The 136,875-nt window shown below is 40.4% G+C and overlaps 18 protein-coding genes across 25 annotated transcripts; 8 read left to right on the top strand and 10 right to left on the bottom strand.

Moving 5' to 3' along the window:
- Nucleotides 1-5,628: 5,628 nt before the first annotated feature.
- Nucleotides 5,629-8,425, bottom strand: LOC112562535 (putative uncharacterized protein DDB_G0279653). The gene is made up of 4 exons (XM_025235822.1): nucleotides 8,197-8,425; nucleotides 7,606-7,769; nucleotides 7,197-7,482; nucleotides 5,629-6,548 (listed from the first exon to the last, which is right to left on the bottom strand). The coding sequence occupies exons 1-4, from the start codon at nucleotides 8,336-8,338 to the stop codon at nucleotides 6,028-6,030; spliced, it is 1,113 nt and encodes a 370-aa protein (XP_025091607.1). The 5' UTR covers nucleotides 8,339-8,425; the 3' UTR covers nucleotides 5,629-6,027.
- Nucleotides 8,426-11,392: 2,967 nt separating this feature from the next.
- LOC112562092 (clavesin-2-like) lies at nucleotides 11,393-23,278 on the top strand. Of its 2 annotated transcripts, XM_025235093.1 has the most exons (7): nucleotides 11,431-11,447; nucleotides 11,568-11,640; nucleotides 12,364-12,636; nucleotides 13,547-13,977; nucleotides 14,563-14,673; nucleotides 16,099-16,289; nucleotides 17,663-23,278. In XM_025235093.1, the coding sequence occupies exons 3-7, from the start codon at nucleotides 12,444-12,446 to the stop codon at nucleotides 17,772-17,774; spliced, it is 1,038 nt and encodes a 345-aa protein (XP_025090878.1). In that variant the 5' UTR covers nucleotides 11,431-11,447; nucleotides 11,568-11,640; nucleotides 12,364-12,443; the 3' UTR covers nucleotides 17,775-23,278. The 2 variants fall into 2 exon arrangements, with proteins under 2 accessions (XP_025090879.1, XP_025090878.1); XM_025235094.1 differs by having other exon boundaries at nucleotides 11,393-11,640; nucleotides 16,099-16,294; nucleotides 17,663-17,767.
- Nucleotides 23,279-23,392: 114 nt separating this feature from the next.
- On the bottom strand, nucleotides 23,393-25,233 carry LOC112562093 (activator of basal transcription 1-like). The gene is made up of 4 exons (XM_025235095.1): nucleotides 24,960-25,233; nucleotides 24,622-24,728; nucleotides 24,000-24,143; nucleotides 23,393-23,800 (listed from the first exon to the last, which is right to left on the bottom strand). Exons 1-4 carry the CDS (start codon nucleotides 25,174-25,176, stop codon nucleotides 23,495-23,497), a joined length of 774 nt encoding a protein of 257 aa, XP_025090880.1. The 5' UTR covers nucleotides 25,177-25,233; the 3' UTR covers nucleotides 23,393-23,494.
- A 3,899-nt stretch (nucleotides 25,234-29,132) lies between these two features.
- On the top strand, nucleotides 29,133-32,254 carry LOC112562089. Its single transcript, XM_025235091.1, has 6 exons — nucleotides 29,133-29,481; nucleotides 29,924-30,033; nucleotides 30,302-30,465; nucleotides 30,619-30,816; nucleotides 31,146-31,239; nucleotides 31,424-32,254. The coding sequence occupies exons 1-6, from the start codon at nucleotides 29,216-29,218 to the stop codon at nucleotides 31,807-31,809; spliced, it is 1,218 nt and encodes a 405-aa protein (XP_025090876.1). The 5' UTR covers nucleotides 29,133-29,215; the 3' UTR covers nucleotides 31,810-32,254.
- Nucleotides 32,255-34,858: 2,604 nt separating this feature from the next.
- Nucleotides 34,859-36,474, bottom strand: LOC112562094. Its single transcript, XM_025235097.1, has 3 exons — nucleotides 36,281-36,474; nucleotides 35,870-35,963; nucleotides 34,859-35,686 (listed from the first exon to the last, which is right to left on the bottom strand). The coding sequence occupies exons 1-3, from the start codon at nucleotides 36,434-36,436 to the stop codon at nucleotides 35,298-35,300; spliced, it is 639 nt and encodes a 212-aa protein (XP_025090882.1). The 5' UTR covers nucleotides 36,437-36,474; the 3' UTR covers nucleotides 34,859-35,297.
- A 97-nt stretch (nucleotides 36,475-36,571) lies between these two features.
- On the bottom strand, nucleotides 36,572-37,908 carry LOC112561628. The gene is made up of 3 exons (XM_025234209.1): nucleotides 37,567-37,908; nucleotides 37,017-37,120; nucleotides 36,572-36,795 (listed from the first exon to the last, which is right to left on the bottom strand). Exons 1-3 carry the CDS (start codon nucleotides 37,827-37,829, stop codon nucleotides 36,572-36,574), a joined length of 591 nt encoding a protein of 196 aa, XP_025089994.1. The 5' UTR covers nucleotides 37,830-37,908.
- A 2,419-nt stretch (nucleotides 37,909-40,327) lies between these two features.
- LOC112562090 lies at nucleotides 40,328-43,388 on the top strand. The gene is made up of 6 exons (XM_025235092.1): nucleotides 40,328-40,669; nucleotides 41,120-41,229; nucleotides 41,498-41,661; nucleotides 41,847-42,044; nucleotides 42,292-42,385; nucleotides 42,568-43,388. The coding sequence occupies exons 1-6, from the start codon at nucleotides 40,407-40,409 to the stop codon at nucleotides 42,951-42,953; spliced, it is 1,215 nt and encodes a 404-aa protein (XP_025090877.1). The 5' UTR covers nucleotides 40,328-40,406; the 3' UTR covers nucleotides 42,954-43,388.
- Nucleotides 43,389-47,058: 3,670 nt separating this feature from the next.
- Nucleotides 47,059-50,724, top strand: LOC112563159 (homeobox protein 9-like). The gene is made up of 6 exons (XM_025236921.1): nucleotides 47,059-47,261; nucleotides 47,720-47,883; nucleotides 48,014-48,190; nucleotides 48,721-48,835; nucleotides 49,218-49,369; nucleotides 49,973-50,724. Exons 1-6 carry the CDS (start codon nucleotides 47,147-47,149, stop codon nucleotides 50,339-50,341), a joined length of 1,092 nt encoding a protein of 363 aa, XP_025092706.1. The 5' UTR covers nucleotides 47,059-47,146; the 3' UTR covers nucleotides 50,342-50,724.
- Nucleotides 50,725-53,395: 2,671 nt separating this feature from the next.
- Nucleotides 53,396-57,146, bottom strand: LOC112561408. The gene is made up of 6 exons (XM_025233892.1): nucleotides 56,835-57,146; nucleotides 56,011-56,120; nucleotides 55,398-55,561; nucleotides 54,900-55,097; nucleotides 54,420-54,513; nucleotides 53,396-54,224 (listed from the first exon to the last, which is right to left on the bottom strand). The coding sequence occupies exons 1-6, from the start codon at nucleotides 57,056-57,058 to the stop codon at nucleotides 53,851-53,853; spliced, it is 1,164 nt and encodes a 387-aa protein (XP_025089677.1). The 5' UTR covers nucleotides 57,059-57,146; the 3' UTR covers nucleotides 53,396-53,850.
- A 3,091-nt stretch (nucleotides 57,147-60,237) lies between these two features.
- LOC112561405 lies at nucleotides 60,238-63,188 on the bottom strand. 2 transcript variants are annotated; one of them, XM_025233887.1, is made up of 6 exons: nucleotides 62,977-63,188; nucleotides 62,438-62,622; nucleotides 61,964-62,140; nucleotides 61,600-61,714; nucleotides 61,132-61,286; nucleotides 60,238-60,868 (listed from the first exon to the last, which is right to left on the bottom strand). In XM_025233887.1, exons 1-6 carry the CDS (start codon nucleotides 63,110-63,112, stop codon nucleotides 60,569-60,571), a joined length of 1,068 nt encoding a protein of 355 aa, XP_025089672.1. In that variant the 5' UTR covers nucleotides 63,113-63,188; the 3' UTR covers nucleotides 60,238-60,568. The 2 variants fall into 2 exon arrangements, with proteins under 2 accessions (XP_025089672.1, XP_025089673.1); XM_025233888.1 differs by having other exon boundaries at nucleotides 62,459-62,622.
- Nucleotides 63,189-64,345: 1,157 nt separating this feature from the next.
- LOC112561400 (nucleoporin NSP1-like) lies at nucleotides 64,346-67,634 on the top strand. Its single transcript, XM_025233880.1, has 4 exons — nucleotides 64,346-65,100; nucleotides 65,497-65,660; nucleotides 65,843-66,134; nucleotides 66,768-67,634. Exons 1-4 carry the CDS (start codon nucleotides 64,362-64,364, stop codon nucleotides 67,139-67,141), a joined length of 1,569 nt encoding a protein of 522 aa, XP_025089665.1. The 5' UTR covers nucleotides 64,346-64,361; the 3' UTR covers nucleotides 67,142-67,634.
- A 1,056-nt stretch (nucleotides 67,635-68,690) lies between these two features.
- On the bottom strand, nucleotides 68,691-71,824 carry LOC112561402. Its single transcript, XM_025233883.1, has 6 exons — nucleotides 71,541-71,824; nucleotides 70,872-70,975; nucleotides 70,545-70,708; nucleotides 70,163-70,360; nucleotides 69,777-69,870; nucleotides 68,691-69,636 (listed from the first exon to the last, which is right to left on the bottom strand). The coding sequence occupies exons 1-6, from the start codon at nucleotides 71,750-71,752 to the stop codon at nucleotides 69,170-69,172; spliced, it is 1,239 nt and encodes a 412-aa protein (XP_025089668.1). The 5' UTR covers nucleotides 71,753-71,824; the 3' UTR covers nucleotides 68,691-69,169.
- A 4,017-nt stretch (nucleotides 71,825-75,841) lies between these two features.
- LOC112561406 lies at nucleotides 75,842-101,061 on the bottom strand. 3 transcript variants are annotated; one of them, XM_025233889.1, is made up of 6 exons: nucleotides 100,837-101,061; nucleotides 78,029-78,192; nucleotides 77,717-77,893; nucleotides 77,502-77,616; nucleotides 76,997-77,151; nucleotides 75,842-76,461 (listed from the first exon to the last, which is right to left on the bottom strand). In XM_025233889.1, exons 1-6 carry the CDS (start codon nucleotides 100,976-100,978, stop codon nucleotides 76,204-76,206), a joined length of 1,011 nt encoding a protein of 336 aa, XP_025089674.1. In that variant the 5' UTR covers nucleotides 100,979-101,061; the 3' UTR covers nucleotides 75,842-76,203. The 3 variants fall into 3 exon arrangements, with proteins under 3 accessions (XP_025089674.1, XP_025089675.1, XP_025089676.1); XM_025233890.1 differs by lacking the exon at nucleotides 100,837-101,061 and adding an exon at nucleotides 78,553-78,770; XM_025233891.1 differs by lacking the exons at nucleotides 75,842-76,461; nucleotides 76,997-77,151; nucleotides 77,502-77,616; nucleotides 77,717-77,893; nucleotides 78,029-78,192 and adding exons at nucleotides 97,732-98,345; nucleotides 98,928-99,082; nucleotides 99,417-99,531; nucleotides 99,850-100,026; nucleotides 100,311-100,474 and having other exon boundaries at nucleotides 100,837-101,060.
- Nucleotides 79,971-82,840, top strand: LOC112561404. Its single transcript, XM_025233886.1, has 4 exons — nucleotides 79,971-80,422; nucleotides 80,710-80,873; nucleotides 81,334-81,625; nucleotides 81,988-82,840. The coding sequence occupies exons 1-4, from the start codon at nucleotides 80,074-80,076 to the stop codon at nucleotides 82,359-82,361; spliced, it is 1,179 nt and encodes a 392-aa protein (XP_025089671.1). The 5' UTR covers nucleotides 79,971-80,073; the 3' UTR covers nucleotides 82,362-82,840.
- On the bottom strand, nucleotides 87,219-90,865 carry LOC112561401. Its single transcript, XM_025233881.1, has 6 exons — nucleotides 90,555-90,865; nucleotides 89,716-89,810; nucleotides 89,222-89,385; nucleotides 88,818-89,015; nucleotides 88,424-88,517; nucleotides 87,219-88,246 (listed from the first exon to the last, which is right to left on the bottom strand). Exons 1-6 carry the CDS (start codon nucleotides 90,854-90,856, stop codon nucleotides 87,714-87,716), a joined length of 1,386 nt encoding a protein of 461 aa, XP_025089666.1. The 5' UTR covers nucleotides 90,857-90,865; the 3' UTR covers nucleotides 87,219-87,713.
- A 1,087-nt stretch (nucleotides 101,062-102,148) lies between the features above and the next one.
- Nucleotides 102,149-106,455, top strand: LOC112561403. Of its 3 annotated transcripts, XR_003098672.1 has the most exons (5): nucleotides 102,149-102,600; nucleotides 102,876-103,039; nucleotides 103,589-103,880; nucleotides 104,508-104,968; nucleotides 106,080-106,455. XR_003098672.1 is itself a non-coding variant. In XM_025233884.1 (4 exons), the coding sequence occupies exons 1-4, from the start codon at nucleotides 102,252-102,254 to the stop codon at nucleotides 106,004-106,006; spliced, it is 1,182 nt and encodes a 393-aa protein (XP_025089669.1). In that variant the 5' UTR covers nucleotides 102,149-102,251; the 3' UTR covers nucleotides 106,007-106,073. The 3 variants fall into 3 exon arrangements, 2 of the variants coding, with proteins under 2 accessions (XP_025089669.1, XP_025089670.1); XM_025233884.1 differs by lacking the exons at nucleotides 104,508-104,968; nucleotides 106,080-106,455 and adding an exon at nucleotides 105,630-106,073; XM_025233885.1 differs by lacking the exon at nucleotides 106,080-106,455 and having other exon boundaries at nucleotides 104,508-105,354.
- A 4,373-nt stretch (nucleotides 106,456-110,828) lies between these two features.
- LOC112562078 lies at nucleotides 110,829-135,644 on the top strand. Of its 2 annotated transcripts, XM_025235076.1 has the most exons (7): nucleotides 110,829-111,227; nucleotides 112,651-112,818; nucleotides 113,086-113,275; nucleotides 133,155-133,476; nucleotides 133,740-133,903; nucleotides 134,094-134,385; nucleotides 134,816-135,644. In XM_025235076.1, exons 4-7 carry the CDS (start codon nucleotides 133,302-133,304, stop codon nucleotides 135,184-135,186), a joined length of 1,002 nt encoding a protein of 333 aa, XP_025090861.1. In that variant the 5' UTR covers nucleotides 110,829-111,227; nucleotides 112,651-112,818; nucleotides 113,086-113,275; nucleotides 133,155-133,301; the 3' UTR covers nucleotides 135,187-135,644. The 2 variants fall into 2 exon arrangements, 1 of the variants encoding a protein (XP_025090861.1); XR_003098778.1 differs by lacking the exons at nucleotides 133,155-133,476; nucleotides 133,740-133,903; nucleotides 134,094-134,385; nucleotides 134,816-135,644 and adding an exon at nucleotides 124,176-126,207 and having other exon boundaries at nucleotides 110,835-111,227.
- Nucleotides 128,116-132,188, bottom strand: LOC112562077. The gene is made up of 6 exons (XM_025235074.1): nucleotides 131,533-132,188; nucleotides 131,200-131,363; nucleotides 130,502-130,666; nucleotides 130,098-130,212; nucleotides 129,625-129,779; nucleotides 128,116-129,370 (listed from the first exon to the last, which is right to left on the bottom strand). Exons 1-6 carry the CDS (start codon nucleotides 131,870-131,872, stop codon nucleotides 129,107-129,109), a joined length of 1,203 nt encoding a protein of 400 aa, XP_025090859.1. The 5' UTR covers nucleotides 131,873-132,188; the 3' UTR covers nucleotides 128,116-129,106.
- Nucleotides 135,645-136,875: the final 1,231 nt, after the last annotated feature.

Below are 136,875 nucleotides of genomic sequence, written 5' to 3'. Positions count from 1 at the left end.
GAAAATGTGATAAACCCACTTTGATGCAGGACATTTCACTGTCTTACCACAGGAACAAAATCGACAAAAGGCAAAGGAAGCGAGCTCGGAGACTCCAGTGATGAGACTAAAACACCCCAAGCAAGATCGGGTAAGATCGGAGAAGATCGGGTAAAGGGTGCATGCGCACTGGCTACTGATTGCCAGCATTTCCTTCCTTCCTGCATTACTTAAAAGTGTGTGGATGTGAGTAGACGTGGTTCGACCTCCACTAGGTAGTGGAATGTATAGACTGTGTATGGACGTGAGCCAACCTACTCACAGCAGTGTATTGATGTACTCAAGAGAATGTTTCAACAGCAGCAGGAGTACACAAGCGAGCGCGTTGACGTCAATTGACGGGTACATCATACATCTTACAGTTGCACGTGCTTTTTCCCTCCGTGAGTTACAGTTCCGAAACCCAAGGCAGATTATCGAGCAATGAATGTTAAGTCCTGATCACCGCTCTAACCACTTGTTTTGTTAGCCTAACTTTTGTTCTCATTTGTTAGCCTAACGTTCGTTCTCGTGTTAGCCTAACGTTCGTTCTCGTGTTAGCCTAACGTTCGTTCTCGTGTTAGCCTAACGTTGGTTTTAATGTTAGTCTAACGTTCGTTTTAATGTTAGTCTAACGTTCGTTTTAATGTTAGCCTAACGTTGGTTTTAATGTTAGTCTAACGTTCGTTTTAATGTTAGTCTAACGTTCGTTTTAATGTTAGTCTAACGTTCGTTTTAATGTTAGTCTAACGTTCGTTTTAATGTTAGTCTAACGTTCGTTTTAATGTTAGTCTAACGTTCGTTTTAATGTTAGTCTAACGTTCGTTCTCGTGTTAGCCTAACGTTGGTTTTAATGTTAGTCTAACGTTCGTTCTCATGTTAGTCTAACGTTCGTTTTAATGTTAGCCTAACGTTCGTTTTAATGTTAGCCTAACGTTCGTTTTAATGTTAGTCTAACGTTCGTTTTAATGTTAGCCTAACGTTCGTTTTAATGTTAGTCTAACGTTCGTTTTAATGTTAGCCTAACGTTCGTTTTAATGTTAGTCTAACGTTCGTTCTCATGTTAGCCTTACGTTCGTTCTCATGTTAGCCTAACGTTTGACTTAATGTTAGCCTAACGTTCGTTTTAATGTTAGCCTAACGTTCGTTTTAATGTTAGCCTAACGTTCGTTCTCATGTTAGTCTAACGTTCGTCCTCATTTGCAGTCACATTATTGTTGTAACGACAGCTGTAGTCGTGACAATAGTCGGAGCAGAAGTCGCAGGGTGCAATAACTGCTTCATTTCTTAGTGAAGTAATGAGCGATGGGTAATGTAATGTTTGCGGGGACTGTTTCAGAACTGGTTTTTAACTGACTTTTGTAAAAGCCTGGATGTGCGTGTGATCTCTGTTGCTAGAGACCTCCGACGGGCGTGCCAGACAGCGAGAGTTCTTTAAGGAGGAGCTCAAGAGGTTGGAGGACAGCTTGAAAAAAGAGTCTTCCAAAATAGTTCCTCCTCCCAGGTAAGAGGAATGTTGATATTCTTCGTCTGACAAAAACTTGAAACATTTTGTGAAAATTCGCTTATTATTGTTTTCACTGTCGTCTGTCTACTTTTAGCTGTTCATAGCCTGGGTCTGTCTGTCTTTATTGTCTCGTGTTCTGTCTCTATGTGTTTGTGTTGTCTGTCCGTTGTTTACCAAAACAAGGTAATTGACGCTTCATGGGGACAACAAGCAAAGTCTGCAAAGAAATATCATTTGTTCCAAAATTTCAGTCGTAAAGGGTTTGTCTCTGACAAAAACTATTCTATTTTGTTAATTGTATTTTACAAGATTTTATAACAAATATGTCGATGGAGAGAAGGAATAAGTGCTGAATATGGTTGTCGATGTGCTGTTATAATTTTCTGATGCTCAATGTACATTTGCTCAACACACCTCCCTATTCCTGACAAAGCACCTGCTCTGTGTGATCTGAAAACTTCATGTAAGTAGTGAGTGAACATAAATATTGTTCAACGTATTTTGATTTTCGCCAGGAAGAAGAACACACCGTTCATTTTCAACTCCTTGGCTCCATACTACGACACTCACACCCCTCGCTTTCTCATCAACTTGGTGAGTTTACACCGAGTCAGGCAATAACTAGTGAAGGAGAAATAAGTTTCGAAAGCTTGTTTACTTTTTTTTCTTGCGGTTCTAGAGGTATAAATTTGCCTATCCATCTATCTTGCCTGCCTTCTGTTTCTGTCTGGATACAGAGTATAATTCTCTTCTGTGAAGTAATGTTGATATGTGGTAGGTAATAGTGTCCAGTTCTAATCATAGTTTTACACTCTTAGTACCGCTAGACCACTAGCTATATAAATCATGTCTACTAATATGTCAGTGTATTTTATCGATGTTGTTGTATGGTTTCCACCGTGTTGATTTTGTGTTGTCAGAAACATTTAAGTGAGGTTTACGTAAGAGCCTCCATCTACTCACTCACTCTTAGCGACTCTCGATTTGTTTTCGGGGATGAATTTATTTCTGTCAGAACATGTGTCTTCTCGTCTCCTGCCTTTTTCTGTGTTTGTGGTGTTGACACCACTGCTTGTGTAAAGTAACTCACGAAACAATATGCTGCAACCGGGGACAATCCAAGATGACACAAGATGATCTCAAGCTAACATTCGCCATGTTGCAGCGTGACGGTCACTTCATGGGTCACACCAGCCGCCGCACTGCACAGGGCCTGTGTGACCCTTGGGTTGACCTTTGCATGGATAAGGACGTCCTGCCGGCCATCTCCCCACAGCACACCACCATCCACGAACACAAAAAGAGGTAAACAATCTACAGAAAATCCGGTTTTTTAAATGTCTCTCTCTTTTACACACACACACAATGGGAAGCACATCTACCTGTATCCTAGCAACGGCACATTTTCGAATCTCACATCTTTGAAACAGCGAGCCACACCGCCTTTGATTGCTTTACTTCTCATTATTCTGCCCTCAGTTCTAAACACCATGGTCACAAGCAACACGAGCACAAAAACAAGCAGGAGCGGAAAGAGGACGATGAGCGGATGCCACTGTTTCCCATCGTCACCTTGGAAACCAAAGACCTCGCTACACGACAGCTGTACTACAGTGACGTCCCCATGCTAAGGTGGGTGTGTGCCGGTCCCTTGGATAGAAAAAAAACCTAAACATTCGTTAGAAAGCTAAAAGAAAAATGAGTGCAGATGATGATGACGACGACGAGAATGACGATGATCCACACCTTACCTTGTCCCATTGTTGCTGCAGGAAGGAGCTCAAGACCAAGTACAGCTCTCAGGCTCAGCAGAAGGTGGAGGCTGATTACAAACGCACACGACAGGATTTCTATCGTCTGGACCTTGACAAGATCGACCAGGTGCCACCTGGCAGCCGGCAGCACATGACGTCCACCTACCTGGCCTACCTGCAGAACACACCTGGCTCGCGACGTGCGGTCAACGAGTGCGTCCGCAGCTTGGGAATACAGGAACAGGCCAACTGACCTGCGGGCATTGAGAAGTCATCTGCATTACACATGCAGCGAGACATTCCCATGCTCTGTATACTATCATTTATTTTGTACTTAATTAACCTTTGTCACACTTTTTACATCAGCTCGGAAGGTTTCAAAGATTGAGGGAGGGGGAGAAAGGAGAAGCAGATAACAGGGTTACTCTGCTAGAAATATGTAAATAACAGTTTAAAATTCATAGCAGTTGAAGAAATGTTTCTCGAGCTAATGAATGACTGGGATCATACTGATCTTGAATTAAAGATCGGCTATGACAAATGAAATAGTTGATTAAACCACCGCCAAAAACGTTTAAATATTTAAAAATTAAAAAAAAACACATTCATTTTAACAATCTTTCAAACAGCATTATTATGAATGGCATATTTGTAACATTTTGTATACAAAAAGGTTTATTTTCATATTTGTGACTTCCTGTGATCAAACCCTCTCGATGTCGTTAATATTAAGATGTTCCGTCCACTTTCGTGTCGAGTGGTCTCGATATTTTTAAACAAATAAACAACTTTGAGAAATCGGGCTCAATCCGCTTAACCAAAAGTATTAAAAGTTTTCGAAACGAAGAGCGCACTTGGACTAATGGCAAGGTTGCCAGTGGTGTGTTTGTGTTTAAAAAGTACTTCCGTTATTCGAATTAAAATATATTTTGAAGACAGCTATTGCAGCTTTATAACAGATCAAATGAAAAATATACGAGTATACATTATGTATCGGTTAACACTAATTCTCGCCTCTGACAAAACAACTTCTTATGTGTGAGCATGACTGCAATCCTGTAGAGATATGTATGTTCGTATATTATGCTGTTGATGTTAAATCTTCCTCCAGAAAGTCGTTGTGCATGTTTGTACACATGCGCATGTGCAGTCATCCATAGATTGAAAATTGAAAACACACACACACACACTCATGTGATTTTTTTTTTTTATTTTGTTTTGTTTTGACGAATGTAGTAATCCAAGACGAAGACGATGCAAACATTTGTTATAAAACACGCTTCTGCCGAGTCAAGTACATGAGATGGTTTATGATGCGGATATCATTTCATTTGACAAGTACTTTCCCTTTTCCAATGTCACATCTGCCGGTGAACATTGGTAACTTTTTTGCAAATTTTTAGAATGGTCAGACTCTGCTGGCAGTTCAGCTTTCTGCTCAAAAGAATGCACTTGGTGAAGAAATAAGGCAATTTAAAGCCCAGCCTGGTGTCTATAAAATTCCACCAAACCCTGTGGTACATTGTCCTATCCTATATCAGTATTCAACTGTTTCATACAAGTAACCACAACAATATTATGCTCTTTGGCCCAGTGGGCCGCCATGCAATATTAACTCTGAAGTTGTTTCATTCTATTTTCTTGTTGTTGTACACTGTTTCTTAAATGTTTCATTACACGGCGACTTCTGTGATAAAACATTGTAAACCCGTTAAAGATTACTTTCTTTATTTTGAACAGCGTGTACTTGTGGATGGATGCCTGCACTGTTTGAGATGTTGGTTTATTTGTTGAGGGGGTGGGCGGGATGAGCGGTCGTCATCTCTGTCAATCAGGTGACCAGGCACCTTCCTCCTTTCCAGAAAAGGTAACGATGTTTGATGAAGAAAAGCTTGATGATTGTGTCATTCATTGAAACTGCTTCTCCACCGTAAAAATCACTCATAGAAGACATTTCAATCAAAAGTAGCCAACCAATAGGTTAGTAAGCCAGCCAAGCTGTCAACCAGCTTTTCGTCTTTTCTTAGCTGAGATGATAATGCCTATCTTGTTTTAGCGAAACAAAAACAAAACAAAAAAAAAAAAAAACAAACGAAAAAAAAACAAACAAACAACAAAAACAAAAGACAAAGACAAAACGAAAAAAAGGATCAGAAGAAAAAGAAAAAAGAATATGACTAAACCGGAAGCTTTGTAGTATTATGCAGCCAGCAGGAGTTCTTGTCTGTGTTCTTAAATCACCCTCTGTTAGCTCGTATTCATTTGTTCTTATACCTCAGCATTATACCATAATCTTGAAGTAAATAAATGAGCCACAACCGCTCACATATAACAGTTATAACACTGAGAAAGGCATCAGCTCATGTTTTTATTTACACCTTTTGCATCTCTTGGACAAATCAGAAACAATTGACAGCATAATAGGCGAAGACATATTGGACATCGTGATTTACACTTGAATGAAAGCACCGTCTTACAGGACGATGTTCAAGAATAATAGTACTGCCTGTACAGCGAGAGAAATGCGAATAAATACGTTCTTCAGTCTATGTACAAAATGCGCACACACCGCAATCCTTTAAGATACAGCCACCGACTAGCATCTTTTGCTTTTTAGTTCTTGATTTATTTTTCCAAAATCAAGAAGTCGTGGCGTTATTGTAATTTCACTACATACTAAGTATATATATATCAGGCCAGTGTCCAAAGCTCGGAGGGAATCCACAAAGAACGATTAATTCAATGAAACTAAGCGTTCCTAGGTGGACGTACGCTGAGGTTCTGGCAGGCCGTCCAGCGGGCAGTGGCTACTCTGTTCTCGAAACGACCTTCGCTGAAACCTTTAAAGCGAGCGTTGAATCCACTGGTGGTTATCTGCTCCGCCGACACCCGGATGCCCAGCTCATCTTTCTCGTTGTATCGGACGTCGTTCTTGATTTTGCCATCCTTGTCGAAGTTGTTTTTGCCGTAGTTGTTGTCGTAGTTGTTTTTGCCGTAGTTGTTGTCGTAGTTGTTTTTGCCGTAGTTGTTGTCGTAGTTGATTTTGCCATCCTTGTAGTTGTTTTTGCCGTAGTTGTTGTCGTAGTTGTTTTTGCCATCGTTGTCGTACCTATTTTTCTGATACTCGCCTTTGTCATCGATACTGTCGGCGAAGCCGTCCAGAGAAATGGTGACTTCTGGGTTCTCGTCAAACGCTGACAGGAAGGTCTGGGGGACTGTTACTTCGTCTTTGTCGTATTCAAAAAACACCTGGACAGAGCCGGTCTCGCCTGCAGAAATAAGACAATCAACATTGAGAATAAACATCATTTCGTTGCAATACTCAAGACCTTCAGCTGTAGTGGTATAGATAGAAAAGATAGCTAGCGGCAGTTAGCTTATGCCTCCGTCCTATCCACGAATTTATTTTTATACTGACAAACAAACCTTTGACTTCCATCGTTTTATGCAGGCCATCATTCTATGCCAAATAACAGCCTACATGAAAATCTTAATCTTGATTCTAACCCTAACCCAAACCTAAATCCTAACCCTAAACCTATCTCAAACCCCAAAGCTACTGTTAATTCTAGATGGCATGTTAACTCGTTTTCACACACACACACACAGATCCTAACAGAGCAAAGAAGTGTTCATTCTAAAAGACACGCAGAATGAAGACCGAAAGATTTCCCGAACAAAGCTAAGGTGGTGATAAGACAAAATCATAAAATGAGAGACTTGCTCATGTTTTTGTGTAAGATGGACTCGTGAAAGCATGGATGCAGGTGAAAAAAGTGCAGTGTACATGTAGGTCAGTCTCATACCTAAGTGTCTTTCACAGACTGCAAACACCTATGCTCGGGTGTCTGAGGTGTTCGCAGTGTGCTAACACTGTCGTCCAAGTAATTCTCTGTGTGAGGATCACCTGTACTTACATCGTCTGCTTTGCACGAAGACATCAACGGTGTTTGTCCTGGTTTCCAGGCCAGCCAGGGTTGTCCTCAGACGATAGATGCTGTCCTTCAGCTCTTGCAGCAAGACTTGTGTAACCTCCGTTATGTTGATGCCGTCGATGGTGGCTCTTTGCTCTGCATTCCAGGAGGCGATGCCGTATACTTGTTGCTCCAGGACCTCCGTGATGTTGGAGGTTTCAGTTGCTGTCACCAGGGTCGCCGCAGCTGTGTCTTGCGCGGAACGGACTTGTGCTAACAGGTCGTCGATCTGTGACAGAGAAAACCACACTGTTGTACAACGGGGAGGGAGAGTGGAACACGAAAAATGTAGAGAGGAAGTTAGGAAAATAAAACTGGAAATGGTGAGTAGTAAGCGAGCTTAGGAGCTTACCTCCCCATTGGCCAGAGTGATGAGCCCGTCCTGCTGTTTATTGGAGAGGACGATGCTTGGGATGTCGCGCTGGTAAATGCGGTTAATCTTTTGTTCGCTGACCCTCAGATTAGTTCCGTAGGAACCCAAGCCCTCGTACAGGTCCTGTTTGACTCGAGTCAACTCTTGATACAGAAAATTGAGGTAAGCTGAGTGTTATTAGGAGACGATAACAACAGCTAATAATTTTATTGGCTAAAAGGAATTAACTTTCTACAAACAAGAAACTCAGTGGGGTGGATAGGTGGGTGGGACAAAGAAGACGAGTCCATCGATAGAAGGACACATACACACATACATACAGGCAACACACGCACACACGCACACACACACACATTTTCCGTCTATTGTTCGCACGAACATGCTGTGTTATGTTGGCTAAAGACTGCGGCCATTTTATTTGCCAAATTTTTCGTACTCATCGCTCATAGCGTTACAAGACAAAACTAATATTTTCTCTCTAGTGCGATTTTGTTTTCAGATCAAACAAAAACAAGCGACTTTAAACTTGCTTGAAATACAACATCACTTTATATTTGTTTGTATACTTACCCTCCAAGAGCTCTACTACATCTTTGAAGGTTTGTCCTGCTCCGTACCTAACGGGACTGTCACGTCTTCCAAATGTCCTCACTCTTCTAGCATACCCTCCAGATGCTACCGCCACCAAAACAGCGATAACGAGAACTTTCATGTTGGTCAGGTCGAAGATGGTTGTCAGGTCGCTGGTGGAGATGCAGTAGATGCTTTCAGCGATCTCGTTAGCCACGACTTACACTGTCTGGGGACCGCAACATTTATACCTGATATGCACGTGATGAGAATGCTAACGAGTCAGGGTAGGTGGGATTGGGGAAAGGGGGCGGGCTGTAGGGGAGGAATCGTGTAAATCAAGCTAATAATAGATAAACGTTTACCCCATTGGCTTTTCAAAAGATTGATGGATGACGAAAGCTGCCATCCTATTGGCTGCTACACGACACACAGCATGTTCACTGATACTGAGTCGGGCGACACTCAGACACCTGCCTTCGTTCACGTGAAGACGTTGGACAGTGACTGTGCCGGTCTCCTCTTTACCTTTGTCTCACCTGTTCCAGCTTCTTCGTAACTTCTCTATCTGTAAGACTTGACAGGCGATTTTACTACAAGTTACATCTCGCACAAAGCGAGAAAGAGAAAGTTGCTGGGCAACTTTTCACATGGTTAAAGATAATATTTGTTGCAGACATTCAAACAACTACAGCCCCATCTGAAGGGGTCTTATCACAACTGAAACCGAACTTTGAAATCGCCATATGAAAGAATTGACAGATTTCCATTAGGATTTCCATCATTTGATTATTCTTACAAGATCTGTAGAAAAACGAAGGAAAGGAGACGAAAAGAGAGGTCGTGCATATCTTTCTCTTTCACTCTGTTATTTGTATTGTTGTAATTTAAGGTAAAAGTAAAGGTCGTCCCATGCCCTTTTGAGGTTGTTAGGGAGTGAGGTGTTAGAAATCTCACTTTTCTCGGAACCAGAAAATCTGCTGTAATATGCTATGACATTCATTAAAAAGCTGCCGAAGTATAATATAATTATACAAAAGAGACATATTAGAAAAAGAGTGTAAGTTGTCCCATCCACTTGCACACCCTATACCTTGTACTTCCCTCCCACCCCTATACCCACCCTGACCCATCATTCTGTCTCTGCCTTCCTTAAACACATTCACCTCCACATCTTCACAGATCAATTCCCGTTAGCCCCAATTTTCGAGAGAGAATAAAAACGTACACCTATTCATCCACTATCATTTCTAGTTCTTCGTCTAATCTTTGTTTCAAGGGAAGAGAGAGAGAGAGGAATGCTAATTAAGTATCTTTTTATTCCCTGCTGATAAAGAGATTTGAAAAGGTTTATCAAACCATCACACGGCGCCCACTATCTCTGAGCAAATCTCGCAAATGCAAAGTGCCTATAAATTCTGTCTCATTATGTAAAAACACGATGTAAAGGCAATTCTGCATTCTCAACATCCGCACACCAAGGGGAAAAAATAACTTAGGGGTCTCGTCTAGTTCAGAAGCAAGCTGCTTTTGTTATATCGGATGATCTGTCGACTGTAGTGCCATGAAGGCTTGTTGTTCTGTCACCTGTATCTTTTGTTACATCAGCAGTTTTAGATAATCTAGCATTTCAAGAGGTCAGTACCCGGCAGCCTGCTGGTATTAAAAGTTTTGTTTTTTAGTATTCTTAGACGTCATCAAGCAGAAAAAATAATTTTTAAAAATGCGCAGGTAAACGACACTTACAGATTGAACCTACTCTTTCTTATTAATGAAAAATTAATAAAGATCGAGTTCTTTTAATTATTAAATCACCGTTCCAAATAGCCCTCCCCCACCCGAGCATTACTCTATTGTCATAATGGGAATGACATGTGCGGTATTAAATTTGAGACTCGATTATCTGCCAATAATGATATACTTACCGAGTTAATTACTATGTAACTAACACTAAATGTGTTCTATCATTCCTCCTGTATTCTGTGATGGTGGCTATTGCATGTGTATTTATCTATACTTGTGTCCTGCCCTGCGCTCCCTTCATAATTATAGTCACATTGTTGTTAGTTACTTTATATGAAAAGTATTGTGCAAATAACGATCACGTATAGAGTAAACAGATCACGTGGAAACACGTGCGTCGCAGTCTGGCAGGCGCTTGTCTAACGTTCACAAAATAAATACATAATAAAATTTGTACTATTTTTCCTAGGTCCGTAGTCATGAAACGAGGGTAAGTTGTTGCCCTGGGCAACATGGAGAACTCAGGGACAAGCGTCTTTTTGTTTCCAAAGTTACATAAAGTGACTTTCAGACCCACAGATGTTATATTGCCCTTAGTTACAAATCGGTGGCAAAGATGAACTGGGGTACAGAAATATAAAATAGTGTCCCAGGGGTGTAGCATCACATTGTAATTACAAAAATAAAACGCTTTGAGTTCCCCATTTTGCCCTGGGGAAAAGACTTACTATTGCCTTAGTAATGGCCCCTGGGAGTTGATCAGTACTCCTACCCGATTACCATCGGTCTAGGGGACATTAAATATGAACAAATGGAGGTATCAATCTACCATGTTTGAAATATCTCTGCATACACGTGCTCTGCTTGTAAATAACAAGTTTGGTAAGTAAACTCGAATACCTTACAGTTCAATGCTCTTTTGGATACCTGTGTAAATCCTTTCTCAGCTCGTTAGTGAGAAGAGAAAAACAGAATCAATTACAGTCTTCTTATGGCTAGAGCATTAATTTCTATAGCTTGGTCCCAGTGTTGGCCAACCGGTGCACGCATCAAAGATATGGTACGGTCCCCGCTATTTGGACGCAGCGAGGAGAACAATTAATTAAGCTTAAGAAAGGGATTTCTTTAAATCTGTATGATATATTGTTTTTTTTAAACTGACACCCGTTTGCCCGTTTTTGGTGAGTCGGTCTCAGGGGTTCGGCGGAGCCTCCGCCACGGAGGTCAAGACACACCCGCAATTCGTGATGACACTAAAGAAGGGTTCGGTGAATGTGCACATGAAACTTGTGGGTTCGGTACCTCAAAAAAGGTTAAGAACCACTGTTCTATGATCTGTCAAGTCTGTGTGACCAGGTACACTGCACACAACAATCTGCTGTAGGACCCCAAGGGAGCGAATCTCGTAACGGGACACAACTCAATGCGCTACTCATCCTGTGGGATCTGTCATTATGCTTAAATCTGAATGACTTTATTAAGAAACTATAATTCAAGAATTTTAATAAGTATACATTAAAGTCTCTTAAATATCTCAAATATATTGATTTCAATGGGTGATTGGATTTCTTTAGCTATTCGAAAACATTCTTTATATAAAATTCTGCGATTTGCATTTCCTCCCTTAGGTGTCTGCTCGAGCCGAAGAACTTGCAGGGTGTTTTTTTCGCAGTCATTACTGGAGGAATATTACACGTACAGGTATATGAGTTGTGCATGTGGGTTTGATTCAGAAGGCGGTATTTGTTTTTTTCATGTTATTTCGTCATGCATATCTCTACAGTATACTCGCTTAAAGAGTTTTATCCTATCGCATTGTTGATAATGAGATGCGAATTCTTCATTTACTCCCTCTCTCGATTGCATTCGCAAAATAATGAAATATTACAGCGTGTTTTATAAAATTACTAGAGTTTAGCAGATTAAAAATTTTCTTTCATTTGATGCAAACATCTAAAACATACGTACTTCAGCATATTGCAACCTCGAGACCATCAGCAACATGACAAAGAGCTAATACAGCATTTCTAACAACACCCAACTCTGAGTAACACGAGCCAGATAACTACATATTAGAGCAGAAGAAAGCAGCCAGAATACAGCATACATACAGTAATAGTTCTAAATAAGTTTGTTTTAGATAAATTGCAATTTTTTTTGGTTTGGATCTAACACAATTTAATATTACAACTGTCATTACTTCATTTGTGTTTACATGATGCCAGCAACTTAAAAACAAACTTTGTTTATCATTTTAATATTTTAAACTTAAAAATATTTTTATTATCAGTATTTTCATATTGATATCATTTTAAATCTTTTCACTATGGAGCAAAAGATTGTAAACATATTTATATTATGGGTATCATGTGGAAAACACATTTGATAATTATTTGATTAATTGTCCTTATAAATATGTTGCAGAAAGCCTCATGAACTGAGAGTGAACAGACTTACAATATCAGCAACTAAACAGGGGTGTGAGAGTGTGTGCATGTGTGCGTATGTGTGCCTGTGCAAAGAAAGCACGCACACATACACCTACTATCTTGGCACCAGTGACCATGGCAGAATATGGCTGGGGAATTGCAGAACCACTTGCTGCTAGAGCTCGAGCAGAACTGAATGAAATTCCTGAAAACATGCCTGCTGCACTAGCAGCAGTTCGATCTCAGATGGCTTCAAGACCAGACATTGGTAAGTGAATATCTCCTTTTGTTGATATTCCATTGTAATATTGACACACTGGCTCTAACTTTTAATTAAAGCCATAGCAGCACAGAATGCCAAAAACATATAGGTCCCATAGAAAGCATATGGAATCCATGTCCTTCACCAGGAGACCCTGTGTATTTTTGGCATTCTATTGCTAGGAAGTCAACATACCATCTTTCGTTCACTGATACAATATCTGTCAATATGATGAAGTAAAGACCCAAGGCTAATTGTATTGCATATCATGTTTTATTTTGTATAAATATTGAAGTATACAATTTTAACCTATTGATGTCAGTGAAAGAAAACCATCTGTAAACCCACTAATGGACATGTTTAAAACGTGCTTCACTTTTATGTGCAACATACTATTTGTATGTTGGCTTCCTTAATATAAGCCATCTTAATATTGAAGTCTGATACAATGTTTTATTTCTATTGTTTTAAAAGTATGTTCCTTGGATTTAAAAAAGCCTTTTCTCTGTTTAAGTGGTAAACATTTTTACTATGTTTCATTTTTTTGGTGTAAAATGTAAAGGCATAGCTAGCCATAGGACTGTTTATGGCTGCATGCTTTATTATTTAAATTTGTAATTTCATTTGTTATTTTCATCATCTCATACTCATAGTACTTGAAAGACATGATTTTATGACTCTTCACTGGCCTCATGAGCACAGTTTGAGTGAGGAGATACTCAGGAAAAAAATACAACATGAATTCTTCTAAATCTTCTTTTTCATGATTTGTTTGAGATACACGAAATCTTTTTAAGCTTTATTTAGCATGTATGCATCTCATTTTAAATAGCCATTTTAGGCCTTAACATTTCAACATCTTTCAACAACATTTGATGTACATGTTTTTATATATTTAAAAAAAATGTTTGTGCAGAATTCTTGCGCTCTGATGATGCTTTCCTACTGCGTTTTCTTCGAGCTCGTAAGTTTAATTCTGAGGAGGCATTTCGACTTTTTGCACGTTATTTTGAATATCGTCAAACAAACAAGAATCTCTTCAAAAAATTTCAGGCTTCAGAGCCAGGAATCAAAGATGCTCTTTTAGATGGTTTGCCTGGTGTTTTACCAGGAACAGATCATCGAGGACGTCGAATTATTGTCTTGTATTCTGCAAACTGGGACAATACTCGCTATGGACTGGCAGCAATATATCGTGCAATTTTGCTGACACTCGAGAAACTTATTGACGATGAGTCAACACAGATCAATGGATTTCTTGTGATTGTTGATTGGAGTGAATTCACTTTCAAGCAGTCATCATGGCTGAACCCTCGAATTTTAAAACTCATGATTGAAGGTTTACAGGTAAGGAATCTAGGTGTATTAGTGTGTATGCATAGCTGTGAATGGTTGCGTATATTTTTCTTCAGGTAATTAAAAAAATTCTGACTACTCTGCATTCAATATCACAAAAGCCTCTAAAATTTTTAGAAAGCATTAACTATTGCTTCTATGTGGAGAATTGAAAAATTTATTGTCGTGTTTGGAGACAGTTTAAGCAAAGTCATAGAGCTGAACGCTGAACAAACATTCTGCAAAAAGTATATGACTTTTTCTGTTTATGAATTTTGTGAGCTTCAGAGACAGTGTGGTACAAGGGTTTTGTAGAAGTTCACTTTTCCAGTTACTTTTTGTGGTCCAGTACCAAACATCTTTCCCTTCTCATTGAATGTTTACTACAAAATAACACTGTTGAAAAATAAAACTTACAGAAGAAGTTTTAGAGGTTAGGTTTTGCAAACCTGTAATAAATCATATCCTCAGTAGGGTGGTTATGTCATTTACTGCTTTTTTTGTATTTAGAAAATTCAAGTTTTTTTCTTTTGAAGAAATGTACTCAAAGTTTTAAGAACAATTTTTTTTAACTGAGCTGGTATACATTTATTTCAGGACTGCTTTCCTGCAAGGTTTACTGCTATTCATTTTGTCAACCAGCCGTGGTATATTGAGGCCATCTTTAAAATGCTGAGACCCTTTTTGAAAGAAAAAAATCGCAACAAGGTTTATATTTCTTGTTTTGATTTGTATCTTTCCATTTGAAAAAGTAAAGGTACTACAACCTACTAGCTATTAAAAGGTGTAAGTACTCATATAACCTTTCAGTTATTGTGTGTGAAATGTTAGTGATTGCATTTTCTTCTAATCAGTTAATCCCCCCCCACTCTTCCCCAAGATGCTGTAAGGCCAGCAAACTGTAAGTGGACAAACTGTAAGTGGACAACCATTGCTGTACTCTCATATTTATCTTCTTGTCAAGGCTGTTAGACTATGGGGGAATGGTGACCTGGGGTATACAGGGGAATGGGGACCTAGGGTATATGGGGGGAAAGAATAAAAGGGGTGAGGGGTTAAGGGAGTAGAGCAAGTGTGGGGAGATGGTTGCTGCTATGCCACAGGTGTTGGTTACTGTAGGTGGATCCCCTTTTCATTTGTTTTTTTCTTCTTTCTGCTGGGTCCAGAAGACCTTCCAAGTCTGCAGAGGTGGCATCCAGTAATGGTTGCCAAACTGTTACATTGCACTGTTTCTTTTTTCTAACCTGGGATTTTTCTTTTAATATTTATCTGTATTCGTTATGCCGTAGATATACTTTTGTGTATTTCTTAATCTTATTTATTTATCCTTACTGTTTGTACCCTGATTCCTTTTCGTGTCTTCTGTTTCTCTTTGATAATGTGTCCACATAATTCTTTCTCCTTCCATCCTTTATGTTCTATCCATGCCTCCTACTTGTCTTAAGTGCTGAAAGTACACTCCTTCATTAGCATGATTTAATTATGTGCTATATACATTTATTATTATTATTATTCTTATCTCTTTGATTTTTCAAGTATTGCTTTGTTAGTCACCTGTTATCTAGTTCCTTTACCATCATTTTTGAATTTCCTTTGCCACATTATTTTTATTGCTGGATTGATAGCTATTCTTCTCTCCACTGGTAAAATAGGAATGTTGAGGCTAGTGACTTAGGTGTGATTATTTCGTTTAAATGGCAGCTTTGCTAGTTTTTGAATTATCCTCTTCCCTCACCACCTTGTACCTTAACTAACATAGCAGGTACCCTAGCAGTTCTTTGGGCAGAAAGTGCTTTTCAGTCTCATGCCAGGCATCCTTGTGCTAGCAACCTTCTTCTCCAAATTTGAACAGGCTAACCAGCAAGTCTCATAGCTTTCAATACTTCTGTAAGATGATTTATTTTTCACTCTTTGTGCTGATTATCCTTTTGGAAGGATTATGCTCAGAATGTTAAATATATATATGTAGAACATAACATGAATATGTTATTTTATACACAGTAGAGTTAGACTTGTGGGCAATAATAAAAAAAATCCACAAGGCGTGATGTTTATGGTAATGTACATGAAGCTCTTGAGGAAGATAAGCAGTTTCCAAGAGGTATTACACCACTGCTGTTTTTTATTATTTAGATCATCATGCATGGCATCAATCTAACAACCCTTCATCAACAAGTCCGCAAGGAGGCTTTACCTGCAGAGCTTGGGGGAACACAAGCACCCTACAATAATAAATCATGGGCCCAGACTCTTCTTGGTGATGAAACATTCAGCTTTGGGGATCAGCACATCTACTGGCCTAGTCGTACACCACCACCTCACAAGTAAGGTAGCACAATAATGATGGTCTTCTTCTTGAAGTGTGTTACTAGTCTGCATTTTAGATACTTTAGCATATCTGCCAGCCACTTAGGTTAAGAGCATGCTTTTAGTCTTTTCTTGTCAGCTGTTTGCCTTGTAAATACTCTTTCTTTTAACCTGATGCAGATGCCTTATCAACTTTCTCTGCATCTCCATGGGGTGGGTGGGGGTGGGTGGGGGTGTGGTGGAGTGAAAAGATTGTAGAGTTTGTTTTAGAGAGCCTTACAAAGTGGTAGAGGATGGATGCACCTGGGTACAGTTGAGTTCCTAACAACCAGGATCACTAACCCTGCTGACCAGAGGCAGTAATTCATTTGGCTATGAGCGGTTTTGCTCCTAAGCATTTTAATTTGTTATTTATCTGTTACTTCCATGATATCTCTTCAAAATAGGAATGCAAAACCTAACATCCTGAATGTGTCAAAAACTGTACATCTGTCAGTAAATATATAGCAGCTGTATAACATTTGAATCATTTTGATCTTTCTCTCTAAACACATTTCAGTGCTCTTCCCTGCACCCACCACCATGTTTTGTTTTCCTTATAGCAGTTCCTAGAAATGTTTGCTTTTGTGACTAGTACTCATCTAACTGTTATACGCTAACTGCTGTATGCCTTAATAATAATTATTGCATATGTAAATCAAAGCCACCACCAATTGATGCAACTTACCTTGTAGTGGTGTGGTGGCTTGAGTGCCTCATCAATCCACAGAGCTATTTTGGCAGGACCCTTGTGCTCCTGGCAGGTCTAACCAAGCCAAACAAGTCTGTCAGGGTAGAGGCCAGACTAAAATGTTGCACCTGGTCCTCCAGGTTGTGGGTTTTGCTTTGGGCTAACAACCCGCTTATGTTAAAAAAAAAAAAAAAGCTGTTACAGAAACTGCAACAGTACCACAACAGGGGCCTGGTTGGGAAAATTCCTCTCTAGAAGAGCTTATGATGCTTTCTGGTGAAAGCCTTAGGGAAGCTGGCTCACCGACTCATGTTCTGACGATCAGGGAAAAACCAGGATAGGGACCTGGAACATCAGAACCCTCTACGAAAGTGCAAGCCAGCTGAAGTGGCAAGTGAAATGAGAAAATACAATATCAGGGTTTCTGGGTTATGCGAAATCAGGGGGAATGGAAGTGGCCAGACAAGACTAAAATCAGGAGAAATCATTATTTACTCTGGCCACAATGACATGGACCACGATCATACCCAGGGAGCAGCACTCAACAAAGGCGCTAATTCTGCTGTGCTGTAATTGATTATAAACATTGATTTATACTAGTATAACAAGTAGATGGTCAAAGAAAGTAAAGTAATAATTTTTTTTATTGTTTGTTTTCAGACCACCTACCAGTCGTTCAGAAACATTTCCAATGGACCAGTTCTCACATCGGGATAATGACCAAACACAAAAGGGAACATACCTAGATGAAGAGTTTTTTCTGATTGACTGACCCTGGTTTTTATTTATTTTTTGTCTTTCATCATATGTGCCATAGGTTTGCATCTCTTTGGTAAATGCTTATAAATATATAAAAAGCATTTATATCAACTGTTTTAATTTATTCATCGGTGCTTGACGGGAACATTCAAAGCTGAGGCTAGCACATAGTTTTCCATGCTTGCAGTGATTATAGTATTAGGCTGTTACTTGAAGACTGTCCTTTGTTTGAGGAAGTTTGTACAATTATTCATTCACATGAAAATGTTTGTAAAACTGTACAATATGTATGTTAAGGAGAAAAGCAGATAGAAGGTAAAAAATGGATGGACTTGGATGATTTTTTTTATTTTATTTATTCGCTGCATTAAAGTGGCAAGTGCTTGAAGACTGAGGGGCAGATAAACCTGAACTCGCCAATGTGAAAGTACTCAGTGGTTTCATACAAAACCTCAAGACAAATGGGAACATTGTGACTATGTTGTTGGAACATATGCCATTAAGACTGAAAAAAACCCCAGAGAACATAATTGTGAATGGTGTTACAGGAATATAAAATGCAGCAAATTTTTATGTTTTCATAAGAAGGTCTTCATGTTTATTGTTACAGAATCTAGAGACTCAAAACATTGCAACAGATTTGTCTTGCAGAATGCCTAGTGTTGCTTGCACTACATCATCATCATCATGATGATACATCACCAAAAATGGTTGTGGTATAATGTTCTGGTTTTCAGTGTAATCTCTTGTTCCAGAAACTTGGTGCTTAGCTGTATTCACTTTAACATAGTTCACTTGTTTAGATTTTCTTCCATTACTGCAGATATGCTGGGTTTAGTTTGTTATTTACAGAGAGAATTCTGCTTATGTTGCAGCAGAATGATTTAATTTTATGATCTTATTAGCTTGAGGTCATAGAATCTTGCCTAACTTTTCTGACCTGCTCAGGCAGAGTGTTAAAAGATCTGTGTCTCTGCTGGTCCCCTTAAACCACTCAAATTATGAATATCATATAGGTAAGTGAGCAAAATTCTGCCTAAGGGCTTAAGTTTGACATTAAAATTTAGAATTTTAGAATTGAGCCAACCAGTCTGCTGGTTATAATTGTGGACAGTTTGTTGGGAAGGGAAAAAATTTGTGGTCGTCACTTTTTTCTTTCTCTTCAGTGATCATTGTTCACTGCAGTGTTCACAAGTAATTATCTTATAACTTGCAGAGCAGAATTAATGTACACAAAGCCTTAATTAATCTGTGGAAGGGAGATCAAAAGTTTTGAAGTCTGGTATCTGGTATATGAATATTATATACTATGAAGTAATTTACTACGTTCTTATTGGATATGCTGCAAACGTGTTTGCTAAGTCTTTTGTCTCATACACATGCATAGATGCACATGTTTGTTTGGGTGTGTGAGAGAGATAGGGGTTGGGTATGCATCTGGGTAAAGGTAAATTTTCTCATGTAGGAAAGCTTACTGTAATGCAGTAAAAGGCTAGCCACTATTTATTTCAAACCTAATTCTGTAGAGTCAAGGACATTTTGTAGACATATGCTGTCTGTTTTCATGACATTTGCCGATATCAATTTTTTGTTGTTGCTGAAAATCTTTCACTTCCTTGCTTTGATAAAGTGATGGATGTCTTGGGAGGGGGGGGGGGGGAGTCATTTCAGAGAATACTCATGTGCTTCTAGAAGATCCCAAATGGTGTGGCATAGAAGCAAGAGATTGGTTGTACCGACTGTACGAGTGAGGGGCGAGTCAGATATGGTATCAAGTTCGTTTCTGTTCTTCAGTCTTAAAGTGTCTTTATCTTTATTAGATTTCTTTCACTTATTTGAAAGAAGAACGAACTGAATGCTGTTGTAAAAGTGAAGGACCGAAATTCCCGAGTGATAAGGTTGATGAGGACTGCTTAATGCTTTCTCGGTATGTGTGGTTAACAGAAATGTACTGAAACTTTTTTTTATAATCTTATACTGGTTTTACAAATATCCTTTTGGTCAATCTATCTTTTATTTGGAGTCACTATTTTAACTTTAATTCATTATAGGGAAATGTTTTTTCAGTTTCCTGGAGTTGTGCAAGTTTTGTGTTTTGTATTCTTATTTTGTAACAAAAGGCATCCCTTTTTATGCCTTTTTTTTAAAGGTGTTGTTGATCTCATTCTTTTTTTGTGACAAACTTGATGCATTTTGTGTGAAATTTTAAAGTTTGTATTGTCTTGGTGTGTTTGGCTTTTCTAAATGCAGTCTCATTTTCCCCTTGCCAAATGATTATTGATGTGTTGATTTTGTATCTGATGGTTAGCATGAGACATACGTTTGCTTTCATAAGATACATTTTTCATTTGGTTACATTTAATGTAACATTGATTATTTTTGGACTGCTTTTAACTAAGTACTGTTTAATGTGAATGACAAAGGCTAAAATCTAAGACTGATAGTTAATTATTTAAGAATATGATTCGCCTTTTTGACTGCTGAAGGTGTGAAAATAGTTTTGAGAAGATGATGACTTAAGGATTAAGTAGTGTTAATGTTTATAGCATGTTAATGGCAAAAATCATTGCATAATGATAAAACTTTATTGCACAGACAGCAAAAAGTTGTTGCATAATTATGAAACTTTAATAGATGATGAAATGTTTTAGTGGGACTTTCAGCTATACCTTACATTTATTTCCTGGATGGTGGAGAACTTGCTGTATAGTGATATCAAAGTGCTCCTTGTAAAATACATTATAAAAGAACATAAAGGAGGATTTCTAATTATATTCAAGGAGCATGTCCTGAATAAAAAGGTGAACTACTGCTGTTCACATCTACAACTTATAAAGGCAGGAGAGGATCAATTTTGTGGAAAAAGAAACAACCCAAATTTATAGGTAATTCTACATATATTATTAATACTACCCTGGAAGTCTTGTGGGATTTATCTATCATGTTACTCACAAAAGTATGTGAGTTTCATTATGCATTTTTTTCAAAAGAATCTTTGAAATTATGAATTGAATTGATCTAGTCATCTTAGGAATTTCATTTCCCCTCTGTGATTTTGACTCTTTGTTATTATGTTGTACACATTTGTGCTATTCCTGCTGATGCATTGCTTTTTAAACAGTGCCAGTATTTTATGAGCATGTTTGAATCCTTAAGGGGTCTCTTAATGTCAGAAGTACATGTGTGTGGATGCATTGATGTGCAGTTGAATGGGTGTGTTATGAAACATAAACACTTGCACTTATTCATAGGGGAATAAGCACTTATTTACACTTACACATTTATTCATATATGCTAACATTTGCTGTTAAGGTGGCGTGAAAAATTTGATTTTGATGCAAGAAAGTTGACCGGTATTGATTTAACTATTAATAAAATAGTGGAAAAGATTTCACAAAACATTTTCATAGACATAATCTTCATCTCATTTTTATTGCCTTAAGAGGCTTCAGAGGGAGTGTACTTCAGTGCAGCTTGATCTTTTGTCTGCTGCTTGCTAGTTTCTGTGGTATGTGTTGATCCTCAGTGTGTGCTTGGGGTGGTCTGGTGGCGCAACTGTCACCTATACAGTGAAGGTTGGTTGTCCTGGGTTCAGCTCTCGTCTTGGACGTGCTGTTCTTTCTCTGCATGTGGTGTCTTTTTACAGGCTGGCTGCCTCACTGTGTAATTTCCTTAGTTGCTGGCAGGGAGTAAAACACCAATCCTCCCACCCCACCCCATTGTGTTTGATATTTTGTGGTTGCAGTAGCAGTTTATACTATGGTCTTTCTGTATTTATGTGTAGTTGTACATTTTAAGCAAGGGTAGAGAGATGAAAGTTGTTTTTTCACTTCATGCAGTATTTCTTTTCTGTTTTTTATGATTTTATTGTGTCAGCAGGCACTGCAATATTCAGATGTGAAATTTTTTCATTTGGTGCTGATTGTTGCAATGCATAGTGTCCCGATAGATCATTTGCTCAAGGACTTTCCAAGGTTATACAAAAGTACTTAACATTTTTAAGCATTCAAGCAAATGAAAGTATTCCGAACATTTTGAAATACATGTTATTGAATGCACATTTTCCGATGCACAGTATTATGCTTTTTGTTGCCTTTTTCATCACTCTTGTTTTGCAGATTTTACAACCTGTACATCTAGCTTTTTGCAAAAAATATTGCCAGTTTATTGTTAGAGTGTTTTATTTTTTTTACATCAAGTATTGTGCTTATTTAATTCTAAAATAGCCAACCATGTTAAATACAAACCCATCTTGCCATAATCACTAATTATAAATAGACCTCAATACTATGTCAATGATATTAACTTTCCAATCTAAAGTACAAGTGATATGAAATTTGGGAATTATTCCAGGTTCTTAAACTACATTCAATTAAGAATATTACTTTGAAGTAAGTGGTCTAAAATGGTATGTCACTAGCGATTAGTAATTTACATACATGACAATCTTTCAGAAAATTTTAAATCTTTGACTCATCATTATAAGAACCTTATATAAATGTGCAATCTACATTCATGCGTACACAGTGATTTTGCTGAGTATGCTTATTCTGAAAATAAAATTCTGCATTTTCTAAACCCATCCTAGCCTCCTCTTATAATTTCCTCCCTTCTAAAAAGGATGAATGAGATGTATGCATTAGATAAATCAAAACTTTACGTGTGAAGGAAACTTCCTGAATTTTAAAATTCACGTATTACTACAGCTTGCATAGATCACGTGATGGTTTAAAGGCCAGAAGATGCAGCGTGGAGCTACTTAAAATGTTTGCTATGATAATCTATTGATTACAATTTCTAGTTAACTTAAATAATTGCTCTTCTGTCATTATGTCACAACTAAACTGAATTTGGCTTTGTTTTCAATAATAAAATAACATTTTCTTCTATAATTATTTAAAGTCTTCAATATTTATTTAAATTGTTACACTTTTCAATTCATTTTACTGTTCTTTGATAAGTAAAATATCTGCTAGGTTCACAAAGAGTAAACTTAATTTTTAAAAATATAGCAAGCAAGGAATTATTATGTTCATACAAATATAAGGTATACAAAAACTGTTTTTTTTTTTTTTTTGGCCATTTTTATATTCTTCAGGTAAATACCAATATGATGGGATCTTAAACTTCTTATGGATTTGGATATGTGTTGTTACTTTTGTAGAAGAAAGTGTAGCACATGGCGTCAAGTTTTAAAATTAGAGCTGGCTCAAGAAGACTGCTTTCAATTGTGTGAGGCCAAGCTTTTTAGTTGTGAGCTTTACACTTAATGTCCATGGCTTCACACCATTTGCTCAGTTAAGAGTGTTGAAAAGATAATAACAATGAGAACGATTTTGTTTTTAAAAGGATCAGGTAGCAGTCTTGTCTTTCATTTCTATTTGCTGTAGTCAAAACATCTAGGATAACCATCCACCAAAATAAATGCCTATCACCTTGGGTGTACACAGCTCCCAAAGTTGTAAAACCTTTTGCCTTTGGCCCCTTTAAGAATAAAAAATATGTTTGTTTAAGCTAGTACTGATTCCTTCGTATGCTTATGAGTTTGATGTGTGTGTGTGTGCACGCAAGCAAGCATGCTGGTGCACTTGTATACACTAATGCTTGTGTACACACAGATGAAGACAAAAGAAGACTTCAAGTTTGTTTATACTGCAGAAAAAAGTTGAGGATGTTACTGTCAAAGATATCGAACTCTAGAACATGTACACCACTCATCTTGAATTGTCAGTCTCAACTTCCTCCACCAAACAATTTATGTAACAAAGTTTTGTTGGCTGCAAGGGACAAAGCACCAACAGCATGCTGACCATCTGGTCTGTGTACACTTTTCTTTGTTCCTCCCCTCGAAGGTTTAGTCTGGCTTGATGTTATCTTCTTTTGTTTTGAAAGTATTTCATCTTCAGTATCTCTCTGCTTCACATTGTATGCTTTTGTTTCCAACATCTCCTCTCCTTTCTTGCGTTTCCTTTCATTCATGTCTTTTAACTTCCTGCTTTTCTCAAAATTCTGGATGTGGAAGTTAGCTTCTCTTTTTGCCTGTTAACAGGAAAGCAAAAGTTTTAAATAAGAATTTAACAAACAGAAACATATGTGATTAATATTTTCTGTAAGTGAACTCTTTCCAAAATTAGAACCCACCGATCTGTCTACATCAATTCAGTTCAACAAGAAACACAATGCCTTTCCATAAACTCTCACTCTTAATAGGGGTTACTGTTTTTGCCTACTGATTTACCTGTGAAATTTCTGTTCGAAGCCGCTGTTCATGAACAGCCCTCTCATAAGCAAGACGTTCATTTAGGTGAGCCCATTGAAATTTTGGAAGATATTTTATATTCCAGATGTCGGCATACCAAGGGTAACTCCGTTTTCCTCCAACCTGCACAAGAGATTTCAATCCAGATGCTTAGTGACATGGAAAAAATGTGGATGTATGATGCACTTGTATGCATGTTGTAACTGTGTGCGTTACCACATACATTTCACTTATAAACAACTTCAACAAGGGAAGTGAACTTTAAGGGGCTCAGTTTGTTTAGGGTAAAACATGGGGAATCCCCTCCCCATCAACACCCCTTTCCCCCATTCAATCCTGCTGGGTGAGCAGACAATTCTACTGGCACTGGCCTGAGCAAGCCTGAAAACAAGGACCATGGGACAAATCATAAAGCTATGAAGCCTACAATAAATGAACAGCTGTGTGACATAATAATAAAATGTTTCCTATCAATGCATTGCGAAAATTTCTATGAGGTACATGAGTGGGGACTTGAAACAGCGCTTTTATAATTCACTTATTTTATGATTACCCACTGTAAACAATTTGATGAAACTATGACTGCTCATGTAACACTAACCTGTGTGTTGTTCAATGTAAGGGCAACTTGCTTGGCTACCACCTTATCAGCAAATTCCACCCAGCCTTCAGTAAAAAGCCGACCTTTCTTGCTGAATGGAGCTTTATCTGCAATTTAGCATGATTATCAGATCTGATATCAGCTTATTTTATGAGACCTGGATATGTCCCTATATAAATTCACTGTATTATTGTTACATCTTAGATTATGAATGCTATATGAGATCTCTTACACAGCTCTTATTATCGATCTAATAATTATCAGATTTTTTAAACTTCATCTTTCGTAATTTGATTAATAGTTTCATTTTTCATGGTATGTAGCCTACTGATATTTACCGTCTGGCTGAAGAAACACGTTTCCCAACTCCCCGTGGTCCCCAAGCACTTCGCGAACTTTTTTTACGCTCATATACTGAGGTACACGACTCATGTATACGATTCCTGGGATTCGCATCTTTTTCTTCTTGCCATTTTGCCCATCATTGCCCTCTTCATCTTTCTGGTTTGACGCATGTTTCTCTTCTGTTGATATCGACTCCATCGTAGACTCCATATTACTTTCTGTCTTTCAAGGTAGACTACTCGGACGGCCGCGGAGTAAAGGGAAGCCACCCCAAGCCAATTTCGATCTTCCCAGACCATAATATTATTTTATTCAGATGGCGAAATTTCAAACCAACATTAAAATGTCGCTACTGGATTACTGTTTAGTGCTTGGTAAAAGGGTTATTAAAACATTTCTTAAGTCACAAAGCGTTCAGCGAAGGTGTATAAAGACAGTTATACTAGTGAAAACCAACCGTCTCTCCTAAGCTATGGACACCTGTGTGGTCTCGCTCAGCTTTTATTCCATCTGTGAGATATCAGAACTAAAGAAGGCGCGATGTATGTATGGCCTCACCACGAATTTCCTCCTGGAGAAGTTCTACAAATAGTAATAGCAGCAATAGTAACTTTGGTTTTCTTCTGCGACTTTCTGATTTTTCATAGACTTCCGGTCTTTTCTGCATAACGGTTTCTTTTGAAGATCACACAGTCAGCACTTTGCTTTAACAATTTTCACGCAGTTTTACTCTGCATTGTGACTCCATCGATACCAGCAGTCTTCTAGCGATTTCAACTCCGTTGACCCGAGTCTCTGTTGATATATTTTGCGTTCCTATTGACGACACATTAATGTCTTTCCGACCTGTTAGATCTGAACTCGGGACCGTTGAGAGCCAGCACGTGTCCCGCGACAGACGACTTGCTAAAACAAGTAGTTGGTCAACTTCATAGGTTCAAGAGTGATAAGAGGCTAACGACAGACAAAAGTCATGTCAGACAAATCAGCAACAAAGCATTGTGCTTGTTCCTAATCTCAGCTGTCTGATTCTCCATCAGCAAGTCAGCCTCACGACATCGAATGAATATTTCCATATTGCTTGCTCCCATATAGGAAAGTCTGCATTTATGTAACTATTTATGTAAATAATTGAAGCCACACTGCCCTATTTTTAATGGCAGTGTGATATGTACATTATTGGTTGTAATACTTGAGAGAGAGAGACTATGACTGGCAGCATAAAGTATTAGCAATGGAGATCGAGAATTGGGATGTAGACATTTTCTGTTCTCCTAATGCCTGGGATAATTTAAAGTGATGTTCAAATGTTAGTTTCGACACAAAATTTCTTCAAAAGATTAACAAAGATTTATCATGCGCAATAATTCTCGCTCTCTTCCCCCGCCATTGAGAGAGAGAGAGCCGAACTGTTTATTTGATGGTTACACGACTTTCAAAGTACGGGGAAATACAGCTTAACTTTTAGCTATCGAAGTCAGAACAAAGAAAATGTATAATACCTAAAATAAGATATATTCATTCATCTCATGCCTACCACTCCACGACACAATGTTCCATTAGTTTAGTCACCCTGAAATGTTTACAAAAGTACTCTCTCTGTGAGAGTGAAAGAGAAAAACAGATGGACAAAGAGTGAGAAGAAATGCTGGTTTAATTGTGTGCAGAATATTAAGTGTGCGTCGAGATCAAACAGTGATCAGTTTTGTGACATTTCCTGTGTAATTATGTAGATACCATCAAATGCTGCAAGCGTTCTTTTAAAAATAACAGATGCGAAACCTGCGGTAGATGTAACAGTCGGTGGTTTTCTTCACGTTCCCCAGTTTTCTCTACACTCTGTGTGGGTGTGAGAGAAAGAGAATGAGAGTGACTTAGTAAATACATACATGATGCCTACATCAAACATATCTAGATGTCTGCGTATTTATTTTAAACGCTTTGAGCTTGCCTTTGGTAGTGGTCATCATCATCATAATCATCAATCATCATCATCAATCATCATCATCATTTTTCCTGTGTTTAGAAATGCAGTAGCTCGATGTCAAGGTAGACGGTCAAGAAATCCCTCCCCCAAGGCCAACTAACCCTTGGGTTTGAAGTATTTTTAAGTAGGGTTCTAGTAAGAAAGTACTTTTAAAACATTCTATAATTTAAATATATTTGTTTGGAGTCTAGTTCTCCTATCCAGTTCTGGATATGCTGGTCCTGAAGAGACCTATCTACTTTTTTCTTGAGCCAATCACATGATACGTTTATGTTATTCTGGCTTATTCATATTCCACTTAGACAAAGATCTTGCAGTGTTGTCTTGACAGTGCTGATATAGCTAGCCTTAAGGATATTTGTTTCATGTAAGTTCAAGAATATATTACAATGCTTAAATATTTATGACAGGGAAGCGACCACACTCTCAAAGCACTATACAAGATAGGATGGACTTTCTTACTTTGAGGATCGTTTTGTAAAAGTTTTGCTGTAGTTTATCACAAATATGACTAATTCCCGTTGCCTATATTTCAATGTAAGCAAGTATAGGAAGGATAATTCTGTCGAACATATCAAGTTGTATATCTAGTGGTAGTTGTGACTATTTACATTTTTTTTAGTAGGGCAAACATGGCTCTTGAGACTATGTCATATAAATCTTTTTATGCTACAAGAAATTTGTTATTATAATTCAATTTCAGTTCAAGATAGGAAAAAAGTCTACTATTTAAAGTTTCTCCTCATAATATGTAAATGTTGGTTTCTTACCTCTAGAAAATAACACTACAAGTATTTAAGTTTTGTCTGGGTTGTCAGGTTCCACTTGTCACACTACTTTTTAAATCATTCTGTAGGTTTTCTGGTGTTTCATAGAAAATGACATACAGTAATCTGCATATAAATAATAAAATCTGCATAAAGTAATATAAATAATTTAAGGAGCATATCACTTTCATGAGGGATAAGGTTATTTGGTGACAGTCTGGCTAATTCTGGGAAACCACTTACAGAGTCTGCTAAGAGATGTGTTTTCAGGTCATTGAGATAAAGTGTAAACAGTACAGGAGATAGGTGCTCCCCTTGCCTGACACCATAACTAGTTTTAAAGAACTGTAACTGGTTTTAATGGATCAACACAGGATTTTGCTTTTGTGTATACATCTTTGATTATATTTATGAATCTCCCCCTAACCCTATAATCTAATAATTTTTTCCACAGACAGGTTTTATCTATTTTCTTCAAAGCTTTTTGATAATCTACAAATGTGCAGAAGATACGGTTCTTTTTACTTAGTAAGATTTCAAGAATGCTTTGCAGAAGGAATAGGTGGTCAAGGGTGGCTAAACCTTGTCAAAAGTCTGGTTGTTCCTGCCCAAGGAGATTTTTTTCTTCCAAATGGTGTTTTAAGCATTCATTAACGGCACTTGTGAAACGTTTATCAAAGCAGCTAAGAACTGTGATGACAAAGTAGTTATATGGATCACTTTGTTTTCCTTTGTTCTTAAAAAAACTGGTGTTATAATACCTGTTGTCCATTCTGTGATGGCATCACATGTTGCCAGAATGAGGTTAAAGAGGGCTGTGAATGGAGTCAGAGTCTTTGGTTGTAAGAATTTTAAAAATTCATTCGGTCTCAACTGTATCATTACAGAAATATTTTATCTCCTTAAAATGTTCTAAGAATTTATTGCAGGATATTGTATTTCATGCTTTCTTTAATGACTATTGTACTTCTCTAGAATGTTCCAAAATACCTTTGGGTTCTTTGGGTACCTTTTTTCGCTGGTAAAGTTTAAGCTCCTTTCTTATTTGTCTCTTGTAGTCATGTACATACATAAGCTCGACCCTCTTTTCTGATTTGCACGAGGCACTGAAAAAACTGCTAAATGCTGATCGGATTTTGCCACAAGATATTCATCTCAACGAAAGACCCTCATTAACATAAAGATGTGATCCAGACTGTACGCTTAGTAGCAGCGACAGACAAGTTAATGCAAATAACATGCGAACAACGTTAAAGGACGCTGATAACATCAATCAAACCTTTGATCTACCATGTAGTCCGAACACAAAATAAAGGTAAAACATTCGGGGGTCTTTTTTTTTTACAAAGTTTCGTTTCCCCTTCCCCTAAAAATCGCTGTTTTATGGCTCCATTGTGGGTATATAACCACCTCTACTTCTTCTTCCGAGTCGTGTCAGCGGCTGCAGTTCAGATCCTGTTGCTTCCTGACCCTACAGAGAGAGTTGTCTGTCACAATGGCGTCCATCATCACTGTCGTCGTCAGTCTTGTCCTGGCGACCATGGTCTCCGCTGTACGACATGTGCCCCCTTATCAGTCACCGCCAGCATCATTCAACCGACCACCGCCGCCACCACCACCGCCACCAGCGACAACAACCAAGCCCATCCCTTATAAGCCGGAACCTTACAAGACACTCTCAGGACCTGCTGCGCGCCCCTACCCCCCTCTCTACAACTCGCAATACCAAGATGGTTCTTACAATGGATATCAACGGGATGGGTATGATGATTTGTTTATACTTAGAATCAGTTGTACAAGTAAATATGATACTTCAGACATGTGTTAACCATCGAATAAAAAGTCTTACTGTAAATATTATTTACTGCGGTTATTCGTTGACGATAAGGTTGGTTGGTTGGCACAAATGCGCTTTGTTCTTATAGTAATTATGAACTGTGAGTACGAGATTTGAACCTAAGAAATTTTACTTTTTATGTCGGGGTGACAAAATAATTATATACTTCATGCACTGTTAGATATCTCTTTAGTTAAAATTACTTTTAGAAGCTTAAAGTTACACACCAGAATAGTAAAGGTGAGCGGTTGAGGTATGTAGATGTATGTAAGCGCACGTGTCAATCCGTTTTCCTGCAGTTGTGTGCGTGACTTAGCTGTTTAAGATGTGCAAGTGTTTGAGTAGTTCATTGTGGTGTGTGAACAGCTACAACAAGCAGCCTTACGAACAGCTGCCTTATGCTGCCAAGTCGCCATCACGATTCGAGGACGAAGCTGAGAATGATGTAGTGGACAGACTGTTTGCCGCCGCTGACAGTGAGTCATGCTCTACATCCTTGTGCGCTTCCTTTATAACGAGTCCTTTAGTTCCCAGTGTTTGGTCAGTTCTCCACTCTCACATCTGTCATTGAATGTGAAATCATAAGATTGCCAGGTTGATATTTGGTCTCCGCTTTTACACTGACTTACCATGGTGTGTACATGACCTCAGGAGCATTCAAGACGTTGACAGTTATGCCATGTGTGGGCGTGTACACAGAAACCAATGGAGAACAAGCGTTAATCGTCTTTTGCTTTCTTGCAGGCCTGTATTCACAACTGGATTTAGCTGCCCAGAGTTTGGCTAACCTGGACTCCCAAGGAAGTTTGCAGACGAAGCAGATAACGCAGCTGACGGTCGTGGACCTGCCGGGCTTGGAGGAGAAGAACATCTTGCAGGACAGTCAGCTGGACGATCTGGAAAAGAAGGTGCGTGTCGGAGAGAATGGAACGTGTGGTTGTTGCTATGGTGGTCATTATCACAAATAATAAAGTGGAGTTGACTGTGTTAACATTATGTAGGAAGTTTCAAGGCGTTGAATGCACGCATACAAACACATTCATTCCGTGTGGTATTTGCAGCTGGACATTCTTGAAAAGCGCCTGAGTGATCTGGAAGCCACGATGGACAAGGTGGAGGCTCTGAATACAGAGAACACTAAGGACATCAAGGAGCTGGACATCGCTCTGGCCAAACAGCAGTACATCGACTCCAATCAAGTGGGCGCCATCGCCAGGCTTCTGTCGGCCGCTCAGAACGTGCAGACCCAACTGCTGATTGTACGTGGGACGTCACGTGACCTGACACAATCTTTGTGCATGCGTGTGAACGTGTGTATGAGTGTGTGCGGGAGGAGGTGCGTGGGTTTGTGTGCAGGTATTTATCATTTTGTGAGATACATAGAAGATGAGAAATGCTGATTTTAGTGAGAATGATCCAATTTTTTTTAACTCGCCTCCCATGGTCTTGTCATCAACTTTTTATCTTTGTATAAGAACAATCTGTAGTTTCCTAAACGTAATCCTACAGTCTCATCCCTACAGACAAATCTTGTTTTTTCCCTATTTTTATCCACGAGATAAATAAAATAGTTTACATTTAATCACAGATCGTCAAAAACTCTTTCACATTGCTGGGTAACGACATCAAGGATGTTGTTGGGTCGCTGAATGCTGTCCTCACCTTTAAGAAGTCCAGAATATGTGAGTAAACATTGTAAATTTCAACTACAGTTCGCTACTTACAAAACTAAATCAGGCGTTTCATGTCTTTCGACAAAAGTTTCCTTTAAAAGTTGATTATTATAAGAATATGTAGGTAAGTGTTTGGATTGTCTGCTGACGTGTTGCATCACGTGACTATCTTGCCCCGTGTTTTCTCTTTCAGGCGAAACCGGCGTGACTACCCTGACTAAGACTGATAGACGCAGTGTCATCACCTTTAACTCAGACTTCGGCCAGACAGTGCCTAAGGTTCTGTATGGTATTTCTGGTTTTAGGTATAAATTCGAAGTCGAACAACGGCTGAAATATTCTCAGTCGGGTTACGGCTCGCTGTACGACAAGTCCTATGGTCCAAGGTATCCTCAGTACGGTTCCCTCCCATACAGAGATCGTGAAGCTGGAAGTGTAGGTAGCCTTGTTTACGTATTAGCCACGACAGAGGGCCTAACAGTCGAACTTCTCGATCAGTCGTTCGACGATGCTGAACTCGAGGATCTGCAAGTGCCGTGGCAGGTGTGCTCCATCGGGCCTGGAACTCAACTCGCTTAGTAACCTCTGACCTCTGACGGACGGCTTGCCAAGGATACCGATATGTCCATGCGGCTGCATGCTGGGAAGTTTTGCATATATACTGATAGTTCCAGACTGATGACTTAGATTGACCAACCGAGAAGAAAAAAAAAACTACTTTGAATTATTGCGTATTATCTCAAGTCAATCGTTCACCTTCAGAGAATGAAACCACAGAACACCAACGCAAGTTAAAGTCGCTATTCGTCCACGAACATCACAAATAAGGACAAGATCAGCATCTCAAACGTAAAAGAATAGTTTATTTGCAAAGTAAAATCTCACAGACACATCATTGGTCTGGATGTACAGCGACTTACACTTCAACAGTCAATACTTACAGCAGCAGCACCTTGGACGAAATCTAATGTCTTTTTCAGTTTACTCTGAATAATAAAATGAAAACAATATAGCAAACTTTCAATATCTTTGCATTTGTTTGTTTGTGTTTGTGTGTGTAAGTGTGTGTGGGTTCGCCCTTGAGTACGAACTTTGAACTTGAAGAAATGCAACAATAATAGAAGGACAAGGACAAGATCACCCAAAGAATACGATGAAGTTGAACATGAAAATGATAAAGATAAAAAGCCTGTGGAGAAAGCAAAAAAATATCTGTCACTAGGTGGCTTCATAATAAAACAAAAAACTTCCCTCTTCAGGACACACCTATTGCAATGTCCTAATACAGTCCTATTGGGCTCTCTTTTCTAAAATTCAACAAGCAAAAATGTTTCGCGCCCAATGTACGACCCGACAAACATAACCTTAAATTAACAAACTTGGTATACTCTGATACAGCCCCTCTCTTAGACTAGCAGATACAGTTTTAACTGTAACACAGAGCAAGACTCACAGACACACATATGTGTGCAGCCCTCGCTGGCTAGTTAATGCCCCCACGAATGAGAACAAAATATTGTAAAACCGCCAAGAGATCACGCACTCACCCACGAGGATTGTGAAGTGTCCGGCCGTCACCCAGTGTCAACACACAGTACCGTGAGCCCACGCACGTCTCGCACAGACCCTGGTGGTCACCAACTAGCTACTGAACCTAGTTCCTTGCACCAGCCATAAGGATTTCCACTACAGTCAAATCTCGCTACTATGCCACCTACCGGGACCGAGCAAGAGTGGCATAGTAGCGAGAGTGGCATAGTAGCGAGGGTTCGTAAAAACGGCTTTATTTGCTCAAGTTACTTGTCAGTCCAAAGCTCTCAAGAATCGTCTGCTGGCGCTAGCTTTCTCCTCTCATTCTCCCCCTCACCTCTTCATCCTACACCCCTCCCAACCACATCCGCGCACCTGCATCCTCCCGCTCTCCCTGTCACGGGGCTGTCACCCGGCCAGCGACCACCACCCCCTATCGCCAGCCTCCACCCTCCCTGTGTGCGTGCTATGTTCCATCCACCTAACTGCGATGTCCCACACTATCATACAGTATAATAATCGAGCACTGCGCGGAATTTCACAACTTGTGTCTTTTAACAATCACACAGTAGTGGCATAGTAGCGAGAGTCGGTGGTGGCATAGTAAATTTATTTTGCATTGAATTTTGTCGGGACCGAGCAAAAGTGGCATAATACCGAGAGTGGCATAGTAGCGAGATTTGACTGTAAATCCTAGTGTTCACTCCTGGCTGCTATGTCCACTCACAGTACCCGCCTTCCAGTCCACACCTAACCTGCTGTGTAAACACACGGCACCTTTCCTAGGCGTCTGTCACCTTTCACAACCGCCCCACCTCCCATTTTTCCTGTTTGTAGACACTGCAGTAGCTCGATGTCAACGTAGACGATCAAGAACCCCACCCCCACCCCCTAAGACAAATTATTGTCGAATAATAGTGCATGGACTCGATCAGTATCATTCTGTAAGCACTTTTCAATATTCTACACATTTCGTGGCAGAGAGTATCCGGCAGATATCAACTCCTCCGTCCACACTTGATGTGTCCCCTGCCCCAAAGCGATTTTTTTTGTAGCTGATCTGGGAAACAATTTATCGATATCAGCCATCGTGTAAACATTATTTAGTTCAGACGTGAGTGGCTTTTAGATGCAAGGAGGCGAGGAAAAGGGGGAAGAGAACAAAAATGTTGCCGAAACATTGAACACAGCAACACGGTTGATTGCGAACGTTAGTATGCGAGAAGACATGTACCTCAAGTTTTGTCGACGAATGTATTGTTCTCTCACTTCAAGACAATAAAGTTAACACTCGATCACTACTCTCCAGTGCTTCTGCCCAGCGGTCTGCCCAATACACACCAGTAACACCCGCATTAACTTCTACCCGTCTTGACGGAGTAGAGGGGGAGGGTAGCGATCAAAATGGAAGAAAAAAGTGAACTGTTGCAGCAGTTTATGCTCAGGACTGCCGCAGTGTGTTTTGTCTCCCTTACTAACTTCTCTCCCTCACTTGTGGGTGTGAGGTAGTCCTCTGTTTTCTTGTGTATGTGTATTATATGTATTTTTCATTTATTTTCAATTTTTTTTTATCCACATGTGATTAAACTCACTATTTGTACTGTTCGTTTCGTCTTTGTTGTGGTCTACGTTCGTCAAAGGTTCGCTAGGATCGTCGTGTCCCGCGTTTGGCTGAGCGAGTGTGTGTGTGTTGGTGTGTTCGTGTGTTGGTGTGTTCGTGTGTTGGTGTGTTCGTGTGTTGGTGGCGGCTGTGTGAGGTTGCCACCGTGCATCTGACGACCCTGGGTGCAATCCACGACATTTTACATGTCCTTGTTTTGACTTCCATACCTGAAAGTGGAACTGTATTTCACCCTACTTTAGTGTCCATTCCATCTCTGAAAGAATTATCGTCTGGCTGTACTACAAGAATTGACATCTGAGAATAAGCGGCAGAACGTGTGAGCGGAGAAAAGAATTTTGTTTTATTGCTGCTCCAATGTCTGGAAAGCAAATTTAAGAAAATCACTTCCCAAACTTGCACGTTACAGTTAAAGTTTGTACATAAGCGCGCACGCACACACACTTACACACACAAACACAAACGAATACAAAGATATTGAAAGTTTGCTATATTGTTTTAATTTTATTATTCAGAGTAAACTGAAAGAGAAATTAGATTTCGTCCAAGGTGCTGCTGCTGTAAGTATTGACTGTTGAAGTGTAAGTCGCTGTACATCCAGACCAATGATGTGTCTGTGAGATTTTACTTTGCAAATAAAATATTCTTTTATGTTTGAGATGCTCATCTTGTCTTTATTTGTGATGTTCCGGGATGATTTGCGACTTAAAGTGGCATTGGTGTTCTGTGGTTTCATTCTTTGAAGGTGAACAATTGACTTGAGATAATACGCAATAATTCAAAACATTTTTTCTTCTTCTCGCTTGGTCAATCTAAGTCATCAGTCTGGAACTATCAGTACATATGCAAAACTTCCCAGCATGCAGCCGCATGGACATATCGGTATCCTTGGCAAGTCGTCGTCAGTGGTCAGAGGTTACTGAGCGAGTTGAGTTCCAGGCCCGATGGAGCACGCCTGCCACGGCACTTCCATAAACTCGGTTTCAGCATCGTCGAACGATTGTTCGAGAAGTTCGACTGTTAGGCCCTCTGCATTGGCCACTACAAAAACCTCGCCACCTACACTCCCTGCTTCACGATCTCTGTATGGGAAGGAACCGTACTGAGGATACCTTGGACCATAGGACTTGTCGTACAGCGAGCCGTAACCCGACTGAGAATATTTCAGCCGTTGTTCGACTTCGAATTTAGTCCTAAAACCAGAAATACCATACAGAACCCGAGGCACTGACTGGCCGAAGTCTGAGTTAAAGGTGATGACACTGCGTCTGTCAGTCTTAGTCACGGTAGTCACGCCTGTTTCGCCTGAAAGAGAAAACACGAGGCAAGATAGTCACGTGATGCAACACGTCAGCAGACAATCCAAACCCTTACCTACACATTCTTATAATAATCAACTTTTAAAGCAAATATTTGTTTAAAGACTTGAATGGCTGATTTAGTTTTGTAAGTAGCGAACTGTAGTTGCCATTTACAATGTTTACTTACATATTCTGGAATTTTCAAAGGTGAGGACAGCATTCAACGACGCAACAACATCCTGGATGTCGTTACCCAGCAATGCGAAATAGTTCTTGACAATCTGTGATTGAATGAAAAAGATTTTATTCATCTCGTGGATAAAAATAGAAAAAGAGGTTGGTCTGCAGGGAGGAGACTTACTGTAGGATAACGATTAGTAAACTGATGTTTGTTTTTATACAAAGATAAGAAGTTCCTGAGAAGAACATGAAGGGCGGGTCAAAAGATCGCATCATTCTAAGCAAAATCAGGAACACTCATCCTCACACACATTCATATACCTGCACACAAACACACGGACCTTCTATCGCATACACTCGTACACACGCTCACACGCATGCACAAAGATTGTGTCAGGTCACGTGACGTCCCACGTACAATGAGCAGTTGGGTCTGCACGTTCTGAGCGGCCGACAGAAGCCTGGCGATGGCGCCCACTTGATTGGAGTCGATGTACTGCTGTTTGGCCAGAGCGATGTCCAGCTCCTTGATGTCCTTAGTGTTCTCTGTATTCAGAGCCTCCACCCTGTCCATCGTGGCTTCCAGATCACTCAGGCGCTTTTCAAGAACGTCCAGCTGCAAATATCACACGGAATTAATGTGTTTGTGTGCGTGCATTCAACGCCTTGAAACTTCCTACATAATGTTAACACAGTCAACTCCATTTTATTATTTGTGATAATGACCACCATAACAACAACCACACGTTCCATTCTCTCCGACACGCACCTTCTTTTCCAGATCGTCCAGCTGACTGTTCTGCAAGACGTTCGTCTCCTCCAAGCCCGGCAGGTCCACGACCGTCAGCTGCGTTATCAGCTTCGTCTGCAAACTTCCTTGGGAGTCCAGGTTAGCCAAACTCTGGGCAGCTAAATCCAATTGTGAATACAGGCCTGCAAGAAAGCAAAAGACGATTAACGATTCTTCTGGATTGGTTTGGGTGTACACGCCTACACATGGCATAACGGTCTAAGTCTTCAATGCTCCTGAGGTCATGTACACACCATGGTAAGTCAGTGTAAAAGCGGAGACCAAATATCAACCTGGCAATCTTATGATTTCCTATTCAATGACAGATGTGAGAGTGGAGAAATGACCAAACACTAGGACTCACTGTCAGCGGCGGCAAACAGTCTGTCCACTACATCATTCTCAGCTTCATCCTCCAATCGTGATCTCGAGTTGGCGAAGTAAGGCAGGTATCCATAAGGGTTGTAGCTGTTCACACACCACAATGAACTACTCAAACACTTGCACATCTTAAAGAGCTAAGTCACGCACACAAAAGCAGGAAAGCGGATTGACACACACACGTGCACATACATACATCTGCATACCTCAACCGTTCACCTTTCTATTCTCGTGTGTAGATTAAAGCTGCTAGAAGTAATTTGAACTCAAGTTATATCTAACAGTGCAGGAGTTATATCATTATTTTGTCACCCCGACATCAAAAATAAAATGTCTTATGTTCACATCTCGTACTCACAGTTCAAAATCATTTTAAAGACAAATTGTTTTCGTGCCAACCTACCTTGATCGTCAACGAAAAACCGTAGCACATAATATTTACAGTAAGACATTTTATTCAATTTTGTTAACACATGTCTGAAGTATCATATTTACTTGTACAACTGGTTCTAAGTATAAACAAATCATCATACCCATCCCGTTGATATCCATTGTAAGAACCATCTTGGTATTGCGAGTTGTAGAGAGGCGGGTAGGGGCGCGCAGCAGGTCCTGAGAGTGTCTTGTAAGGTTCTGGCTTATAAGGGATGGGCTTGGTTGTTGTCGCTGGTGGCGGTGGTGGCGGTGGTGGTCGGTTGAATGATGCTGGCGGTGACTGATAAGGGGGCACGTATCGTACAGCGGAGACCATGGTCACCAGGACAAGACTGACGACGACAGCGATGACGGACGCCATTGTGACAGACAACTCTCTCTGCAGGGTCAGGAAGCAACAGGGTCTGAACTGCAGCCGCTGACACGACTCGGAAGAAGAAGCAGAAGTGGTTATATACCCACAATGGAGGCATAAATCAAAGATTTTTAGGGGAACGAATTATTTTATAAAAACACACCCGAATGTTTTACCTTTATTTCATATTCGGACTCCATTGCAGATTAACGTTTATTGATGTTATCAACGTCCTTTAAAGTCGTTCGAGTGTTTTCTGTGTCTGTTGTCATGTTTAGGGTTGTAATGTTTACTAAAAAGTGCAGGTATGAATGTTTGCGAGCGTGAGTGTGCATCTACATGTAGCGACGCTCGCGGCGCTCTTCTAACCTTTTGTACACAAGGTTCGGCAAACGTTTAACACATTGAATGTTTAAAGAAAAACAATCAAATGAGCCAAAAAATAAATAGTTCTGTTTGCCGTCCGTAAAAAGTGAATTATTCCCCCGGCACTTGACCTTTCTCTGATCAGATAATCCGGTACGAGCGGTCACATGACTCGGTGTCCACACACTTGTGGGTACACAAGTCCACCGAGCAGACGATGACAGAGTTGAAGACGTTGAATCATCGGATGTTTCTTTGGACTGTTGACAGGTGAATTCTATCCAAGACAGATATTAACACAGTGGTGCACCCGAGCTCATATTCGGTCAGTTATTTCTCCACGAAATTAATATCCCTGGACTGCTTGCAGACGATTTTTTTTCAGTCAACTACTAGAACGAGGCTACTTGCTTCATAGCGAATGATTTCAATGGCTATGTCAGCAACGTCTGCAAGAGAAACAACAATAAACAAATACATAAAAGGTGGTTTATACTGCTGCATGGTAGAATGCAACTGTGCAAGTATTTTTGCGCTTTGAGGGCAGGTGGACCGACAGAGCAAGACAAGTGGCGAGCGGCTCATTCATGCTAACGGCCGCTCAGACCAAGGTTTGAATCCACTGAAAGCCAAGATTTGTTCACGGCACTTTGAAGAAGAATGGATAAAAAGCACTGATCTCACTGTTGGCCCACTTATATACCTCTTACTCTCCTCTTTCATGTACATGCTCTTAGTTCTCGACTATAAGACTTAGACAATTTTCCCATAGCCCAAGATGCGCCCATAAAAAACAAATTTAGTTATTAACAATTATGCCATTTATTAATTTATTCGGGAATTGTATTGATTAAATATTCTTCTTATTGTTTATGAATCGTTGTATATGAATAGACCAAGATCAACACCAGTTCTTTCAGTTCACACACCCCTTCGCCAGGGTTAGAGACAATAATATAAATAATTTAAGGAGGACATCAGTCTTTGAGGGTAAAGTTATTTGGTGACAGTTTGCTGTGGGAGACCAGAGTCTGCTAAAAGATTTTAACACAGGATTTCGCCTTTTTGTATACATGATTGATTATATTTATGAATTGTCTCCTAACAGCACAATCTAATAATTTTTCCTACAGATAGGGTTAGGGTTATTTTGTTGAAGGCTTTTTGATAATCTGCAAACACGCAGAAGACTCGCTCCTGTTTACTTAGTAAGATTTCAAGAATGCACTGAGGGGTGAAAAAGTGGCCAAGTCTTGTCGAAAATCTGGTTGCTCCTGCCCAAGGAGATTATTTTCTTCCAAATGGTGTTTTAAGCATTCATTAACGGCACTTGTGGAAAGTTCATCAAAGCAGCTAAGAACTGATAACACAGTAGCTATTTGGATCACTTTTTTAAAAAACTGATGCTATAATCCCCGCTGTCCATTTTTTTGAGGGCATGAGCTGTTGCTAGTCTGAGGTTAAAGAGGGCTGTAAATACTTTTTATTTTTGAGAATTTTAAAATTCATTTATTATATATTGTCATTTCCACAAACTTTGCTTCGTTTAAACTTTGTTAGGCAATTGGCAGCCTCACTCTCAGATACTTCAGTGTTGAGATAGTTATTGCTAGTTTCAGTTATGTCCACAGGTAGATTGTCCAGTCTCAACTGTATCATTACACAAATCTCCTTAAAGTGTTCTAAGAATTTATTGCAGGTTGGGATTTCATCCTTTCTTTTATCACTATATTTTTATTTAGAATGTTTAAAAAAGCCTTTGGGTCCTTACATCTTAGGTACTTTTGTTGCTGGTAGAGTATAAACTGCTTACTTATGTTTCTCTCTTGTAGTCGTGTACATACCTAAGGTCGACACTCTTCTCATTTGCACACGGCACCACGAAAACTGCTAAAGGCTGATCGGATTGTACCATAAGATACATATCCCAACGAAAGACCCTCATTAACATCAAAACGTGACCCAGAACTTAGTAGCAGCTCGAACGACATTAAAAGTCGCTGATAATATAAAAATCTGATCTACCATGTAGTCACTATACGAAATAAAGATAAAAGATTCTGATACAATGTGTCGTTCCCCCTTACGCTAAGAATCTCTGTTTTATGTCTCCATTGTGGGTATATAACCACCTCTACTTCTTCTTCCGAGTCGTGTCAGCGGCTGCAGTTCAGACCCTGTTGCTTCCTGACCCTGCAGAGAGAGTTGTCTGTCACAATGGCGTCCATCATCGCTGTCGTCGTCAGTCTTGTCCTGGCGACCATGGTCTCCGCTGTACGACATGTGCCCCCTTATCAGTCACCGCCAGCATCATTCTACCGACCACCGCCACCACCACCGCCACCAGCGACAACAACCAAGCCCATCCCTTATAAGCCGGAACCTTACAAGACACTCTCAGGACCTGCTGCGCGCCCCTACCCCCCTCTATACAACTCGCAATACCAAGATGGTTCTTACAATGGATATCAACGGGATGGGTATGATGATTTGTTTATACTTAGAATCAGTTGTACAAGTAAATATGATACATCAGACATGTGTTAACCATCGAATAAAAAGTCTTACTGTAAATATTATGTGCTAAGGTTATTCGTTGACGATGGTTGGTTGGTTGGTTGGCACAAAAGCGCTTTGTTCTTATAGTGATTTTGAACTGTGAGTACGAGATTTGAACCTAAGAAATTTTACTTTTTATGTCGGGGTGACAAAATAATTATATACTTCATGCACTGTTAGATATCTCTTTAGTTAAAATTACTTTTAGAAGCTTAAAGTTACACACCAGAATAGTAAAGGTGAGCGGTTGAGGTATGTAGATGTATGTAAGCGCACGTGTGTGTGTCAATCCGTTTTCCTGCTTTTGAGTGCGTGACTTAGCTGTTTAAGATGTGCAAGTGTTTGAGTAGTTCATTATGATATGTGAACAGCTACAACAAGCAGCCTTACGAACAGCTGCCTTATGCCGCCAAGTCGCCATCACGATTTGAGGACGAAGCTGAGAATGATGTAGTGGACAGACTGTTTGCCGCCGCTGACAGTGAGTCATGCTCTACATCCTCGTGCGCTTCCTTTATAACGAGTCCTTTAGTTCCCAGTGTTTGGTCAGTTCTCCACTCACACATCCGTCATTGAATGTGAAATGATAAGTTAGCCAGGTTGATATTTGGTCTCTATTTTTACACTGATTTACCATGGTGTGTACATGACCTCAGGAGCATTGAAGACGTTGACCGTTATGCTATGTGTGGGCGTGTACACCGAAACCAATGGAGAACAAGCGTTAATCGTCTTTTGCTTTCTTGCAGGCCTGTATTCACAACTGGATTTAGCTGCCCACAGTTTGGCTAACCTGGACTCCCAGGGAAGTTTGCAGACGAAGCAGATAACGCAGCTGACGGTCGTGGACCTGCCGGGCTTGGAGGAGACGAACATCGTCCAAGACAAGAATATAGTTGATCTGGAAACAAAGGTGTGTGTCGCAGAGAATGAAACTTCAGGTTGTTACTATGGTGGTCATCGTAATCATCGCGAATGATAAAGTGGCGTTGACTGTGTTAACATTATGTAGGAAGTTTCAAGGCGTTGAATGCCTCACAGCAATACATATATCGTATGCACGCACACAAACACATTAATTCCGTGTGATATTTGCAGCTGGACGTTCTTGAAAAGCGCCTGAGTGATCTGGAAGCCACGATGGACAAGGTGGAGTCTCTGAATGCAGAGAACACTAAGGACATCAAGGAGCTGGACATCGCTCTGGCCAAACAGCAGTACATCGACTCCAATCAAGTGGGCGACATCGCCAGGCTTCTGTCGGCCGCTCAGAACGTGCAGACCCAACTGCTCATTGTACGTGGGACGTCACGTGACCTGACACAATCTTTGTGCATGCGTGTGAACGTGTGTATGAGTGTGTGCGGAAGGACATGCGTTGGTTTGTATTTTTTTCTAACCCGCCTCCCATGGACTTGTCATCAACTTTTTATCTTTGTATAAGAACAATCTGTAGTTTCCTACAGTCCCATTCCTACAGACCAATCTTTTTTTTCCATTTTTATCCAGGAGATAAATAAAATCTTTTTTCATTCAATCACAGATTGTCAAGAACTATTTCGCATTGCTGGGTAACGACATCCAGGATGTTTTTGGGTCGTTGAATGCTGTCCTCATCTTTGAAAATTCCAGAATATGTAAGTAAACATTGTAAATGGCAACTACAGTTCGATACTTACAAAAATAATCAGCCATTCATGTCTTTCGACAAATGTTTCCTTTAAAAGTTGATTATTATAAGAATGTGTAGGTAAGGGTTTGGATTGTCTGCTGACGTGTTGCATCACGTGACTATCTTGCCCCTTGTTTTCTGTTTCAGGCGAAACTGGCGTGACTACCGTGACTAAGACTGACAGACGCAGTGTCATCACCTTTAACTCAGACTTCGGCCAGACAGTGCCTAAGGTTCTGTATGGTATTTCTGGTTTTAGATACAGATTCGAAGTCGAACAAGAGCTGAAATATTCTCAGTCGGGTTACGGCTCGCTGTACGACAAGTCCTATGGTCCAGGGTATCCTCAGTACGGTTCCCTCCCATACAGAGATCGTGAAGCAGGGAGTGTAGGTGGCCTAGTTTACGTATTAGCCACCACAGAGGGCCTAACAGTCGAACTTCTCGATCAGTCGTTCGACGATGCCGAAACCGAGTTTATGGAAGTGCCGTGGCAGGTGTGCTCCATCGGGCCTGGAACTCAACTCGCTTAGTAACCTCTGACCTCTGACGGACGGCTTGTGAATGATACCGATATGTCCATGCGGCTGCATGCTGGAATGTTTTGCACATGTACTGATAGTTCCAGACTGATGACTTTGACTAACCGAGAAGAAAAAAAACTACTTTGAATTATTGTGTATTGAATTATTTTGTCTAGCGCTCAGCTTCGAAGAATGAAACCACAGAACACCAATGCCTACAAAAGTCGCAAATTATCCCGGAACATTACAGATAAATACAAGAAGAGCATCTCAAATCAAAAAGTATATTTTATTTGCAAAATAAATTTCTTCGACACATTAGTTCTTTGGATGTACAGCGACTTTCACTTCAACAGTGAATACTTACAGCAGCAGCACCTTGGACGAAATCAAATTTCTCTTTCAGTTTACTCTGAATAATAAAATTAAAACAATATAGCAAACTTTCAATATCTTTGTATTTGTTTGCGTGTGTGTGTTGGGGGGGGGGTGGCGCTCTCGTTGTGAGTTAGTGTGTGTGTGTGTACAAACCCTCTAACGCGCGAGAGTGAGAAGGGTTTTCTTTTCTTAAATTTGTTTCTCAGACGCCAGAGCAGGAATAAAAGAAAACTCTTTCCTCTGCTCGTATCCGTTGTCATCATCTAACTTCAATATTACAACAGACACGTTCTCTGCCGGTCACTGCTCCTGTCGCACATTCTCTGATATCAGCTCTCGTAGTACAGCCAGCCGATAATTCTTTCAGAGATGGAATTGACTTAGATAGGAACTCAGCCTGGAATAAGGAGAGATTAGACAACAAACAGCAACCTCATGATGAGAAAATATGCTAAAAGGATGACTTTGGCAAAACTGACGATGAATAATATATAGATAACACGTTAAACGACCGCTGATACCCAGAAAGGGAGCAAAACCATTGAGAGTTGCACACACACACACACACTCTGTCTTACACACACAGAGAATCTCACAAACACACGCACTCTCTCTGTCTCTCTCTCACACACACACACAGTCTTACACACACGCACACACACATGGCTGTAGTTCAGACCGTTATTTTCTGACAGCCATCTGTACACGTCAGACGTCAGAGACAGTTGTTTATCACAACAATCATATTTTCCATTTTCGTCGTGGGGGCTTGAACTGGTGACCCTGGTATCGGATCAACGACCAAGGTCTACTCCACCATCTTCATCAACCACCTATCTTCAACTCGTCAACAAGCTCTCAGAACTATCACTATCAACTATCACTCTCAGAACTGTACCTGCTCCCTGTAGGACCATGTCCAAGTCCCTACAGTGAATGTCCTACCCATGTCTTCTAGCACACGGTTATCCACGTGGAGGGTATGATACGTTGCTTTCATTTGTTATATAACTACAATTCAAACGTTTGTTACAAGCTGCTTATCAATATTATTTCAAAACAAAAGTAAGCCGCCGAGTGAAATATTTTGTCTAAAATGTTATTTGTTCAAGATTATGTCTAGTATTCTTTCACGTGACATGTGAAAGGTATGGAATACAGCGCTTGATGTTTGCAGGGCAACAATTCCCTCTAAAAAGTCAATTCATCACAATTTTAGTCCGCACTGGAAGCTCAAGTCCCGTAAACAATCTCATCCATTAACTTTTTTCCAAGGTGAGGTGGAGAGGTCTGGGATCACACACCTTCACGGCCCCTCGTGTTCCTGGAACTTCAACTGACAAAACCTGGCAAAGTAATATGAACCGTCCCTGCTTACTCAGAGGATTTTGAATGAATGGAGGTCTTTAGGAGATGACCATTGTCTTCAAATTAGTTTCGAAACACTAATATTTACCTCAGACACCAATGTCACATCCTAATAGTCACTATCGATAGCAGGGCCATCACAGATCCTACTATTTACCTCCTAAAACAAACAAAGCAACAACGCATCCTAGTATTTACTTCAGATACCAAAGTCACGTGATAGTGTTTACCTCAGACATCAGACTTTACACATTTCTTAACATAGTGAAGAAGAGATTGGGCGTGATGCAGTGCTTGAGCATTAGACCGTTACATCTTCTCTCTTTATCTACAGGACTGCATACAGCCCGCTCTCTGTGTGCAGGACGCACGAGAGTCTATGTATTCAGGGTCACGTCACTTCCGGTCATTTGGTATACAAATAAGAATTGCAAATTTAACTGAATTATGGGTGGTGATATTTAGTAGTAGCATGGATTTGCTGAGGTACAGATGTGCAGGAAATTTCACATTGTTGTCTACTTAAAAGGAAACAAAAATGTTTGCAAGTCCATCACCCTGACTGGCCGTCGTGGCACAATAAAGACTTTACCATCTTACACTATCATTATCATGTTAATAAATGCCATGGACAAAGGGATGGATCTCTGTAGCAGGAGATTCTAACGTGTAACTGTTGCTTACATGGAGGCCACACCATGATCTTCGAGATAACAAGAGAGCGAGCAAGAAAAGAGAGAAAATAAAATACGAAAGGGCAGGAGGCGTGGTGTTCATTTGAGTGACAGCTGTCATATACACTGCTACCAACAAAGCAATCAACAAAGCAATCAACAAAGCAATCAACAAAGCTCAATCGCTAAACTCAGTAAATCATGCATGCTAGTATAAAGGATGTATTGGCTATGTTTTATCTTTCAGTATTCTTGTTGAAATTCTCTTGAAAAGTAATCAAAACATGGTCATGGGAGAGTTAACGCTCGAGAAGATGATTCTTTTGTTAAAAACACAGAGAAAACAACAAACACAGGAGGAAAGACAATTAGAAAAAAAAGAGAGCTCAAAAAATTTATTTAGCATTTGAACTCTCGTTTTCTCTTCTTTCCGTCTTTATTTTTACCCCTCTCTGATTTCTTAATTTTATTTATACCTCTGCAAGTATTCAGGTCACGTGCCTGTTTTCATCCACTACCTTGAGGGCTGATATTTGTGATAACTTCATGTTTTATACATAGCAGATAACTGTATTTTTAGCTTATCTCGCTGTTGTGCTGTGTACTAATGGCGCAGATATCAGCAAGCAATGGCGGGGAAGGAAGGAAGGAAAGAAATGTCGATGTCCTGAGTCACTGTAAACTTTGAAGATCATGCGATAAGGATCGTTTGCCAACGTGCTTGGAAATAATTTGCCATCTTCTTCATCGCCCTTAAGCATTGCGATTTTATCTCTCAGATGTCGATGTTTTGTCATGGACATACACCTGAGAACACAGATTCTATCGATAAGCTTGTCCCCTGAGGAGACAGAAAAGATCATCCTTTAATGAAAGACAGATCCTCATTATTTCTCTCACATGTTACTCTTGTTAATATTTTCATGTTCCCCTTTCCCCAAAATAACCCCAAAAGGACACGTTTCTTAGATTCATTCGCATTATTTATAGTTTGCCAACTACCAAGGAAATGTTTTTGTTTCATTAAAAAAATTAATTGTTTAATCAGAGTTGTGTTTGAATGGAGTTCACTAAAGAAGCGAGTTGTCTTAAATACATGCCATGTGTGTGTTTTGATGTGGAGATACAGGCTGTCCCCAATACCACCCTCACTCAGGTATTTTCTTTCTTAAAATTATCTCATCCACACGGTCGTTCACTTTCTCACTCTGACCCAGGGGCTGACCTTTGTTACATCGCTCAGCTCGGGGCTTGTCTGCACGTGTCGGGACCTCAGTCGTAAAGTCGTATACAAATTGTAAAAGTTAATTTGAATAATAAGATAGGGTTGTGGGGGAATGGTAGAGGGATAGAGTGAGAAGGGGCATGGAGAGTGACAGAAGACGATCTACGCGATTAGACAGAGGAGGTTAGGGAAGGGGTAGAGAGTGGCGGAAAGGAAGGAGGCGTTTAGCTCCAGATGAGATGAAAGATGTAGAGACGAGAGTTTTGCACCGGCAAATGCTCTGATCTCTGAATATAAAACATAAAGTTCGGTTCTGCATGCGTGATGAGCAACTGTTTTGCATTGATGATTAACAGGACGTGGCAGAGATGAAGAGATAGGAGACGTGGGAGACGGGGAGCAGTTGGATGAAGCAAAGCTACCTCTCCCCCCCCAACACAAGCGACTCCCTATAAAACACAGGTCTGCTCATCCAGTTGTCGTTGTCGCAAGAGTGCACAGCCCGTCTCCTGTGCAGAGTTTCTCGTAGTACCTCCATTAACGTCTGCACAACGACAATGTACGTCCTTACAGCAGTCTGTATGCTGGTGGCCGGTGTCGCAGCGACATCTGTCTACGACTACGCCAACATCTCTCCCTACGACATCAAGGCTTTGCTGGAGCGTCTGGAAAGTGAGTTGCTGCTGATGGTGTGACACCTGCTGTGACTAGTCTGCTTTCCTTGTACCTTCTTCTATTCATCCATCACTATGTCTTGCGGCTCTTATTCTATTTTCATTGACTGTGAACTTGACCATCTGACATTATTCCGTTAGGATGACCACTGCGATTTTTAGTTTTTATTTGTATCTTTTTCTGTTGCTGTAACTGAGTGATTTCAAAATTAAGCAACACAGTTTTCTTTTTTTTTTTTCTCTCTTTTTTTTTTGATCGAATAAGATTTCTGCACTTAAAAAAATTTACTTTGACTGTAAGGCATCACTCGCCAATTCCTGAAAGTGGTCTCCCTTCCTTTTAAAAAATGTCATTGACTTAAAGGTCAAATGTTAGTAAAATATGTAAAATATATATCTGTGTCTGTAAACACTGACATGTTATCCTATCCCCATCTCTCTCCCTCTCTTCCGCAGGAGTGAGTGAATTCGAGGATCAAGTAGCTCAGCAGCTGAACAATGCCACAGACAACGCGAACAGCATCTTCGATTTACTGGAAGATATCAACAACACCACTTTGAAAGATATTCGGGAGAAAGAAGCCGAACAGGACAGAAGACTTCAGGATATTTTTAAACGGGTAGGTCTGCATAACCGTCGTGGTATTTGTTCTATCAATATTATACTGATCCCACAGTGCTATTACAATGGAGAGACAGAGAGAGGGAGAGAGAGAATAAATAAATTGTTGGCTTTGTATGTTGCAACAGATCAAGCAGGATGCACTGAGAGCCGCTGCTGTGATTGCTCGCGTCCAGGGTGCAGATGCTCAAGCAAAGTTTAACCTGGAGCAACTCACCCGAATCCAGGCCAGAATCGCTGAACTGACGAAAGTAAATGTTCAGGAAGATGCTGACCTGGAAGATGTGGCCGTCACCCTCAACAACGTACGTGGCTCGCTTCCCTAGACATGAAACTCTGCCAGACTAGACATTTTTGTAGCTTGGTCCTCCTGTCAACCTTCAATGACACAACTACTTTAATGTAGACTCTAGTCCTGTAGCTCTGCACCTCAGTTCTATCGGTATGTAGGATGGTAAGTGTGCACGCACATTTTCAGAAGGTCACTAGACCAGGACCTCTTGACCCCTGGTCACTGACCAGGTACTTTGATTCCACAATATTAGCCCACAACTCTTCGACAGTCCAGTGGTTGAACACTGTCCCGCAAATAACTTAGGACGACAAAGAAGTATTCTTCACCTTTTTGACCATATGTGATGTCTACATGCAAGCCTGTGTGAATATATATATATTTTAGACACTGTGCCGCAAGTAACCTAGGGCGATAGAAAAGTATTCTTCACGTTTCTCATCAGGTGTGGTTTATATATACATACATGTATGCACTTGTGAATATATATATATATACTATCCGACCTTTTTAAAATATTTGGTTACACGTGTGGTTGTGCAGAGCATTGCTGCTGTCAGGAAAAGTATCAAATTTAACTCCAACGATGCCGAGGGTGAGCTTGAACGACTGGAGGCCGCCATAGAGGAGACCGTTAACCTCATCGACACCCGATTCTGTGAGCGACTCTCGATATTTCTCTTGCATTTCGGCAACTTTGTCATCGACTCCTACCCTCCTTCGGTTGTTTCTTTCCTTGCTACCATTCGAGCATATCTCTGGCTTAGCTTCAACACTTCTTTTTTCTCCGAGCTCCTAGACATAACGCAAAGTTAAAATTCTGAATGCCAAGTTCAGCATAAAACTAGAAGTTGATACTTTTCTTCTTCTTTCTCCCTCCTCTCTCTTTTCTTTGATTTCTTCCTGCCTTTTCCTCTCTCGTTGACAATTTTTTTAAAAGGATAATAAACGGTGTTTGAGGATCAAGCATTACAATTTAAAATATCTGTGTATTTCTCCCAGGATGATGATTACTTACAACTGGTGTCTTGAATTTTCAGGCGTCTCTGGTGAAACTGTGGTGGAGTTCTACGGAAAGCAGAACGTGGCTGAGGGCACAATCTCCATTCAAGATGGCTTGTTCACTGGCACTCCTCAAGTGTACTGCAGCATCCAGGGCTACAAGAGCAAGCTGTACCTCGACAGAAGCGAGGTTTGCATCCCTGACAGAGTCCCAACCTTGTGACCTGTGACCTGCTTATGACCTGCACTGCGCTGGCTCCAGAGCCTTAGCATAGTTTATCTTCTGACATTTCTACTGCTGCTCTATGCAAGGCTGTCAAAGAGATTCCAGTCTTTAACATGCTAGCTGATTTAGTGATCACAGTCCCTTTTTACTTAGTTGTTTGTTGACAGCCGGACATCGAAATTACTGTCCGAATGCTGCTTTGAAAGACGATCTCCTCGCGTATTTTATTACAATCGTGACATCTTTCTTTTCCTATTTTATCATCCTTCTAATGAGACTTGCTGCAAGGTCTGACATATTTCTGAAGTCGGAAGTTAACCTTGTTAATGAATCTCATATAATTCTTCAATATCTGCCCTTTCCTCAAGTTCGTAATTTCTAAGCGAACACTTTTAGAAATTTGTCTGTGTCACTTCCAGCAATAGAACTATCACTCGAAATGTAAGTAGTTCGCTTTCGCGATTTCCAACGCTTTAATTTGCATAATTCCCAAATGTTTGCAATATCTCTTTGTCCTTACCTGACATTAATATCGCTGTGTGCGTGGGATTTCTCTGTTGCTCACAGCGCTACAATGGATATCCGAATAACTATGGCAACTACAACAACGGCAACTATGGCAACAACGGCAACTACGGCAACAACGGCAACTATGGCAACTATGGCAACAACGGCAACTACGGCAACAACGGCAACTATGGCAACTACGGCAACAACGGCAACTATGACTACAACGAAAACTATGAAAACAACGGCAACTACCGAAACAATGGTTACTACAGAAACAGGCGCAGCTTCCTCGACTTGCGTGTGGACTGCGAGTTTGCCAACGGCAATGTCCTTGTTCGCGCCTTCGACGCCAGCGAGGGCGGAAATGACGTGGAGAAAGTCTTCGTCGTGGCCAGGGTCTGCTCCTTCGGTTCCCAAGCCCCTTAAGCACTAGGAAGACAACTAAACCTTTTGTAAACCTTCTGAGCGTTCTTTTTTTTGGTTTATGTTGCTGAATATTAGTCTATTATAACGACTGCTGTCTTCAACTGAACAAGAACGCTAGAGAGGGTTCGCACAAACTGGTTCAAAATGTCAATGAAATATCTCAAAATTTAAGCAAATAATCTTTAAAATAAAAAAAGTGCTTACACTGATGCATCTTCTTGGACGACTTCCCAAAAGCATAAAATTCTTTAACAGATCATTTACTGCCAAAACATCTTTGTAAATTATGTACATACCGAGAGAAATGTTGTGTAAATCTGTTCCTGCAGTTATTTTGCTTGTATAAAATGTGCGCACACCAAATAAAGAAAATGAAAAGAAAACACTTTTTTCTTCTGTTTGACTGTGGTTTTAGTGTGTCGTATCAGTTCTGAGAGAATCTGGGATGCAGACCTCCATGCTTGCACACAGGCAACATACAGACACGCACACACTGTCATTGTCCAAGCTTTAGTTATTTCACGTCTCATATCTAACTTCAAGGTTTTGTGGGGTACATGTTTCTAGAGAGTTGGTAAAGAGTATACATCAAGTTTGTACAAGTTCACCTAATTAACTAACAGCCATAAAATAACACTGTTAACAATATTTATTCATATAATGCATTATGTAATCAAGAAAGTAATATAAAAATATCAACACAAAATGTACATAACATACAAACCATCCCCCAAAGAAAGGAAAAATAAAAATTGACTTACATTCACTCAAAAACATACAAAATAGGCAGGGAACAGTTAGTTTAGTTTAGTCCTTGTTACTCCTCGAGGAGCATAGGGCCGCAACAACATCTAGCCAGCGGACCCGGGTTTGGGGCAGCCCTCCCCTTCATTTGGGCCCCTGTGGTTCAACATCCTTTGCCTAACTCTCTTCTGTTCTTTTCCAAGTCTGCTTTGGTCTCCCAACTCTCCTCTTCCCCTGAAGGTTCCAGTCAAGTGCCTGTCTGGCAATGGTGTCAGCTGGTTTGCCTGTCCAGCCCCATTTGCGCTTTTTGATGTCTTGCTAGTGGCATTCTGGTTGGTTCTTTTCCACAGGCTGCTGTTGGAGATCTTTTCAGTCCATCTTATTCCCAGACTGGTGGGAGATAGGCGTATGAAAGAATGTCTACAGGAGTTCCACAGGGCTATAGGCCATCTTTTATTTCTGAGTTACATTAATGATATGTCACCGACATACAGGCAAACCTCAGATTATTTCTAGTCTGTTTCAGACACGTGTAATTCAAATTTTAGACATAAAATTAGACACTAAAATCATCAATCTTAGAATAGCCTCACCTTGAAGATTGGAGATTATAGGGAATTATTCATTCAAAATTGTGTAGCGAATCAGGCCTTTGTATTCTAAAAGAAAGAAGAAAATTCACAGACAAATATTCTACTTTAAAATGATAATTGAACATTGCACTGATTAATTGCCATGCATTTTACCATTTTTAGTCTCAGCAAATAATTCTCATCACAGACAGACTAAATGAAAGACATCGCCACAATAAGGACTGAAATGTATAGAAACTTTCATACCAAAAATAAACACCCACCTGACTGAACAACATACCGCAAAACATTTAATCAATTACATCTATTCAAGAGTATTAAATGTATATTAGTATGTCTGACAGTAAAGGTTTTGATTCTGTTATATTCTTAATTGTACTGCATATGTTTTACATTCTACGCTATTTTCTGGAATGAATAATTTAATTTTTGATTTAATTAATAGACAAATAACCCCTCATTTTCGTGAAGTCCCTCAACTTAGTTGAAAACTTTTTTAAAATTTAAATTTCTGCTTTATAATACTATGCGTCAAGCTACTATTCACTCATTATGTTTTCTACCACTTAAATCCTTCCCGCTTCATATTTGTCTTTTATCAGTTCTAATTCTTGATCTTGTGCTGCTATTATTTATAATTTGTTCCTTCTTACTCTTCGATCGAAAGTACCCGCTTGTGTGGAAAATTGTTTGGTTTATTTTAGGTGTCGACATAATTTTAGTGGCAACTCAAACCACTTGAGACAATAAAAATGTTATCCACTCCTTGCTATGAAATTCCATGAATCATTTAGCGTATAGCACAACTAGTTAGTGTAGAAGAATAGCTGTCACAGAGTACACCACACTGTGCCAGAAAAGCTAAATAAGGGAGTAAACCCTGGACAAACTATGTTGGGATTGTTTTGCCATGAATTTCGTCCCTTTACAACTGAGCATCTCAGTGACATGTTATTTGACTGCCGACAAAAAAATGTGAACAAGATGTTTAAAAAAAAAACCAACAACAACCAATTATGTGGTATAGGTTGACACTGTAAAAAGAGAAAATGTCAAAATTAGAGCATTTAATTTGAATTGATATAGATATATATATCTTGCCGGTAGAAGTATTTCGCTGACTCCTTTTCTGTACATTGAGAATAATTGTATTAATCTATGAATATAAATTTTTGCTATAAACGTTTATCATGTTTAAAATTCTGTTTTGATTGTAGTTGTCTTTATTGTAGATTTGTAGGTATACGAATTCACATATACCTTTGTAGAGGTATGTAAGAGTTATGTCTTTTTGCCTGTCTAAAAACGTTTTTATTTGTTTCCCTGTTGTAGATCATATGTTATTATCTAAGCTGTTATCAGGGTCCATCGTCTCTCACGATTCTTGAATGCATTTAAAAAAATTAATTTTATCTTCTGTGAATCATTAGGTATGTCATGAATGGATGAAGACGGCTTCTCATTGTCAGAGGGGCAAAAGACATTTTAAAATGTGTTATGTGCTTGTGTCTGGGCGTCAGTGTGTGTATGTGTGTGATATATATATATTTATGCCGTGTTTGTGTGTGTGTGTGTGTGTGAGAGAGAGAGAGAGAGAGAGAGAGAGTACAGTGTGTATATAATCATATGTACCTGTATTATTAGAATTGTCAACGACTAAAACACGAGTGCACAGGTATACACAATCCCCAATGCAACATGCAACATTAGAAAAACATTTTATGGCAATTGTTTTATATTTATTTGACTCCATTCAAGAAAAAAGACATTACATTTTTTCTGCTGCGCTACATCTGTAAGTTTGTGTTACAGAAGATTATAGATGTTACACAGCAAAACCAGTCAGAGTAATCTTCAGATGCCTCTCATGGCTTTCACTGTGTCATAGACATTTGAATTGTCTCATTGCTTCCATTGCTAACATCCTTATCTTCTGATTAATACTCCTAGACGGGATGCTGATTGATTATCTAGCAAAGTGTTCTTCGTTTTCGTCGTTGATTCTCTGTTTACAATAATATCCCGTCATTCATAGTACATACATCGGACTGACGTTGAAACATGAGCACAGGTACAAAACTTCCCAGAAAGCAGCATCATGGAATCTGCGAATATATTGGCATCCGTGTCATCCCAGGGTGGTCAAAGGTAATCAGTCGGAAGGTGATGAGGTCAGTATTTAGCGAGGCGGGTGCCGGGACCAACGGAGCACACCTGCCAAGCCACGTCCACCGACACAGTCTTCGCGTTATTGAACGCCCCGTCCACCAACTGCAAGGTGATGGACTCTGGTGTGGGCAAGGCGGCAACAAGGTCTCCCAGACTTCCAGGTTCACGATCGTTGTAAGGTGAGGACCCGTAGGGGGGATACTTGGGATCATATGGCTTGCCGGACGGAGGATATTTGAAAGACTGCTCACCTACGAATTTGTTCTTAATACCAACAATGCCATAGTCTATCTGAGGAACTTGCCCGCCGAAGTCTGTGTTAAACACAACAGTGTTACGACGGTCATCTGCAGTCAGTGTGGTGACGCCAGTCTCGCCTGAAAGACACAACAGGGGGCAAGATAATTAATGATGAAACATGTGAACACGCCATTTGCTATACTTTTACTGTTTTAAGAGACACAAATAACTCTTTAAAGAAATTTTATCTCAGCTTGTGAATGTGCTCTTGATGTATTGTTTTCTGAAAGACCTCTTATCTTCTTGTTAAATAGTTAATATTGTGTACTCACACATTCTGGATGTTTCCAGGTCACGTGTGGAATTGAATAGTCCGACCACTTTTTGGATATCGTTGTCCAGGAACGCGAACCTGCTTTTGGTAATCTGTAATGTAAGTCTCATTTCATTTACTCCTTTATTACAAAATGTAAGGATAGATAAAACATAAAAGTGTCACTGTAAATTGTAGCTACAAAGAACTTACCGTCTTTTAAATGATATTCACTAGGAAGAAAAGGAAGTACAAAATTGAAGAAAAATGACATTGTTTCTCACAAGTCAACTCTTTCTTGCCCTTGTCTTTCTCTCTCTCATCTTCTCTTTCTCCACACACACTGACACACACACAAATTTGCACATACGCCTAAATTTAGTCATGATTGCATTGAAAACCATTGGTCAAATACGTGGGTCATATGTAAACGCAGGCACCCTCGCAGGCAGGTAGATAGTCTTTATCCAGTCATCGTTACATTTAACATCACACTTACACTGATCAGTTTGGTCTTGAGGTTCTGAACGGCCGCCAGGAGCGAGGCGATGTCGCGCACTTGAGTGGAGTCGATGTACTGCTCGTTGGCCAGAGCGATCTCCAGGTCCTTGATGTCCTTGGCGTTCTCAGCGTTCAGGTACTCCAGATCCTCCAGATTCGCCTTCAGGTCACCAATAAGGTCCTCAAGGTCACCCACCTGGACATAATATATGGAAAAAGTGACCGTTTGTTTGTTTGTTTGTTTGTTTGTTTGTTTGTTTGTTTGTTTGTTTGTTTGTACGGGCGTACGCGTGAAGATGCGTGCCTCTGTGTAGATATAAACAAGCACTCACGTAATCTTAATTGCGTTGTCATGAGGAAGACTAAAGATAACACTTTAAAAAAACTAAGAAAATTATTGAGGTTAGAACTATCATTACAACTGACAAAACAGAGTAACTCAGACAGTCATCATGACAGTGTCATCCACCGCACACTCTGACCCACAAACGCTCACCCTCCGCTCCAGTTCGCTTAGCTGCTTGTCCTCGACACTGTTCTGCTCCTCCAAGGCCGGCAGGTCCAGGACAGTCAGCTGGGTCACCTGCTTCTTCAGGACACTTTGCTGGGAGTCTATGTTCGCCAAGCTTTCGGCAGCGAAGTCTACTATCTCAATTAGAGCTGTAAGAAAACAAACAACACGCTGGGAGACCTTGACATCGCGCTTTAAAAGTAGGTTAAGAAACATTTTAAAATTCGCTTTTATTCATTGGGTTCGAGTTTCATCATCGTTTTGGGCCTTGCCTTTTTTTCTAAATTTATAGCATGTCTGGGGCTGAAACCCTTTTAGCAGCTATTGTTGACAGATCAGCCCACAAATACCGCCATGTTTAAAAATGTCCAAATGGAATTATTTCGTTGCTAAGACTCCATTAAATGGGAAACTGAAACTACATGTTAATTTGATATAATATTAGTCATTCGTTAACTCATGGGCCCGTTGCAAATATTTTCACATTCTAATACGGACTAATGAGTCAATAAATTATAAATGAAAAGCACCCAGAAGCCATTGCATGAAAAAAAGTTATTAGTAGAGATTATCTATGGTGTCATACAAAGTGACTCACTGTCAATCAAGGCAAACAGTCTGTCCAATTCGTCAACATCAGGATTAACAGACAAACGGTTGTATGGTGACTTGAAGAAAGTGGGCAATGGTCCGTTCGGCTGTTTGTACCTGCTCACACACGATCATAAGCCATTCAAATACATATTCTTGCACAAAGGAAAACAAACTGACTACAATTTGTGACACATTCGACAAGAAAATTGTGATACGATGCTGGAATTGTGTTGATTCTTTGTTTGGCTGACTTTCTCTCGGCAGTTTTGCCGGCTAGCCAGCGCGACTCTGATTTACAGAAGCTCAGAAATCCTCTTGAAGACATACGAAAGGATGAGAAGAAAAGAGGCTGGTCATTGTTGTGTCCATCCTTCGAGAAAGCAGGCTGCGTGTGAGGCTCTAATTTTTTTTTTTTTCCTTGTGATGATTTCTACAAATGAAGACAACAGAACATGGCCAAGACCTGTGATTTAGATGTGTTGTAAGTGGTTCTTTTGAAATCATCTAAACTTTACGGCATTAACTATCTAAGACAAACTTGCTAGTGGATTGGAAAATTCCTTAAAGACCTAATAATTTGTCTATATAATAAACCATTCTTATTCGGGCACGAGACCGATCCTGCTAGTGTTAATTCACCTCTTCTACTCTCTATCAGATCCCCCCTATGGCTGATAATGCCGCATCCGTTATGGGATGGAATGAAATGAATGAACGAAAAAATAGCATTTAAAGAACAACATTATATATTCGATAGTGAACTTTATAAATGTATTAACATTATGTATAGTACAGTATTTTTGTTAGAGTACAACAGAACCGCCATACCCTCCATTTTGATACTCATAGGGATCGCCGCCTGGGTATGACTGGCTCTTGGAGTACGACGCCGCAGGGGGCAGGTATGAGCCTGACGATACTTTCTGTGGACCTACACCTGACTGGTAAGGTGGTGGAGGTGGTGGTTGAGGAGGGGAATACGTTTCAGCTGAAGTCAGAGTCGCCAAGACAAGACCAAAGACCACAACCGACATGGAGGAGTAGACGGCCATTGTGAAAAACAACTCTGCAGGGTCAGACACAGCGACAGTCGTCCCCAAAGAACAGGATTTGAACTGCAGGTGTTGACACGGCTGTGAAGGAGACGCAAATGTGTATATATACCCAATCTGTAGCTATAAAACTAAGACTTTTTATGTGTGGGACAACGGAAAGTTTTCTTTGCAAATTTGTATTTTTTCTTCAGGGTAACCCTAGGGCTTTAATGAAGTCATCGGCTTTTTCCAGATTTCTGTGTATCGTTTCCGAGAGCGATTTGGCATGATTGTGATTGTTTTCTAGTTTGAATAATATGTTAATATTAAACAGTGTCGTATTTTCAGAGCAACAGTGTTGTATCTGTTGCATGGGAAATAATTTTCCCACGGATGTTAAATTATGCGTAGACAATTATTCTCGACATTGCTGAAGGGCCTTAATTGTGTGGGACTTTGCCTGTTAGAGGGTATCGCCAAATGAATTTAAAACATCAAAAAAGCAATTAAAAGATGCTTACATGGCATTAAAGATGCATCATCAGATAGCACTGATGTTTGCCATAAAGATAGCCAGCAGTTGATTTTGTAACATATCGCTGTGGGCATGACACATTTTAAAGTCATATGAATAAATTATTTTACCTGTCTGTTGTCCCCGTAGAATAATGAAATGTCAATCATCGTCCAAACTCCAGTTCAATTTTAGAGAAGGCTCACAAAGTATGTTCACACACGCACGGACGTTTGCCAGCCGTGTGCTCTTAATCACTTTTGCTGACTGTTTTTATATTTTAGTTGTAATATTACGGTTTGTAGCCATCTTTGCAGTGTTTTTGTCAGTGGTGTAAACCAGCTCTATATAAAAAGGACAGGAAATCTAGGTGTGATGCCATTGTCCCCCTTATTCCTCTGAGCAGCTTCCCTTGACAGGAACGACGTCCTGAGAATCGCTACTACCTTCCTTGCCTCTCATTGCTATTGCTGAATGATGATGATCATGATCATGATCATGATGATGAATTATACTTTTTACAAATAAAATATATTTCTGACACAAGAACATCTTTGAAACCCTGAAAACAATTATGACCAATTATTATTATTATTAGTCTAAAATTAGTTTGGGTTTATACATGCATCCGGTTCAATTCAGAAAACGTGTGACATAACCACGCTTTATGAATTTGAAACAAAATTCTGAACTCTTTGTATTTTGGCTAATATGTTTCTTTAAACTCAAATACTACTAATTTCTGATTATTTTTTAAATTATTTTGTATTCATTCTCTTTCTGGAAAAAACGTCACAAACAATATATAATCTTTCCAAATTGACTTTGATCATTATTTTGTCTTTAGGCATCTACATTTAAAATACATTTGCAGCAAAAATTGTGTACTTAGTCAACAGTTTCATGAGCTTGAAACCCCAGATTTAAGAGCCGTACAACCTGAGAATAACAAATTAAAAATATTTTTCTTAGTATATCATCTATTTTCCTCTGTACAGAGCACAAGGGACATAATACAACCCGGCTTACTTCAGTTGAGAGAGTGATGTCCCTTCATCTAACTGGCTAGAGGGGTTTAGCTGTCCGTCGCTTTTCGTCTTTTCTTGTTAATACGAGTTCAAGCTTTTTATATTGACCTGTGCATCTATAACTCATTTTCACATATTCCTGGATTTAATTTTATGTCTCAACCACTTTTAATTTCTACACCATTTTATTTCTACTGCCACGTCAGCGCCATCTTGCCATAACTGACATTTGAGGTATTTGCATCAGCAGTGGCAACTTCAGACTGATTCCTTTTCTACAATTGCCAAAGTTTTGATGGTGAGCTGTCACACCAAGCTTCGTGCTCAGTAAAAGCAGGTCTGAGACTAACATTGTGCATCTTACTGACACTAGTTTGTGACCGTCAGTGTGATGTTCTTACAAGAGTTGTCATTATGGAACATTATTTCTGTCTGCACAAGTTAAGACACTGCACCAAAGATTGACAGCTGAACTTCAGTAAAAAAAAAAACAACAAAAAAACATCGTACTACCTCTCAACTACTTTTTTTAAAAATCAGAACTTTATTGACTGGTTTCGTCTTATTTAAAGGTATGATGCAAAGGTTTCTATAAAAGATTGCAACATGTTATATATACTATCTACTAGAGCAGACCTGGGCAAACGCCGGCCCGCGGGCCGGATCCGGCCCGCCTCCTGTCTCTGACCGGCCCGCCCGCTGGCCACCCACCAGTAAATATACTATATATACAGTATTGGGTAAAACTGAGCTAACTATATTAGTCCGGCCCTCTAGAACCATCCCAGTTTCTCATCCGGCCCCTTGGGAAAATTAATTGCCCACCCCTGTACTAGAAAATGGCTTTTTAAGTCAAAGAATTTCTTTGTGTTAATAGCTTATGAGGTGTATGGCTGCAGCAAAGTATCAGCAGTAAAGATATGTTTTTTAGGTCTTTAGACGAAGGCTTGTTGATTGTTACCAAGAAGACTGATGCCATGCCACATGCAAGTGAAGGGTGTGAACTGTATTCCACTTTTAAGAGCGATGCACATCAACTGTTTTCCGACGCTGAAGTGATGTCCCACGAGTAGTGATGTGATGTTTACAGTTTCAGCTGTTTTGTCAATTCAGGTACACTTGTTTTGCGTTTGTTTTTTGGTTTTTTTTTTGTGTTTGTTTTGTTTTGTTTTTGCTTTTTCTTTTTTCTTTTTTTTTGTATGACCTGCAGTTTTTTCCTTGTTTTAAGATTAATTGTTATATTCTTCTTTATTAATTCATAGGCTTGGTTTCTGGTTATCTTTACAAGTTATTTAAAAATAAGAATGAAGCAATATAGCAGGCCGCGGCTGTCTTGGTATTTAATAGTCATGTGTCCAGTATTAGAACAGAATCGTAGTGTGTCCGGAGTGTCAACATAATCTCACGGTGTTCAGTTTCAGAACAGAATGGTAAAGTTCACAATGTGTGTAAAGAGTTGAAAAGCGTACAACATGTGTACAAAGTCGGAAGGTGTACTGTGTGTGTATACAGGAGTCTGCGTACAGAGTCGTGAGGCATCTCGGGAGTAGCTCTAGAACCAGAAACCAGCGGTGTCTTCTATGTCAACATCAAATGTGCAGATGTAGTGAGCATACCAAACGAGGTGGAAGCACATCCACACAAGCCGTGAAATGTAATGTCAAATACAAGCAAGTTTATTTACCGCTGGTAGTCTAAAACAGTAAATACACAACAGTGACCCATTTATTACAAAATTTACAACACTGCGATTTGATCCGTTGGTCAAGGTCTTGATTTGAACTTAAGAAAAGTTCAAGTTAATTACAGATACGATTTCATGCAGTTATAGGAAAAAAACAGTCTCTAAAGTGCGTGATACTATTTGATCTCGTGACCCTGTCAGATGAGTGTGCGGCTCACGATGATGGCTTATTGTCATTCATTTGCTCAAAACTCATCAACGTGCCATAAACTATCTGAGATGTGTCCTTGTTGTCTAGGAGATCAGTACTTGTTGGCCTTGTAACCATACACCTGACCGGGAGAGAAGGCAGCAGCCGGCAGGGAACAGGCCTTCACCTGCACGTAGGCGACAGCGACATTGTTGCCGGCTCCTTGGCTCTGGTCAACGACAGTCACGCGGATCTTGTCCGAGAACGCCTTGCACACCACAGAGACACCCAGGAAGCGGCGGTCATCTGACTCTGGGTAGTTGGCATAGCCTGCCCCTGTTCCATAGCCTGCCCCTGTTCCATAGCCTGCCCCTGTTCCATAGCCTGCGCCCGGTCCATAGGCAGGAGCAGCCTGAAAATTTCACAGGATGTTCAACGTTTTAGCTAACTCTATGTCAATAAATGTCAGTTCCATGCCATTCCAAATTCCAAATTGACAGCAGTATTTGTATCAGCTTAAACATTAGTTTTGATTGTTATTTTCAAGACCAGAGTCACTCCTTTATTCCTTTTTCAAGTCAGCTGACTGCCTGACTGATTGACTGACTGACATGTATTCACAAAGTAATTCTATCAAAACATTTTTACAATACTATTAATGTCGAGGTGACTTACAACAGATTGCGAGACTTCAGCAGACTGCTGCAAACCTTGAAGGACACAGAACACCTGTGCAACATCATTAGCAGCAAAGACACCTTTGGGTATTGGAATCTCGGTGTCCACGCTGTCCTCGCCCTTCAGCTCTACAGTAACGGCCTTGGTAAAGCCTGAAACACGAGGTACAAACATCGTTTGGTAGGAAAGTTGGCGGTAGTCTGGCCACTTCACACCAGCAGCTAACGGTATTCTCTCAAATCTCTGACTTAGTATATTGTACAAAATGCGCAGGAGGAGACGCATAGACACTCTCTATCTTTATGAAGCGATCGCGCATGTAAGCCCAACTAAACACAATGTTTTCATCAAGACATCAAAAAGAGTAAATTTAAGATTACAAAATAAAACTAGAATAGCATATTTTGTTTGTTGTGTTTATTTTAGTAATAATCAGATAAAAAAATTTTACTACTGTCATCTTACATTTCCTGGTGTTTACGAACTTGACTAAGGAGCGGATGGAGGCAGCAAGGGAGCCAATACTGGAAGCTGCAGTCTTGCTGTCGGCGGCGAGTCGATGTTGAAGCTCCTGTGTGACCTACACAAACCGCCATGGACTAATGTCACAAGTGTCTCTAGCCTTCACTACAATCTACATGATAGTTAAGCTCTTTTAGTAAACATCAACTGCGTGTTACAGCCCTCATGATATTTTGTTAAATTTTAAGAAGATTTCCTCATTTGATTTTTATGTTCCTGTACACCGGAGTTTTATTGAAAACATATTACAGATGGAGCAACAATGTTCTCACTCATTATAACATCACCCGTATGAGTCAAAGGTTACCTCTCTGAAGGCAACGACGAAGGCGGCTAGGTCTGCCCTCTGACGGCGGTTGAGAGCCAGAGACTCACTGATGGATGTCGCGATGACGTCGGTCTGACCCTTGATCAGCGCCTCCTGAACCACGGCGCCAGCCAAACGGTTTTCCAGTGTCGTCAGCAGTTCAAGGCTGGCCTTAACCTGAGAGTAATGGATGGAAAGCAAAGCTGCCTGAACACGAATTACTTCGTTGGTAGTAAAGATCACGTACCTTGAAGTGGTGTTGTCGTTTGTGTATCAATACATGTGTTCATACAATACATGTGACTAGTAAGTCAGTTATCTTTTACACAATTATTAGCGACCATAGCAGACCAGATAAATACATACATTAGTTGTGTTATAACAGGATGCTGGTTTTCTCTCACAGTCGCGTACAAGTATGAGCCAATCTCCATTTGTGACAGAAAGTCTCGTCTTAAAGACAGTTACCCTTACCCTTGTGACAACTACCCCTACCCTTGCAAAGAGTTTGGCGAGTCGATCTCGCTGTTTCTGGTTGATGACGATGATGCCGTAAATGGTGCTGTTGCTGATGTTGTCCAGCACGGCCAGCAGCTCTAGTGCCTGTGCCTTAGACATGTCTAGTTTATCCTTCAGAGCTCCTTCTATGTCAGCGACCTCTGCACGGGTATAAGTAAACATCACCGGGGGTCATTGTGAGCCAGAAATCGTAGTGACCGACAATAAGGCAGGGATCGTTTCCCACATGTAGTTGAAATTGTTTTAGATATTTTTTGTGATATGAACAAATAGCAAAGAAAGCACAAAAAACTGATAACGAAAACCAATAGTGGGGTGCAGAAAAAGTAGCATGAATTTAAACCTATAAGACCTTATACAATCCCCAGATAACTGTATAATATGTAGAGAATTACAATTTCGTCCTCAGACTTAAGTAGGAAACATGAAGACAGGACTTATCTACGTGTTGTAGAATAAAACAACGAGGAAATATGTGAAATAAAGTTCCTTACTCTCTGCTTCATTAATAACACGCTTTGCTTTCAGCAGATCCTGACGAGGTCCGTAAGGACCCGGGTAGTCATACCCTGACTGGGCCCAGGCCCCACCCCACAAAGCTGCCACAGCCAGACACACTGACAGGTACATTGTCGTCGCGCGGTCTGACTACCAGCGATGGATTGAAGAACAGTCTGACGAAGTCCGCGACGAAAGCTGCTGCGGCCAACAAGGGATGTGGCTTATGTAGAAAGGACTAGAACCCCCGGGCTGGAGGTGACTAGCTTGAGATACCCCACAGAATGTATGTGACTCAAACTTCAAACTTTGCCCAATCAGCTAAACCTTGACATTTTCATGGCTGACTTTCGTGCCCCTGGCTGCATCTACTTACAAACATTATCAACAAAGAGAAAACATTGTGAAACCTTCCCTGCAGACCGGGGTTGTTGAAAAGTTCTCGTAACACTCAGTGTAGGAGTGCTACAATTTTAACAGAACGAGTTGCTTTTTATCTGCTCATTGTGGATGCGAGTAGAGTTTTCTTTTAAATTTCTGTATACAATGTCTATGCCCAGTGTGCGTTCATGGATAAATTTAAGAAAAAAAGGAAAAAAAAGGAAATGAAACTTTTCTTATTAATAGTGAAGAGGCTAAAGATGTCCCTGTGTCAAAATATACAGAAAAAAAAAATAGAACAGTTCAGTTCTATTAATTGAAACAAGGTTAACTGGTACAATAAATGATAAAAATACAATAAAAATATTAGTAAACCATTTGGATTTCTTTATGCTATACAGACACGACAGTAAACATTTGGTGCCTCCTCGTGTGATAGAGTAGTAGATAATTTTATGCACACTTATCAGTACCAAAGTAATCAGAATATTTCAAGTTTTAATAAAGTCACATTTTTTCAACATGCTGTAATAGATTGTTGATGTGATATGGTTCTGTCTAGCCCAACCAGTTAGCTGTCTTCTTCCATACCAAACAGATTAAAGTCAAAAGTAATGAGCTATTACAAATCAATTTAAAGGTTCAGATAATATTTTGGAATTTATATTTTAATTCCACAAGTATTAAGCATTCACTACAAAGCTTTATGTGGGAAGACACTAACAAATTGTCAATGAAGACTTAATAAAATTAATTACTCGTTTTAAATTTTTTAGTGCCCGAATGTGCATGTACAAACATTAATTCATAACTGTAGGTAAAACATTTAATATACAAATATTACTTAGATTTTTGTATGATAGCTGTATGAGGACTGGGAAAATGCCGGAAGGAAGCTTACCTGCCGCCTGCTCTTTATTGTTTTAGATCGCCGACAGGGCGGATGACGTCACGTCCATTAACGGTGTATAAAAGCGCCCTCTATCTGCCGACTTCACCGATGTTTGACTCCGAGCCTCAGCCTCGTTACGAAGCACGAAGCACGAGTGGCTCACCTGCCAACAGGTCCTCAACAACATCAGCGATGACAGCGCTTCACCTCCTCGTCGTCGTGCTCACTGTGGTCACGGCAGTTGCTGAGTACTCCCCGCCGTACTCACCTGTCGACACGGCATATACACCCGAATATAGTCCTGACTATGGGGGTAAACCTACCTATGCTCCAGTGTATGACAGTAAACCCGACTATAAAAAGCCTGACTACGGTAGGAAACCCGCCAATCCTCCAGTTTATGACAGTAAACCCGACTACAAAAAGCCTGCGTATGAAGACAAACCTACCTACCCGTCAGTGTATGATAGTAAACCCGACTATAAAAAGCCTGAGTACGAAAGTAAACCTGTCTACGCTTCAGTGTATGACGGTAAACTCGACTACAAGAAGCCTGAGTACGAAAGTAAACCTACCTACTCTTCAGTGTATGACGGTAAACCCGACTACAAGAAGCCTGAGTACGAAAGTAAACCTACCTACTCTTCAGTGTATGACGGTAAACTCGACTACAAGAAGCCTGAGTACGAAAGTAAACCTACCTACTCTTCAGTGTATGACAGTAAACCCGACTATGAGGATAAACCTAATTATGATCAAGTTAATGAGGGTAAGTCCTATGGAGGTAAACTGTCCTCCAGTCTAGTGAGTGGAGCAGATGCCAAGTCGGCGAGCGAAGCTGTCAGAGGTGAGTATGTGAATGTAACCTCTCTTTTCTCTCCTATTGCTTTCCGTTTCTGTATATGGAGTTGTTCTTGTCTATATGTCTATATGTCTGTGTGGCTGAGTGATGTTGGGTACCTATGTGAAGAGAAGAGAGAGAATATACTCGGATATTTCTCACTGTCTGTGATCGTAGACAAAAGTAAATATAAACCACCAAATACCAATATTTAAAAAATATTGTGCAGTGTAGAAAACAACACTAGAAGACGATGTAAAGTAACATTAAAATATGAAATTAAAGACAGCCTGTAGACAATGAAATGGATGAATGTCTTAAGGTAAATATAACTCTCGTCGCCTTACAACTCTTGTGTTATTGTCAGCAATAAAGCGATTCGTATGTCACCTGTGTTCCCAGCTGTAGTAAACAAGAAGACCGAGCTGTACAAGGACTTGGACATTTACGAGACTCTCATTCAAGTTGCTGCCGAGCGTCTGAACCTCATCAACCAGAGAACTCTGCCAGCAATCAGACTGGACAACTCTCAGACAGACGCTTCCATCTCTATTTTAGACCAAGAGGTAAGTTTTCATGTACAGCGGAAAACAGTTTTACCTATTCACCTGCTACGAGCTTTGAAAGGTATGTAAATAATATGAGCAGATATTGATGAAGGCGTGCTTCCACACTTCTGCAGGCCTTTTATAAACTATACCGAAAGCTAGAGTCACGCACGTTGTTTATATGTTTATGCTTTCTCCAGATAAACGCACTGCGGGACCGCGCTTCCCGTGCTGACGTCACAGCAACCGCAGCTCTTGCTTCCGCTAACGCCTCCAGTGACGTCATTAGGCAGCAGCGCGCCCTGGTGGCGCAGATCTCAAGGAACAACACGGACGACGCCCGCCGCATCGCTCAGTTCCAAGGCGACCTGAGGAACTTGGAGGCTTACTTCCTGAAAGAACTGGACACACAGATCGGCCAGCTGACCTCTCTGTTGGCAAAGGAGCGACAGAACCTCAAGACCGTCACCGCCTTCGTGGACGGCCGCAAGTGTGAGTTTCTTGATGGCCATTTGTACACTCCTGTCCTTCTTACTCATCTTTATAAAATGTCTTTATACACCTGTCTTTCTTGCTAACCCGTATGAAATGTTCACACTCGTATGTCTGAATAATTCAATAGATTTTTAAATTTATTTCCGGCCGTTGTTTAGGTGACTAAACAGTGCTTGGTTGAGAATACTATTTCCCAAATTCTAACTAAATTCTGACTTTGTAGACGTCTACAAACGGCATGCGTGGAAGCAGAAGTTAAGGGTTAAGCCGTGACACTAAGGTCCGTGAAGAGATTGAAGTTTTAAAGGCTGTAGTCGGTGAGTTAGCTGTGCTTCTTACAAATTCTAAAACCATCAAAGAAAGAGATTTTCAGAACTGATAATATTGAAGTGGCAAATTTGTCTCAGGGAAATATATGTGAGGTAAAAGCGCACGAAAAAAAAACAAAAAACAAATGCATGGTAGAGAGACTGGTAAATCTATGAGAAAAAAATATTTATGTTTTGTGTTCCTTTGTTGATCTATGCATCGGCTGCTTACCTGTATGCTTTTTGTTTTTGTTTATCTATGTTCCTAAATCGTGTTTAAGAGAGCCCAATGACAGGTGTGTGCGATCATTACTTTGTGCAGGTGAGTATGGATACCTTGGCTTGTGGAGTGACGCCAGCACTGAGTCCGTTACATTCGTGTCACAGTTCACTCAGGCCCCGAGTGTTGACATCGTCCTCTCAGGTTATCTCTCATTCCTCAACGTCCCGTTTGCATCTGATCGTTATCCGTCCGGCAGCAGCTACCCGCCTCAGTCCACCTATGGTGACGACACTAAGGGATACGACTCATCTTACAAGAATGACGCGCAGAACGTCCAGATCGTCGCCTCTGACGTCACCACCCATGGGTTCACGGCAAAGGTCATCAACTCAAGCCCAGCAAACTTCTACTTCGCGAGGGTTAGGGCTAGGTACGTGGCGTGTCAGAACCTGTACACTGAGGTCCATCTGTAGACTTCCTGTCTCCATGGCACTAGTCTTCAAGGCGATCCTGTCAGCTGCAGTCTCTTTAGAAATTGCGGGAATTATTGGTAATTAATTAGCTGTTCTGCTCACAAGGTGTATGTTAATTTCTTACGAGTGTTTGTTGGCTGACAGACGCCGAACAGTTTATTCTTTACAGTTTTACATAAATTAAGGTTCAGATCAAGCATTTTTATTTACGTTTCTTTATGTCTAGTCGCTCACTTGTGTACATGTAAATATACAACTTATGTGACCCATTGTTGCAAATACAATCAACAGCCTTCAATGTTAGACAGTGAAGTTCGTAAATATGATTGGTTTTATTCTGTCAGTGACATTTGTCTTGCAGTGGTCATGAACATTTTCTTGTTGTCAATGAACCCTTCTTAGATGGGACAGAGAAATGAAAGCCAGGCCTGTAATCTTTCCGATTAATTGTATTCTGAACGATGAGTGTGTTGATAAATAAGATGAAAAAGCAGCAATAGTTGTTTGTTGTTGTTGTCTTTATGCTGAAAGAAACCAAAGACGATTGTTATCTGTTCTTAGATTGCTGTGTGAGTCGGTTTCAAGTGCAACACATCTTTAGCTGAAAAGGCACACAGTCCGTTAGAGATAAAATTAACTGAAATCAAAACATTCTTACCACACAGCCATAGAACTAATACTAACGACTAATCAAACTAATCACTAGTATCGCAAGTCAAAAGTACTATCATGTTACTCATTTGACATCAAAGGGTGATCGTACGAATGCACAATAATGATTGTAAAGATGATCAATATCCATACAAAGTTGAAAAATATACACACAAAAAACTATAAAACGGTGGGTAACCAGGAGATTGAATCATGTACTAAAAAAGAAAAAAAAACCGTATTTATTTCGCCGGTGATGCGTTGGCAAAAAAGATCTGCGGATAGAGAGATAAGGGGCGCAATGGAAAGAGCTGAAAGAGAGAATAAAGACAAGATAGAGTCACGTGACCGTGCCGGCGTCCTGTCGTCAAGTCCATGGCGTCTGTTCATCACAAGACGGACCGCTCTAAGAGATCAGTCAAACTCGATGGCGTGAGCGACCAGGACTTGCCGAATGTTTGGAATAACTTCTATGCATGTTTTGAGAACCATGAACTTTGGGAACTCAGACAGTCGCTTGTCTCTGACAAGGACAGAGTTATTTCTCAAGTCAGTGTGACGGAATAGCTAAAGCGGGTCATGGTCATCAAGTCCCAGGGGCTGAACGATCTATTTATTTTTATTTTATTTTATTTTTTTATAATATATATTGGAAACAGAGCACACCTCCCATTTAAATTGCCCATTGGGACTAATAAAGTTGGTTGTTATCGTTGTTATTGTTATTGAATGTGTATGTATATGTGTATGCATGTTTTGAAATTTAAGCAGTGTGTGTGTGTGATAGAGAGAGAGACGGTGTCCGTGTGATCACGTGTACATGTAGTACTAGAAACGACTAAAACACACTTCCACAGTTATACACATGTACTAACAGACAAGCCAGTGCCATCAGAAAAATATTTCATTGCAATCGTTTAATATTCCTTTTATCACTTGTAACAATAAAATGACAAAGAAATATCATGTTCCTGTTGTGCTGCAGCTGTAGGTTTTTGCTGCTGAAGTGCATAGATGCAAGCCACTTACAGCGATCTCTCATATAAAACTGTCGTGGAAATTTCGATTTGTTCGCGTGAAAAAGTTTCTAATGTTAACATCCACAGTAATATTTTCTTTAAAGTTCTCGTACGGGTTATTATGCTTCTAGCAAAGTGTTATTAATCTTCGTCTTCAACGGTCATCGATTCTGTAGTTAGGCTGCTGTCATTGATAGTACATAATCTTTTCTTTTCAAACACTCCATCAACATTGCTCCTGTTAACCTTCAGTGTACATGCAAAACTTCCCAGCTTACAGCATCATAGAATCTGCGAATATATCGGCATACGTGTCATCCCAGGGTGGTCAAAGGCAATCAGTCGGAAGGTGATGAGGTCAGTATTTAGCGAGGCGGGTGCCGGGCCCAACGGAGCACACCTGCCAAGCCACTTCCAGCGACACACTCTTAGCGACATTGAACGCCGCGTCCACCAGTTCGAAGGTGATGGACTCTGGTGTTGCCAAGGCGACAACAAGGTCTCCCAGAAGTCCCGGATTGCGATCGCTGTAGGAGCCGTACGGGGGATATTTGGAATCATATGGCTTGCCGTACTGGGGATACTTGGGGTCATATGGTTTGTCGTACTGGGGATACTTGGGGTCATATGGCTTGCCATACGGGGGATACTTGGGATCATATGGCTTGCCGTATGGAGGATATTTGGAAGGTTCCTCGCCTACGAATTGGCTCTTAATACCAGAAATGCCGTATTCAATCTGAGGAACTTGCCCGCCGAAGTCTGTGTTGAACACGACAGTGTTACGACGGTCATCTGCAGTCAGTGTGGTGACGCCAGTCTCGCCTGAAAGACACAACAGGGGACACGATTCTTACTTATCAAACTAACAACTCTTGAAAGAAACATTGAATGGCTATTTGATAAATTATCATTTTCCAAATATCTCCTTTCTTCTTGTTCTATGGTTAACATCGTGTACTCACACATTCTGGAAGTTTCCAGGTCACGTGCAGAATTGAATAGACCAACCACTTTTTGGATTTCGTTGTCCAGGACTGTGAACCGGTTTGTTTCCACCTGAAGAGGGATAAATTTTCATTTCATTTACTCCGTTAGATTAGCCTATGGTATCTTTTTTTTAGGAAGGTTCCCGTGATTTGTTACTAGAAGTCATTTCATTTGTTTAAAAGCGGCTAATTAGGAGGGAACGGACAAAGAGCGGGAGAAAAAAGGAAGTCTAGGATCATTTATCACGCAACTTACTGTCTCTCTTTGTCTCTCTCAACACACACACATATATTCAAACAAAAGCACGCTCGCAGGCAGTTAGATAGTCCTCAGTCATCGTTACATTTAACATCACACTTACACTGATCAGTTTGGTCTTGAGGTTCTGAACGGCCGCCAGGAGCGAGGCGATGTCACGCACTTGAGTGGAGTCGATGTACTGCTCGTTGGCCAGAGCGATCTCCAGGTCCTTGATGTCCTTGGCGTTCTCAGCGTTCAGGTACTCCAGATCATCCAGATTCGCCCTCAGGTCGCCAATAAGGGCATCAATGTCATCCAGCTAAAAATAGAGTTACACATCAATATGTGTGTGGGTGGGTGGGCGTGCGCGCTGTATTTGAAGTACTTTCAGTGAAAAGCTGTAAATTCTAAATATGTATAGCGATACCTATTATCACATCCAGAGAATTGGATAATTTGGATATCACTATGACAACAGTACACTCTAACCAACAAACGCTCACCTTCTTCTCCAGATCGTCCAGCCTCTTGCCCAGGACAACGTTCTGCTCCTCCAAGGCCGGCAGGTCCAGGACAGTCAGCTGTGTCACCTGCTTCTTCAGGACACTTTGCTGGGAGTCTGTGTTCGCCAAGGTTTCGGCAGCGAAGTCTAGGAAGTTTTTGTTTACTGCAAGAAACAAGCATCGCTTCTGCAGAATGTGAAACCATTGATAAATAACATTTCAAGCGCTGTTTGTTTTTCTTAATTTATAGTACTACAGCAGCTGATTTTATCATACCGAAACCGTTTTAGTAATGAGAAGAGTTAAAAAAGGCTTAAAGTGACTCACTGTCAATGATGGCAAACAGTCTGTCCAATTCATCTGCCTCCGACACACGGACCGAGGCTGACTTGATGTAATTGGACGAGTATCCTCCGTAAGGCTGCTTGTAGCTGCTCACACACGATCATAAGCACAGATGGATGAACTCGCACTGCTCGTGTGGGATGATTTGTTCAAAGACCGGTCTAACGGTCAATGAGGTCTAATGAGTTTCATTCAGTTTTGCAAGACCGCTGTATGGAATTAGTGGCTACATATACACTTCAGGCTAGTGTCTGGAACTGTATTCCTTGTCATATCACAATTCCCCAGTTTGCTCATATTTTTGTTATTGTGCTTTTCTGTGGAATTTTGCCAGTATATCTAAATTAATAATGCAAGCGTTTTCACGACTGCAGTTAGGGAGTCAAACATCTGTATCGACACAAAAGCATTGTCGGGATGTATGATTTAGACATGCTTGTACGTGAACGGTTCGCTTGAAACATTACATTTTAATTTTAAATCATTTAATCCCAGCATGCTAATGGACAGGAGTGTTCCTTTCAAGAACAAATTATTTTCAAATATTAATAAAGATTAATCAATCTAAAATAACAAATTGTATTATGAGTGATTTTACTTTTTGGATTATAAAATTAGTTGTACTAGAAAGTGTCAATAAAATAGTCATACCCTCCATTTTGATACTCATAGGAGTCTCCGCCTGCGTAGGACTGGCTGTAGGGTGTTGCAGGGGGCACATAAGATCCTGAGTAGACCTTCTGTGCACCTGCACTCGGCTGGTAAGGGGTTGGCACCGGTCGTTGAGGAGCATATGGTTGAGCAGAGGTCAAGGTGGCCACGACCCCCAAGACGATAACCGAGAAGGCTGAGTAGGAGACCATTGTGACAGACAACTTTCTCTCTCTCTGCAGGGTCAGTTCCAGTCGTCCCACGGTTCACACTGCAGCTGTTGATACGACTGTGGAGAAGACGAAGACATGTATATATACCCAAGGTGGAGCCATAAACCTCAACTTTGTATGGGTAACGCGAGTTGGTGCCCAGGGGGCGGACGACAAAACAATTTTGATTTGTTCGCATTTCAGTTTCTTTACCTTTAAATTATATTCATTCCTTAAGGCAGCCCGAAGGCTTTGATGATGTCTAAGCTTTTTCGAGATCTGTAACGTGTCAGTAATAGTTTATAGCAGTACCTGCAGGATATTTGCACGAGTTTGACTGTGATGAGGTTCGGATAATATTTTTATATTAAGTGTCGTGGTGTGACTATTGTAATAGTAATTCTATCGTCGTTTACTTATCACTTGGCGGTTAATTTTTTCAGAGATTACTAAATCTGTTTTTGATTAGCGGGTGCTGAATGTCTGTGTCTTGTTCAGGAGTGGCCACGCTGACAATATTAATGTCACTAATATGCTTTCTCCATGTTGGTTCTTACTCACTTTATTAACATCATATCTGTATATCTAGTTCCAATCGAATTTAAAATATTGCTAGTCAGTGATGATTACATGGTAATTAACAAGCCAAGAAAAAGAGGTCACCGAGATGCCTTTGATCTCTGTTTGAAATTTCTTTAGTTTAATCCAAGAAATTCACTGACACCCTACTAGACAGGAATTTCTCCACATCCAGTGGCTTTAGGTTCACTTGTCACATTTACTGAAGAAACAGATTTCTCAAACTGAAATCTCAGTCAGAACTGTTTCTCTATGTAGCAAGATGAATCAGCAAATGCACAAAAAGTCACAAAAAAACAAAACACTTCAAGGTACTTTATTGCTGGTCCTTTTCACTTTAGCAATGAATAAATAATCTTCCCATGATTAAGAAACAATGCGTAGACAGGTATTCGCGATATTCCTGAATTAACTTCTTCGAGAGCTAATGTACGTGTTAGTTTATGTGTTTCGTGAAATGCATTTGTAATACAAAAAAAGCCCTTAGAAGATAGTATCAGGCCATGAAGATTCTATCACATCGCATTGATGTTGGCCGAGAGGCATGTTGGCAGTTAATTTTATAACGCTAAGCTCATACTGACACTTTCACTGTTTGTTTTTGACAAAATTATTATTCTGAACACACACAGAGTACTGGGGTCCTATTAGATGAGCCAGATTATTGTTTTCTGCCCAATCGTATGCTTTATAAAACTGTTCTGGGCGTACTTTTATTCAAATGTCATTCAGTCTTCTGTTCGTGTGGCGAGAGTTTAAGTGAGTGACGTGTGAACATTGTACGTAACGTTGTCCTGTAGGGTAATGTTAACCTGGGTGGCTAGTGTCATCCGGTAATGTCTTCCGTTTGAAGAAGAACTCAGGAATAATGTCACGACCTATTCCCTCGTATGTCAACCCAAAGAACCTCCGTAAGAATTGAGCTAGGTTTTTTTTATTTTTTTATTATTATTTTTTTTTTGGTACAACATTAGAAACTTCTGTAGTGAGCTTTCCATTGTTTACTTTATTTCCCCTGTCCTTTCCCCGCTTTCTCTGCGTGTTTCTTGAGAGAATGGTATCCAGCATGGGAACAGAATGCTACCCTGCCATCCACCCCAGCTCGTTGTCAGTCACTGTTCGTCCTCGGTAACCAACGGTAGCCACAAGAAAGTAAAATCACTGATGGGTGAAGTCTATACTAGGGTTTGGTAACCGCCCTCAATACCTACTGTGCCCCTTGACCTCCCTCCACCTGATGTCTTGCATGACTGTGGAGAAGGGATATTCCTGTGATTACTAGAAGCACTTACTAGAGAGAGTAATATTTAGTATGATAGAATTATTGGATAAAAATAGCAGCAACTGTATTGGCATGGATACGCATGAATGACGTCAGTTTGATGATCTGAAAGCGCATGAATGACGTCAGTTTGATGATCTGAAAGCGCATGAATGACGTCAGTTTGATGATCTGAAAGCGCATGAATGAGGTAACGAGATTGTGACGTTAGGGAGAGGGGAGAGCAGTCAAACAGGAGAAAACGTTTTGTTTATAAAATAAAAATAAAAATCTTAAAAAAAACAAATCCCGAAAATATATTCTCGCCATCTGGATGAAGCCGTAATCCACACTCGAGAGCCGTTTATCGGCTTTTATTCTGCATTTCATTCGGTACACACTTGTCTGCTTATTTTTTAACAACTAAAATGTTTTTGCCTAGTTTAAAAGATTTATCGCTCACAAAATTTCTACGCAATCGACCTGACCAGGTGAGCGTTGGGGACATTTTCTAGAAGATCTTGTCAAAAGCTCGTAATAAAGATGTGTAGTAACTGCATTACCTCAAATTAAATATCTTTGAAATGAGCAGTAAATCTGAAGTTAATCTAATTTAAAGAAAAATGGTTTTGGTATATTAAGATTCATTATTCAATATTCAAGATTCTGTTTCAAGTATCTGTTTGCCTACATTTAGTCACTAGAATATGATTATTCAATGACCTAAAATTTTATTCAAGGGAGAAAATTATGGGGAAGTATTTTTTTTAAGTAAGGTCTAGAAAGAAAGTACTTTTAAACATTCTATAATTTGAATGTATTTGTTTGGAGTCTAGTTCTCCTATCTAGTTCTGGATATGCTGGTCCTGAAGGGACCTATCTACTTTCTTCTTGAACCAATCACCTTATATATTTATGTTTTTCTGGTTTATCCATATTACAGTTGGACCATGACCTTGCAGTGTTGTCTGGACAGTACTGATATTAAGGATATTTGTTTCAAGCAAGTTTAAGAGCATTCTATATACAACACTTGAGAGTTTATTACTTGTATTTGCATTTATCAATTTAAACCAAAAAACTGACCATTCTTTTTTTTATTAAGAAGACTAACAAAGAAGCGACCACACTCTTCAAGCACAGTAGAAGATGGGGTGGACTTGCTTACTTTGAGGATCATTTTGTAAAATCTAAGTTGTAGTTTAACACAAATATCACGGATTCCCGCTGCCCATATTTCACAACCGTTAGTATTGGAAGGATAATTTTGTTAAAACATATCAAGTTGTATATCTAGTGGTAGTTGTGACTGTTTACATTTTTTTAGTAGGGCAAACATGGCTTTTGAGGCTCTGTCATATAAATCTTTTTGTGCTTCAAGAGATTTGTTATTATAATTCAGTTTCAGGCCAAGAAAGAAAAAATAGCCTACTATTTCAAGTTTCTTGCCATTATATGTAAATGTTGGTTTCTTTCTTATTTTACCTTCAGAAAATATAACATGTATTTTAGTTTTGTCTGGGTTAGTTGTCAGGTTCCACTTGTCACAGTATTTTTATGCTGTATAAAGCATTCTGTATGTTTTCTGGTGTTTTGGAGAAAATGACAGTATCATCTACATCAAGTAACATAAATAAGTTAAGGAGCCCATCAGATTTTTGAGGAGTAAGATTATTTGGTGACAGTTTGGCTAATTCTGGGAGACCACTATCAGAGTCTGCTAGAAGATGTGTTTTCAGGTCGTTGAGATAAAGTGCAAACAGGAGATAAGTTCTCCCCTTGCCTGACACCAAGATTACTTTTAAAGAATTTTGACTGGTTTCAATTGATCTCAACACAGAATTTTGTCATTTTGTATATATCTTTGATTATATTTATGAATCATCCCCCACCTACAAACTCGCAAAAGATTCGCTTCTTTCTACTTAGAAAGATTTGACTTAAAACTATTACTTTGAGAGTTTGTTCATTTGCTTGGAACGCATTAGGATGTCCTAGAGATCAAAAGTTTAGCTGAGCCGTTTTCTGATCAGTATCGGAAAAATGTGAATGTATGTAAAAAAAAAAAGCAATAATGAGCAAATGAGTCCGTCGTAAGGTGTACAGTGTGAGCATACCGGAGTCTGTGGACTGATGATATCAGAGGAACTAGAACAGGTCAGTGTCTTCAATGTCCAGAACGATTGAGCAGGATGACATGGAGAGTGTATCAAACAAAACGTAAAAAAATCCCAGAAAACCAACAAATGTAATGTCTAAAACAAGCAACTTTATTAACGCCTGGTGATGTAAAATAGTAAATACACAACAATGACCCATTTATTACAACATTTACAACAATGCCATCTGAACCGTTAGAATAAGTCTGGAACTGAAATTATCAATAGATCGATTGCAGCTATGATGATGATGTAGTCATTGACGATTTCAAAGCAGTCAAAGTCAAGTGTTTGTAGGATTTTTCACCAGCAACCTCACACTTCATTATCAACCTCCTGACGCCTGTTAGATGAGTGTGTCGCTCACGTTACATGACACGTCGACAAGAATTTCATCAAATGTCATTAACGTGCCATAAACTATCTGAGATGTGTCCTTGTTGTCTAGGAGATCAGTACTTGTTAGGCTTGGGAACAAACACCTGACCGGGAGAGAAGGCAGCAGCCGGCAGGGAACAGGCCTTCACCTGCACGTAGGCGGCAGCGACATTGTTGCCGGCTCCTTGGCTCTGGTCAACGACAGTCACGCGGATCTTGTCCGAGAACGCCTTGCACACCACAGAGACACCCAGGAAGCGGCGGTCATCTGACTCTGGGTAATAAGGATAGCCTGATCCATAGCTTGCACCCGGTCCATAGGCAGGAGCAGCCTGAAAATTCCACAGGATGTTCGAAGGTTCTAGTTGACACTATGTAGCTGAGTGCTAGTTACATACCATTTTCAATTTAATATTAGTATTAAAGTCAATCTCAATTATACTAAAAGTAAAATAAATCTTTTTAGTCTGTTTGGTCTTCAAACTTCTCTCTAGGAACAGTCAGATAAAATGAACGTGTTCGCTTACTCAGCTAAAAGATTGCTTGGCATGTGAGGTATGTCCATCGAAGTTTTTAAAAGTTAAATTGAAAACTCGCTTTTTATACCAGAGCTGTTCTTTGACTTCATTCTTCCTTCAAGAAAACTGGTTGGCTTGTTGTCTGACTCGCTCTTCCTAACTTACTAACTGACAGACTTACTACTCACCTACACTATGACTCACAAACTGACTCGTATACTGATTGATGTACTCCTTGACTGACTGACTCATTCACTTACTGTCCCACTCACTGACTGACATACATTCACAGAGTCATCTATCAAAACATTTTCACAATAATAATAATGATGATGTCAAGGGGACTTACAACAGATTGAGAGACTTCAGCAGACTGCTGCAAACCTTGAAGGGCACAGAAGGCCTGTGCAACATCATCAGCAGCAAAGACACCTTTGGGTATTGGAATCTCGGCGTCCACGCTGTCCTCGCCCTTCAGCTCTACAGTAATGGCCTTGGTAAAGCCTGAAACACGAGGTACAAACATCGTTTGGTAGGAAAGCTAACAGTATTCTCTCAAGTCCCACAGCTGTTACACATTACGTCCACGTGTCTACTTCAAGTCTACTTCAACGAAATAATTGCAAATTACTGTTTACAAAATACATTATACAGAATCTCTCTCTCTCCCTCTCTCTCTCTTTTAAGAAGTACGCAAGGATGCAAGCATAACTCAAAAGAGATTTTCGTCGAGACATAAAAAAAAGAATACATTTAAATTAAAAGCTAAGACACTTACAGCATATAGTATTTGCAATCTTAAGCTTTTTATTCGGTATTACAAAGATTAATTCTTTTTATTACTGTCAACTTACATTTCCTGGTGTTTACGAACTTGACTAAGGAGCGGATGGAGGCAGCAAGGGAGCCAATACTGGAAGCTGCAGTCTTGCTGTCGGCGGCCAGTCGTTGTTGAAGCTCCTGTGTGACCTACACAAACCGTAACCATGTGTAACAATAGTCATATAATTGCACTTCTGTAGCGTTACAGTCACAGCAACACATAGTTGATTAAATGGTCAAAGGTTACCTCTCTGAAGGCGACGACGAAGGCGGCCAGATCTGCCCTCTGCCGGCGGTTGAGAGCCAGAGACTCACTGATGGATGTCGCGATGGCGTCGGTCTGACCCTTGATGAGCGCCTCCTGAGCCACGGCGCCAGCCAAACGGTTTTCCAGTGTCGTCAGCAGCTCAAGGCTGGCCTTAACCTGAGAGTAATGGATGGAAAGCAAAGCTGTCTGAACACGAATTACTTCGTTGGTAGTAAAGATCACGTAGCTTGAAGTTGTATTTTTGATTACACCTACCCTTGTTACACCTGAACATGTTACAACTATGCCTACCCTCGCAGAAAGTTTGGCGAGTCGCTCTTTGTTTCTTTGGTTGACTTGGTTGATGTCATAGATTGTGGTGTTGCTGATGTTGTCCAGCACGGCCAGCAGCTCTAGTGCCTCTGCCTTGGACATGTCCAGTTTATCACTGAGAGCTTCTTCTATGTCAGCGACTCCTGCACGGGTTTTAATAAACAATAAGTCAATGAGTGTCATCGGGACTAATTGTCAGCCAGCGATCGTCGTAGTGGCCGACAGTAGGTCAGGGATTGTTCCACTCTCTACCATCACTAGGCAATGTAAATGTGCGCTATTAAAAGAAGTAAGAAAGTTTACATATGGAAAAAGGTAAAGAAAGAGGAATCTGAATTTAGACTAAGTAAAACACGCGAATATTACAAGACAGTACGATTTCTAGACAAATTGATAATAAGAAGAGAATTACAATCACATCTTCAGACTCAAGAAAAAATTACGGACAAAAAACATCTTAACGTTAGTAGGGAAGAGGGACAAAGAAAAGTTTTGTCACTTACTTTCTGCTTCATTGATAACACGTTTTGCTTTCAGCAGATCCTGACGAGGTCCGTAAGGACCCGGGTAGTCATACCCTGACTGGGCCCAGGCCCCACCCCACAAAGCTGCCACAGCCAGACACACTGACAGGTACATCGTCGTCGCGTGGTCTTGCTATCAACGTTGGATTGAAGAACAGTCTGACGAGGTCCGCGACAACTGCAACAACGAACAAAGTATCTGGCTTATGTAGAAAGGTTTATGCCCCTGGGCGAAGTGTACTAGAGTGTGATTGGCTTGAGTTGCTCCTAGGAATGGATCGGGCAATATCTTACAAAATCTTTGCTGGATAGGTGAGTTGTCTTAAAACTAAAATAAAACCGATTAAAATGTCGTTTATTTTTATTTGACATTTTAATAGCTGAGTCTTGTGCCGCTGGCTTCGTTGTTACACTCGTCTCGACTCTCATGGTTATTATTGAATCTGGTCACGTTTAAAGGACTCTTTATGGTCTTTCCACTATCTTATTGCAATTGCGCCTTAGCTCGAAGTCTTCCCTGTTCTCTACCATCAACCTGGAGTCTAATTTTTAAGCAATCCGAAGAATGACTTTTAACAAACTTTTAACAAAGTTTTCTTTGTAAAACATAAATAATTGTAAACAGTAAATAACATGAATATCAGAAAAATCTGAGCAAGAACTTATCCTTCTGTCTTTTGTAATATTAATTGTCATTGCTTGATGACGAACCTAAATACAAATGTCTTTAGGTCGTTCATATGAGTGACAATCCTCTCAATCGTTTCTACAAAAACGTTTTGTAATAATTATCGCTTGAGTAATGTTTCACATTGTCGATATGTTTTGAATCGACTTAGTGTGCATGTGACATGTTTTCATTGAATTTTATTTTTCCAAGTATTCCAAGTAAGTGTAAGAATGAAAGCATACAATCAAACTTTTAGTTATTGCAGTGAAAGAGATAGAGATTGCTATAAGAAAATGTCCAGAAAAGTAGAATCAAGTACAACTAGCAATAAAATAAACAAACTATTCACCAATAACTTTTAAATTTCGGTTATTTTTTAAACATTCTTTTATTTCACCAACGTTAATCATTCATTACGATTTTATGTTAAGCGACAGCAAAAAGCTGAAGGTGATATGAAGAAATTTATTATCAATTACTCTTTTCAAATAATTGTGGCCCAAACTTACATGATAGTTTTTAATCTATATATACATGCATAAATGCATAAATAAAAAGAGAAGATAAAGATAAAAAATTTGATTCATTCAACCAAGTCAAATTATTCTGCTTGAGCAGTGTGAGGACTGGAAAAAGGCCTGAAGGCAAGTTACCTGGCGCGTGCTACGTTTGCTTAACGAGGGAAGTTCCCATTGGGCAGTAAAGGAGACAGTGTATAAAAGCGCCCTCTGTCCGCTAACGTGCACGCTGTTTGACTCGAGCCTTAGCCTTGTAACTCAGCACGAAGCACGAGTGGCTCACCTGCAAACAGGTCCTCACCAACATCAGCGATGACAGCGCGTCACCTCCTCGTCGTCGTGCTCACGGTGGTCACGGCAGTTGCTGAGTACTCCCCGCCGTACCCGACTGTCGGTAAGGTATATAAACCAACCGAGTATAAACCTACCTATGCTCCAGACTACAAAAAGCCCGAGTACCCAAGTAAACCCGCTTATCCTCCCGTGTATGACGGTAACCAAGACTACAAGAAGCCTGAGTACCCAAGTAAACCGGCTTATCCTCCAGTGTATGACGGTAACCAAGACTACAAGAAGCCCGAGTACCCAGTGTATGAAGATAAACCTTATGGAGAGAAAGCTACTGGGGGAGATGTCAAGTCAGCGATAGATGCTGTCGGAGGTGAGTATTTTAATTTCACTTGTCAATATTCTTTCTTATTGTCTGTAGCATTTTAACTCTTTATTACATTGTTGTCGTCATGATTATTTGTGTACGGGAGGATCAGTTTCCATGTGGAGGAAACATTGAATGGACTACTGAAAACGTTTGCAAAAGTGTGTTAGGCAATTAAACGGCAAAGACTAAAGTTAAATAGAACTCTTGTAACATCTTGCCATAAAAACCGCTACTGTGTTTATTGTGTAAATCATCAACAGTAAAGTTACTAATGTTGCTTCTGTTCCCAGTTTTGATAACCAAGAAGGACGAGCTGTATACCAACTTGGACATTTACGAGACTCTCATTCAAGTTGCTCAAGAGCGTCTCAACCTCATCAACCAGAGAGAACTCCCAGCAGTCAGACTGGACATCTCTCAGACAGACGCTTCTATTACTCTTTTAGACCAAGAGGTAAGGTTCCAGTGTACATCGCAAAATAGTTTTACATATATGGAGACAGTTTGAAAGGCATTTTAATATTAGCAGACATTGATAACGGCGTCTTTCTAACCGTTTGCTGACATAAGTAAGCTTCACGCATAGTTTCCCTAAATGCAATAATAACAAAATAGTATAATTATTTTATTCATTTTTTTTGGAGACACAAACATCATCGTCGTCCGTCGGTAATCTCGTATTTTTCTGTAAGCTTGACAGACAAGTTAAAGCTGTAAATCTGCGCCATTTTTCATTTTCTCTCTACACTTGCTGCAGCCACTTCTGTGTTTTCGTTCTCGGTTTAATTATTGTAATTCCTTACTTGCTGCTTCCCTCCATACATTAGTCATAAAGTCATGAAAGGATAGAACTCCGGTGCACGCCTGGTGCTTAGAGGATTCATTCCTTTTTTATCTGTCAATGCTTTCTCCAGGTCAGCGCACTGAGGGACCGCGCAGCCCGTGCTGACGTCACAGCAACCGCAGCTCTTGCTTCCGCTAACGCCACCAGTGACGTCATTAGGCAGCAGCGCGCCCTGGTGGTGCAGATCTCAAAGAACAACACGGACGACGCCCGCCGCATCGCTCAGTTCCAAGGCGACCTGAGGAACTTGGAGGCTTACTTCCTGAAAGAACTGGACACACAGATCGGCCAGCTGACCTCTCTGTTGGCAAAGGAGCGACAGAACCTCAAGACCGTCACCGCCTTCGTGGACGGCCGCAAGTGTGAGTTTCTTGATGCCATTTGTACAGTCTGTCCTTTACAATCCCCTTTTACACATCTTTCTTTCACAAACGTATCCATTCAGAAAGTTTTTTCAATTCACTAAGCGTAGCTAAGTGCATTCTACCATTTTCCAAACTTTAAGTTCATAAACAGTTGCTGTTTAAACATAGTGTGTGCAAATAGATGTTAGGGGTAAAGTCGTGACGCCGTTAAGGTCCGTGAAAGATTTAAGTTGTTAAGGTTGCGGTCAGTGATTGAGCTCTGCCTTCCTGACTGCATACTTGATTCCTGTAATTATTCATATCTTTTAATGAATCGAATGCAAACGAAGCGAATGATAGGTGTGTGCGATCATTTGCAGGTGAGTACGGCTACGTTGCATTGACGGGTAATACCGACACTGCGTCAGTGCAGTTTGTGACAAAGTTCAACCAGGCTCCAAGTGTTGACATCGTCCTCTCAGGATACTCTTCGTTCCTCAACGTCCCGTTTTCACCTCGCGATAGTTATCCACCCGGTAACAACTACCCACCTCAGTCCACCTATGGTGAATATCCTAAGGGAGACGACTCATCGTACAAGAACGAAGTGCAGAACGTCCAGGTGGTCGTCTCTGACGTCACGGATAAAGGGTTCACGGCACGGGTCATCAACACAAATGCAGTAAACTTCTACTTCGGTAAGATCACTGCCAAGTACGTGGCGTGTCAGAACCTTAACAGCGAGGTCTACTAGTAGACTTCCTGTCACCATGACACTAGTTTTCAAGGCGAACCTGTCAGCCGAGAACTGTTCATCCCTAGTTTACAACGGATGTTTCATGGCTCACAGACGCTGAATATATTGTTCAGCATTTTCCTTTTTTTTTCCCTTCAATTGTCGTCTAAATCAAGCAATTTTGTTTACGTCTGTTTATACACAAGCGTTAACTTGTGTATTTTGTAAATATGCATCCGCCGTGGCCCGTTTAACTAAATGTAATCAGCTCTCTTCCTTGTTACAAAGAAAGCAGAGTGTATGGATAACCTTGACTTGATGCTGATGAAGCTGTCTGTAACATTTGTGAAGGAGAAGAACGCTAAAGATGATGGTGTGGATAGTTAACTGTTTTATATTTGAACAGGAAAAAAAATGAAAGCTAGCCCTGTAAGCTTAACTGATTCATTGTACGTTTTAAAGATGAGTGTGTCAACAAATAAAATGTAAAGCAGAAATAAGTGTTTGTTGTTGTTGAAACCAAATCACTGCGTGAAAGATGGTGGTCTGTTCCTAATATGATGTGAAGTTCAAAGTGCAAAACAAGTAATATTTTTAACCGGAAAAATACAGTTTGTTGGGCATAAAATACACTGGCATCGAAATCTTCTCCCCGTAGGACCTGAATAATAACACAAACGACTTCCTCACCACAATGATCACAAATGAATTATTTTGACAATACATGACTCATCGAATGTTAATGAGTGGTTGGGTGAGCACACAACAATTGTTACGTGGACTAAAAGTATGTATTACCACAACAACAAAAATAGTGGCATCTGCATATTATTTTTTTTTTAAAAAAACGTGTTTGCACACATTACGTATGCAGCAAATAATTACTACAATAATTACTTCAACCCAAATTCACTCACAGAGAGAGAGAGAGACACGCACGCACAAAAATCACTTTACAAGACCAATACAAACATATTAGAAGAATGCAATGCTATACCCCTACATGTCGTGTTCAACAAATCTCACATGCGCTTCATCCTAGCACTAAATTCCTCTTATTAGAGCAGGTGAGGGTGAGTGTAGAGGTTTGACTAGTAAGGGTGGATGAAGAGGTCTGACACGTTAAAGGTTGAAATAAGAGATAAAAATGTTTATACTACTTGTGCAATGCCTGGATCAAGACCTTTAAATAATTAGACTACATATACATATCAACTTATCATTGTTGTTGCCAGCTTTAATATATATCATTTAGCAGACTGTAAGTAATCTATCTACTGGGTATATCAAGATGATGATAATAAATCAGGATGTGCCTCTGTGTATGTGGTGTACAGATACGGGTATTTTAACATATGTCTAGACGTGTTTTTTTAATAGTGGAATACGCATTAACTAACTATATCTTACTACCTTCGAGCAAACGATAAGATTTTTCAAATTGATATTAGCAACATTTATCAGTGTCACCAGGTGAGCATACAATCTCTATCTCACTAATAATTTTGCAGACCCTCCTCTCCCTCCCCCATGATGATGATGATAACAGTTGGCTTGTATATCACCTTATCCTCCGCTGTGGACAAGTTCAAAGCGCGTCACACATGACAGATGGTGTGACGTGAAAATAATGTGACGTCAGAACAAAATGATGGTACTCAGGCCAAAGGTCAGCGTCTATGCACAACACAAGGCCAAATATCAAACATGTCAGACAGGCCGGAGTACATATCATAGGAAATACAGTTCCAAGTAGCACATACATTATACGGCACCAGTCCCACTGGAACGACGAATGACCCCCAGCACACGATAAAGTTCACTGATCAAGCGGACATGAAGCTCACTGAACTGCGACCATCAAGTCTGCAGGTCGACAAGGATTTGTGGCCACCGAAACGAAGAACCACCACAGTCCACACGCACGATGGCAGGCCTGTCAAAAACATACACAATGACAAGTGGAAGACGCCAGATTAGACAAAAAATACAACAGAGCTCTGCCTCCTCCAGCCAGTTGGGCGAGGGGACATCACTCTAACTACACTAGAATTAATTACTCGAGAGTGCACTGTTTCGCAGGATATAATTATTGTCTAAATATAGCAACAACTATATTGAATGAACGTATACGAATGAATGAGGTCAACTTAATGGTTTGAGTGACCAGGAATGACGTCAGCTTCATGGTCTGAATGCCCAAGAATGACGTCAATTTAATGGTTTGTATCCACATGAATGAGGTAAATAAAGTGTTTATAAAGAGAACAAGAAGTTACTACAGTGAAAGCCCGCTGTGAAGGGGGCGAGAGCGGACTTTCATATTTGTGTGACGGCGCTCTTTTGCTTGTGTCAAAGTGATCAGTGATCTTACTTTGTAGACTTAGTAATCCGCGCTCTAGTGCCGTTCATAGGCTTTTATTCTACATTTCATATGGTGCAGACTTGCTTACTTATTTCTTCACTAAAACGTTTTAGTTTATTCCTTAAGGAATTGTTGCTCCCTTGATGATCATAGGGTCGCAACAACACCTCGCCGGCGGACCCCGTTTGGGGCAGCTCCCTTCAATTGGGCCCATTTGGAAAACGTTTTGGCTAGCCTAAAAGATTTTTTATCGTACAAAGAATTTCTATGTAATCGGTCCTACCAGGTCAGCGCTGCAGACATTTTTAAAGAATCTTGTCAAGAGCTCGTAATAAAGACGTGAATCCAACAGCTGTGTGATGCTGCCTTTTATAAATTCTGTTATCTCAAATGAAATATCTAAAAAATGCATCCGTAAATCTGAAATAAATTTAAAATTTTAAAAATGTTGCTGGTTTATCATGGCTTGATGTTCTCAATTTGAGATCTTCATAGTCAGATTGGGAAAGAACTGTCAAGCGCAGGGCGAGACTGGTCAAGATAAAAATCAAACCTTTGAAGAGGTAAAACGTTTAAAGTTCCTTGGTGTAATTTTAGTAAAAGAAGTAGTAGTACATGATAAAAACTAAATGACGACAGCAGTCCATGTCTATCCTTATAAATCCTTATGACTGATGCAAAAACAATTGAGAGACCGCGCGAACCTAATTCTTTTAAAGTAGATTTCTTTCTCCGATTAGTTATTAGAAATTTGCCATCAGCGATTTGATGCGCTGTATAACTCTGCCTGACCTGCTGGTGACAGTTGTACAGCTGTGACTAAAGCCGCCTACACCTTTATAACAGGTGCGTGACTGACGCACGCTTTGGTGTCTGAAATGTTCGGTGCAAACGAGTGCATATGTAACGAGAAGATGATGGATGTTTCCAGAACCCTTTGTAACTTGTATATATAAGCGGTGAGAGTGAGTGTTAAAATGTGGAGTCAGAGTAAACAGTAGAGAGCTACGGAAGCTATTGTGGGCGTGTGTCGTCGTCAGTTTGTTGTGTCAGGCGTGTGTCGTCCCTAGTTTGTTGTGTCAGCGTGTGTTGTCCCTAGTTTGTTGTGTCAGCGTGTGTCGTCCCTAGTTTGTTGTGTCAGCGTGTGTTGTCCCTAGTTTGCTGTGTCAGGAGTGTGTCGCCAATAATTTAACTGCTGTGTCAGGTGCGTGTTGCCTGTGGTCAGCGAGTGTCACTGTGGTCACAGTCTTGAAGCGCGTGTCGCTGTCAGTGCCAGGTGTGGCTGCTAGAGTAGTGTCAGCGTTTGTCGCTGATGATTGTGTTTCCTGCGTGTGTCGCCAATTTGCCAGCGTGTCTACAAGTGGACACTGTTGTATACAGAGTAAATTAAGTTCTTTGTTTGAAATATCTTCCACTGCAGAGACTCAGATTTTGGGGAGATACGCCATGTACATTTAGGATCCGAAATGTTCCATTGACGACGACATAGGCGTATGGGACTTACGTTTCGTAGCTCAATTTTAATACGTCCATCACACAACCATTACTTTTTCCGCAACAGCAACTTCTTTTCAAATGTTTGTGTGTGTGTGTGAGAGAGAGACAGGGAGAGAGAGTGAAAGTGTGTGTGTGAGAGAGAGAACGACAGGGAGAGAGTGAAAGTGTGTGTGGGAGAGAGAGAGAGACAGGGAGAGAGAGTGAAAGTGTGTGTGTGTGAGAGAGAGAGACAGGGAGAGAGAGTGAAAGTGTGTGTGTGTGAGAGAGAGAGAGAACGACAGGGAGAGAGTGAAAGTGTGTGTGTGTGAGAGAGAGAACGACAGAGAGTGAAAGTGTGTGTGAGAGAGAACGACAGGGAGAGAGTGAAAGTGTGTGTGTGTGAGAGAGAACGACAGGGAGAGAGTGAAAGTGTGTGAGAGAGAGAGAGAGAGACAGGGAGAGAGAGTGAAAGTGTGTGTGTGTGTGAGAAAGAGAGAGAGACAGGGAGAGAGAGTGAAAGTGTGTGTGTGTGTGTGAGAGAGAGAGTGCTTTTGTTTGTGTGTGTATGAGAGAGAGAGAGTGAAAGTGTGTGTGTGTGAGAGAGAGAGAGATACAGGGAGAGAGAGTGAAAGTGTGTGAGAGAGAGACAGACAGGGAGAGAGAGTGAAAGTGTGTGAGAGAGAGACAGACAGGGAGAGAGAGTGAAAGTGTGTGTGTGAGAGAGAGAGAGACAAGGAGAGAGAGTGAAAGTGTGTGTGTGTGTGAGAAAGAGAGAGAGTGCTTTTGTTTGTGTGTGTATGAGAGAGAGAGCTTGTGTGTGAGAGAGAGAGAGACTCTGTGCATGAGACAGTGAGAGAGCTTGTTTCTGTGTGTGAGAGAGTGTGTTGTGATTTACACTTTATGTGTATCCGTGTGTCCGAGTGTGAGGCAGAATAACGTGTATATGTTTTACAACCTTCAAAAAGTAAAACACACCTGCACATATACCGAATATCTACACACAACCACGCAGCATCAAAGACAATAGTTCATGGCAATTGTTTCATATTTATTTCACCACTAAAACAGTGAAATGAAAACAAAATCGCAAGTGTCTACTAGGCTACAACTGTACGTTTGCGCTGCTGAGGTGTCTGGATGCTGTATAGCGATATTACTCAAACAAATCTCTTCCATGACACCTACAGATCTCACAATGCAGGAGAAATTTCGATTTGCTCATGTGATATTCTTTCTATTCTTAACATTCATGTTTATCTTCTCTTTAGTGTTCTTGTATAGGTTGTTTCTTTTGATCATACAGCAAGCTGTTCTCAGTTTTCGTCTTTACAGCTCAACGATTTTCTATTTAGACTAATATGCCCTCATTGATAGTACATCATCTTTTTCTTTTCAGTCTATCAACATTATTCCTCTCAAAACCTAAGCGTAAGCACAAAACGTCCCAGCTTGTAGCATCGTAGAATCTGCGGATACATCGGCATCAGTGTCATTCTTGGTTACTAAAGGTAATTGGAGGTGATGACAGCTCAGTATTTAGCAAGGCGGGTGCCGGGCCTAACGGAGCACACATTCCAAGCCACTTCCACCGACACACTCTCAGCGACGTTGAACGCCGCATCCACCAGTTCGAAGGTGATGGACTCTGGTGTTGCCAAGGCGACAACAAGGTCTCCCAGAAGTCCCGGATTGCGATCGTTGTAGGAGCCGTACGGGGGATATTTGGAATCATATGGCTTGCCGTACTGGGGATACTTGGGGTCATATGGTTTCTCGTACTGGGGATACTTGGGGTCATATGGTTTCTCGTACTGGGGATACTTGGGGTCATATGGTTTCTCGTACTGGGGATACTTGGGGTCATATGGCTTGCCGTACGGAGGATACTTGGGATCATATGGCTTGCCGTATGGATTATATTTGGAAGGTTCCTCGCCTACGAATCTGCTCTTAATACCAGAAATGCCGTATTCAATCTGAGGAACTTGCCCGCCAAAGTCTGTGTTAAACACGACAGTGTTACGACGGTCATCTGCAGTCAGTGTGGTGACACCAGTCTCGCCTGAAAGACACAACAGGGGACAAAATCCGTAAATATCAACGTGCGATTTGCTCAGCTTGTTTATTATTAAGGGAGCTCAACATCTCTTTAAGTAAACAATAATGCCTACTTGGTATATTATATTTTATTTTATCAACACCTCCTTTTCTTGTTGTATGGTTAACAACGTGTACTCACACATTCTGGACGTTTCCAGGTCACTTGTAGAGACAAACTGCCCGACCACTTTTTGGATTTCGTTGTCGAGGGCCTTAAACTTGCTTGTTTCAATCTGTGGTGTGAAAAAGTTTCATTTTTGTTCACTGCGTTCATAAAAAATATGATGAAGGACAACTGGTTATTCCGTAATGTTGTTTCGAAAATTTACTCTAAACTGATTTTAAAAGGCCTTTAACTGATGTTCATTACAAATAGGGATGAGGAACAGGAGGTAAAGGAAAACAAAAAAGTCTAGAAAAGATTCACACGCGTCAGTTCTCTTTCTTCTTTTTTTCTCCCTTCACTTCTCTCTCACAAACACACACGTAGACAGCGTTGGCTAAGTCATCGTTACATTTAACATTACACGTACACTGATCAGTTTGGTCTTGAGGTTCTGAACGGCCGCCAGGAGCGAGGCGATGTCGCGCACTTGAGTGGAGTCGATGAACTGCTCGTTGGCCAGAGCGATCTCCAGGTCCTTGATGTCCTTGGCGTTCTCAGCGTTCAGGTACTCCAGATCATCCACATTTGCACTTAGGTCGTCAATGAGATCCTCGAGGTCCTCCACCTGAGCGTAATGCATATGATTAGAGTGTGTGTGTGTGTGGTGTACATGTAAGGAAGCTCAGTGACGGTGTTGTCATGGTGAAGAAATATAGTTTAAGGTTAAAAGATTAAGCATAAACATAAGCGAAAACTATCATTACAACCGGCAAAACAGACAGTCATCATGACGGCATCATTCACCGCACACTCTGACCTACAAACTCTTACCGCCTTCTCCAGATTGTCCAGCCTCTTGCTCAGGACAACGTTCTGCTCCTCCAAGGCCGGCAGGTCCAGGATAGTCAGCTGGGTCACCTGCTTCTTCAGGACACTTTGCTGGGAGTCTGTGTTCGCCAAGGTTTCGGCAGCGAAGTCTTCGAATGCAATTATTCCTGCAATAAAGCAACTAACACTTTTGCACACCTTGACATCGCGTTGAAGAAGCAAACTAAGAAAACTCTTTTAGTGATAATAAGGTCTGCAAGAAAACAAGCAACATGCTTGCTGACTATGAAACTGCATCGAATCTCGTAAAGAATGGGATCAGTTCGAATCTACAGCCTTTACTACACCTTTAAACCAACTGAAAACTGAGACTATATGTTGATGTTAATTTCGAGCATTCTTTTACAGTTAAACACAGGCCTTTGAGCAAAGAATTTCTAAAATAAAGGCATGAGAAGATCGCTGTCAATAGTAGTTCTTAAAAGTGATGTACTCACTGTCGATGATATCAAACAGTCTGTCCAATACGTCTGCTTCCGACTCAACAGCCACACGGCTCGAGGACGACTTGTAGTTGTACGAAGATCCGTACCTGCTCACCCACAATCATAAGCCAAATGTATGAGCATCTTAAAGGGTAAACACGGATATATGTAGTCGCGGATATGTACACATCGCACACACACACACACACACAAAGACCTAGAATGTACACATGAGTTTACACAAACACAAATTGCCATCGGCAAATAATGTTCATCTCCAGCGACAGTTAAGTAACGGCAAAGGATTTAACGATAATGCTTACATGATAAATATTGAATATCGGAAATATTTGCGTTGACAATATCGGGTTTCAAAATAGGTTCATTCAGTTTTGCAAAGACATTTTTCCTTCACAAGCACAAAGTTTTAGTCCTACAAAATCCTTCACACTAATTACTATCTGGAAGCAGGCAGTGTCTACTTTGAAACTTCCTGCAACTTCATCCTTAGTCCCTGTAATGCATTATTATCTCCACCGTACTTTAGTCTGAAATTTTTAGCTGTGATCTACAAATTTCTGATGAAAAGGTTTCAGTTAGAGTGTCAAAGAAATAATTAGTCAATAAAATATTGCACAGTCCTATATCTTAGAAGCGACTGTAAGTGAATGATTGTTTTGAAACCTAAAATTTTGAAGGTAAACGATTTAAGCAGAACTTGCTACTCGTTCGACTAATTATTTGTCACACACCAACGATAAAACAACAATTTGTATCGGACGGTCATCTGTAAAATTGATTTTACGTTTAGCGTTATTAAATTGATAAAAGTGCAAATAAAATCACCATACCCTCCATTTTGATACTCATAGCCGCCTGGGTATGACTGGCCCTTCGGGTACGGCGCTGCAGCGGGACCAGACTGGTAAGGTGGCTGTGTATAGGGCTTTGGATACACTTCAGCGGAGATCAAAGTCGCCAAGACGAGGCTGAAGACGACAGCCGAGAAGTAGGAGGAGGCCATTGTGACAAGCAACTCTCTCTGCAGGGTCAGATCCAGCGACAGTCGTCCCCAAGGAACAGGGTTTGAACCAGCTGTTGACACGACTGAGAAGAAGACGCAGTCGTGCATATATACCCAACATGGAGCCATAAAACTCAACTTTGTATGGATAGGGCGAGCTGGGTGGGCCGGGGGATGAAACGATTTTCATTGTTCGCATACGAATTTCTTTTTCCCCTAAATTTTATATTCAGTCCTCGGGGGAACCTGAAGGCTTGATGATGTCAGCTTCTTTTAGGTCTTTGACTTGTCAGTAACAGATTTTAGTATTACCTACTGCACGTTTTACTCTCTTATAGTTTGGATGGTGTGCTCATACTTAACAGTATCATTTAGTGGATTCGATTTTTATAATTTCGTATCTGTTATGTAGAAAAAAAGCACATGACTTCGGAACATAATGTTTCAGTCATTCAGCAGTCCATTTGGCTGTCACAAGTGATTTGTCAATTAATATAACAACAACAACAACAACAACAACAACAACAACAAAAACAACAACAACAACAACAACGACACTTTATTTATCTCAGATGAAAAATAGGGACAGTTCGATTTAAAAGCACAAAACTAGACCAATGTATATTCATATCCACCAAGCAGACGTATACATTTCTGGTTCAGACAGCATCATTCAATCGCACACAGTAACATTGGGAAGTCGCAACGAATGACAGCCTCAATCTGTTGGTCCTACCTGCAGGTAAACAGAATCGGCGGTTCAAAGGAAGTTGGAAAATTGTCCTGATAGTACAGGTCGGTCATCACAAAGAATTTCAGACACTTTCAGAAGTATTTGCCTGTTCTACAGAGTCGGAAGAGAACTCTGAGCTGTCCCAGTGAGTTTGGTGCAGGTGGACAGCCCGCACACCCTTCTCACAATGTTTCAGGGATTGAGTTTTCTGTAACATTTTCTTCACACATTTCCTAAAACTGTGTACTTGTCAGCTCTCGGTCATTTCAATTTAAGTCGTTTGTTTACCCACGGGTACTCATTCTTTCGCTCCTTCGTTCCTCTTTCAGGAAGGATAACTCCGACATTTATGATATCAACAGTAGGCTCTCTGCATGTTTGTTTGTTATTTTGTTCGTATGCACTCTGCCGCTTACAACATTAAGGACTTTAATTTTTTTATTTCCGGTTCACAAGGATGAGAGGAAACTTTACACGTCATCCGTTCACTTTTATTTTCATATGCTTGATATATGTAAATGTTCTCAACGTTTCATTGTTCATAGTTTAGGTCTAAAAACGATTTAGTACTTTCAGGACGATGACTGCTTGATACATCTCCAGAGTATGGTCGTCTACTGGAAAAAAAGAGTGATTGCAAACCTAAATAAACAAACTTTATGACGCTTCCACAATGTGGAAATAAACTAGGGCATAATAACCTATAGTAGGACTGGGTGGTTCTCCGGAGATAATTACTGCCACACAATATTACATAACATGTCAAAGGATGACAATATTTCCAAGAAATAAGCCACTATATGGTCTTCCCTATTCATCTACTTCTGATCAGATTTACATATCGCCAGTGATGTTGGAAAGTCTTATATTTACATTCATTGTTGATAAAGATTTTTAAAAGAGACTGCCAGTACATGACAATTCAATTAGAGTCATGTCTCCAGTAGGTTCAAGTGCTCTTTCAATTACTCGTGAGCAAAACAAAAAGGATATTATTATTATTAGTAGTAGTGGTAGTAGTAGTAGTAGACGACTAAAAGAACAAACATTATGTTTACCGTTGGAAAACGTCTTCTCCCGTTTTTTGTATGCAAAATCGAATATGGTTTGATATACAAAAAAGTTATCCAAAAACTAGAAATTTGGTTCATCTACATGGCAGAACATCCTGACCTCCAGTATGGCCGTTAGGAACATGAATGTTAATGTGTCTGTTTATGTGTTTCGTGAAATGCATTTTAAATACTTAAACACTTAAAGGATACTTCAGGGCACTGAAGATTTGTTATCAGATCTCATTTTTATGGACCGAGAGAATAGTTGTCAGTTGATTTTGGAACATTAAAAGATATAGCAGCTCACGCGACACTGACACTTTCACTGTTTATTTGAAGCACACACTTAATATTCTGCGCGCACGCACACTAACACACACATATATTCCTCCCCTCCCTCTCTCTCTATCTCCTCGTTTTCTTAGAAAAAATAAGCTATTGAAATGACGCATCAAAATGTCACATAAATAATTTATTTATTTCGTGTTTTGCGTCTGTAGAGTAATCAAATGTCAACTACCAATTTTATAATATTCTTTAAAGACCGACCCGAATTGCGAGCGTTTAGTGCAGATATCAGTAGATTTAGGAAATTTAAACATCACCTGTAAATTTTAGCCTCCAAAACCCTATCCGTTAAGTAATTATCCGCTACTAAAGTACGCGATTCGCACCTGTGATCAAAGAGCGCCATTAACTGTATACTACGTCACGTTGGTATACCGTTCATAAGGTTGCCAGCAGTCAACACCAAACACACACACACAGAGAATGAGCTACAGTTGGATTATTCGGACGCTGAAAGACTGCATTTATCGTGCTATAGTAGCAGTTTTTCAGGAAAAAAAAAAATTGTACGTGTTCGAGCCCAAATGTTCCCCAGTCTCAAACACATTTGTAGGCACATGGCGGTAACGAAACATTCCAGTGCTCAACTCCTCCTCTGCCATGCCGCTTTCTACACATTATAATATATATATACAGTATAGTCTCAGGGACTTCCACCCTTGACATGCTTTCACTCAGTCACTAAAGGCTGCAGGCAATAACCAGGGATGGGCAAGCTACTTTTAATTTGTAGCCGGCTAGGCTACAGCTACTTTTTTCAAAATGTAGCCGGCTACACTACAGCTACAATTTTCCAAAAAGTAGCCAGCTACTTTGGGCTACTTTTAAAATGTAGCCAGATTCTTTTGGCTACTTTTAAAAGCGTGATGCTATAACAAGTTAGCTGTAGCCAGCTGGCTGTAGCAATGTACACAAACATCAAACATACACACTAAACACTATTACTTGCTTTACAAAGTTTTTATTATAATAATGAAACGGAGAACTGCGATATACCGACAATTTTATTTAGTGAATCCATAAATGCTTTCATTCATTCCTTGCACCCTTCCTCCCCCGGCCTTTTTCACACAATAAGTACACGTATTTTACGATTATATTTAACATTTCTGGACCTTTTTCCTCATCCTGTTTTAGTGACAAAAGAAATTATATAAGTTTTCCGATAAACATTTGTTTTCTATAACTATTTGTTCCCTATTACTTAGAAATGAAAACTAAACAGATGCTTAAGTATCAGGTACCTGGTGGAATTTTCAATAAGTTAGGTTATGTGGTGATGAAAAATGTCAACCTCTTATCAATACTGTGACAATGAACAACAGACCATTGAAATAAATGAGTTTGCATGGAATATAAGTAAAACACTGCTTAATCTAATTTAGGCAAGCAGATCATAAGGCATTTTTTTCTAACACTGACACTGAAAACAAAGAAAGGAACACAAACTGTTTCCAAAAGCTGATAGGGTGAAAAGTATAGTCCTGGCATACTAGAATAGACTTTAATTATATAGTAGGATGTCAAGTGTAGCATATAAACACTGAAATATATTTTTCAAAAATGATCTGATAAAAGATATATTTATTTTAAATCTTTAAGCTTGAATTTCTCTGTTTGTCGTTTTTGACATCCAGTCATAAACTATAAAAACATATTTCTCAAGATGGGCTTGTGCTACAGCAGTACAATTTTGCAATTTTGTTTAGAAATGCATAAGCTACAAAGTGATGCATTTGAGAATATGATATAAACATTACTTTTGATAAAATTAACATTTTTCTAAATATTTAATTGCCACATTCACACTGAGTCGGGGGGTACCATGTCTGATTTTTTATATCTCCTAGAAATCTTGAGATATCAAAACGCCTTATGAATCAGTTTTCTTATCAGTGCCTCTAGTTTACAAAAAACCCAAAACCTTTGGTATATGACTTATGGTATTGTGTAAATTTGTTTTTAAAATGCTTGTACGTTTTGAAACAAAAACGTTGATTAAAGTCACAATTTTCACTTTAGGTACTCAAAAACAGTTTTAAAGTGCTATATTTATGTTATTTTGTTACTATATATTTTAAAACCCTTAAAGATATTTAAAATATGGATTTTAATTTTTGGAGTGTACCGGTAACCTTAAAACAAATCTACATTCTTTTAGTCCTTCATAGAATTGAATTTGACCAGAACTTTGGCCTCGAAGTTGCTGTCTGTCCCCCTAGTGCGCAGCTTTGTCATGATAAGTCCTGCCAGACTGAACAATCTCTCAACCGCAGCACTGCTTGGCAAGACGGTGTTGGTGCGCAAATAAATTTGTTTGACCGTGGGCTATTTGTCCAGTTCACTGACATTCTGTGACAATCCAGACATCAGGAAGGTAGTTGTCTCAGGGGTGCCGGTAACGTCTTGTTCGTTGAGTACTTTTTCGTGCTGCCGCACCCATTCTTGCATTTGAAACTATCGCCACATTTTGTGGCTTCGCAAAATGTAAAAAATTTCAATTAAGGCTGGAAATTGATGGGTACGTCCATCTTCGTTTTTCAAATCGCTCCAGCCACTTGGACGACACAGTACTTCCGGTTACTGAGCGTGCGAGACACGTGGTGTCTGGCTGTCAAGACACCGAGCAGTGAGAGCAGTGGCTGTCGTCGTCTTGCTGACACGCTGTCGACGAATGGTCGTGTAACCAACACGTCAAATGGCTACGTAGAGTGGGCTGTCGTACCAGAAATAACACAGAGATTGAATTCCACACTGAAGTTTTCTTTAATTCAGTATCTTTTTCTCAGCAGCTGGCCTAACTTCTCTCTCTCTCCAATTCACAAAGAGGTCCCACACCACTGTCAGCCTTCTATTTATTCTCCCTCCCCTCGAACATTCTAGCACAGACATTCTATTTCGTCGCAATAAAGACATTTTTGAACATCGCTACATTGTTGAACATCATTTCCTCCCTCGCACAAAGACATTCTATTTTTTACATTGCTGCCGTGCTGAACATTCTGGAATATAGATGCAAATCTACAACCCAAAGACATACTTTGTACACTACTAGAGTGCTACAGTACAGTACACTACTAGAGTGCTACAGTAGCCAACATGTAGCCAAGCTACAGCTACTTTCTAAAATGTAGCTATGGCTACAAGCTACTTTTTTAAAATTTGTAGCCGGCTAAGCTACAAGCTGCAAACTTTGTAGCCGGCTACAGTAGCTGTAGCTAGGCTACAGCTACTCCCCATCCCTGGCAATAACCCATCGATAACGTCGCCATCAGAAATATGAGATACTGTCACAGATCAGTCCTTGCCTCCATGTTTTAAAGTTGTTTTAATCCCTTCGCTGTTTGTAAATTACAATGGTAAATAACATGCATTGATGAGTGAGAGTGTCAGCGAGGAAAGGGACATCACTCTAGCGAAAAATAGAGAGAAGCAGACGGCATTGGCGGACATGAGAGTTGACGGATGTTCTGTGAGTATTAATGCTATAATGTAGATGCTAGAAGTAATTCCTTGGCAAGACAAGGTTTCTTTTCTCCTCTGTGTATGGGCGATTGTGGTAGGTAGCGCACTTTTGATCGAGGATTCGTCTAGATCTAATCATGTCGCCTTCGGTGAAGCGCCCAGCAATGTAGTGCACCGTGTGTACCGTGAGTTTCGCGCCGTCAACAACATATAAATGAGATGATAAAATTGGAACTATGTGTGGACGAACAGAGCTGTGAGTAGAGTAATAAATGACTGCTGGTGTGATTATTAACTACATGATAATAATTGAGATTGAGAGGGGAGATTAGGATCAAGAATTACGATTAAGAGTTAATTAAGTGTGATCGGGAAAGGCCCCGGATTGTAAACATTGTATGTACCGATAACTGTGTTACGCCGAGATAACTGTGTTACGCCGATAGAATATTGTGTTGAGGCGGATTATTGTTTATGCATATGTGTCTTGAAGTTTGTGAAATCCTGAGCCATTCAGCAACTCATTAACAACTTGTGGACAGCCTCAGGCAATCGTTTTGTGTGTGAAAGAACGCGTACAGACGTCGTGTGTGTGTTGCTCGAGAGAGAGCCGGCGTCCGCGACAGCTACATTCACCGTCCACCGTTCTTTGTGCGGTTCTTGTTCTCCACAAGCTTTTGCTAGTCATTATAATGCCATCATGAACATCCTCTTCGCTTTTCACTGGAACTGTATCTGTCATTATGTGTCATGATCTAAAGAAGACAACCCTTTAGCAATCAGCCTAAATGACTGCTGTCTTGTTTTTAGCCTGGCCTTCTTGTTATAGCCTCTCGAGCGGGTAACCCTTGAACAGCTCAGCAAATATCAAATATCTGACACTACGCTGTCTTCTACTTGTACGTCATTATTTGTGCGTGTATTACCACTTGTAGGATCTAATGTTGATAGATAATTCTCATATAGAAATGACAAAATTGATACACATGATGTCCTAGAGATCAAAAGTATGGCTGAACTGTTTTCTTACTGGAAATTAATGTCCCATGTGTAGTAATGGGATGATTAAGATTCGGCTGTTTCGTCAATTCAGGTATACGCGTTATGTTTTCTCTTGGCAGTCACTTCTTGCTTTCAAATTAATTGTTTTTTCCTGATTAATAATTTGTGTATTCAGTCGTAATGTGACCAGCCTGATCAGTATTGGAAGGTTTACAATGTATGTAAAGAGAAGAAAATAATGAGCATGTGAGTCAGTCGTAAGGTGTACAGTGTCTGTGGACTGAAGGTATCAGAGGAACTAGAACAGGGCCGTGTCTTCAATGTCCAGAACGATTGAGCAGGATAACAGGCAGATTGTATAAAATAAAACGGAAACACCTTCAAGAAAACCAACAAATGTATAATGTCTAAAACAAGCAACTTTATTAACGCCTGGTGGTGTAAAACAGTAAATACACAACAATGACCCATTTATTACAAGATTTACAACATTGCGGTCTGAACCGTTAGAATAAGTCTGAAGTTGAAATTATCAATAGATCGATTGTAGCTACGATGGTGATGTAGTCATTGACGATGACAAAGCAGTCAAAGTCAAGTGTTTCGAGGATTTTTAACCAGCAACCTCACACTTCATTATCAACCTCCTGACGCCTGTTAGATGAGTGTGTCACTCTAGTTACCTGACACGTTGAAAGAAATTTGCTCAAATTTTATTAATGTGCCATAAACTATCTGAGATGTGTCCTTGTTGTCTAGGAGATCAGTACTTGTTGGGCTTGGGAACAAACACCTGACCGGGAGAGAAGGCAGCAGCCGGCAGGGAACAGGCCTTCACCTGCACGTAGGCGGCAGCGACATTGTTGCCGGCTCCTTGGCTCTGGTCAACGACAGTCACGCGGATCTTGTCCGAGAACGCTTTGCACACCACAGAGACACCCAGGAAGCGGCGGTCATCTGACTCTGGGTAATAAGGATAGCCTGATCCATAGCTTGCACCATAGGCAGGAGCAGCCTGAAAATTCCACAGGATGGTAGAAGGCTCTAGTTGACACTATGTAGCTGAGTGTTAGTTACATACCATTTTCAATTTAATATTAGTATTAAAGTCAATCTCAATATTACTAAAAGCAAAATTAATCTTTTCAGTCTGTTTGGTCTTTAACCTTCTCTTTACAAACAGTCAGATAACATCAACGTGTTCGCTTACTCAGCAAAAAGGTTTCTTGGCATGCATTTTGTTTGAGGTATGTCCATCGAAGACTTTAAAATTTAAATTCAGTACTCGTCTTTTTATATCAGAGTCGTTCGTCGCCTTCATTCTTCCTTCAAGTAAACTGGCTGGTTTGTTGTCTGACTCCCTCTTCCTAACTTACTGACTGACAAACAGACTCACTGACTTACTACTCACTTACACTATGACTCACAAACTAACAAAGAAAATTATACTGACTGATGTATTCATCGATTGACTGACTTATAGTCCGACTGACTGACTGACTCATTCACTTACTGTCCCACTCACTGACTGACATGCATTCACAGAGTCATTCTATCAAAACATTTTTACAATACTAATAATGTCAAGGTAACTTACAACAGATTGCGAGACTTCAGCAGACTGCTGCAAACCTTGAAGGGCACAGAACGCCTGTGCAACATCATTAGCAGCAAAAACACCTTTGGGTATTGGAATCTCGGTGTCCACGCTGTCCTCTCCCTTCAGCTCTACAGTAACGGCCTTGGTAAAGCCTGAAACACGAGGTACATACATCGTTTGGTAGGAAAGTTAGCGGTAGTCTGGCCACTTCACACCAGCAGCTAACGGTATTCTCTCAAGTCCCACAGCTGTTACACACTACGTCTAAGTGGTGGTTATACATACTGCGCAGTAAAACACACACAATCTCCCTCTATGTGTTAGGGATGCAACTAAAATGAGTTTTGTAGTCGAGACATCAAAAAGATTAAATTTAATTAAATTTAATTTTTTTTTAAGCTAAAACCGAAATAGTATATAGTATTTGTAATCTTAAGCTTTTTCGGTAATACAGAGATTAAATTTTTTTTGTTACTGTCAACTTACATTTCCTGGTGTTTACGAACTTGACTAAGGAGCGGATGGAGGCAGCAAGGGAACCAATACGGGAAGCTGCAGTCTTGCTGTCGGCGGCCAATCGTTGTTGAAGCTCCTGTGTGACCTACACAAACCGCCATGGACCTAATGTCACAAGTGTCTCTAGCCTTCACTACAATCTACAAGAGAGTCAGTTAAACTATATTACCGAAACAACAACAGCCCTCATGTTATTCTGTTAAATTTTTAAGAAACATTTTTTTCAGTTCTCTTTGATCGTTTTCCAGAGTTTTGATGATGGCGTTTTACAGATTACAAGTGTCCTCCCTCATTAAAACTTTCCCTTGACATCTAAATCAGTCTTCTGTAACAACAGTATAATTGCACTTCTGTAGCGTTACGGTCACAGCAACACATAGTTGATTAAATGGTCAAAGGTTACCTCTCTCAAGGCAACGACGAAGGCGGCCAGATCTGCCCTCTGCCGGCGGTTGAGAGCCAGAGACTCACTGATGGATGTCGCGATGGCGTCGGTCTGACCCTTGATGAGCGCCTCCTGAGCCACGGCGCCAGCCAACCGGTTTTCCAGTGTCGTCAGCAGCTCAAGGCTGGCCTTAACCTGAGAGTAATGGATGGAAAGCAAAGCTGCCTGAACACGAATTACTTCGTTGGTAGTAAAGATCACGTACCTTGAAGTTGTATTTTCATTTGTCTATCCATGCATATGTTCGCTTGTTAAGTCACCCACCTAAAAGTGCAGTTTTTATGTCTATAACACGATATTGTTTTCTTCTGGCAGTGACGCACAGGTAGGAAACAATCATCACTTGTCACAGAAATTTTTGTTTCCAAAGTAATTACACCTACCCTTGTTACACCTGAACATGTTACAACTATACCTACCCTCGCAGAAAGTTTGGCGAGTCGCTCTCGGTTTCTTTGGTTGACTTGGTTGATGTCATAGATTGTGGTGTTGCTGATGTTGTCCAGCACGGCCAGCAGCTCTAGTGCCTCTGCCTTGGACATGTCCAGTTTATCCTTGAGAACTTCTTCTATGTCAGCGACTCCTGCACGGGTTTTAGTAAACAATAAGTCAATGAGTGTCATCGGGACTAATTGTCAGCCAGCGATCGTCGTAGTGGTCGACAGTAAGTCAGTGATTGTTCCAAACGTGCATTTAAAATTCTTTTAAAGCTTGAGCATCACTCGGAATTGTAAATGTGCAATGTTAGAAGAAGTAAGATCGCTTACATATGTTGATAGAGGTAAAAAAAAAACACGCAAATAGTGTTACAAGACAGTACGATTTCTAGATAAATTGATAACAAGTAGACAATAAAAATTACATCTTAAGACTTAAGAAAAAATTACGGTCAAAAAGCATCTTAACGTTAGTATGGAAGAAGGACAAAGAAAAGTTGTCACTTACTTTCTGCTTCATTGATAACACGCTTTACTTTCGGCAACTCTATCTCCTGACGAGGTCCGTAGGGACCCGGGTAGTCATACCCTGACTGGGCCCAGGCCCCACCCCACAAAGCTGCCACAGCCAGACACACTGACAGGTACATTGTCGTCGCGTGGTCTTGCTACCAACGTTGGATTGAGGAACAGTCTGACGAGGTCCGCGACAACTGCAGCAACGAACAAAGTATCTGGCTTATGTAGGAAGGTTTATGCCCCTGGGCGAAGTGTACTAGAGTGTGATTGGCTTGAGTTGCTCCTCAGAATAGATCGGGCAATATCTTACAAAATCATCAGTCAATAGCCTGAAAAACAAAATAAAACCGAATAATGTCTTTTTTCATTATTTGACATTTTAATAGCTGAGTCTTGTGCCGCTGGCTTCGTTGTTCCACTAGTCTCCACGCTCATGGTTATTATTGAATCTGGTCACGTTTAATGGACTCTTTATGGTCTTTCCACTATCTTAGTGCAGTTACACCTTACCTTGAAGTCTTCCTTGTGCTCTACCATCATCTGGAGTCTAATTTGTAAACAATCCGCAGAATGATTTTTAAAAAACTTTTTCTCTGTAAAAAATAATACTTGTAAACAGTAACATGAATATTAGACCAAATCCAGTCTGAACAGGAACTTATCCTGCTGTCTTTTTGTAATAATTTTTGTTATCATTGCTTGATGACAAACGTAAATACAAATGTATAACAATTCGATGTCTTTTTTCTTTTAATTTTTTGTTATTAAATGTCTATGCCGATCGCATGTTCCTGAAAAAATGCAAGAATAAAAGCATAAAATCAAACTTTTCTTTATTGCAGTGAAACAGATTTCTCTATCAAAATGTCCAGTAAAGTCAAAACAAGTACAACTAGCCCTGAAATAAACAAGCTATTAACCAATAACTTTTAAAGTTCGGTTATTATTTTAATATTCTTTTATTTAACCAACATTAATCATTCATTATAATTTTATGTTAAAGAACATAATAGTTTTATGAAGAAATTGGTTATCAATTTGTCTTTTAAAAGGTTTGATGCCCAAACCTACATGATATGTATACACATATAATATGCACAAATAAAAATAGTAAAGTTAGCATTAAAAAAATTAATTCATTCAGTTAATTCAAGTTATTTTTCTAAAGCAGTGTGAGGATCGGAAAAAATGCCCGAAGGAAACTTACCTGGCGCGTGCTACTTTTGCTTAACGAGCTAAATTCGCCATTGGGCCAGACTGTAGGTGACAGCCATTAAAGGAGACAGTGTATAAAAGCGCCCTCTGTCCGCTAACGTGCACGCTGTTTGACTCGAGCCTTAGCCTTGTAACTCAGCACGAAGCACGAGTGGCTCACCTGCAAACAGGTCCTCACCAACATCAGCGATGACAGCGCTTCACCTCTTCGTCGTCGTGCTCACGGTGGTCACGGCAGTTGCTGAGTACTCCCCGCCGTACCCGACTGTCGGTAAGGTATATAAACCAACCGAGTATAAACCTACCTATGCTCCAGACTACAAAAAGCCCGAGTACCCAAGTAAACCCGCTTATCCTCCCGTGTATGACGGTAACCAAGACTACAAGAAGCCTGAGTACCCAAGTAAACCGGCTTATCCTCCAGTGTATGACGGTAACCAAGACTACAAGAAGCCCGAGTACCCAGTGTATGAAGATAAACCCTATGGAGAGAAATCTACTGGGGCAGATGTCAGGTCAGCAATAGATGCTGTCGGAGGTGAGTATTTTAATTTCACTTGTCAATATTCTTTCTTATTGTCTGTAGCATTTTAACTCTTTATTACATTGTTGTCGTCATGATTATTTGTCTATGTGAGGATGTGGAGGAAACATTGAATGGACTACTGAAAACGTTTACAAAAGTGTGTTAGGCAATTAAACGGCAAAGACTAAAGTTAAATAGAACTCTTGTAACATCTTGCCATAAAAACCGCTTCTGTGTTTATTGTGTAAATCACACAGCAATAGAGTGACTAATGTCTCTGTCCCCAGTTTTGATAACCAAGAAGGACGAGCTGTATACCAACTTGGACATTTACGAGACTCTCATTCAAGTTGCTGCGGAGCGTCTCAACCTCATCAACCAGAGAGAACTCCCAGCAGTCAGACTGGACATCTCTCAGACAGACGCTTCTATTACTCTTTTAGACCAAGAGGTAAGGTTCCAGTGTACATCGCAAAATAGTTTCACATATAAGGAGACAGTTTGAACGGTATTTTAATATTAGCAGACATTGATAAAGGCGTCTTTCTAACCGTTTGCCGACATTAGTAAGCTTCACGCATAGCTTACCTAAATACAATAATAACAAAATAGTATAATATTTTTTTTTTTTGAGACACCAACATCATCGTCGTCCGTCGGTAATCTCGTATTTTTCTTTAAGCTTGACAGACAAGTTACAGCTGTAAATCTGCGCCATTCTTCATTTTCTCTCAACACTCGCTGCAGCCACTTCTGTGTTTTCGTTCTGGGTTTAATTATTGTAATTCCTTACTTGCTGCTTCCCTCCATACATTAGTCATAAAGTCAAGAAAGAATAGAACTCTGGTGCACGCTTGGTGCTTAGAGATAGGCAATGGAACCGTGAATCCTCTCCTTGTCTCGACTGGTTTCACTCCATTCTGGCATTTACTACAAATTGTCCGTTCTGTGTTTTAACTTGGTCTGATGATGATGATGATGACGATGATGATTTCTCCAGGTCAACACACTGCGGGACCGCGCAGCCCGTGCTGACGTCACAGCAACCGCAGCCCTTGCTTCCGCCAACGCCACCAGTGACGTCATTAGGCAGCAGCGCGCCCTGGTGGCGCAGATCTCAAAGAACAACACGGACGACGCCCGCCGCATCGCTCAGTTCCAAGGCGACCTGAGGAACTTGGAGGCTTACTTCCTGAAAGAACTGGACACACAGATCGGCCAGCTGACCTCTCTGTTGGCAAAGGAGCGACAGAACCTCAAGACCGTCACCGCCTTCGTGGACGGCCGCAAGTGTGAGTTTCTTGATGGCCATTTCTACAGTCTGTCCTTTACAATCCCCTTTTACACATCTGTCTTTCACAAACGTATCCATTCAGAAAGTTTTTTCAAGTCACTAAGCGTAGCTAAGTGCATTCTACCATTTTCCAAACTTTAAGTTCATAAACAGTTTCTGTTTAAACATAGTGTGTGCAAAGAGATGTTATCGGTAAAGTCGTGACGCCGTTAAGGTCCGTGAAAGATTTAAGTTGTTAAGTAAGGTGACCAGAGGTCCCGCATTAGGCGGGACAGTCCCGCATTAGGCGGGACAGTCCCGCTTTTGACCTCGTGTCCCGCCTGCTCATCGGGCGGGACGTTCAATGTCCCGCTTTCTGGCTTTCTGGCAAGTCGATCAAATGCCCCGGTTATCTTTAAAAATCGGAATACCGTACGCTGATTCGGCGTTCTTTGACGGTGACGACACCATCATCGGCACGTGTCCCGCTTTCGCCCCCGAAACGTCTGGTCACCTTATGTTAAGGTTACCACCAGTGAGTGAGCTGTGCCTTCCTGACTGCATACTTGATTCCTGTAATTATTCATATCTTTTAATGAATCGAATGCAAACGAAGCGAATGATAGGTGTGTGCGATCATTTGCAGGTGAGTATGGCTACGTTGCATTGACGAGTAATGCCGACACCGCGTCAGTGCAGTTTGTGACAAAGTTCAACCAGGCTCCAAGTGTTGACATCGTCCTCTCAGGATACGCTTCGTTCCTTAATGTCCGGTTTGCACCTCGCGATAGTTATCCACCCGGCAACAACTACCCACCTCAGTCCACCTATGGTGAATATCCTAAGGGAGACGACTCGTCGTACAAGAACGAAGTGCAGAACGTCCAGGTGGTCGTCTCTGACGTCACGGAAAAAGGGTTCACGGCACGGGTCATCAACTCAAGTCCAGTAAACTTCTACTTCGGGCAGGCCACTGCCAAGTACGTGGCGTGTCAGAACCTTAACAGCGAGGTCTACTAGTAGACTTCCTGTCACCATGACACTAGTTTTCAAGGCGAACCTGTCAGCCGAAAACTGTTCACCTCTAATTTCCAGCGGATGTTTCATGGCTCACAGACGCTGAATATATTGTTCAGCATTTTCCTTTTTCCTTAAATTGTCGTCTAAATCAAGCAATTTTGTTTACGTCTGTTTATACACAAGCGTTAACTTGTGTATTTTGTAAATATGCAACCTCTGTGGCCCGTTTAACTAAATGTAATTAGCTCTCTTCCTTGTTACGAAGAAAGCAGAGTGTATTGATAACCTTGACTTTATGCTGATGAAGCTGTCTGTAACATTTGTGAAGGAGAAGAACGCTAAAGATGATGGTGAGGATAGTTAACTGTTTTATATTTGAACAGGCAAAAAATGAAAGCTATCCCTGTAAGCTTAACTGATTCATTGTACGTCTTAAAGATGAGTGTGTCAATAAATAAAATGTAAAGCAGAAATAAGTGTTTGTTGTTGTTGTTGTTGTTGTTGTTGTTGTTGTTGTTGTTGTTGTTGTTGAAACCAAATCACCGCGTGAATGATGGTGGTCTGTTCCTAATATGATGTTCAAAGTCGTGACGCCATTAAGGTCCGTGAAAGATTTAAGTTGTTAAGGTTACCAACAGTGAGTGAGCTGTGCCTTCCTGTCTGCATACTTGATTCCTGTAATTATTCATATCTTTTAATGAATCGAATGCAAACGAAGCGAATGATAGGTGTGTGCGATCATTTGCAGGTGAGTACGGCTACGTTGCATTGTTGAGTAATCCCGACACCGCGTCAGTGCAGTTTGTGACAAAGTTCAACCAGGCTCCAAGTGTTGACATCGTCCTCTCAGGATACGTTTCGCTCCTTAACGCCCGGTTGGGACCTGGTGATCGTTATCCACCCGGTAACAACTACCCACCTCAGTCCACCTATGGTGATTACCCTAAGGGAGACGACTCGTCGTACAAGAACGAAGTGCAGAACGTCCAGGTGGTCGTCTCTGACGTCACGGAAAAAGGGTTCACGGCACGGGTCATCAACACAAATGCTGAAAACTTCTACTTGAGGAAGGCCACTGCCAAGTACGTGGCGTGTCAGAACCTTAACAGCGAGGTCTACTATTAGACTTCCTGTCACCATGACACTAGTTTTCAAGGCGAACCTGTCAGCCGAAAACTGTTCACCTCTAATTTCCAGCGGCTCACAGACATGTTCAGCCTTTTCATTTTTCCTTAAGTTTTCGTCTAAATCAAGCAATTTTGTTTACGTCTGTTTATACACAAGCGTTAACTTGTGCATTTTGTAAATATGCAACCTCTGTGGCTCTTTTAACTAAATGTAATTAGCTCTCTTCCTTGTTACAAAGAAAGCAGAGTGTATTGATAACCTTGACTTTATGCTGATGAAGCTGTCTGTAACATTTATGAAGGAGAAGAGCGCTAAAGATGGTGATGATAGTTAACTGTCTTATATTTGAACAGGAAAAAAAAAATGAAAGCCAGCCCTGTGAGCTTAACTGATTGATTGTGAGTCTTAAAGATGAGTGTGTCAATAAATAAAATATAAAGAAGAAATAAATGTTTGTTGTTGTTGAAACCAAATCAGCGAGTGAAAGATGATGGTCTGTTCCTAATATGATGTGAAGTTAAAAGTACACAACAAATGTTATCTTTATCCGGAGAAATACAGTTCGTTTGGCGTAAAATACACTGGCATCGAAATCTTCTCCCCTTAGGACCTGAATAACAACACAAACGACTTTCCCGCCACAGTGATCACTATCATCACAAGTGAATTATCTTGACATTATATTACTCATCGGATGTTAATTAGTGGTTGGGTGGACTAAAGATATTAAGTTTCTTCTACAACAAAAATAGTCGCATCTGCATAACTAAAAAACAAACACACAAAAGCACGAACGCACGAACGCACACACAAGCACTCACAAAAATAATTTTACTAGACTAATACAGCCATATCAAAGAATGCAGTACTATACCCTACATGCCATGGTAACAGGCCTAGAATACTTCATGTGCCGCCTTGATGTCCTTCCGCCTGATGTCTTACATGACTGGAGATGGGAGATTCCTGTGATCATTAGAATCACTGACTTGAGAGTGTAATATTAGGTATGATGTTATTGGATAAAAATAGCAGCAACTGTATTGGAATGAATACGCATGAATGACGTCAACTTAATGGTCTGAAAGCGCATGAATGAGGTAACGAGATTGTGACGTCAGGAAGAGGGGAGGGCAGTCAAAAAATATGAGAAGAAATCGTTTTGACTTCTCTGCTCTCTCCCTGACGTCACAATCTCGTTACCTCATTCATGCGCTTTTTCCAGGTCACGTGTGGAAATAAACAGCTCGACTACTTTTTGGATTTCGTTGTCGATGACCGTAATCTTGTTTGCAGTAATCTGTGGTGTGAACAATTTTCATTTTTATTCACTGCGTTCATAACAAAATATAATGAAGGTCAGCTGATTTATCCGTCAATGTTGTTTTCAAAGTTTACTGTAAATTGTTGCTGAAAGGCATTTTACTGATGTTAAAGATGTTTATTAGAAGAAAATGAAGGGTAACGATGAAGACTGCTTTTGTACTTGACCGGTAAAATGCTAAAAAAAAAAAATACTCGAGAAGAGCAGCACGCTCTATATGTGTGATCTATAAAAGGACTTTGTTATAGAGACAGTTGTATTATATAATAGTGTAGCAGCTGCCTTGGGGAAATTTGTAAACTCAGTGGTAATTATGGCTATAAAATCGAACAAGAAATTATAAAGGGGTAAAATCAGATAGATCCGAATCACTATAGTGTCTTCTGCTTAAGAACTGCGTGGTACGCTTATAGGTCTAAAAAAAAAATTTAAACTTAAATCTTATACTCCCCCACACCCAGGGATGGGGAGTAGCTGTAGCCTAGCTACAGCTACTGTAGCCGGCTACAAATTTTGTAGCTTGTAGCTTAGCCGGCTACAAATTTAAAAAAAGTAGCTTGTAGCCGTAGCTACATTTTAGAAAGTAGCTGTAGCTTGGCTACATGTTGGCTACTTTCACGACCATTCGTCGACAGCGTGTCAGCAAGACGACGACAGCCACTGCTCTCACTGCTCGGTGTGTTGACAGCCAGACACCCACGTGTCTCGCGCGCTCAGTAACCGCAAGTACTGTGTCGTCCATGTGGCGGGAGCGATTTGGAAAACGAAGATGGACGATCAATTTCGAGCCTTACTTGAAATTCTTTACATTTTGTGAAGCAAAAGAGAGTGGGTATACTTTCAAATGCAAGAATGGGTGCGGCAGCACGAAGTACTCAACGAACAAGACGTCGGCGTTTAATTTGAGAACGCACTTGCAGGTAAGTTCGTTGAGATTTTCATCGATCTTCATTCTTCATGTTCTTGCTTGTCTGCTTTTGGAATAGAGGAGTGTACATGTTGTAAAGATTGTGGAAAGGTAAGGGGTTGCATCAACGTGATTACCGCTGGGGCGACGACTGATCAAACTGCTGTCTTTACCGTTTGTGTACTATCTATTTAGTCTTTGTCATAAAGTGTGTGTGTGTGTTTTGGTTTGTTTGTATGAAAAGAGCATGGAGGACGTTTGAACAGTATGGTGGCTTGAAGGATTTTATATTTAATGCTAGTAATTTAATATGACAATTAGCTTGGTAGAAACTTGCTGTGATTGTGAATGGACTTCTAAAATTTTGTTTCATTTTCATGTGTTTATTTTAGAGGAAACATCCACTGCTTGCCAGGCAGTTGACTCAAGACTTGGAAACGTCACGAAAGCGGAAAAGGGAAGACGACGACCAACCCTCTGTCTCGAAGCTCTTCAAAGTGGAACACAAGAGTACCGTCAGCAAAGCAGACGTCAATTCCGCCGTCCTTGATTACCTGTTGGAATGCAACCTGTCCTTCTTCATACTGGAGAACGAGAAGTTTTCAAAGTTCGTGTCCAGACTCACTGGCCAGGAAACGCAGTTAATGAGCAGGAAAACGGCGAACCAAATGTTGGAGGTAAGTTTTACTATTTTTTTTTCTTCCTTTTTTGTTTGTTTTACTAGTTTTATTTTAAGTAGGGTGATGTATCCACAATTAATATCTTTTGTTCTTGGTCACAGAACTCAAATTTCATGTGCCTCGACTACTTGCAGGGCGAGAAGTGCGTGGGCTTGGGACACCTCCTGCCTCAGCTCAACACCCTCAAGATCCGCATCGAGCAACAGAAGTCCAAGCTAGAAATCTGTGGTCCCATAGGTACTGCTGTCCTGAATGGGTTGGAGACCAGATTTGCTGATGCCTATAAGGACCAAGACACCCTGCTTACAACTGTGTCGAACCCAAGGTGAGGGAGAGTTTTCGTTATTTCAGTGTATTTTTTCTTCATTTATAAGCTACTCTCTGTCACTGTTCTTTTGAGAATGAGAAGAATGTGAAGCGCTTAGAGCTCAGATTACACGAGAATAAGCGCTATACAAATATCCGTAAATAAATTAAAAAATAAACTTTTGACGGAAGGTGGGAGGAGGGGGGTGTTGATTAAAAAAACAAAACATAATATTCACTGTCACTGGTCTTTTGAAACTTGCCTACAAATCAAAATAAGTACATAAAAACCAGTACATTTTATAAAATTAATTAAAAAACAACAATAAGAAAAAAAATTTAACGAAATTAAACAAAGCATTAATTATTGTGCATATTATTGTTTCAGGTGCAAGTTGATGTGGACTGGGGACCAAACCCTGCGTGAGAAATGCAGATCCCTCTTGACTGCAGAGGCAGCATTGATGGACACGCCAGTCCAATCCCCAATCAAGTGCACAGACGAACAGGCAGACTTCATCATTTATGAAGAAGTTACCGGCACCCCTGAGACAACTACCTTCCTGATGTCTGGATTGTCGCAGAATGTCAATGAACTGGACGAATAGCCCACGATCAAACAACTCTATCTGCGCACCAACACCGTCTTGCCAAGCAGTGCTGCGGTTGAGAGATAGTTCAGTCTGGCAGGACTTATCATGACAAAGCTGCGCACTAGGGGGACAGACGGCAACTTCGAGGCCAAAGTTCTGGTCAAGTTCAATTCCATGGAGGACTGAAAGCATGTAGATTTGTTTTAACAGTATTCACAAATTATCAGCACTAAGTCAAAAGTTTGTTTTATACCTTTGCATTTTGTTGTTAATATGGAGTTTTTGGTGGTCTCAGATCAGAATAAAGGTCAATGTATATAAAAACCAGTTCTTGTGTTAGCAAGTAATAGTGTTTTGTGTGTATGCTTGATGTTTGTGTATGTTGCTACAGCCAGCTGGCTACAGCTAACTTGTTATAACATCACGCTTTTAAAGTAGCCAAAAGAAGCCAAAAGAAGCTGGCTACATTTTAAAAGTAGCCCAAAGTAGCTGGCTACGTTTTGGAAAATTGTAGCTGTAGTGTAGCTGGCTACGTTTTGAAAAAAAGTAGCTGTAGCGTAGCCGGCTACAAATTAAAAGTAGCTTGCCCATCCCTGCCCACACCCATCCCTTCCACACGCGCACTGAGCGACCCGCATGAACTGTGTCGGCTACGCGCCATTTCTCCGGAAAGATTTCAAAGGAAGTTTAAAACAATGCTCACTGTAGAAAGTTAGAACTGTTGAGGTAAAGATGTGATTTGGATGAGGATGTAGCGATTTGCACTTGCGGTTCCCAGTCCAAGGCTGATCTAGCAAATGCTAGATGCGAAACCACCGGCTGAAGCTGGATTAAGGCTGAAGTTTCATTTTGTTTTTGCGACAAGAATCTGGCGATGTGATTTGGTTCAAACTGTGTCTGCTACAGAAAGTTGAGGGTAAGAGACATATATAGCTGCAAGTCGTTTCAAAGTCTGGATCTACTTATAAGTACCTATAGGTGCGAAGCGCAGACGATTAGCTGCCTCGTTACCATTCTAGTCACGTGACCACAAAGGTTGGCGGTGGTTTTCCGGACGTTTGTCTGCCATTTTGAATTCAAAATACCACCATAGTTCATTTCTGGATTATTGACTCATGGAAAAAAAAAAACCCACAAATATTGACAGTTGAAAGTTTCGAAAAACAAACATTGTGTAAGTTGTGCAGGATGTGAAACATCATTGAATCTTTCCTGAACGAGGGAAACTCTCTTGCGGAATCATATGCTAATAGCTCGACATGGAAAACGCAAAAAAAATTTTAAATAGTTCTAAAAGAGAAACCTGTCTATGTTACTGATTACTTTAATTTGTAATCGCAAATCGTCCGCCTCTCAACTATAGTTGAAAATTCTACAGCACCGACCATTTCCACAAGTACCATGTAAAGTAAGTTGACAATTACCTCTCTTTAACAGCGATTCATTTAGTTAACTATATTTACATTGGTGGTGAAAGCTAGAGCTTACAGAAAATCTATGACCGATTATGCTGCCTTGCAGTTTTTGTTGGTGTCTATATTACATCCACCAAACGTATTATTTTTAATTGGAACATAGATAAGAGTTTCTTTCAACTGTTTTTATTTTGGCGTCCTTTAAATTAACCGCTATTAACTCCGTCTGTAACGGTCGACCTTAGTCAAACATGGCTTCTTGTCGAGTAAGTCTAAAATTGTGACTCTTGTCCCTTCCATGCAAGTAGCAATTACACAAAAGGCCACACATACGCCTAACGATTGTTAATCTTTCTCTCTCTCTCTCGCGCTAACTCTGATTTTTCCTCTCACAGGATTTATATACAATGTATACAGAATCTTATAAAACAAAATCTAGTAATCTGCCATATTGTAGCGAAGAGTCCTACGTCATAGTCATTGTGGACGACTTCATTTTCCAGAAAAATCGATCAGTTGAACGTCTGCGTCGAGCCGCGAAAAGATTATAATGTGAACAGCGATACAATAACATTATGTTTCCATTATCCGATGGACGGATTGTGTTGACGACGTTATCTTGCAGCTTCTTAATTATTATAGTGTATACTTTCTCCGGACTTCTTTCTTTCTCACCGCTGTCTAATTTATATCAACTATCTATCTTCACTTTCAATTAACTCAGTGATGCCCAACCTTTTTCGGCCTGCGGGCCATATTCATCTCGGACAGCCGTGTCGCGGGCCATATCCATTGCGGACAGCCGTGTCGCGGGCCACTTCACCGCAAAAATGCAAAAAAGAAAAAAAAATAGAGCAGATACCATTTTTTATTAGAAACAAGTTGTACTTACCATTAATTATGTAGTAATTAGTGGGATATTTGAAGTTGTTTACCCGAAACCAACTTCTGAATGTCCGGCCTCATCGTAGAGACATCAAGTCGGAGCACTGAATCGAAATGTTCGTCCATCGAAAAAAAAATTGGGAAACGCCCCTACATGATAGAACATTAGTTGCTTGCAATGTAAAACCTAAGCAAACAGAATCAACTGGAAGTCTATTTTTTCACTATCTCTCACCAGGATATAACCTCTGTTGTTATGGAATAAAACCTCAACAACCAGTCTATTTTAATACTGGTCTTTTTAACACACTACTTTCCCTGCATGTTATTTTTTTTTATTTTTTTTTTTATTTTTGAATGTTGTTTATTTGGTTGGTTTATTGCTTTATCTATTACTTGGGATGGCTCGTTTTTTTTTTTTTTTTTAACTAGAATATGACTGCCTCTTGCCATGATATAGTAATAACTGCATAAAATCAACGAACTAAATTCTCATTAGGTTTTGCCAAAATAGATTGTCCTAATTTTCAGGCAGCAGTGTAAACAATCTCAACCCCTATGATTTCACATCACGGGCACATTGTGGCACCACAGGAACACAACGTACCAAACACAGAAAGGACTGAACAGAGATGTTTCACAGTCTGGTGTCATCTTTCATCTTTTGCACTGGTCAGATATATGAAGGATTAGAAACAGGTAAAGACACATACCTTTCTTTTTTTAATTAGCTTTATGTTTTTGTGTCTAGAGAGCTTATTAGGGTGAGGAATGACCCAGAAGCAGAAAACATGGCTAAAAAAAATTGGATATTAATTCAGCCCAGTAAATTTAAAACGAGAAGCTGTTGATATGTGGCTTAAAACCTTTATTTTTTAAAAGAACATTTTATTGTTATTGGAAAAACTTTATCACTGCAAATACACTATTTTACCAGGAAGCTTACACAGCCTTGTGTCCTTACAGGATGTCCACAAAAAGATCCCTAAAGCATATGGTAGAGAAAATGAAAACAGACCGAAATCTAACTGGAGTTAGCCTTTTTGGTGCTGTAGAAGTATTTGTCAAAGAACAGGGCAATGGTGGTGGACACTGCTGCTTAGCTGAATGGTCATGACGTGGCGATTCCTTGCAACCATTCTCTCCTTCACTGTCTGTAAGTTCTGCATCCCTGTGTCAAATTAATAAATTTGCATAAACATATTCAGCCCAGTAAATTTAAAACTAGAAACTGTTGATATGTTGTTTAAAACCTTTATTTTTTAAAAGAACATTTTATTGTTATTGGAAAAACTTTGTTTATCACTGCAAATATACTATTTTACCAGGAAGGTGACACACAGGATGTCCACAAAAAGATCCCTAAAACATATGGTAGAGAAAATTAAAACAGACCGAAATCTAATCGGAGTTATCCGTGTCCTTTTCGATGTAGTAGGAGTATTTGTGTCGTCACTCTCCACCTCCGACATTTCTTTCAGTCTCTCGCAGATTTGGCTAGCCTTTTGGTAGTTATCTTTGTAATATTAAAAAGTAGCCAATTAGATGTCACAAATCAAGATCAAAAACCATCATAAATTTCCCGTTAACAATAATGCACTTTTATAGTGCAGCACCATAACCAAAGCTCCACTATCTGTGGTGTAATGACATGTTATACTGTTCAAACAATCCAAGTATCTCCTGCAGCACGTACATCATGGCATAGCAGTCATTTTGACCATTAATGCTCACACACTTCATAAATTTTTTTCTCCCCCAAGAATTATTTATGAATTTAAAAAATGCACTTACTGGATGAACAAAAGGTGTTCTCAACAGTATCACCAACTTGGAAAAAGTCTGATGTTTTCCTAAAACGCTCAAGAACTAGCATTATGTCTGAACTTTCTAAAGAGAGAATATTTCTAATTAAGTAAAATAAATTATTGACCATTATACAGTTATTACCATCTGTTGTAGAAAAAAAGAGACCATTAAAGGTAATTTGTCTGAATTGACACTTCCAGTCACAATCAGCTGTCAATGGGCCATCTCTATGAGTTTTTTTTGGTTCACCACTGGGAACAGAATCCTTATGCTGTCTAAGGGAAAGGCCCATTTGCACTTTTTCAGATATTCTGCTGCAGTGGACAGTTTGGTGTTCGAACAAGTCGTTTAAGCTGGCCTAAATAGTTCTCAAAGGGAAATGCGGAGTAAGAATCCAAAGGACCAAATCTCTTAACATCATCAGCAATATGTGACAAACTATGTACATTATACACCAAAAATCCCCTACCATACAAACGCTCTGCTTCTTGTATAAATAAACATAAAAGGTTATTAGAATAATCTGCATAGAGCACACACAGCTCAGGACTTGCAAGACAAAAAATAGCAATAAATAAGAGAAGAAAATGATTATACTGCCTAAAAGAAACCTGGCCTTTTAACGCTACTATACCAGTAAAAAGAAGGAACTGTCGAAATTCTGTTGCTTTCCAACGGTCAAGTTCAAGCAAGGATCTACACTTTCTTGCAAATTCACGAGGGATGTATGTTCTGAAATTAAGAAGGCTGCAAGAAATCTGCTGAACAGCATGCGAAGAAAGCCTAATCCCTGCACTGACAGGACTTTTTGTCCAGAACCACAGCAACCTTCTCATAACGCCAAGACACACTAAATGCATGTAATCTAATGGAAACTGTGAAACCATTCCTACAGAAAGAGTTCTGAGAGGAGATTCTCCAGTTTTGTGATTTGAAAAGCACATTTCATCAAATTGTGCATCAGTTCGTAGGGGGCAGCCAAGCTTAGGGTAAACAGCCTTTCCATCCAAAATCCTTTTTGTACACACTCATCACAACCATAATAGCCAGAATGACCTTTCACTTGCTTTACAAGATACAAGACATCTTTATTGTCTATGGTCGCAAGAGACATAAACATTTTTCTTCTTTGGGAGCTCCAAAGAAAACCCCTATAAATACAGCCTGGTCAGTGGATCTATGTAAGGCCTTGTTGTAGCTGGCTGCTATCTGAGCGGCGGCATCCTTGCTGTCAGGTCCGGGAACGTACACCAAAATGATCGTCACTTGTCCAAATTCACGTGGCAAGTAAAACGGCCGAAACGACAGTCAGGATTTCATTTGACACAGTACTAGTTGTTTCACGTGTCGTGAACTCCAAGGCCCAGTTGTTGTTTATGAATATGCACAGCCCTCCGCCTTTATTTTTTCAGTATCTTCGTTATTCCTGTCATGCCTAATCGTAGTGAAACCCTCGAGGTGGACGTCCGTTTTGTTGCTACTTAGCCATGTCTCTGTAACACAAATTAGTCTGCTACAGCGATATTCGCGGTCGCATTTAACCAGCGTAGCGAGTTCTGTCATTTTGTTATCAATGGAGCGGGCGTTGGTTAAGGAAATCAGCGGCAGCAGGAGACGACTGATCCCTCCTCTAGATCCTCACTTTTTCTTCGTTGTCTTCCTTCCCGTGTAGGTTCTGGTGTGATCACTTTCCTCACCGCTGGGTGTCCTGATGTGCTCGGTCCAGTCGATGCTTGGGAAATCAGGTGGTGGGACGCAAACTCTGGGTTGAAGAGAAATCAAATACTAGCGTGAAAAGTGGCAGTTGTCAGCCATGATGTTCGGCGTGATCTAGCGTGGAAAATGTGAAACTCGTTGAAGCAGCAAGGAGCAGCACACAGGACTCCCAAAATGTACACAGAGCAAAACCATCTATCCTTACAGTCCTACACCACAAGTTGCTATGCAGAAAAAAAAGCTCCAAATGGGAGAAAGCAAACAAAAAGTGGGAGCTCTCTCAACAGGGTCGGATCAACGAGAGTCGCGCCCCCTTCCAAGCAAACCTTCCCTTATAAACGCACAAGCAGGTGCATCATAGATAAAACAAGGCAAATTAATCTGTACACACTGAGGGATACCTTCTAGTTGCACTGGCCTTCTGCAATTCTGTCATATGATGATGATGTTTATTTATAATGCACAGGTATCCATTCAAAAGAATGCTCATTGCGCAGCAAAGACAAAATAAAAAATAAAAAAATAATATTAGATGTTTACATGGCGCTATTCCCAAGTAGGCTCAACGCGCTTTACCAATCTGACAAGCATGTATAACACACACACACACACATTGAAATGCACACATGCAGTCCCCGGCCCCAATCCACACACACGCACACAACTATAATAGAGAAAAGTGTTGGTAGCTGGGATTTGAAGCCGCTATGAGGGCAGCGTCAGCACATGAGGCAGCTGCGTACGTCGGTTCTCAAACCAGTTGAGTGTCTAATGGACTGGACTGCCATGGAAACTTCCAGAGTCCGGCATGCACACAGATTGCTAGCAGAGGCGTCGCCTCAACACCAAGGCCGTGTACAACAGTTCACAAGACATCAGAAGGTTTTAGTCCACGCTGCTGATACACGTTGATCCTGAATCCAAAATGTAACGAAGCAGTTCAAGATGGCAAACTGTCAAATTTGCAAGTGATGGAAGTGGAGAAAATATTTGTGTAGAGATCTCTATTCCACAAAGTCATGCGACGAATGGCACAAGAAACTGTACGTTACTCCAGATATGATTTGATCTGGTGCTTTATGAATTGCCAAGAACTGGTGTAAGCTTCCTCAGAATAGAATAGCACAAAATAGAGATTACTAGAGTGTTTTTGTTTTGTTTCTTTCTTTTTTTAAGAGCACCAAATCAACAATCACAACGATAATCGCAAATGGTAGATGGAGGCCAGTTCCCAGATCTTATAGCGCAGATCTACACAGTAGGAATCTTTTCACCGACGAATGGCGAGAAGAAGCCGTTACGAAGACGCTGGCTTTCGATGGGACAACAGAAGGCCGTAGCTGAACCAATAAGTCCGCAGACAAGCAGATCAAATTGAATAGTAAGACGAAGAAGCATGTAACAAATAATATGAATGAAACTCGCAACATGTTAACAGACAACAACAAATACTGAGAGCCCTAGTCCTCTCGAGCCAGTCAGGCGAAGGGACATCACTCTGGTTCATATCCCTTACAAAGTCTTGTAAAAACATTAACATCTGGTTTTCTCTCCACACAGTACAAGCCAATTACAAAAGGAGCAGTTTCTACAGGACTACATACTGTCCCAAGAATAGGCCAAAACTGATTACACGAGGATTGAAAGATTGGCAAACCACTGATATTGTAGGAAAATGGAATGTCATATCCATTATCTGATATTAAGTAGTGCACTAACTGGTGCGATTTAGACAGACATTTTTAAAGTCCAGAGTGAAAATAATATCCAGAACTACTTTCTAGAGATCTAATGATTAACATTTTGGGGGTTTTCAACAGTGTTCTGGGATCCTTGGGTCGGAAACGTCGGCCCTGAGTGTATGGCAGGGCAATGTTGGCGAAATTGGGGTGAACCTACTGTAGTAGCTTTCTAATCTCAGAAAAGCTCTCAGATCTTTTTTCAGTTCTTGGTGCCAGCACTTTCTTTATCTTATTTACTTTGTCCTCCTCTGGCATTAGTATTTCTCGGCTCAACACATGCCCGACGAACTGGGCAAGCTGGCAACACATTTCCCTGACTGATGCGCCAACCGTCTAGCTGCTTCAGGACCTTCCGACATTTTTAGTGTCATCATTGTGATGACCGATTCTTTCCTTATCCTGTTGGTGGAGTATTTTTCGTCATCATCGACCATGACTATGTGCGTTTTGCGTCCTGGACATGTACTCTTTGAGGATGTTAGTGTCGTGTGACGACGACCCCACCACCACCACACCACCCCCCCCACCCCCCCGAAGTCCCCGGATGCACGCTCGCAACTGCTCAAAACCAGATGGTAACGAACGCCCACCCTCTCGCTCTGCCAGAGACGGTTCACGAAGTACCAATCGAACCGCAGCTGAGCGCAGACCACACAGAAATCACAAAGACAAAATTCACGTAACAAAAAACAAATTAATTAATAACACTTATAGGAAGCAAGTATCAAAACATTTTAACACTCACATAAACAAATATATATTAGAGCAAGCAGTCAAACAAACAAAAATAGTTGAATAAAAAATGTTAAAAAAAAGTTGCCCTGTGCACAGGCGAGTCATAACAAACACAAAGAAGACCACCCGCACGTACTGCGGGGTGGCAGATCAAATGTCCACTCAAAGTGTCCACGGGCGGCAGTCCGCCCTCTGGCCCTGCATGCCGCTCCAGCGCCGAACCCTAGCCCCCTCTTCCTCTCCTCCACCTGCCCCCCTCCTTCCACTTTTTCTCTCCTCCACCAACATCTATTCCTGAATTGCCAGGTTCTTTTCCAAAAAAAAACCCAAAAAACTCCGAAGCTGCTCTGATGACTAGTTGTTTAATCTCTTATGTTTCGTGCAAACAGGTGAGGAGTCTCCTGAGACATTCCTTGCTGTTCTTGCTGTTCTTGCTGCTCTTGCTCCTTTGTAGGGGTGGCACATTGTTGGGTATTGGAGATCTCGGAGAGAGTGTTTACCGAAAAATACGTATTAATGAATTATGACCCATATATGAGCATGGAAAGCACAAATATGTCTGCCCTGTATGCCCATGGTAACTGCTCTTGCTGGAACAGTGCATGTTTACAAAAAGTTCCTAACTGAGTTTTTTACATATCTAGACTCATCTCTTTGTGGCAGAACAGACTTTTGTCACTACCCTCACCAAATACCTGTAGGAAAAGAAACATTAAACAATTAATACTTGAACTGTCAAATGTTTTACTAAATATGGTTATACTAAAAGTATGCTTTACTTTCTTGTTGGTGTTATAAATAGTTCACTGACCTTTTACACCGTCCAGTGATGATGTCACTGGTGGGATGAATGAAGGGTCTCCCTCCAAGATTTCAGCCATTCTGGAATAGAAATTCCATCGTGATTTGTTTGTTTTTTGGTGTTTTATGCCATGCCAGCAACTAAGGCTATATCATGGCAATAAAAGAAGTTTTTACGTTTATGGCATATGTGTGTCCTGTCTTTAGTCTTGTAAGAACTACCTCCTCCCGCCTTGTGGTATGGCACAAAGGTGGGCGGTCGGAAAGACAGGGAAGAGTGGCGAATAATTTATTCTGACAGAGGGTGTTCCAGAGGTTTTGCCATAAAGTCAGAATGTAGGTTGTAAGTAAAGTTTTACAGTCAGATGAAATAAGGAACTGTATTTTACCAGGGGACTGACATGCAGCCTTAGCAGCCTGGTCTGCTCGAACATTGCCTGGAATACCAGAATGGCCAGGAGCCCAAATAAAGACAATGTCCTTATTTCGTTCGATAAGTGCTGCATGAATTTTATGAATCTTGACCACAAGGGGGTGGTCAGATTCATTTGAAATAAGAGCTTGGAGAGCAAAAAGAGAGTCTGAGATTATCAGAAAGTTGTGCTCCGAAGAGCGGTGAGCATGCTGCAAGGCAAGCATGATAGCATAAAGTTCTGCTGTAAAGATAGTACTTTCGTCTGCCAATCGGACTGAAGCAGCCTGTTGTGGTTGGCAGGATGGAACTGCTGCCGCAGCGACTGGGCCACCACTTGGGATTTTGGAGCCATCTGTAAAGATTAAACAGAATTGAGGATAATCAGAAATAAGTTTACGAAAGTGTTGAAGATAAATGGGGTCACTAGTGTTCCCTTTTTTGAAAGTTGTAAGATCAAAGCGAATCTCAGGAACAGGGAGGGTCCAAGGAGGACTTGTTTGCGGAGGTAAAGGCTCTACCTGCTTGATATCTACTCCGGCAGCTTGAAGATGAGGTGCTACTTGGAGTGATAGAGGCTTTTGCTCCTTGGTACGAATGGCATACTGGGCAGCACGCTGAGGTCTGAAGACGGCACGATACGCAGGATTCCCAGGATGAGATTTTAAGCGACAGGCATACGATAGCATGAGTTTCAAACGACAGAGAGAAAGTGGAGGCTCACCAGCTTCTGCGTACAAACTTTGTACAGGAGTGGTGCGAAAGGCACCCAGACAGATGCGGAGCCCTTGATGATGAATTGGATCAAGAATTTTAAGGTAGGACTCTCGAGCAGAGCCATAGATAATGGATCCGTAGTCTAGCTTTGAGCGGATCAGGGCACGGTAGAGACGCAGCAGAACCGTGCGATCCGCTCCCCAGCTGACATGGCCAACTACTCTAAGAATGTCCAAGGCTTTCTGACAAGATAGGCGTAGAGATTTGATATGAGGTAGAAAGGACAGTTTACGGTCAAAGATGACCCCAAGAAATTTAACCTCTTGGACCACCTTGAGTATCGTGCCTTTGACAGTGATAGAAGGGTTTGGAAACATACCTCTCAGTTTGCAAAAGTGGATGCACACTGACTTCGTAGGAGAAAAATTGAAGCCGTTTTCTGTCACCCACTTTTGTACTGCATTTACGCACAGCTGAAGCCGGCGTTCGAGGCATGGAAGGGAGCGGCCTGGTATGCAGATAGTGAAGTCATCTACATACAAAGAGGCCTCTAAACCTGGACAGACTGATTTCAAGATTGAGTCGATTTTGATGTTGAAAATAGTTGGAGAAAGAATGCTGCCCTGAGGGACGCCCATTTCCTGTTCCTGAGGATCAGACAGTATAGGCCCTACTCTGACTTGGAAATGGCGGTGTGAAAGAAAATTCTCAATGAAGAGTGGCATACGTCCCCGGAAGCCCAGGGCATGGAGGTCTAACAGAATACCCCGCTTCCAGGTAGTGTCGTATGCCCTCTCTAAATCAAAAAACACCCCTAGAACATGTTCTTTGCCGACAAAAGCGTCCCTGACAAAGGTTTCAAAACGGACCAAATGGTCCAGGGTGCTGCGGCGTTTTCTGAAGCCACACTGCAGGTTGGAGAGGAGACTCTGAGATTCGAGGTACCAGGTAAGGCCATGCGTTCTAGAGTTTTACATAGACAACTAGTGAGAGCGATAGGGCAGTAAGAATTTGGATCAGAGGTATCCTTACCAGGTTTTGGAATGGGTATAACTACTGCCTCTCTCCACGATGGGGGGAAACAGCCGGATACCCAAATAAAGATATTTAGAAGGAGAAGGAGAGAAGTCTGTGGGAGATGTGTTAGTAGCTGATAGGAAATATTGTCAGGACCTGGTGCAGAATCCTTGCACTTTTGAAGGGCCTGTTGTAGTTCAGAAAGAGAAAAAGGTAGGTTGTACTTTTCGGAGTTGTCTGAAGAAAAGTCACAACCCGAAGATTCTTGGACAGATTTTAAGCGTTGAAAATCTGAAGAGTAGTGTGAGGAGGAGGAGGAATTATGAGCAAAGGTGGATGCTAAGGAATTTGCGACATCCTGTACCTCTGTGAGAATAGAGTCTCCAACCCGCAGATGGCCTATTGACTCAGCCTGAAATCTTCCCTTTATCTTCCTTATGGCCGCCTACACCGCTTGAGAAGTAGTGCGGGAGGGATAATGAGGACACAAATCGCTGCCACGCAAGTTTCCTTGCCTGTTTAAAAATATAACGGGTATGAGCTCGGGTACGTTTAAAATTTATTACATTTTCAGGAGTGGGTTGACGGAAGGCAAGACGCTGGGCTTTTTTCCGCGCGCGCTGAGCTACCCTACACTCCTCTGTAAACCAAGGCACCCTTGGTCGGTTATTACGGTGCCTTAGTACCGGAATCGTTTCTGATGCAATTTTATTTAAACTTGTAGTAAAAACTTTAGCAGGGTGTAACATCGGGTCTTTTCTAATGTCTTCAATCTCAAAATTAAAAAAAGGGTTTCTGGTAAGGTGGGTGGAGCAGAGGGTCTGAAATTCAAGCCAGTCTGCCTTAGTTAAATTCCACCCGCCTTTGTGAAGGTTATCATCCCGCTCCAGACCATTTGTAAAATGTAAAACAAGGGGAAAATGATCGCTGCCACACAGGTCGTCATGTATAGCCCAGTTAAAATCTAATAAAAGTGCTGGGCTGACCACTGACAAATCAATTGCTGACTCTGTGCTGTTGTGCGGACGGCAGAAGGTGTTTGAACCGTCATTCAGAATACAGAGGTCATTTTCCATAAAAAATGATCCCAACATCTCTCCTCTGGTGTCACTCGAGGCCCCGCCCCACATGGGGTGGTGTCCATTAAAGTCACCCAAAAGAAGGACGGGAGTAGGAAGTTGGGTTAAAAGACTCTCTAGGTCCTGTCGGGATATCCGAGCTGAAGGAGGTAGATAAAGACTGCAGATAGTGATGGTTTTGCCCAGAGAAACTCGGGCAGCAACAGCTTGAAGATTAGTATTGAGTGGAACCTGGCTAAATAAAAGGTTTGAACGAATAAAAAGAGCAGTCCCTCCTGAAGGTATGTCATCGTGATCTGATTGATAAAACCACAAATCAACCCACCAACTGTCAACCTTTAGACCTTTAACCAAAAGGCTACGGAGGCATTGCTGACAATACAGACTAATTTAACCTACTTGTAGTTAAACATTGTTTCGGTTCCCTCGTTTATTTTACCTTTGTCTGTCATTAGTCTTAGGCCGTGAGTTATTTTGGCTGTTGCAATTAACTTTATCGAGCCTTTCATAGTGTTTAAAAGTTGTTGACTAAGCGCCAGAACAAGTTTTATGGCCGGCAGTGAGTGAAGCAAAGAGTTGGCTTTGCGCAGCTTGTCAAGGCCGCTGACGTCACGCTTCTGAAGGCTCCCAAAGTTTTTCCCTTCTTTGCGACCTTTGCGAAAAATAAATCAGCAGGAGGGACACGAAGTACCTATCAAACCTCTAACAAACGTAGACCATAACAAAGAGGAAATGAACGGTAGAAATAATAAGTTTAATCACACTTAAATAAAATTTTAAAACGTGAATATACATAGGTAAGAAAACACAGATACCCAACGCCAAAGCAAAAGATAAGTAAGGGTAAAAAAAGAAAAACATCCGCACACACTGTGGCACAGTACTAATAGGGCACTAAGAGTTCTCACCCTTAAATCCTTCCGGCCCAGCGTTAGGCTCGCACTTTGTTTATTCTCTTTAACTTTCTGTAGCCTTGCGCCACGCTCTCTTGCTGATCGCTACTCCACTGTCCGTCTGGAGCAAACAGAGACCCTTTCTACTGAGCACCTTATAGAAGTATGAGCTGCAGTATACCGCCTCTCCTGCCTAGTAGTGGAATTCAGAAAGGGTATCATAAGCCACCCATGTAACCACTGTCACAGAGCATGACACCATGACTGGTTTTAAGTTTGTCTCAAAAAGCAGTAAAAGCACTTGGCTGCTTTAGAATTCTTGCCTTGTGAACACTCCCAGGCCATTTTGCCACAACGCCAATAAATATCAGATTATCATTAAAGATGACCTGTTGAAATATATGTAATGCAATTTACTATTATTCTTTTCTCTTCGTCTACTTTAGAATACTGATCTTTTGAAAAAGTTAATATGCATTTGCTAGTAAAGGTGTGAAAAGCAAAAAACTGGCTTCAGTGCAGTAGGGCAGGGCAACGAGTGCACATTTTCAGTAATAATCCTAAGAATGATCAGTTTTGAGACGATACTCCACAGCAAAGTTTTTATTTCTTTTAACTGTATAAAAAAAATCACATGGAAAAAAAGGGGGACACACATTAGGATGTAACCATTATACTTCATTCACCTACAGCACTGCACACTGTTGCTAGACACATATTCAATAGCGACTACATACATGAAATGTTGATGCCAGTGTTCATTATAGAATAATAAAATGAATCAGAATAATAATGAAAAGCTCTAATATTGAGCATTTTCTTACAAGGTGTCGAGCCCAATGCGCTACACAAGAAATAACTAAGAAATATATATTTCAATGTAAAAATTTTACCTGAACATTTATTGAATGAAAGTTTTTCTGACACACAAATTCACATTCGTTTTCCTTTAGATCTGTAATCCGTATGTGGGTGCTATCAGTGCATTCCACGTTTCGAAATCCTCGAAAGGTTGAAAAAATTTGCCTTTTGATTTTTGGCTTCTTGTTGATTGGAAAATTTAATCCACCTGTGTGTCTGATCTAGCAGCGCTCTGGTAACTCTGTCAATAATTCGGCCATCCGTTCTTTGGCAGATGCCTGCTAGATTGACACACGTTTTGAAAGGCAGGGTCAGGTCAGGTCAATCCCATGCCCGGTCCGGGCGTAGGGGGGACCGTCCGGCAGCAGCGACAGACAGAATTTTCCAGCCGGTCCTGTCTTGTTTTGAAAGGCACCCGTCGCATAAAAAAGAAGGGCAAGACACACTTTTGACATTGCGCCCACAATTCTTATTTACCAAGTCCACTTCTATATCATCGCCGATCTCCAAGATGTCATGACGGCGAAATCTTAATTGCTTGTACAATGTTAATTCGTCCCATTAATCACTGGAATTGGTTCTGTCTTGAAATACACTTTACTCACAATTCAAACATCGAGCTTTCAGTCCTCTCACGCTTACTCTCTCAACTTTATGATAAAGCTTGCTATGAATCGTCGTCTCTGGGAACACACGAACCCTTTCTCTCCAATTATATAATGAAACTTACTACGAATCATCGTCTCTGGGAACACACAAAACATTCCTCACAGTTCCTCCTGTACTTTTCGTTTTATCGTCTTCCAGAAACCCATTCTTCTGCCGACCCAACAACGTATTAATTCCTCACGGGTTACTCTAAAAAATAACTAAAAGGTAGAAAAACAATTCAAACTGGTAATAAGAGACTAAAGTGTTTCCTCTTTACACCAGTGCAAGTCTTTACGGTGACCATATGGGGCCTGTGAATGGTAGAAAGAAAGGTCACCTTGTTCACCCACCACAGCACAATGGTGTTCTTGTGACACCTAAAGTCTGTAGTACCCTTGGCCATCTTTATTTTCATGCAGTCCTTTGACAGCTCCTTTTTATTGCTAGAGGGGGTGTGGCATTCTAAATTCAGACAGCTGTAATACAGTTTTTACTCATTTTGTGTTTTGATGTTGATATTATGACATACATTTTGTACACTAGCTGTTTAACTTTTTTCAAGCCATGAAAGATGGCATGAAATTATGTTATTGTACTTATGAGCTGTTTTACAGTTTTGGGGTCATGAAAGATGACCTGGAAAGATTTTGTACCTTGCTGTTTCCTTCATGTCATGCATATTGCACACTTACTGTTTCAATATTTAAAAGTCACGAAGGGTTTTATGTTGCACTTTGATGCTGATGTCATGACAAATCTATTGCACAATAAAGCTTAATTCTTTTAAAGTACTGAAAGATTGCATGAAAAGATGTTACATGAAAAGATGTTGCATATTGATATTTTTATCATAACATATGTATTGCGCACTAATTGTTTTACTGTTTGAAGTCATGAAAGACAGCCTGGAAAAATGTTGCATCTTGATGTTAGCTTCATGACATAAATCTGGAATACTAGGCGTTTAATTGTTTTAAAGTAATAAAAAGTGTTGCAGAAAGATGCTGCATCTTTCTGTTGACAATGACATACATTAGCTTATAACCGTTCTAAAGTCATAAAGGTGGTGTGGAATGAATTTTTATCTTAATGGTGATGTTATAAAATACATCTTGCTGTTGACATCTTCAAGATACATTTTGCAAACTAGCTGTTTAACTTTTAAAGTCATGACAAGTGGCCTGAAATGATGTATGTTCCCCTTGTACTTCGTAAAGTCAACTGTTGATTAATCATTTAAACTGTCATGAAAGGTGGCATGGAACGATTTTTTTCTCTTGGTGTTTGTGTTATGTCATACCGCTTGCATGCTCTCGATTTAAATGTTTTAAACTCATTGACGATTGCATGGAAAATTTTGTATCTTTCTGTTCATTTCATGACATACATGATGTGCAGTAGCTGTTTATTCTGCATATTAATATCACAAAATTTTATACCTGTGAATAAAAGACATAGCATGTCTATTGCAAACATTCTGGACCCTACTGCTAATGGAATGTCAAACAACAAGGCCTGCGTTTTAGTAAGATAGATCTGTTATTATGTTCAAAGTGTGCTGGTTAGTAAAGTCTTCTACTGGCTGTTCATTTTGTTTATCTACTCTTTGCCTAATGTACAACCATGTAAGAGGGGAAAAAAAAGTTGAAAACACATCTGGTGTATCGAGTTCATTTGTGTTTGAAATTATCTTAAGAAATTGGTAAAATTAAGGAGCAAGAGCTTTCTTTCTGTAAATCCGCAGTTATACAATATTACTAATTAAATATTCCTTAATTAATCATTAAATTAAAAACTTCATACAAAGATTTTTAAAAAATCAAAACTGAGGCAGCCTCACCTTCACATGTTTCACTTGAATAATTTACATTTTTACCTAATCTTGTCTGGACTTTACACACAGCACTGAAGAAAATGGTCACAAGCGAGTGTTTTAACCACTACTCTACCGAGTGCCCCTAGTGACCGTGCTTCAGACTGCAACTCGTTATAACTGCATGGGAAAAGTGTTTGTGTTGTCGTGTGAAGTCCCTGGTCCTGCACAACAAAACATGTGACCTGGGCAGTCTAAGGCAGTCACTGTACTCTTCTTTGTTGAAAGAATGTGCAACTGTTCAACATGAATGTGTTGAGGAACCATTAGTGTCATGACAGCAGCTTTCATTGTGAATGGCGGAGTAGTCAAGAGCCAAAGACAATGGTCAGTTACGACACTGCCATCTCACAGCTCACAGTCTTGTACACATACCTCTGTGTTGGTAACAAAGTGATGACTGCCCTATGGCCACAACATGTGCCTCTTCTGTCTGGGAATCTATTTTCAGAGCTCTGCCACTGCTTTTGCATGGTTGCACCCACCTTTGACACCTACATTAGTGCACACACAAAAAAAATTCACGAATGTGAAAAAAAAGCATAAAAACAAAAAACTAACCAAAGGATTGTTCACACCTTGTTGTCAAATGTAATTAAGAAAGCGCTGTGGTGGTCCCCACCTGTAATTTGACATGCATGCTCTCATCAGAGTTGCCAAGCGTGCAGTTAATGTGGATATAGTACTTGTTCATAATAAAAAGAAAATGAGATTATATCAAACATTTTTTAAACATATACATACTGATCACATGCATGCCAACAAGCTCTGGTGGCTGTGAAGTCTTTATAGGCATTAGAAGGGGTGCCTGCGTCACAGTGCTCTAATCAGAAATTTGTACATCTATGTCACCAAACAGAGACACTGAAATAAATGCCACTTGAAATAAAATAAAAGGAAAGCTAAGAAAAATGATCTGTTGATCAGTTCTGTTCAGTGATTAGCAATCATGTGGAGAGAAAGTGCGTCTGCACAGCAATAATTTTGTCTATAAAAATATTTCACGTAATAAGAAAAATAAACAGGTTGTAAATAAACACACAATAACAGAAATAATTTTAAAACTACTTTAAAAACAGCCAAGAAATAAATCTTCATTTTTTTAAATAATGAAATGGAGATACACATAGCATTGCCCATTTTAATAGTTTAATGGTTGTGTACAAATGTTGACAGCGTGACTTTTAAAAAGTCACTAAGTACTGTTTACAGCACAGTGTAATGTTTGATGAATACACGCACGCAGCATTTACATTTAAGTTTAAAATAAATACGTCTGCAAGTTAAAATTTTGATGGATTGCTCATACCGTAATGTTAACGGTTTGTATGTTGGTTTAGTAAACTGTTGACTAATTGACCAAAAATAATGTTCAATTTTATTTCTCATTTGCTGAGTCTGCTACACCAGACTGTGAAAGCTCTGCGTATAACTCCGAAAGTCTGTTTAATGAACAGGTGATCAAACGAACCTGCAGTTGAATGTGTGGAGCCTTTAGTTTTCACGGCTTCAACTGAAGCTGTTTTAGCACACATCCAATATTTTAGCGGAGACAGACACCATGACCATCCCCACTGCTGTTGGTTGAGGATGTTGCAGATTGCAGCGATGGTAGCACACCAAGCGATCCTAGACGTTAAGTTAACGGTATACAATCTCTAGGAGATGAACACCTTTCAGAGGTAGGCCATATGTTTGTTATTTTTTAATCCTACTAAACACATTTTCTCGGTAAACAATTTCTTTAAAGCATATTTACACCCACGTGTCCGCGCGCACACACAAACACACACAGATAAACATTTCACAAAGAGGTTATAATCAACTTCAAGACGCTTGTGCTATCATCTTGAGTTTAAAATCAATACTGATGACAAATACTTTTACTAAATTTACACACCCTATAAGTATTCCAGAAACCAATCTACGTAATTACGCTGTTGGACGTGTATAATTCATTTCATACTTTCTAGTCGTTTCACTTCATTGCCACAACAACGTTTTGAAATAATGCTTCTTTTTATTTATTGTTTTCAGTCCAGCTGTTTTTAATATCTCAAAAGGAAATGGTTTGTCGTTTTCTTTGTGATTATTCCAATACATCATGCCTTAGCTAGTCGTCGAGTTCTTTCCGAATTACCTTTACAAGTAATGTCAACAGAAACTAAAGGTTCAGAGCAGACAGAATGGCGATCCTGTGTGTTTAGTAATGAGGAATATAGATGCATTTACAGTGCTCTGTGATTGCTTCAGATGTTGAGATTAATCAGCTTCCCTGTAACTTCCCTAGCAAACAAAGACACTTCAAATTTCAACAAGACTGGTCTCAAAATAAACCAAGCCAACTCTCTCACGCCAAATACAAGCATATTTATTAACTTTTGACATACATCAATATACACACTACTGTGACCCATTAATCATTAATAGCAAAAATTTACAACTGCGCTATGTATGCTGCTCGAAAAAGACAACTTCCATTATTTTTAAAAAAGACGAAATTTACTACAGTCGTGTTCATTACCTAACCATAGAAGATGGACAACATCGCCAGTAACCGTCCATGTCACGATGCCTTGTTAGATAAAATGTGCCGCTCACACCATCTGACCAGCAAGCACCTGCTAAAATGCATTAGGTCGAGTTTGAACTTTAAAGGTGTGTCCTTGTTGTCTAGGAGATCAGTACTTGTTGGGCTTGGAGACCAGCACCTGACCGGGAGAGAAGGCAGCAGGCGGCAGGGAACAGGCCTTCACCTGCACGTAGGCGACAGCGACATTGTTGCCGGCTCCTTGGCTCTGGTCAACGACAGTCACGCGGATCTTGTCCGCAAACGCCTTGGACACGACAGAGACACCCAGGAAGCGGCGGTCATCTGACTCTGGGTAGTTGGCATAGCCTGGGCCAGGTCCATAGAATGCCCCTGGTCCATAGACAGGCGGAGCCTGAAATTCCAAAGGATGCTTAAAATTATTAGCTGACGCCATGTAATAAAAAAAATTGTAACTAGAGTTTCTCTTACTGTTTTATTCCTTTGTTGTATGTAAATCACACATACAATGGATGCAGTAGCTTCGTGAACTAGGGACTTTTTTGTTCCTGACGTTTACACTCTTTTTCCGATTCACTCGTGCGTGCGCGCAGACATATCATTTCATCGAAACATTTTCAGGAGAATAGGGCAAAGGTTACTTCTTACAACAGATCGCGAGACATCAGCAGCCAGTTGGAAGCCTTGGAGGGCACTGAACACCTGTGGAACGTCACCAGCAGCAAAGACACCTGGTGGAATCGGGATTTCAATGTCGGCGCTTTTCTGGCCCTTCAGCTCTATGGTAGCGGCCTTGGTGATACCTGAAACACAAGACATCAGTGGCAGCATGGAGGAGAAAGAACCTGCACACACGCAACCGTCAAATGTGTCTTAGAAGTCACATAAATAGCAACTAGGTTGCTCAAGTGATATTCTGACCACTCCTGATCTCAACAATAAAAAGGCAAAAGTTTTTTAAAAAGTCAATTTATAAAATGTCTGACCAACAAAGTTAGAAACTGTAAAAGAAATGTGCATAGTAAAAGGAAACACTCAGGAGGACAACAGAGACTGTAACGAAGATATCTAAAGGTAAAAAAGTAGTCAATAAATAATTAAATTGTTTTCTGAAGACTTACATTTCCTGGAGTTAACGAACTTAACCAGGGAACCGATGGAGGCGGCAAGAGTGGCGATGCTGGAAGTTGCTGTGTCATTGTCTGCAGACAATTGCTGTTCAAGCTCCCGTGTGACCTGAGGAAACCGACAGAAGTCTCAGCAGCTTATTTACAGGTCACTAAACTCTACCAACAGAGACCAAAATTAATTATGTGGCATTTTCTGAGTCATTAAGTCAGCTAGTCATGTTTCTGTTGTTTTACGAAAAGAACAAAGTCGCAAGATTTATTTATTTGTTATTTTTTTTCGGTATAATTTACATCTTTGTTGTTTCCACTGTTTGCAGTGATCTCATAAGTACACGTGTCTATACCAGCGGTCGCATACAAGTGATGTATACATCGTTATAGGGGTCAGAGGTTACCTCTCCGAAGGCAATGTCGAAGGCGGCGAGATCAGCCTTCTGCTTGCGGTCGAGAGCCAATAATTCCTCTATGGGGACCGAGGAGGGTCTAATCTCTGCCTCCTGGACCACAGCGCCAGCTAGGCGGTTCTCCAGAGACGTTAGAAGCTCAAGATTGCTCTTGACCTGAAAGTACCCGAAGACAAATAAAACTGCAAGGACACGGCTTACATGTTGACTGCTCTCTTCAATGAATGTAGTGAACGTTATGTACAGACATTTGTCACCTGGTGTGGTCTTCAGTCGTGTTATGTAGAGCTGAGAGTAACATGATATTGCGAACAGAAGGGTGTGAAAAAGGACTTGCATTATGGGAAAGGCTGTTAGGAGTAATGTTAACGGAATGTCTCCTCTCTTCTTCCCTTTTCTCTCTCTCTCTCACCACACACACTGACAAACACAAAACACATAGAGAGAGAGAGAAAAATAGAGGGGGAACATGTTCATCTACCTTTGACATCTGCTATCAGCGTTACATTACATACGTTCGTGCAAGTTGCCAAAGGTTAAACGAGAAGTGAGCTGCGTCGACATATGCAGCTTGACAATGTGAACATCATGTTCAAATCTTGTTCAAAGTCGTTTTTCCTTGTCTAACATTGCTAATACTCGATCTACCATCCTAAAAATACGCATACCCGTCTTAAAACTATTCATACCTTTGCACTTAATTTGGAAAGTCGATCTTGTTGTTGCTGACTGGCGTTGATGATGCTCTGAATGGTGGTGGTGTTGATGTTGTCCAGCACAGTCAGCAGCTGTATTACCTGCGCCTTGGACATGTCCAGCTTCTTTTGGAGAGCATTTTCTATTGCAGCGGCCGCTGAAAGAGCATAATAGCCGACAATAAGCCACGATTCTAAACGGCGGCCAATTTTGTCAGAGCTCGTTTTCTACTCTTCTATTAAGATATCATAGGGTCCTCTAACTTAATATCTTTTTTGATTGGAGAAAAGGAAAATTGAGAAGAGAACTCAAATAAATTTACTCACTCTCTGCTTCTTTAATGACCCTCCTTGCTTTGGAGGCCAACTCTATGTCTTGCCGAGGTCCATAAGGGCCCACATAGTCATACCCTGACTGGGCCCAGGACCCGCCCAAGAGTGCTGCCATAGCCAGACACACTGACAGGTACATTGTCATCGCACAGTTTGACAACCAGCTCCAGACTCCGACAAAGCTGACGATGTTGACAGCAAGAATGGAACAATGTTTATATAGCAGTGAGGATTCCCCTGTGGGCGAAGACAATAAAATGTTATTTGTGGGCGGTGTTCGTCGTCTATGAATGTCATAAAACTCGAATACTGCAATCGTTAAAACATAAAACATCAGAATAAAAAAAACAACTGACTTACAAAATCTGCTTCGGGGAATCGAGATTTTCACTATTTATTTTGACATTTTCATGGTTGAGCTCGGGGCTCTTTTGCCTGAGGCTGCATGTTGCGCCATTGGTCTTCCTGCTAATGAGCATTGTTAAATCATTTCTAAGTCCGCACACGTCCTGGGTTCGTGTAAATGCTTTTGTCTTTTGTTTTTTGTTTACATTTATGATCATTCTTTGAACTAAGGCTTACTTAACTTGAAGAAGTTCTTATGTTTCCCTATTATTAGAAATGGATTTCTCAAATTGTCGCATATCATTTACAAGGTAATGAAAGACGAACTGGGCATGGAGAAAAATAAAACTAGATAATTAGCATATGAACATGATGTCTACGCCGATCTTTAGTGGAATTTGACTTTTTTCTTATGTTTTAACAGCTCGTTCATGTCACTCTTGCTTCATGGCACACATCACCCCAGGAGCAAAATTCATCTCATCGTTGATCGCTGATATGAGGCTGGCTTAAAAAGAAGCATCATTAAGATTTATATGGAAAGATGTGACTGCAAACTTCCTTTGGAAATAGTTTCTCAATAAATTTGTTTGGTAATGTTTCTGTTAAAAACTAAATTTCGGATTCATGTTCAGTGTCTTGGCATAAAGCCACGAGTGACTTTGTAAACAGTCTTTCAACTGTTTTCAGCAGTAATGTATCAGTCCACGTCGGTTTCTGCAGGTATACATAGTGGCATGATAGTAAATATTATACTTGGCACAATGACAGGGTTTAGTTTAGTCTTTGTTGCTCCTTAAGGAGCATAGGGCCGCAATAACACCTCGCCTCGAAGAAACCACACATCGTACTTTAATCACATCTCACATAAAAGTGCTTTTTAAATGTGCTTCTACAAATATAAAGGTTACAACAATTTAACTGTCGGGATATAAACTGCATTTTGGAAAACAGAACAGAACAATCCCAGTAATCATCAACTGTCATCAAATTTTAAATTCAGCTCAGGTTCCATTAAGATAATAATGTTACAAAGTCCAACCAATATAAAACATTCAAAGACAGGTAATAACGGAGACGGGATAGCTAGAATCTGACATCTTTTTGAATAAATTTGACAGCAAAAATGATGTTTTGTTTTTAAGATATTTGGTACTTGAGCGAGTATATTTTATTATTATCTGATAGCAATATGTGAAGGGAAAAGTGCCCTTGGGGGTGTGTTTCTTCGGCTGCGCCCATCCTTGTTTTACTTCAAGAATTATGTATAGGTCATAGGTCGGCAATAAAGTAGATGAGTGTATGAAAACGCCCGCCGTCTGCTGACTTGCCCGCTGTTCGACTCCGAGCCTCAGTCTCGCTACTCAGCACGCAGCACGAGTGGCTCACCTGCCAACAGGTCCTCACCAACATCAGCGATGACAGCGCTTCACCTCCTTGTCGTCGTACTCACGGTGGTCGCGGCAGTAGCTGAGTATCACCCGCCGCAGCCCAACCCTCCTTACGCCCAAGTGTACGAGAGTAAGCCCGAGTATTCGGATACATCTGCTGATGGTCCAGTGGGTGTTGGAGAAGCGGTAAAAGCTGTAAAAGGTGAGTATGAAAATAATTCTCCTTGTTATGTGAAATATTGCCTCTTTGTTTGCGATCTTCTGTGTACAGACACCCTGACTAATAATAATAACCCTGTATGCCATGTCTTCTAATATCTCAAATGGTTTCTCTCGGAAGTCTTGCTAAATCTCATGCCACTCTGACACCAAGCTCCCACAGTTTGTCTTGTTCAGTGGAAAGATCACGATAACTGTTGTATATGTTGGTTAGTGCAAAGATTCTTATGTCCCATCTGTTCCCAGCTGTGAATGAAGCCAGGTTCAAGCTGATTACTGACTTGAGCAAGTACCAGACTTTGCTTGAAGTTGCTACGGAAAGTATCAGCCTCGTAAACCTTCGAATTCTCCCAGCAATCAGGCTGGACAACTCTCAAACGGACGACATTATCTCTCTGTTAGAAGAAGAGGTAAGAAAAATATTAAATTATTTCTAGAACATTCAATTCGAGAGTGCAGCGGGTTTGTATATATAAATAAATGCATGTATTCAGGTTACCATTAGCAAATATTTATGTGGGTTTGTGTTGCATTTCTAATTAATTTCTTTATAAATGTGTGCAGCTTTGCTGTATATTAATGTTTTTCTAACATCAACAGATCAACGCACTCTCGGACCGCGCTGCCCGTGCTGACGTCACAGTCACGGCCGGTCTTGGTTCCGCCAACGGTTCCAGTGAAACCCTTGGGTCCCAGCGCACGGATACGACGCAGATCTCAAAGAACAACACGGACGATGCCCGTTCCATCTCTCAGTTTCAAGACGACCTGCGAAAGTTCCAGACTTACTTCCTGAAAGACCTGGACACACAGCTCGGGCAGCTAAGTCCGTTGGTGACAAAGGAGCGACAGGACCTGGACAATGTCACCACCTTCTTGGACAGCCGCAAATGTAAATTTTCAAACCCGTTCTTTCCACTCACCTTTCCCGTGGTTACCAGTTTATTATGTTAACAAATAACAGTCGACCTGTGATGTGGTTAATTTTTATAACTAAGCTTACAATATCATGGCTGCAGCCTTGTACAAATTCTCAGTGACAAACTGTTGTTGTTTATACATCTATTACTCTACAAGCGGCAAACTTTGATCATATCACTACAGAAAAGGGAAGTGAGTCTCGAGATTAAAAAAAAGAACATGCAATCGTTGTGAAAAAATTATGAATCGCAATCAACGGTCCAAAGACTAGGCTTAGAAACGGATTCAGCGAATCTTAGAAAGAATGCTTGGATTATAAGATTATAATGTTAATACTCGGGTGGTCGACTACTACTCTGATGTTTCTGTCAGTGACAGCTGTTTATTTGACATTTGTACAGGTGAGTATGGCTTTGTCGTCCTGCTGTCTAACATTGACAAGAAGTCCGTGCAGTTCGTGTCAGAGTTCACCCAGTCCCCGGTCGTCAACATCGTCCTCTCAGCACATATTTCATCCATCAACGTCCCGCTTTCATCTCCTGATGGCAACAGCTACCCACCACGGTCCACCTACAACGATCACTCTAAGCAGGGAGAGGACTCGTCGTCGTTCAAGAGCGATGAGCAGAATGTTCAGATCGTCGTCTCTGACGTCACGACTCAAGGGTTCACGGCGCGGGTCATCAACACAAGTCCAGTAAACTTATACTTCGACGGTGTTGGTGCCGTGTACGCGGCGTGCCAGAACCTGGACAGTGAGGTCCACCTGTAGATTTCTTGTTACCATGGTAATGGCCTACGAAGGGATCACTGAAGCCGTGGTCTGTTCTGTCTCTTGTGTTGTTTTTGTTTGCTCAAATTACGAAAGTCCAAATCAAGCATTTTTATTTACTTTTCTTCTTACACTTATATACATTTTAATCTCAAAATTCTTTGATTCTAAAGAAAACAAGTCTAATTAATATTTATCTGTTACTGTTTAATTGATGTTTAATGGTACACTTGAATATTTTGCAGATATGCAACTACTGTGACCCAATTTTTATGACTTTCACTTTTACTTATTTAGATATTTAGTTTAGTTTGTAAATATTCTTTTATGTTTTCGGTATCAATAGCACTTTTATTCTGCTGAAAACAACTATTTTAATAACTAAGCCTTTCTTGACAGAAGAGAGTAATCTGTGTTTCACGCGCACAAACTGAATGTGCCACTAATAAAAAATGTAAACAAGCCAAAATATTTATGTCCTGATGCTGTTTGTAATGAACATGTGGTCAATAACTGGTGTGTTCTTCAGTACCGGTGTTAATTAGTTTATTGCAAAACATGAAAGCACAACTTCGATCTGGACACAAAAAGGCAACGGAGAAAACATGTCTTGCTTACTTTATCTCTAGTTAATAAAGTATTGTCCTTGCCATTGTCTCTGTCTGTGCTTGGTCCTTTTTTCACTCTTAATTTCTCTTACATACACAGACACGTTCACATGTCCACCGGCTGCACACGATGTTCAAGACAACATTGTCATCAGTATCACATTCGTCCACCTAAACCTCCAGTTAATCTTCCCATTTAATAAACATCATATCTTTCTCCTATCTCTATGAGAGCTTTAAACATTACATTGACAGTAAACTCTGTATTAACCGGAGTTCAAGAAACTAAAATAAATAATCATTAATCGAGAAAATAGCTTCTTAATATTTACGTAGTAAATGCTTTTCTGTTGAAGTAACAGTTAAGTTCATTTTAACTTTCCGATAGTTTCAAACAAGTTGTATTGGTAAAGTTGGTTTAAGTCAAAATGTGAATGACTGTTAACTGAAATTTTCCACTGCATTCACAAAACGTTCTCTAATAAAAGTAAAATTAAGTTCGGTTCGTCTATTTGTCTTCATTTTTTATTTACTGTATTTAAACATCAAGTCAATACGTGGTTTATGGTATAGTATAGGGTAGGGATTGGTATTAGTTTGGCGATCACCAGTCAAAAAACAAACTGAAAACTAAAATTGTTCTACTTTCATAAAGAACAGCTTTGATTAGACTCTTAATTAACTTGTTTATTTGAGTCAGCCATTATTTTCCCCTGAAGTCCCCAACGTTTTATTTAAGAGACTGGTTCTGGTTTGTAGTTGTATTCATCATGAAACCATTGATCACTGATCAGTTGAGTAGGGCTCAGCATTGTCTTAAACACACCCAATCCAGTGAATTAATTTATTTTGCATGTGCATAGTAGTTTTTTACATTTGGAAACATCTATAGTTTTCTAAACAGGTTCAGCACCTCTCGAGCACGGAAAATTTTAAAACGGCTGCTTTTTTCAGTGCTGGCTCAAAAATACAATTTTAGTGAAACCAAAGGGAAAGAAGTTTCCAGTTACTTCAGCTGATAAGTATATTAAGTGACCACTGTGTATAGTGTTGACAGTTGCCTTTAATCGTGTATTAGGTC

The sequence above is a fragment of the Pomacea canaliculata genome, linkage group LG4 (genome assembly GCF_003073045.1).
Source record: "Pomacea canaliculata isolate SZHN2017 linkage group LG4, ASM307304v1, whole genome shotgun sequence".
Lineage (NCBI taxonomy): Eukaryota > Metazoa > Mollusca > Gastropoda > Architaenioglossa > Ampullariidae > Pomacea > Pomacea canaliculata.
This window is presented reverse-complemented; position numbering and strand designations above follow the sequence as displayed.

Coding starts and splice junctions, on each gene's coding strand:
- LOC112561405 (XM_025233887.1), bottom strand. CDS start 63,112: ATGTACCTGTCAGTGTGTCTGGCTGTGGCAGCTTTGTGGGGTGGGGCC. Junction 61,715..61,963: donor TCGTCGTTGCCTTCAGAGAG/GTAACCTTTGAC, acceptor CGGTTTGTGTAG/GTCACACAGGAGCTTCAACA. Junction 60,869..61,131: donor CTGAAGTCTCGCAATCTGTT/GTAAGTCACCTC, acceptor TGAAATTTTCAG/GCTGCTCCTGCCTATGGACC.
- LOC112561401 (XM_025233881.1), bottom strand. CDS start 90,856: ATGGCTCCATGTTGGGTATATATGCACGACTGCGTCTTCTTCTCAGTC. Junction 89,811..90,554: donor TATGAGTATCAAAATGGAGG/GTATGGTGATTT, acceptor GTGGGTGAGCAG/GTACGGATCTTCGTACAACT. Junction 89,016..89,221: donor TGGACAATCTGGAGAAGGCG/GTAAGAGTTTGT, acceptor CATTACGCTCAG/GTGGAGGACCTCGAGGATCT.
- LOC112561400 (XM_025233880.1), top strand. CDS start 64,362: ATGTTTGACTCCGAGCCTCAGCCTCGTTACGAAGCACGAAGCACGAGT. Junction 65,661..65,842: donor TCTCTATTTTAGACCAAGAG/GTAAGTTTTCAT, acceptor TGCTTTCTCCAG/ATAAACGCACTGCGGGACCG. Junction 66,135..66,767: donor CTTCGTGGACGGCCGCAAGT/GTGAGTTTCTTG, acceptor TACTTTGTGCAG/GTGAGTATGGATACCTTGGC.
- LOC112562078 (XM_025235076.1), top strand. CDS start 133,302: ATGACAGCGCTTCACCTCCTTGTCGTCGTACTCACGGTGGTCGCGGCA. Junction 133,477..133,739: donor AGCGGTAAAAGCTGTAAAAG/GTGAGTATGAAA, acceptor ATCTGTTCCCAG/CTGTGAATGAAGCCAGGTTC. Junction 134,386..134,815: donor CTTCTTGGACAGCCGCAAAT/GTAAATTTTCAA, acceptor ACATTTGTACAG/GTGAGTATGGCTTTGTCGTC.
- LOC112562092 (XM_025235093.1), top strand. CDS start 12,444: ATGTGTGCCTGTGCAAAGAAAGCACGCACACATACACCTACTATCTTG. Junction 14,674..16,098: donor AAGAAAAAAATCGCAACAAG/GTTTATATTTCT, acceptor TTTATTATTTAG/ATCATCATGCATGGCATCAA. Junction 16,290..17,662: donor CGTACACCACCACCTCACAA/GTAAGGTAGCAC, acceptor GTTTGTTTTCAG/ACCACCTACCAGTCGTTCAG.
- LOC112562094 (XM_025235097.1), bottom strand. CDS start 36,436: ATGGACAGGGTGGAGGCTCTGAATACAGAGAACACTAAGGACATCAAG. Junction 35,964..36,280: donor TGCAGACCCAACTGCTCATT/GTACGTGGGACG, acceptor ATTCAATCACAG/ATTGTCAAGAACTATTTCGC. Junction 35,687..35,869: donor CTTTGAAAATTCCAGAATAT/GTAAGTAAACAT, acceptor TTTCTCTTTCAG/GCGAAACAGGCGTGACTACC.
- LOC112562077 (XM_025235074.1), bottom strand. CDS start 131,872: ATGTTTTATGTTTTAACGATTGCAGTATTCGAGTTTTATGACATTCAT. Junction 130,667..131,199: donor TTTCCAAATTAAGTGCAAAG/GTATGAATAGTT, acceptor GGGTACTTTCAG/GTCAAGAGCAATCTTGAGCT. Junction 129,371..129,624: donor CTGATGTCTCGCGATCTGTT/GTAAGAAGTAAC, acceptor TTGGAATTTCAG/GCTCCGCCTGTCTATGGACC.
- LOC112561628 (XM_025234209.1), bottom strand. CDS start 37,829: ATGGCGTCCGTCATCGCTGTCGTCGTCAGTCTTGTCCTGGTGACCATG. Junction 37,121..37,566: donor AATGGATATCAACGGGATGG/GTATGATGATTT, acceptor GTGTGTGAACAG/CTACAACCCTTATGGATACC. Junction 36,796..37,016: donor ACTGTTTGCCGCCGCTGACA/GTGAGTCCTAGT, acceptor GCTTTCTTGCAG/GCCTGTATTCACAATTGGAT.
- LOC112561402 (XM_025233883.1), bottom strand. CDS start 71,752: ATGGTCTCCTACTCAGCCTTCTCGGTTATCGTCTTGGGGGTCGTGGCC. Junction 69,871..70,162: donor TCAAGACCAAACTGATCAGT/GTAAGTGTGATG, acceptor ATCCCTCTTCAG/GTGGAAACAAACCGGTTCAC. Junction 69,637..69,776: donor CCTGGAAACTTCCAGAATGT/GTGAGTACACGA, acceptor TGTGTCTTTCAG/GCGAGACTGGCGTCACCACA.
- LOC112561408 (XM_025233892.1), bottom strand. CDS start 57,058: ATGGCCGTCTACTCCTCCATGTCGGTTGTGGTCTTTGGTCTTGTCTTG. Junction 55,098..55,397: donor TAAGCGAACTGGAGCGGAGG/GTGAGCGTTTGT, acceptor TATTATGTCCAG/GTGGGTGACCTTGAGGACCT. Junction 54,514..54,899: donor TCAAGACCAAACTGATCAGT/GTAAGTGTGATG, acceptor CTTACATTACAG/ATTACCAAAAGCAGGTTCGC.
- LOC112562535 (XM_025235822.1), bottom strand. CDS start 8,338: ATGAAAGTTCTCGTTATCGCTGTTTTGGTGGCGGTAGCATCTGGAGGG. Junction 7,770..8,196: donor TGTAGTAGAGCTCTTGGAGG/GTAAGTATACAA, acceptor TTCTGTATCAAG/AGTTGACTCGAGTCAAACAG. Junction 6,549..7,196: donor CTTCGTGCAAAGCAGACGAT/GTAAGTACAGGT, acceptor TTATTTCTGCAG/GCGAGACCGGCTCTGTCCAG.
- LOC112562090 (XM_025235092.1), top strand. CDS start 40,407: ATGGCGTCCATCATCGCTGTCGTCGTCAGTCTTGTCCTGGCGACCATG. Junction 41,662..41,846: donor TAGTTGATCTGGAAACAAAG/GTGTGTGTCGCA, acceptor TGATATTTGCAG/CTGGACGTTCTTGAAAAGCG. Junction 42,386..42,567: donor CTTTGAAAATTCCAGAATAT/GTAAGTAAACAT, acceptor TTTCTGTTTCAG/GCGAAACTGGCGTGACTACC.
- LOC112562089 (XM_025235091.1), top strand. CDS start 29,216: ATGGCGTCCATCATCACTGTCGTCGTCAGTCTTGTCCTGGCGACCATG. Junction 29,482..29,923: donor AATGGATATCAACGGGATGG/GTATGATGATTT, acceptor GTGTGTGAACAG/CTACAACAAGCAGCCTTACG. Junction 31,240..31,423: donor CTTTAAGAAGTCCAGAATAT/GTGAGTAAACAT, acceptor TTTCTCTTTCAG/GCGAAACCGGCGTGACTACC.
- LOC112561403 (XM_025233884.1), top strand. CDS start 102,252: ATGACAGCGCTTCACCTCTTCGTCGTCGTGCTCACGGTGGTCACGGCA. Junction 103,040..103,588: donor TTACTCTTTTAGACCAAGAG/GTAAGGTTCCAG, acceptor TGATTTCTCCAG/GTCAACACACTGCGGGACCG. Junction 103,881..105,629: donor CTTCGTGGACGGCCGCAAGT/GTGAGTTTCTTG, acceptor GATCATTTGCAG/GTGAGTACGGCTACGTTGCA.
- LOC112563159 (XM_025236921.1), top strand. CDS start 47,147: ATGTACGTCCTTACAGCAGTCTGTATGCTGGTGGCCGGTGTCGCAGCG. Junction 47,884..48,013: donor TTCAGGATATTTTTAAACGG/GTAGGTCTGCAT, acceptor ATGTTGCAACAG/ATCAAGCAGGATGCACTGAG. Junction 48,191..48,720: donor TGGCCGTCACCCTCAACAAC/GTACGTGGCTCG, acceptor GTGGTTGTGCAG/AGCATTGCTGCTGTCAGGAA.
- LOC112562093 (XM_025235095.1), bottom strand. CDS start 25,176: ATGGAGTCTACGATGGAGTCGATATCAACAGAAGAGAAACATGCGTCA. Junction 24,729..24,959: donor CGTGTTTCTTCAGCCAGACG/GTAAATATCAGT, acceptor GCTAAATTGCAG/ATAAAGCTCCATTCAGCAAG. Junction 23,801..23,999: donor TTCGAACAGAAATTTCACAG/GTAAATCAGTAG, acceptor TCCTGTTAACAG/GCAAAAAGAGAAGCTAACTT.
- LOC112561406 (XM_025233889.1), bottom strand. CDS start 100,978: ATGTACCTGTCAGTGTGTCTGGCTGTGGCAGCTTTGTGGGGTGGGGCC. Junction 78,193..100,836: donor TGTTATCAATGAAGCAGAAA/GTAAGTGACAAC, acceptor AAACCCGTGCAG/GAGTCGCTGACATAGAAGAA. Junction 77,617..77,716: donor TCGTCGTCGCCTTCAGAGAG/GTAACCTTTGAC, acceptor CGGTTTGTGTAG/GTCACACAGGAGCTTCAACA.
- LOC112561404 (XM_025233886.1), top strand. CDS start 80,074: ATGACAGCGCGTCACCTCCTCGTCGTCGTGCTCACGGTGGTCACGGCA. Junction 80,423..80,709: donor AGCGATAGATGCTGTCGGAG/GTGAGTATTTTA, acceptor TTCTGTTCCCAG/TTTTGATAACCAAGAAGGAC. Junction 81,626..81,987: donor CTTCGTGGACGGCCGCAAGT/GTGAGTTTCTTG, acceptor GATCATTTGCAG/GTGAGTACGGCTACGTTGCA.